We start from the raw sequence: 121896 nt of genomic DNA, 5'->3' as shown, positions 1-121896 counted from the left end.
GACGATTGCCACCTGGGACAGGTGAACTGGCAGGTCGTTTCCCAAACAGACGTTTGACAGCGAGAAGATGGAGAAGGAAGATCCCTTTTCTAGGATCCAGCCCACTGGGTTAATCTCAATGACGTTGTCATCTTCATTGGTTCTACCTAAACCCAGCAAGACATACAGTGAGGGAAAAAAGTATTTGATCCCCTGGTGATTTTGTACGTATGCCCACTGACAAAGAAATGATCAGTCTATAATTTTAATGGTAGGTTTATTTGAACAGTGAGAGACAGAATAACAAAAAAAAAATCCAGACAGACGCATGTCAAAAATGTTATAAATTGATTTGCATTTTAATGAGGGAAATAAGTATTTGAACCCCTCTCAATCAGAAAGATTTCTGGCTCCCAGGTGTCTTTTACACAGGTAACGAGCTGAGATTAGGAGCACACTCTTAACCTCTAGCGTCGAGAAATCCCGTATGCGGGAGCGTAATCATAGCCTCAAGCTCATTAGCATAACGCAATGTTAACTATTCATGAAAATCGCAAATGAAATGAAAGAAATATATTCACTCACAAGCTTAGCCTTTTGTTAACAACACTGTCATCTCAGATTTTCAAAATATGCTTTTCAACCATCGCTACACAAGCATTTGTGTAAGAGGTATTGATAGCTAGCATAGCATTAGCCTAGCATTCAGCAGGCAACATTTTCACAAAAACAAGAAAAGCATTCAAATAATGTAATTTACCTTTGAAGAACTTCGGATGTTTTCAATGAGGAGACTCTCAGTGAGATGGCAAATGTTCAGTTTTTCCAAAAAGATTATTTGTGTAAGAGAAATTGCTCTGTTTTCTTCATCACATTTGGCTAAGAAAAACCCCGAAAATTCAGTCATTACAACGCAAAACTTTTTTCCAAATTAACTCCATAATATCGACAGAAACATGGCAAACGTTGTTTAGAATCAATCCTCAAGGTGTTTTTCACATATCTATTCGATGATAAATCATTCGTGGCAGTTGCCTTTCTCCTCTGAACTAAATGGAAAAGTGCACGCAGTTCGAGATTGCGCAATAGTTTCGACGGAGGACACCAAGCGGACACCTGGTAAATGTAGTCTCTTATGGTCAATCTTCCAATGATATGCCTACAAATACGTCACAATGCTGCAAACACCTTGGGGAAACGACAGAAAGTGTAGGCTCATTCCTGGCGCATTCACAGCCATATAAGGAGACATTGGAACACAGCACATTCAAAATCTGGGGCACTTCCTGTATGAAATTTCATCTTGGTTTCGCCTGTAGTATTAGTTCTGTGGCACTCACAGACTATCTTTGCAGTTTTGGAAACATCAGAGTGTTTTCTTTCCAAAGCTGTCAATTATATGCATAGTCGAGCATATTTTCGTGACAAAATATCTTTAAAACGGGAACGTTTTTTTATCCAAAAATTAAAAGAGCACCCTATATCGAAGAAGTTAAAGGGAGTGCTCCTAATCTCAGTTTGTTACCTGTATAAAAGACACCTGTCCACAGAAGCAATCAATCAATCAGATTCCAAACTCTCCACCATGGCCAAGACCAAGGAGCTCTCCAAGGATGTCAGGGACAAGATTGTAGACCTACACAAGGCTGGAATGGGCTACAAGACCATTGCCAAGCAGCTTGGTGAGAAGGTGACAACAGTTGGTGCGATTATTTGCAAATGGAAGAAACACAAAAACACTGTCATTCTCCCTCGGCCTGTGGCTCCATGCAAGATCTCACCTCGAGGAGTTGCAATGATCATGAGAACGGTGAGGAATCAGCCCAGAACTACACGTGAGGATCTTGTCAATGATCTCAAGGCAGCTGGGACCATAGTCACCAAGAAAACAATTGGTAACACACTACGCCGTGAAGGACTGAAATCCTGCAGTGCCCGCAAGGTCCCCCTGCTCAAGTAAGCACATATACATGCCCATCTGAAGTTTGCCAATGAACATCTGAATGATTCAGGGGACAACTGGGTGAGAGTGTTGTGGTCAGGTGAGACCAAAATGAAGCTCTTTGGCATCAACTCAACTCACCGTGTTTGGAGGAGGAGGAATGCTGCCTATGACCCCAAGAACACCATCCCCACCGTCAAACATGGAGGTGGAAACATTATACTTTGGGGGTGTTTTTCTGCTAAGGGGACAGGACAACTGCACCGCATCAAAGGGACGATGGACGGGGCCATGTACCGTCAAATCTTGGGTGAGAACCTCCTTCCCTCAGCCAGGGCATTGAACATGGGTCATGGATGGGTATTCCAGCATGACAATGACCCAAAACACATGGCCAAGGCAACAAAGGAGTGGCTCAAGAAGAAGCATATTAAGGTCCTGGAGTGGCCTAGCCAGTCTCCAGACCTTAATCCCATAGACAATCTGTGGAGGCAGCTGAAGGTTTGAGTTGTCAAACGTCAGCCTCGAAACCTTAATGACTTGGAGAAGATCAACAAAGAGGAGTGGGACAAAATCCCTCCTGAGATGTGTGCAAACCTGGTGGCCAACTACAAGAAACGTCTGACCTCTGTGATTGCCAACAAGGGTTTTGCCACCAAGTACTAAGTCATGTTTTGCAGAGGGGTCAAATACCTTTTTCCCTCATTAAAATGCAAATCAATTTCTAACATTTTTGACATGCATTTTTCTGGATTTTTGTGTTGTTATTCTGATTCTCACTGTTCAAATATACATACCATTAAAATTATAGACTGATCATTTCTTTGTCAGTGGGCAAATGTACAAAATTTGCAGGGGATCAAATACCTTTTTACCTCACTGTACATAATATACAATAAATTAGATGCACATCAAATGGGCTCAAACCTAGCTATGACTAAAATAAATAAAATAAAATATTAAAATGATCTTTAGGTAGAGTAAAGGTCTATACATTTTTCAGGCAAGTCAATATAGACTGACCTGTGTCGTGGGTGTTCTATGTCGTGGGTGTCCTTTGTCGTGGGTGTCCAACTGTCAATATAACCTAGTGCTGTCAAAGCAAAGTCATCATCATAAAATGTTAAACAATGTGCTGACAATGTGTTTACTGAAGGCCTAGCAAATACCATCGCTATTTACATCATTGCCTATAGCCTATCTTTGGAAAAGCTTGTCCCTATGTCTAGCTAGCCTACTGTTACCTGTAAACCTCGTCCTAATTGCGTATGGGCAGGAGAGTCTAGTTGACGAGATTGGTTACCACCAGAGAGGGATACCTGGGCCTGTCTGTCTTCTCCAGCATGTGTAAAGGTTTTGTATTGAGGTCAATGAGAGAGCGTTTGAATTTTGTTAACCTCTTGAAACTCTGGGGGCGCTATTTCATTTTTGGATAAAAAGACGTGCCCGTTTTAAGCGCAATATTTTGTCACAAAAAGATGCTCGACTATGCATATAATTGATAGCTGTGGAAAGAAAACACTCAGAAGTTTCCAGAACTGCAAAGATATTGTCTGTGAGTGCCCCAGAACAGGAGCTACAGGCAAAACCAAGATGAAACTGCAACCAGGAAATCAGCAGGATTTTTGAGGCTCTGTTTTCCATTGTCTCCTTATATGGCTGTGAATGCGACAGGAATGAGCCTGCCCTATCTATCGTTTCCCCAAGGTGTCTGCAGCATTGTGACGTATCTGTAGGCATATCATTGGAAGATTGACCATAAGAGACTACATTTGCCAGTTGTCCGCCCGGTGTCCTCCGTCGAAATTGGTGCGTCATTTTCAGCTGCTGGTATTTTTCCATGGGATTCTGAGACGAAAGCAGTCTTCCACGAACGGCATATCAATGAAGAGATATGGGAAAAAAACACCTTGAGGATTGATTCTAAACAACGTTTGCCATGTTTCGGTCGATATTATGGAGTTAATTTGGAAAAAGTTTGACTTTTTGGTGACTGAATTTTCGTTTCGGTAGCCAAATGTGATGTACAAAACGGAGCGATTTCTCCTACACAAAGATTCTTTCAGGAAAAACTGAACATTTGCTATGTAACTGAGAGTCTCCTCATTGAAAACATCCGAAGTTCTTCAAAGGTAAATGATTTTATTTATTTAGTTATCTGGTTTTTGTGAAAATGTTGCGTGCTAAATGCTACGCAAAATGCTAAGCTAGCTTGCAATACAAGCTTACACAAATGCTTGATTTGCTATGGTTCAAAAGAATATTTTGAAAATCTGAGATGACAGTGTTGTTAAGACAAGGCTAAGCTTGAGAGCAGGCATATTATTTTCATTTCATTTGCGATTTTCAGAAATCATTAACGTTGCGTTATGCTAATGAGCCTGAGGCTGTATTCACGATCCCGGATACGGGATGTGTAGTATCAAGAAGTTAACAAAAAAATGTAATGGCTTATTTGCTACATGTGGCTTATTTGATCAATTAGAAGTTTCGTAATTAATAAGTTGTTGCAAGTTCACTGATACACAAAAAAGTATGTGCAAGAAAAAGTATGTGAACTCTTTGGAATGATCTGGATTTCTGCATAAATGGGTCACACAATTAGATCTGATCTTTATCTAAGTCACAACAGACAAACACAGTCTAATAACACACACACAATAATTTTCTTGTCTATATTGAATACATAATTTAAGCATTTACAGTGTAGGTTGGGAAAAGTATTTGAACCCTTGGCCAGTGCTTCTTAACCTGGGTTTGATCGAACCCCAGGGGTTCGGTGAGTCAGTTTCAGGGGTTCAGTGGAGGTCAAGACACACATCCGACTCATGTGATTTGTGATGACACGCCCCGCTTGGCCATCATTGGCTGCAGGTGATCACGCTACATCGCTTGGCCTATCTGTGCTGCAGGGAATTTGGTGTGCTCAGTAGTCGACTTGTGACTGTCGTGATGGTACGTATTCTTTCTTAATATTTTAATCCCTTCATACTTACTATGTCGAACAAAGAAAGAAAGTGGTCGGACGAATATGTACAATATGGATTCACATGTATAACGGAACGTGATGGGAGTCAGCGTCCTAACTGCATGATTTGCAATGCCAAGTTGAGCAATTCTAGTCTAGCACCGGCAAAACTAAGAGAACACTGTAGCCCCATCAGGTTAAGCTGCATGGAGATGGAAAATACAAGAACACAATGCTCGCTGAATTCAAGGTGAAAAGAGAGCCAGATTCGATGAAAAGGCTACTCTGCCTGTTCTCGGCTTTGTACCCATCAACAAACCGGTCCTCACAGCATCGTACGAAGTTGCTTTACCTGATCGCAAAGCAGGGCAAACCACACACTATTGGTGAAAGACTCATAAAACCAGCTGTGTTGAAGATGGCGAATATCATGCTGGGAAAAGAGGCTGAAGTTAAGTTATCCCAAATTCCTCTTTCAAATGACACCATCAGCGACAGAATAGAGGACATGAGCAGAGACATCTTGGCTCAAGTAGTTGCAGATCTGATTTCAAGCCCGGCAAAATTCAGCCTTCAACTCGACGAGACCACAGGCGTTTCCAATCGAAGCCAGCTTGCTGTGTTCGTGCGCTATGTGAAAGACGACGTGATAAAGGAAGATTTTTTATTTTGTAAGCCTCTTACAACAACAACTAAGGCAGCCAATGTGAAGAAACTTGTGGATGACTTCTTGAAAGACAACAATCTTTTGTGGGATATGGTTTCTGCAGTTTGTTCGGACGGAGCTCCAGTCATGCTGGGAAGAAAGTCTGGTTTTGGTGCGCTAGTGAAAGCCGATGCACCACACATCATTGTTACGCATTGTATTATGAATAGGCATGCGTTGGCAACAAAAACCTTGCCTCCAAAACTGGCAGAAGTATTAAAAATTGTAGTGGAATGCGTGAACTATGTGCGAACGAGTGCTCTGAGGCACCGCATCTTCAGTGAGATGTGTAAAGAAATGGGCTCTGAATTTGAGGTACTTCTGTACCATTCTAACGTTCGGTGGTTATCCCGGGGACAGGTGCTGAATCGTGTTTTTGCCGTGCGTGTGGAATTAGCCCTGTTTTTGCAAGAGCACCAACATTGTCATGCAGATTGCTTCAAAAATTCTGAGTTCATTCTCATTTTAGCGTACATGGCTGATATCTTCGCAGCTCTCAATCATCTCAATCAAAGATGCAGGGCGGTGGAGTCAGCATCATCGAAGCGGAGGAAAACCTGAATGCTTTTCAAAGAAAGCTACCGTTATGGAAACGATGAACAGAGAATGATAACTTCGCAAACTTTCCCCTGCTGGACGACTGTGTAAGTAAGATCGAAGATGTATCTGGAATCGGAGACATTTCTGTACCCGCGGAACTGAAGCAAGCAATTGCCACGCACTTAGATGAGCTTGCAAAGTCTCTCGATGGATACTTCCCTACAAGAGAGTCATATCCAGCATGGGTGAGACAGCCGTTCACGTTTAGTGTTGAGACAACAGATGTCAATGATGAATACCTCGATGAAATCATTGAAATTCAGCAGAGCCAGGTCCAACAGCAACTCTTCAGAACAACAACGCTTTCAACGTTTTGGTGTCAACAAATGGTAACGTACCCTTTTATTGCTAAGAAAGCTCTGGAGATTTTCATACCGTTTGTTGCAACCAACATATCTTTGCGAGAAATCCTTTTCGAGGATAGTGGACATAAAAACGAAGAAAAGGAACAGACTTTGTTGCGAAAATAACATGAGAGTGGCACTTGCCAAGGTGGAGCAGCGCATTTCTGACTGGTCTCTGAAAGGCAACAGCAGAAGTCACACTGATTTGCAGTAAATATTCATTATTATGTTTTTGTTTTTGTGTGAAAATCATGTTTCGATGATTTTGTTCTTTGAACACAGTGATGTTGATGCACGGTTCGATGGTTAGTTGCCTGTATCTGCACTTGTTTATATATAGCGTCACGTTCGTTTTGTTGTTTCTTCGTTAATTTCTTCGTTAAACAATGTCAATGTTTTATGTTTACATACCCTACATTACTCATCTCATATGTATATACGTCTCTATACGTTACCGCATCTTGCCTATGTTTCTTCCATCACTCAGTCATATATTTTTATTTGTGTATTCACACCACGCTGCGCCTTGGTCTCCCTCATTCAACGAACGTGACAGGAATGGAGAATATGTACATAAAAATATATCACTGAGTGATGGTACAGAACGGCATAGGCAAGATGCGGTAGACGGTATAGAGTACAGTATATACATATGAGATGAGTAATGTAGGGTATGTAAACATAAAACATTGACATTGTTTAAAGTGGCTAGTGACACATTTATTTAATCAATTTTTACATTGTTAAAGTGGCTGGAGTTGAGTCACTATTTTGGCAGCAGCAACTCAATGTTAGTGATGGCTGTTTAACAGTCTGATGGCCTTGAGATACAAGCTGTTTTTCAGTCTCTCGGTCCCCGCTTTGATGCACCTGTACTGACCTCACCTTCTGGATGATAGTGGGGTGAACAGGCAGTGGCTCGGGCGGTTGTTGTCCTTGATGATTTTTGGCCTTCCTGTGACATCGGGTGGTGTAGGTGTCCTGGAGGGCAGGTAGTTTGTCCCCGGTGATGCATTGTGCAGACCTCACTACCCTCTGGAGAGCTTTACGGTTGTGGACGGAGCAGTTGCCGTACCAGGCGGTGATACAGCCTGACAGGATGCTCTCGATTGTGCATCTGTAAAAGTTTGTGAGTGCTTTTGGTGACAAGCCAAATTTCTTCAGCCTCCTGAGGTTGAAGAGCCGCTGCTGCGCCTTCTTCACCACGCTGTCTGTGTGAGTGGACCAATTCAGTTTGTCCGTGATGTGTACGCCGAGGAACTTAAAATGTACTACCCTCTCCACCACTGTCCCGTCGATGTGGAAAGGGGGGGTGCTCCCTCTGCTGTTTCCTGAAGTCCACGATCATCTCCTTTGTTTTGATGACGTTGAGTGTGAGGTTATTTTCCTGACACCACACTTCGAGGGCCCTCACCTCCTCCCTGTAGGCCGTCTCATTGTTGTTGGTAATCAAGCCTACCACTGTAGTGTTATCTGCAAACTTGATGATTGAGTTGGAGGCTTGCATGGCCATGCAGTTGTGGGTGAACAGGGAGTACAGGAGAGGGCTGAGAGCGCACCCTTGTGAGGCCCCAGTGTTGAGGATCAGCAGAGTGGACATGTTGTTACCTACCCTCACCACCTGGGGTGGCCCGTCAGGAAGTCCAGTTGCACAGGGCGGGGTCAAGACCCAGGGTCTCAAGCTTGATGACTGGTTTGGAACGTACTATGGTGTTAAATGCTGAGCTGTAGTCGATGAACAGCATTCTCACATAGGTATTCCTCATGTCCAGATGGGTTAGGGCAGTGTGGTTGCGATTGCGTCGTCTGTGGACCTAATGGGGCGGTAAGCAAATTGGAGTAGCTCAAGGGTGTCAGGTAGGGTGAAGGTGATTATGGTCCTTGACTAGTCTCTCAAAGCACTTCATGATGGCGGAAGTGAGTGCTACGTGGCGGAAGTCATTTAGCTCAGGTACCTTAGCTTTCTTGGGAACAGGGACAATGGTGGCCCTCTTGAAGCATGTGGGGACAGCAGACTGGGATGAAGATTGATTGAATTTGTCCGTAAGTACACCAGCCAGCTGGTCTGCGCATGCTCTGAGGACGCAGCTGGGGATGCCATCTGGGCCTGCAGCCTTGTGAGGGTTAGCACATTTAAATGTTTTACTCACGTCGGCTGCAGTGAAGGAGAGTCACAGGTTTTGGTAGCGGGCCGTGTCAGTGGCACTGTATTGTCCTCAAAGCGGGCAAAGTAGTTGTTTAGTCTCTCTTGGAGCAAGAAATCCTGGTCCGCGACGGGGCTTCTTTTCTGCTTGTAATCCATGATTGACTGTAGACCCTGCCACATACCTCTTGAGTCTGAGCCGTTGAATTGCGACTCTACTTTGTCTCTATACTGACGCTTAGCTTGTTTGATTGCCTTGCAGAGGGAATAGCTACACTGTTTGTAGTCGGTCATGTTTCCGGTCACCTTGCCCTGATTAAAAGCAGTGGTTCGCGCTTTCAGTTTCGCGCGACGCTGCCATCAATCCACGGTTTCTGGTTTGGGAACATTTTAATAGTGGTTGTGGATACGACATCGTTGATGCACTTGCTAATAAACTCGCTCACCGAATCAGCGTATTCGTCGATGTTGTCGTTTGACGCAATGCAGAACATATCCCAGTCCACGTGATCGAAGCAATCTTGAAGCGTGGAATCAGATTGGTTGGACCAGAGTTGAACAGACCTGAGCACGGGAGCGTCCTGCTTTAGTTTCTGTCTATAGGCTGGAAGCAGCAAAATTGAGTCGTTGTCAGCTTTTCCGAAAGGAGGGCGGGGGAGGGCCTTATATGCGTTGAGGAATTTAGAATAACAATGATCCAGGGTTTTACCAGCCCTGGTAGCACAATCGATATGCTGATAGGATTTAGGGAGTCATGTTTTCAGATTGGCCTTGTTAAAATCCCCAGCTACAATGAATGCAGCCTCAGGATATGTGGTTTCCAGTTAACATAGAGTCAAATTAAGTTCGTTCAGGGCCATCAATGTGTCTGCCTGGGGGGGAATATATGCAGCTGTGATTATAATCGAAGATAATTCTCTTGGTAGTTAATGCGGTCGACATTTGATTGTGAGGATTTCTAAGTCAGGTGAACAGAAGGACTTGAGTTCCTGGATGTTGTTATGATCACACCACGTCTCGTTAATCATAAGGCATACCCCCCGCCCTTCTTCCTACCAGAAAGATGCTTGTGTCTGTCGGAGCGATGAGTGAAGAAACCAGCTGGCTGTACCAACTCAGATAGCGTGTCTCGAGTGAGCCATGTTTCCGTGAAGCTACCCTTGCTCGGATTTCATCTAACTTGTTGTCAAGAGACTGGACATTGGCGAGAAGTATGCTCAGGAGGGGTGCGCGATGTGCCCATCTCCGGAGCCTGACCAGAAGACTGCTTCGTCTGCCTCTTTTACGGCGTTGTTGTTTTGGTTCGCCGGCTAGGATCCGATCCATTGTCCTGGGTGGTTGGCAAAACAGAGGATCCACTTCGGGAAAGTCGTATTCCTGGTCGTAATGATGGTGAGTTGACGTTGCTCTTATATCCAATAGTTGCTCCCGACTGTATGTAATAAAACCTAAGATTACCTGGGGTAACAATGTAAGAAATAACACTTAAAAACAAAACAAATTACTGCATAGTTTCCTCGGAACGCCATCTCTGTCGGCGCCAGAAATGTTGTATCTGTGATTAATGCCTGTAATGTGACAATGGTTATCCCTCAACCAACAAGAGTGGACAACAACAGTGTTGGATTTGTGACTAATGCCTGTAAAATGTCCCAGGTTATCACTCAAACAACTAGAGTGGACAACAGTATTGTTTGATCTGTGACTAATGTTTATAAAATGACCCAGGTTATTACTCAACCAACTAGAGTGCATATAACTAGGTGTTGGATCTTTGACTCTAATGCCTTTAAAATGTCCCAGGTTATCACTCAACCAACTGGAGTGGATTACAGAATTGTTTGATCTGCGACGAATCCCTGTAATATGAAACAGCTTATCACCCAAACAATTAGAGTGACAACAATAGTGTTGGATCTGTGACTAATGCCTGTAGTATGACGCAGGTTATGACTCAACCTACTAGAGTGGACAACAATAGTGTTGGATCTGTAACATGACCCAGGTTATCACTCAATCAACTAGAGTCCACAAAAATATATATATTACCTTTATTTAACTAGGCAAGTCAGTTAAGAACAAATTCTTATTTTCAATGATGGCCTAGGAACAGTGGGTTAACTGCCTGTTCAGGGGCAGAACGACAGATTTGTACCTTGGGGTTTGAACTTGCAACCTTCCGGTTCCTAGACCAACACTCTAACCACTAGGCTACCTTGCCGCCCCAATGTGGTTGGATCTGTGACTAATGCCTGTAACATGACCCAGGATATCAATCAACCAACTCGAGTGGCCAAACAAAATTGTTGGATCTGTGAATAATTCCTTTAATTTGACCCATGTTATCACTCAACCAACTCGAGTGGACAACAATGGTGTTTGATCTGTGACTAATGCCTGTGACATTACCCAGGTTATCACTCAACACATCTAGAGTGCATAACAAGAGTGTTGTATCTGTGACTAATGCCTGAAATATGACCCAGGTTATCAATCAACCAACTAGAGTGCAAATGAATAGTGTTGCACCTGTGACTAATGCCTGTAACATGTCCCATGTTATCACTCAACCAACTGGAGTGGAGAAGATTAGTGTGGATCTGTGACTAATGCCTGTAAAATTACCCAGGTTATAACTAAACCATCTAGAGTGGAAAACAATGGTGTTGGATCTGTGACATGACCCAGGTTAATACTCAACAAACTAGAGTGAACAACAGTATTGTTTGATCAGTGACTAATGCCTTTAACATGACCCAGGTTATCACTCAACAAACTAGAGTGGACAACAACATTGTTGTTCCTGTGACTAATGCCTGTAATATGACCCAGGTTATCACCCATCCACCTTGAGTGGACAACACTCGTGTTGGATTTGTGACATGACCCAGGTTTTCACTCAATCAACTAAAATAGACAACAAAAGTGTTGGATCTGTGACTTATGCCTATAATATGACCCAGGTTAGCGCTCAACCTGCTAGAGTGGACAACAGTAGTGTTGGATCGGTGACTAATGTCTGTAATATGACCCAGGTTATCACTCAACCAACTAGAGTGGACAGCAATGGTGTTGGTTCTGTCACTAATGCCTTTAATATGACCCAGTTTATCACTCAACATTTCTAGAGTGCATACCTGTAGTGTTAGATCTGTGACTAATGCCTATAATATGACCCAGGTTATCACTCAACCAACTAGAGTGGACAACAGTGGTGTTGGATCTGTGACTAATCCCTGTAACATGAAACAGGTTATCACTCAACCAGCTAGAGTGGACAACAGTAGTGTTGGATCTAGGACTAATAACTTTAATATGATCCAGGTTATACCAACTAGTGTGCAAACCAATAGTGTTGTGTCTGTGACTCATGCCTGTATCATGACCCAGGTTATCACTCAACCAACTGTAGTGCATACCAAAAAGTGTTGGATCTGTGACTAATGCCTGTTATATGACCCAGGTTATCACTCAACCAACTTGGGTGGACAACAATAGTGTTGGATCTGTGACTAATGCCTGGAATATGACCTAGGTTATCACTCAACCAACTAGAGTGCATATAACTAGTGTTGGATCTATGACTAATGCCTGTAATTTGAACCAGGTTATCACTCAGACAACTAGGATGGACAACAATGGTGTTTCTGTGACTAATGCCTGTAACATGACCCAGGTTATCACTCAAACAACTAGAGTGGACAACAATTGTGTTAGATCTGTGACTAATGCCTGTGACATCATCCAGGTTATCACTCAACCATCTAGAGTGGACAACAATTGTGTTGGATCTGTGACATCACCCAGGTTATGACTCAACCATCTAGAGTGGACAACAATTGTGTTGGATCTGTGAATAATTCCTGCGACATCACCCAGGTCATCACTCAACCATCTAGAGTGGACAACAATTGTGTTGGATCTGTGACTAATGCCTGTTTTGAATTTGATGATGTCTGTGTTGGGAGGTGAAAAACGACTGTTATCTATAAGCTACCTTGAATAGGCAACCTTGAAGAGAAACTATTGAGAATGGTAGTAGACTGTATTGCTACCCCTATTTGGTACATCTATAACCAAAGAGTGTCCAAAGGCGTGGAAGGAATCCTTAGTCATTCCGCTGCCTAAAAATGGTAATGCACTGTTTGCTGGCTCTGACAGCAGCCCAATCAGTTTGCTGCCTTTTCTTAAACTGGTGTTTGAAGAAATACAACAATATTTTTCAGAGAACAAGTTAGCTACTGACTTTCAGCATGCATATAGAGATGGGCACTCATCTTGTACTGTACTGTACTGACTCTGATGACAGATGACTGGATAAAATAAGTGGATAATAAAAATGGTAGTTGGAGCTGTGTTGTTTGATTTCAGTGCAGCCTTTGATGTTATTGATCATAAATTGTTAATTTTGAAACTCACTTGTTATGGCTTTACATCACCTGGTTGGAGATTTCTACCCGATATAACTCTAACAATCAGATGCAGTGGTTGCTCAACTAAAAGTTTTGAGATAATGCTGTGGGGCTTAAGAGGTAATTTGTGGTTTAGTACGGTACCCTGCGTCACTGCTCCAACCAGCGCAAGGGGGAGTTAGAGCAGTGATTATGCTTACCGGAAAATACTCTTTCAAAATGAATGGAAGAGGCAAGTTGAAAGGAGAGAAGACGGCATTCAGAGGTCAAGACAACACTACTCTGAGACAAGCATGGGGGCTGGTCTTGAGAAATCAATTAGATTTTTATTTTCACTGAATCTCCATTTGGGTATTGTTTAGAATACAATGAAGGTGTGGAAATCTGAGGATTATTTTGCTTTTACTGTAATACTGTAGCCATCTATCGACCGGTCACGTTGTACAAAGCCATCATGGGCAACTAACAGGACAATATATACTTTGTCAAGGCAATTGATCAGCATTAAAAACTTTGTGGGTGGGGCCTCCCGGTCTAAGACACTGCATCTCAGTGCAAACTGCATTGCTACAGATGCTGGTTCGATACCCGTTGCCAGCTGTGACTGGGACACCCATGAGGGGATGGTGGGCTTTTGGTTTCTCTCCCTCTAAAAACAGAAATAAATCATTCTAAATAACATATTGGCTTCATTCACAAATTAGCAAGAATGTCTCACACCATGTTCAAGAATGGCCTTTTTCCCCCTCACTTTAGGTTATTTGAAAATGAGATCTCCAAATATATCAGGGCACAAGGCGAGACCCAGATGCAGACAAGGGAGGCAGATGGTTTGAGTCTCAAAAATGTATTATAATCCAAAGGGTAGGCAAGATTTTGTATTAGCCTTTACCAGATCTATTCTACTACATTCCTTTCACGTTTCCTTAAACTTCAAAGTGTTTCCTTTCAAATGGTACCAATAATATGCATATCCTTGCTTCAGGGCCTGAGCTACAGGCAGTTAGATTTGGGTATGTCATTTTAGGCGAAAATTTAAAAAAAGGGGCTAATCCTTAATAGTACCTGCAAAACACCAGTCTCAACGTCAACAGTGAGGAGGCGACTCCGGGATGCTGGCCTTCTAGGCAGAGTTGCAAAGAAAAAAAGCCAAATCTCAGACGAGCCAATAAAAATGGGCAAAATGGACAGAGGAACTCTGAGTAGCCTCTTCACTGTTGACGTTGAGACTGGTGTTTTGCGGGTACTATGTAATGAAGCTGCCAGTTGAGGACTTGTGAGGTGTCTGTTTCTCAAACAAAAACAAGGAAATTTCTAAGTGACCCCAAACTTCTGAAGGGTAGTGTGTCTATATATATATATATATATATATATATATATATATATATATATATATATATATATATATATATATATATATATACACTGCTCAAAAAATAAAGGGAACACTTAAACAACACAATGTAACTCCAAGTCAATCATACTTCTGTGTAATCAAACTGTCCACTTAGGAAGCAACACTAATTGACAATAAATTTCACATGCTGTTGTACAAATGGAATAGACAACAAGTGGAAATTCTAAGCAATTCGCAAGCCACCCCCAATAAAGGAGTGGTTCTGCAGGTAGTGACCACAGACCACTTCTCAGTTCCTATGCTTCCTGGCTGGGGTTTTGGTCACTTTTGAATGCTGGCGGTGCTTTCACTTTAGTGGTAGCATGAGATGGAGTCTACAACCCACACAAATGGCTCAGGTAGTGCAGGTCATCCAGGAGGGAACATCAATGCGAGCTGTGGCAAGAAGGTTTGCTGTGTCTGTAGTGTCGCGTAGTGTCCAGAGCATGGAGGTGCTACCAGGAGACAGGCCAGTACATCAGGAGACGTGGAGGAGGCCGTAGGAGGGCAACAACCCAGCAGCAGGACCTCCGTCTTTGTGCAAGGAGGAGCAGGAGGAGCACTGCCAGAGCCCTGCAAAATGACCTCCAGCAGGCCACAAATGTGCATGTGTCTGCTCAAACGGTCAGAAACAGACTCCATGAGGGTGGTATGAGGGCCCGACGTCCACAGGTGGGGGTTGTGCTTACAGCCCAACACCGTGCAGGATGTTTGGCATTTGCCAGAGAACACCAAGATTAGCAAATTCGCCACTGGCGCCCTGTGCTCTTCACAGATGAAAGCAGGTTCACACTGAGCACGTGACAGAGTCTGGAGACGGCGTGGAGAACGTTCTGCTGCCTGCAACATCCTCCAGCATGACCGGTTTGGCGGTGGGTCAGTCATGGTGTGGGGTGGCATTTCTTTGGGGGGCCGCACAGCCCTCTATGTGCTCGCCAGAGGTAGCCTGACTGCCATTAGGTACCGAGATGAGATCCTCAGACCCCTTGTGAGACCATATGCTGGTGCGGTTGGCCCTGGGTTCCTCCTAATGCAAGACAATGCTTGACCTCATGTGGCTGGAGTGTGTCAGCAGTTCCTGCAAGAGGAAGGCATTGATGCTATGGACTGGCCCGACCTCCATGGGTTGATAAATTTGATTTCCATTGATAATATTTGTGTGATTTTGTTGTCAGCACATTCAACTATGTAAATAAAAAGTATTTAATAAAAATATTTCATTCATTCAGATCTAGGATGTGTTATTTTAGTGTTCCCTTTATTTTTTTGAGCAGTGTAATTCTAAATGAATAATAATCACATTTTTTTTAAATAACAATATTTTGGAGATGATTTTGTTTTCAAATAATTTAAAATGAACAAGAAAAAGTCCATTCTAGAACAAGGGGTGAGACATTGTTACTAATTGGTAAATAATGTCATTGTTATTGTTATTTATAATGATATATTTCTGTTTTTAGAGGGAGAGAAACTAAATGTCTTCCTTCGCCTCATGGGTCTCCCGGTCACAGCCAGCATTTGTAGCAATGTCGTTTGCGCTGAGACGCATTGTCTTAGACCACTGCGCCACTCAGCCTCTATACAAATGTCACTGGTTGGTAGTAGGCTACAGTGCTACAGTAAGAGCAAAATAATCCTAACATTTCCACACCTAATTGTAGTCTAAGTTTCTCTTAGAATAAAAACCTTAAGAGTAACAACAGTTTTAGTAAGAAATACTGAAGTCGTGTGTAACGGCTGTTTGAAGAAGAGGACAAATGTGCAGCGTGGTACATGTTCATGATTTTTAATAAAACTGAACACTAGAACAAAAAGTAACAAAGCGGAACAAACGAAAAAGTTCTGTCTAGTGCAGACACACAAAACAGAAAATAACTACCCACAAGACACAGGTGGGAAAAGGCTACCTAAGTATGGTTCTCAATCAGAGACAACAGTAGACAGCTGCCTTGGGACCCAAAAGCATAATCAGTGCTCTAACTCCACCTTGCGCTGGTCTGGAGCAATGAAGTAGTGACGCAGAGCACTGTACTAAACCACAAATTACTTCTAAATCCCGCAGCATAATTGAAAAATGTTTAGCTGAGCAACCACTGTACATGTAGTTAGGGCAGGCCTACAGAGAACATAAAAAGTAAGCCTACTGTAACAATTAAAATAAATAAATAAAGCATAGTATCCACACAAGGGCAGAAAGCTGCTCGATATAATCTCCCTCTCTCTCTCTTTCAGACATAAACAAACAAACCATTCATATCGACTTGACATGACAGACCTTTTCTGTGAAACAGAATACCTTGTGACAAGTTGTGAAGTTGATTTCAGACTCACTGCTAATCTCTGGTTGAAGCTATTTCTTAATCTGATTGATTGGACAATTCCATTGCATGTGCTCTGCTTCATAGTTTACATTCTCTAAGGTGGTCTGGGCTTTTGCCGCTCAGACATGCAGTCATAAACGGACACGACAGACATGGCTATATCAGTGTTTCCCAAACTCGGTCCTCGGGACCCAAAGGGGTGCATATTTAGTTTTAGTTTTTTTGCTGTAGCACTACACAGCTGATTCAAATGATCAACTCATTATCAAGCTTTGATTATTTGAATCGGCTGTGTGTATAGTGCTAGGGCAAAAACCAAAACGTGCACCCCTCAGTGTCCCCGGCCTAGTCCCACTCTTAAATTGTATTGATTTTGAGATTGAGGAACCGACATGAGTTCCTGCAGTATTGCTATGTGATCATGAGTCTGTCAGTCCGTGGTCCAGTACCTATGTTTCAAGCGCACACACTCACACACCTATGTTTCAAAGGTAGCATATCCTCATACACAAAGATGACAGCTCTTTCTGCCTGTGTTTATCAAGAATGGTCCACAACCCATATGACATCCAGTCAACTTGACACAACTGTGGGAAGCATTGGCATCAACGTGGGCCAGCATTCCTGTGGAACCCCTTTCGACTCCTTGTAGACTCCATGCCCCAACAAATTAAGGCTGTTCTGAGGGCAAAAGGGGGTTGGAGAGTGCAACTCAACATTAGAAAAGTGGTGTTCTTGTTTTGTACACACAGTGCATATACACTAGATGACTGACAGGAGGCGCTGTTTTGAAGCCACTGCACCTCCATCTTGACACTTCTCCACCATGGTAAATATTTTATAATTACATTTTAATTGTCACATGCTTTATAAACAACCACGGTAGAATTACAATGAAATGCTTTACTTACGGGCCCTTCCCAACAATGCAGCATTGGTTTGTGGTGGTAAATAGACAGCTACGAAAAATATAGATGAAAACTCTCTTGGTAAATACTATAGTATTCTAACTCAGATCAGCAGAACCTTGATATCAGAGATCGTGCCAATATGGCCTCCCATAGCATCAGCAATCCAGGGATTATATACATAATCACTTGAGTGATAAGCTGTATATGCACTGTGTGTCTTATGTCGAACAGACACAAAAGTGTATAGCTTTCTTACCCTGTTTACATCAATTTTGTATATAATCCCTGGATTGCTGATGCTATGGGAGGCCATATTGGCACGATCTCTAATAAGGTTCTGCTGGCCTGAGTTATGATAAGCTGTAGACTATAGTGCTAGTTTCTATAACTAGACAGCATAGGGTGCCAAAGGTCCCATAACATGATTTTATTTAGCTAGGCAAGTCAGTTAAAAACAAATTCTTATTTACAATGACGGGCTACCTCGGCCAAACCCGACGACGCTGCGCCAATTGTGCACCGCCCTTTGGGACTCTCAATCATGGCCAGATGTGATACAGCCTGGAATCGAACCAGAGTCTGTAGTGACACCTCTTGCAATGCCTTAGACCGCTGCGCCAACTCGGGAGTGATCAGTGATCAGTACTGCCCACAAAATCTATGCAAATCCATGAAAAAACACTGGGCAAACACACCATTGTTCTACAGTGAAAACCTTTATTAATCATATTCATATATTCTTTATAATAACTTTGTTTATTCCATTGCCGTTACCCTTCTCGTCCATGTATTTGCTTAATGTTTGGTATCTGTAATATATTTATATTTACATTGGTGGTACATAAATACATACAGAAGAGGCTGGGACAGGCCTTTCGTTCCTACAGTATTAACACTCTTATAGCTCACACCTCTTCCTTCTCATATTCATCCCCTTTCTCCTCCCCCTCTTTTTGCTCTTCCTCCCCTCAGCTCATGATGGAGGTATAGGACTTAAATAACCTCACCAGGCCTTCTAGATTAATCAATCAATCAATTATTACATATGACCCTCTCCACAATTAATATTACCCGCACGTCCCCATAATGAATTATGAACACATACTGAAAAAGAGACATGAGAGAGAAAGAAAGTGAGAGATCAAGAGAGGGAAATAAATAAATATGTACATGACTACATAGTATAAGACTCGTTATGAGATGAGACTGGTGTGTTGGTACATTAAAAAGGTGCATTTAACAAACATACTCATACTGAAAAAATATGGAAGAGAGAGAGTTGATGTGTTGGTACATTAAAAAGGTTAATTTGACAAACACACTCATTCATAAAAACATGAGAGACAGAGAGAGATAAAAAGAGAGAGACAGATGGAAAGGGGAGAGAGAGGGAGTGTGCAATAGAGAGAGAATGAGAGAGATCAAGAGAGAGGGAAATAAATACATTTGTATGTTCAGGACTATATAGTATAAGAGTCGTTATGAGACGAGGCTGGTGTGTTGGTACATTAAAAAGGTGCATTTAAAAAACACACAGGTTTTGTTCTTCTATCCTCGTGGGGCCCTAAAATTGATTTCCATTAAAAATCATATTTTCCTTAACCCAAAACCTAACTCTTAACCGCTAACACTAAATATAACCCTAACCTTAAACCTAACATAGCCTTTGTTCTCATGGGGACATGGGAAGTGTCCCCCCTGTGGACAATTTTCCTTATTTTACTGTCATGGAGACTTTTGGGGATTTTAGAGCCCCACAAGGATAGAAGAACCAACCCACCCCCACCCCCCTTCATTCACACTCATACAAACACGCATTCACCCAACAGCTACAAGATATGGAGCAGACATACAGTCAAATACCTCCCCCATCACAGTGAATAAGAATATACCATACCACAAACTACAAAACATTGAGATTCTCCTCAAATGCAAGTAGTGTGCAAAACGAACTGAGCTGGGCATCGACGACGTACGCTTGAAATGGAGTAACAAACTGAATTCCAACAACAGTGCTTCTTTTATATTTTAGTATTTATACATATATTTCAGTCCCAACTTTGTAAAACTAGAATTAATTATCTATATACAGTAACTGTAGCCACTCACGTTAGACAACAGTGCTCTAGTAAAGACGGCTTTTGAGGAAGAGGGGGAGAATGAGGAGGAGGGATAGGTTTTGTTTGTAAGAGTTCACACATTATTTTGAGATATCGTAAATTTACACCCAATATTAGATGAGAATAGGTAATTTCCTTCTTTTCACAACTAAAACATAAACACATACTCAGGAGATGGCATGGTACACTAATATACAATATCTACTGTTGCTCAACGTGTTAGCGTATGGATTTATTACAAGGTTAAAGTCTAAGGATATGTATTCACGTGTGACTTTAGGTGTGTGTGTGTGTGTGTGTGTGTATTTGCTCACCCACGTGCATTTATGTATGTGTCAACTGTACTACCGTGTTTGTGTATTTGTATCAGTATAATACTTCAACATAGTACAACCCATCCACATTCTTGCAGATAATCCATACGTCTTCAGATGGTCAGTCAAAGTCTCTGTCCCTGTCTTGGTTGATTATCGGTTGTGTAAGGGTTGTCAGTCTCTGCTGGGGTTCTACGGGCTCAGTGATAAGGGAGTAGTGTGGGGTAGAGACGCTCGATAGGGCTAGGACTATGAGCAGGACGGACAACAAAGACACACGTATGTACATATCATTGGCAGATACAGTATATATTATAAACTAGAGGGTGAGGGGTGGAATATTACAGTGTGAACGTGCAAGTGTGAATGGAGTGGAGGCGTCTAGTTCCATAGCTATCCATTTCTCCTCCTCTTCCCTCCTTTCTCCCCCTCTCTCTCTCTTTCTTCTCTCTCCCACAGCCATTGTGTGCTGTCCTCTTCTGGGGATGATGGGTAAAAAGCTGGAGAGTGATGAGCGGTGAACACACACACTAGGAAACACACCTGGGGGGGAGGGAGAAAAAAAGGGGACATGGTTAAGGTGTGACAAATCAAATTGTTTAGGCACAGACATATCAATTTAGGACCCATTTCCTCTGTAGTCCCACAATAGCACAGTGAGGACATATATTACATTTCCATGCCAATCAAGCCTGTTGGAATCATATTCAATTAAATTGGACATGATAGTTTTATGCGAAGTGGCCCCCACTGCTAATTGAAATCATAGATACGTTTTTGGGAGCCAAAATGTAGTTTGTCAGTGAGGGCAGTTTCACTGTATTTTGGATCACTTACCTATGGATGTTTTAGGCATTCCCAGCTTCTGTGCGAGAAGAGAAGGGGAGAGGTATAGAGCCAGTGGGGGAGAGAGAAAAATAGAGATTGTTTTAGCAAAAATACACTGATAAGTGGTGTGTGTAGTATCTATAACAACCAGCATTGTGTCACATGAGTGTAGTATGCCAATGATACTTCTGCAATTAACCTCTCACTCACTCACTCACTCACTCACTCACTCACTCGGTTGTCTGGTTCCATTAAAACCTACATAGGGATCCCATTCCCCAACGGGGTCGTTTGCGTAAGGATAGAGTTCTATCAAGAACCATTTTCATCTGAAGAACCCCTTTTGGAACAAAGCATTGGTTGGCGATTATTTGGGAAGAAAGAACAGTTCTACATAGAACCGTTCAGAATAAGCTTTTTATAGTAAATGTTTTTCTGTTAAATAGTGCCTGAGCATTAGTGGTTACCTCAGTGTTTAAACTTCAACTTTAGGAGTGGGTAATCTGCTAAATGTAAAACGATAGGAAGATGTGAGAATGTTTAAAACTGTACCTATAAGGGAATATTTGTGCATGTATCTGGTATTACATTAATCATATACAGTACTTTCTTTGTACCTTTATTTTACTAGGCAAGTCAGTTAAGATCAAATTCTTATTTTCAATGACAGCCGAGGAACAGTGGGTTAACTGCCTGTTCAGGGGCAAAACAACAGATTTGTACCTTGTCAGCTCGGGGATTTGAACTTGCAACCTTTCGGTTACTATTCCAACGCTCTAACCACTTGGCTACCCTGCCTCCCCAATGTATTTGGGAAGTATTCAGACCCCTTGACTTTTTCCACATTTTGTTACGTTACAGCCTTATTCTAAAATCAATCAAATATTTGTTTTGCCTCATCAATCCCATAAATGTTTTGCCTCATCAAATTTATACTTAAAAAAAAACTTTACATATAATATTACATTTACATAACTATTCAGACCCTTTACCCAGTACTTTGTTGAAGCACCTTCGGCAGCGAATACAGCCTTGAGTCTTCTTGTGTATGACACTACAAGCTTGGCACTCCTGATTTGGGTAGTTTCTCCCAATCTTCTCTGCAGATCCTTTCAAGCTCTGTCAGTTTGGATGGGTAGCATCGCTGCACAGCTATTTTCAGGTCTCTCCAGATCGGGTTCAAGTCCGATCGGGTTAAAGTCCAGGCTCTGGCTGGACCACTCAAGGACATTCAGAGACTTTTCCCAAAGCCGCTCCTGCATTGTCTTGGGTGTGTGCTTAGGGTCATTGTCCTGTTGGATGGTGAACCTAAGCCCCAGTCTGAGGTCCTGAGCACTCTGGACCAGTCTCCCATTCCCTGCCGCTGAAAAACATCCCCATAGCATGATGCTGCCATCACCATGCTTCACCGTAGTGATGGTGTCAGGTTTCCTTCAGACATGACGCTTGGCATTCAGGTCTAAGTGATCAATATAAAAAATTGTACCAGATAATCTTGTTTCTCATGGTCTGAGAATCCTTTAGGTGCCTGTTGAAAAACTCCAAGCGGGCTGTCATGGTTATTTTACTGAGGAGTGGCTTCCGCCTGGCCACTCTACCATAAAGGCCTGATTGGTGTGTGTGTGTGTGTGTGTGTGTGTGTGTGTGTGTGTGTGTGTGTGTGTGTGTGTGTGTGTGTGTGTGTGTGTGTGTGTGTGTGTGTGTGTGTGTGTGTGTGAGAGAGAAAGAGAAATTGCAGAAGTCTCATTGAAACACATACTACACTTTTTTTCTTCTTGTCATTATTCTTTAAAAAATTCTTCAAACTCTGTCAACTTGATTGTTGATCATTGCTAGACAGCCATTTGATTTTCAGGCCAATTTAAGTCAAAACTGTAAGTAGGCGACTCAGAAACATTCAAAGTCGTCTTGGTGAGAAACTCCAGTGTTGATTTGACCTTGTGTTTCAGTTATTGCCCTGCTGAAAGGTGAATTTGTCTCCCAGCATCTGTTGGAAAGCAGACTGAATCAGGTTTTCCTCTAGGATTTGTTTATGTTTATGGCTGCATTATGTTTATTTTTATCCTAAAAATACCTCCCTCGTCCTTGTCGACGACAAACATACCCATAACATGATGCTGGAAAATATGAACAGTAGTAATCAGTTGGATTTGGCCACAACATAACGCTTTGTATTCAAGACAAAAAGTAAGTTTAGTTGCCACATGTTTTGCAGTAGTACTTAAAGCTGCAATATGTAACTTTTTGTATTTTTTTAATGTTCAAAAGCTCCACTAATACCCTGACTACACCGATCGCGTTGCAAAATTGCAACCACACTGCTCACGCACGTCAACGAGCGTCTGCGTTGCCAAGGGCTAAAATAGAAGTCATTCCTATTTCTGACGCAGATCGCGCTGCAAGTCCTGCCTCTCCCATCTCCTCATTGGTTATACCCACGTGGGTGATTGAAAGACAAACTATTTTTCCGTTCGTCGTGGTAATACTATGAAAGTTTAGATGCCAATCACCATATAAGTTCAAAGATGAAAAAGCATGGAAGGAGGAGAGATGACTAGAAATGATTCGATTGGCCATTTTATGTGTGGATTAATTGTCGGAGTAGAGGACCTTGTGCATTTCAGGTTAAATAACAACCTAATGTTTATATCCCAGGACAAATTAGCTAGCAACAGCAATCTAGCTAAATAGGACAAATTAGCTAGCAAGTGCAAGCTAACTAGCTAAATTACCATAAATGTTGAATGCTTTTCGACCTGTCCCCAAATGTATGTCATTGGTTAAGAGTTTGTTTTGATATATTTAACTTGCGTGTTGTTTTCTCGTTTCGGGGCACAAAATAAATGTATGCACTATGGCGCACGCACGCAGCTGGTTTTGGTTCCGTGTAAGTCGCTAGTGGTCATCCAAAGTGATGCAACAGTGACAATAGTGCGCCCCTAGCTTGCCTGAGAACTGCTGTATTCACTGATATTCATTTTCCCAGTAGGGTCGGATTTTTCCACTACATTTTGTGGTGTGCACAATGAGTGATGGGTTTTCTCAGTGATGTTATTAGCTAACTATTATAGCTAGGAGTCAGAAGGACAAAGGATTGAATGCATGCCAAAACCAATGTTATTTTCTATGAATGGAGAGCTACTTTTTTTACACTTTTACAATCAATACACACCTTCATAGCCATAGCTCTCAAGAATCAAGACAAGGAGCCATGCCCATAATATTATTAGCTAGCTAGCTAGTATAGGAGTCAGAGAAAGGCAAAGGACTTGCCAAATCCAAGGTTATTTTCCATAAAGAGCTATGACAGTCAAAATTCTTCCTTTTAGGCAGCTTTTTTATGCAAGTGTGATAACTAATGTACTAAAGCTATCATAATTTTCAGTGGTGATTAAAGAATGTAAATGTTGTAAATCAAAGCCACCACACAACGCATCACTAAACAATACATTCATTGCAGTATAATGGTGACAAATGGTGCCCATAAACTGTTAAGGCCTACATAAAGCTGACCACACCTTACCACTGCTACACCTGGCTATCAGCAGAGACTTGTCTGGCAGCGAGACAGTTCATTCAGCAACATTTACTGCCTTTAAAAAAAACATAGCTGATATGGCTGACTTGTTGAAACAAATGTGGTTATTACAGACAATTGAGATGAACAAACTATGACATAAGGGGACGATGAGTGGATTAGAGGCAATCCATAATTTAGATTAAGACATTAATGGGCGAGTTAGGACATACGTAGTCAATAACTATTTGTTCAGCACTTTTGAAATGTACAGCGACAGAATTCAGAACATGGGCCGTTATTATGGGCCGACTTTTCTCATTATTTCTCTTCATAAGACAAGGATTGAAAAGGATTTGCCAGTAGATTGTCAACTTGATTCATGATGATGACTGCTAGCTTGCTAGCTAAGATTTTGAAAGAATGATGTTGATCAGTCCAATCAAAGCGACTCTAGATATAACGTTATTTGACATCATTGTATCTGTGCCCAATGACCTTGAGCCTCTTGGATGGGAACTTCTAATGTAACTCTATGGCCAAAGAGGCTAGAATTGTAGAGCTCTCCCCGTAAATTCTGAGGTGATGTAGTGTCCTCACGAGTGACAGAACATTGAGCCAATCACGGCGCAACTATAGAACATTACCAAGCCATATGCTCCGTATATTCCGCTGCCTCCCCCACCACCACAAAAGGCACTAACCTAGGCTGAAACACCTCCCTCTTGGAGCTGCCTTAGTCAAGAGGGCAAAAAAGAGACAATGTTTGTATGATATATCTCTTTATTTATTTTTTACAATGTTTGCAAATTGTTTTGTGACACGTATTATTCCGAAAATAACATGCAAAACAGGCCAATATATATATATATAAACATCTGGGGCAGAGCCCTGAATGACAGGTCGGCACTGGTCATATTGTTATTTTGCACCAGGCAGGGAAACTCATGGTAGTGATTATCAACCATGTAGCTAGCTACAAATAACTAAGTTCGCGAGCTACCTTGAAATTGCTATTTTTTTAATTGAACCTTTATTTAACTAGGAAATAAAGGTTAAGGCTGTCCTTCTAAATTCTTATTTACAAGGATAGCCTACCAAAAGGCAAAATAAAAGGCATCCTGTGAGGATGGGGGCTGGGATTAAAAATACTAATAAATAAATAAAAATATAGGACAAAACACACACCACGACAAGAGAGACAACACAACACTACATGAATAGAGACCTCAGACAACAATATAGCCTGTCAGCAACACACGACAACACAGCATGGTAGCAACACAACATGGCAACAACATGGTAGCAACATGTTGGAATGAGGCCAACGTTTTTTAAATAAATAACCATCAACCAGTGGCCAGATGACCGGTTTACAGAAGAGTTTAGAGTGCAGTGATGTGTCCTATAAGGAGCATTGGTGGCAAATATGATGGCCAAATAGTAAAGAACATCTAGCCGCTCGAGAGTACCCTTACCTGCCGATCTATAAATTACGTCTCCGTAATCTAGCATGGGTACTGATGGTCATCTGAATCAGGGTTAGTTTGGCAGCTGGAGCAAATACGATAGGGGAAACCAAGTCTAGATTTAACTTTAGCCTGCAGCTTTGATATGTGCTGAGAGAAGGACAGTGTACAGTCTAGCCATACTCCCAAGTACTTGTATGAGGTGATTACCTCAAGCTCTAAAGCCTCAGATGTAGTTATCACACCTGTGGGGTGAGGGGCATTCTTCTTACCAAACCATATTACCTTTTGTTTTGGAAGTGTTCAGAACAAGGTTAAGGGCAGAGAAAGCTTGTTGGACACGAAGAAAGCTTTGTTGTAGAGCATTTAACACATAATCCGGGGAGGGGCCAGCTGAGTATAAGACTATCATCTGCATACAAATGGATGAGAGAGCTTCCTAATGCCTGAGCTATGTTTTTGATGTAAATTGAGAAGAGCGTGGGGCCTAGGATCGAGCCGTGGTGTACTCCCTTGGTGACAGGCAGTGTCTAAAACGGCAGATTTTCTGACTTTATACACTGCACTCTTTGAGGGAGGTAGATAGCAAACCAGACCAAAGGCCCCTCAGAGACACCAATACTCCTTAGCCGGCCCAAATAATGGAGTGGTCTACCATATCAAAATATTTGGCCAAGTCAATAAAAATAGCAGCACAACATTGCTTAGAATCAAGGGCAATGGTGACGACATTGAGGACCTTTAAGTTTGCAGTGACACAAACATAACCTGAGCGAAAACCAGATTGCATACCAGAGAGAATACTATAGACATCAAGAAAGACAGTCAGTTTTTCCAACATGTTTGATATACAGGGCAAAATAGAAATAGGCCTATAACGTAAGATCAGCTTGATCTCCCCCTTTAAATAAAGGATGCACAGTGGCTGCCTTCCAAGCAATGGGAACCTCCCCAGAGAGGAGAGACAGGTTAAAAAGGTCAGAGATAGGCTTGGTGATGATAGGGGCAGCAACCTTAAAGAAGAAAGGGTCTAAACCATCTGACCCAGATTTTCTGGGTCACCTATCAGGACAAATTCAGACTTAGTGCAAGGGGCCAGGAGAGAGCTTAGGGCAGGTAGGGTATAGGCCAGTGCTGATGGAGGATGATAACACCCAGCAACAGTCAAAGTAGAGCTATTTTGACTTCTTGGATATAGGGGCGCTATTTTAATTTTGGGATGAAAAACGTTCACGTTTTAAACAAGATATTTTGTCACGAAAAGATGCTCGACTATGTATATAATTGACAGCTTTGGAAAGAAAACACTCTGACGTTTCCAAAACTGCAAAGATGTTGTCTGTGAGTGCCACAGAACTGATGTTACAGAAAAAACCCAGATAAAAATCCACTCAGGAAGTGCCGCATTTTTTGAAACCGTCTCATGGCAATGACTTCTTATATGGCTGTGGAGGAGCTAGGAGTCAGCTCAGGTTTTCCACGTTTTCCCCAAGGTGCCTGCAGCATTGTGACGTATTTGTAGGCATATCATTGGAAGATTGACCATGAGAGACTACATCTACCAGGTGGTCGCTTGGTGTCCTCCTTTGCAATTATTGCGCAATCTCCAGCTGCAGTATTTTTCCGTTTGCTTCTGATAACAAGCCAACTGCCACCACTGATAGATTATCGAATAGATATGTGTAACGGGTTTCTTCTACCTCCTTCTCTGATGAAGAGGTGGAATAAGGATCGGACCAAAATGCAGCGTGATTCGTTCGATACATCTTTAATGATGAAAAACACGAACAATACAAAACAACAAACGTCGAAAACCGAAACAGCCCTGACTGGTGTAACAAACACAGAGACAGGAACAATCACCCACAAACACACAGTGAAACCCAGGCTACATAAATATGGTTCCCAATCAGAGACAACAATAATCACCTGACTCTGATTGAGAACCGCCTCAGGCAGCCATAGACCAATCTGTACACCCTACACAACCCCAAGACGAAACACACTACAAATAAACCCATGTCACACCCTGGCCTGACTCAATAAATGACGATAACATAATAAATATAGACCAGGGCGTGACAGAACCCCCCCCCCTAAGGTGCGGACTCCCGGACGCACAACAAAAATAATAGGGAGGGTCCGGGTGGGCGTCTGACCATGGTGGCGGCTCCGGCTCGGGACGTGGAACCCACTCTATGAATGTCTTAGTCCCCTCTCCTCGCGTCCTAGGATTGTACACCCTCGCCGCGACCATGGCCTAATAGTCCTCACCCAGAAACCCACTGGACTGAGGGGCAGCTCGGGACAGAGGGGCAGCTCGGGACAGAGGGGCAGCTCGGGACAGAGGGACAGCTCGGGACAGAGGGACAGCTCGGGACAGAGGGGCAGCTCGGGGCAGCAGCTCGGGACAGAGGGACAGCTCGGGACAGAGGGACAGCTCGGGACAGAGGAAGCCCAGCACTGAGAGGAAGCCCAGCCAGGTAGTTGAATCCGGCAGATCCTGGCTGGCTGGCAGTTCTGGCAGATCCTGGCTGACTGGCGGATCTGGAAGAGTCTGGTTGACTAGCAGATCTGGAAGAGTCTGGTTGACTGGCAGATCTGGAAGAGTCTGGCTGACTGGCAGATCTGGAAGAGTCTGGTTGACTGGCAGATCTGGAAGAGTCTGGCTGACTGGCAGATCTGGAAGAGTCTGGCTGACTGGCAGATCTGGAAGAGTCTGTCTGACTGGCAGATCTGGAAGAGTCTGGCTGACTGGCAGATCTGGAAGAGTCTGGTTGACTGGCAGATCTGGAAGAGTCTGGCTGACTGGCAGATCTGGAAGAGTCTGGCTGACTGGCAGATCTGGAAGAGTTTGGCTGACTGGCAGATCTGGAAGAGTTTGGCTGACTGGCAGATCTGGAAGAGTCTGGCTGACTAGCAGATCTGGAAGAGTCTGGCTGACTGGCAGATCTGGAAGAGTCTGGCTGACTGGCAGATCTGGAAGAGTCTGGCTGACTGACAGATCTGGAAGAGTCTGGCTGGCTTGCAGATCTGGAAGAGTCTGGCTGACTGGCAGATCTGGAAGAGTCTGGCTGACTGGCAGATCTGGAAGAGTCTGGCTGACTGGCAGATCTGGAAGAGTCTGGCTGACTGGCAGATCTGGAAGAGTCTGGCTGACTAGCGGATCCTGGCAGACTGACGGCTCTGGCTGCTCCACGCTGACTGGCGGCTCTGGCTGCTCCATGCAGATTGACAGCTCTGGCGGCTTCCTGCAGACTGACAGCTCTGGCTGCTCCATGCAGACTAACAGCTCTGGCAGCTCCTTGCAGACTGGCAGCTCCTTGCAGACTGGCAGTTCCTTGCGGACTGGAAGCTCCATGCAGATTGGCAGCTCCATGCAGACTGGCAGCTCCATGCAAACTGGCAGCTCCATGCAGACTGGCAGCTCCTTGCAGACTGGCAGGTCCATGCAGACTGGCAGCTCCATGCAGACTGGCAGCTCCATGCAAACTGGCAGCTCCATGCAGACTGGCTGCTTCATGCAGACTGGCAGCTCTGGCTGCTCCATGCAGACTGGCAGCTCTGGCTGCTCCATGCAAACTGGCAGCTCTGGCTACTCCATGCAGACTGGCAGCTCTGGCTGCTCCATGCAGACTGGCAGCTGACTCCGGCAACGCTGTAGAGGCGGAAGGCTCTGGCAGCGCTAAACAGGCGGGAGGCTCCAGCAGCACAGGAGAGGAGGAAGGCTCCGGCAGCGCTGGAGAGGCGAGGCGCACAGTAGGTCTGATGCGTGGTGCTTGCACTGGTGGTACTGGGCCGAGGACACGCACAGGAAGCCTGGTGCGGGGAGCTGCCACCGGAGGGCTGGGGTGTGAAGGTGGTACTGGGTAGACCGGATCGTGCAGGTGCACTGGAGCTCTTGAGCACCAAGCCTGCCCAACCTTACCTGGTTGAATACTCCCGGTCCCTCTGCCAGTTCGGCATGGTGGAATAGCCCGCACTGGGTTATGCAGGCGAAACGGGTATACCGAGCGTAAGGCTGGTGCCATATAAGCTGGCCCAAGGAGACGCACTGGGGACCAGATGCGTAGAGCCGGCTTCGTGGCATTTGGCTCGACGCTCAATCTAGCCCGGCCAATACGCGGAGCTGGAATAGAACGCACCGGGCTATGCACCCGCACTGGAGACACCGTGCGCACCACAGCATAACACGGTGCCTGCCCGGTCCCTCTAGCCCCCCGGTAAGCACAGGGAGTTTGCGCAGGTCTCCTACCTGGCGTAGCCATACTCCCTGTTAGCCTCCTCCCAATAAATTTTTGGGGCTGACTCCCGGGCTTCCTATCGCGCCGCCGTGCTTGCTTCAACAACTCCATTTTTCTATACCCCTCTTCGCACTGCTCCAGCGAATCCCAGGCGGGCTCGGGCACTCCTCCTGGGTCGGCCGCCCACCTGTCTATTTCTTCCCACGTAGTGTAGTCCAGAAACTGTTCCCATGTCCTTTCCTCATTGCGCCGCTGTTGCTGCCTTTGTTACTTCTCCTGTGGCTCCTGCCTGTTAACACGTTGCTTGGTCCGTTTGTGGTGGGTGATTCTGTAACGGCTTTCTTCTACCTCCTTCTCTGACGAAGAGGTGGAATAAGGATCGGACCAAAATGCAGCGTGATTTGTTCGATACATCTTTAATGATGAAAAACACGAACAATACAAAACAACAAACGTCGAAAACCAAAACAGCCCTGACTGGTGTAACAAACACAGAGACAGGAACAATCACCCACAAACACACAGTGAAACCCAGGCTACCTAAATATGGTTCCCAATCAGAGACAACGATAATCACCTGACTCTGATTGAGAACCGCCTCAGGCAGCCATAGACCAATCTGTACACCCCACACAACCCCAAGACGAAACACACTACAAATAAACCCATGTCACACCCTGGCCTGACTCAATAAATGAAGATAACATAATAAATATAGACCAGGGCGTGACAATATGTGAAAAACATCTTGAGGTTTGATTCTAAACAACGTTTGCCATGTTTCTGTCGATATTATGGAGCTAATTTGGAAAAAAGTTTGGCGTTGTAAGTGACTGCATTTTCCGGTATTTTTCTTCGCCAAACGTGATGAACAAAACGGAGCTGTTTCATCTACACAAATAATCTTTTTTGAAAAAATGAACATTTGCTATCTAACTAAGAGTCTTGTCATTGAAAACATCCGAAGTTCTTCAAAGGTAAATTATTTTATTTTAATGCTTTTCTTGTTTTTGTGAAAATGTTGCCTGCTGAATGCTAGGCTTAATGCTATGCTAGGCTATCAATACTCTTACACAAATGCTGGTGTAGCTTTGGTTGAAAAGCATATTTTGAAAATCCGAGATGACAGTGTTGTTAACAAAAGGCTAAGCTTGTGTTTCAATATATTTATTTCATTTCATTTGCGATTTTCATGAATAGGAAACGTTGCGTTATGAGCTTGAGGCTATGATTACACTCCCGGATACGGGATTGCTCGACGCTAGAGGTTAAAGTGTATTGCTTAAAACCAGTAAATCAAATGGTTTGGGGACAGACTTGGTGGAGACAACCAAGCACTGAAGGTGATCCTTGGTAAAGATTGCCACTCTCCGAACTTTGGAAGATCTGTCTTGCCAAAAAAGGTTATAACCAGAAAGTTTAGCATCAGTATCCAAAACACTCTTCCTTAACCACGTCTCCAACATATTGGAGCTGTGAACCCACACTTTCAATTGATCCATTTTAGGTAATAAGCTTCTAGTGTTAATGTGCAGAAAACCCAGGCTTTTACGAGAGCAGAAATCAAAGAAGCAGATATCAGAATTTGGGCTAGCAACAGTAGATAGGACAGGGTGTACATGCACATTTCCAGATATCATCAACAGTAATACAATCAAGGCTCTGCCGAGGACAGGGAGAGCTCTGCAGTGTTGATTTATGACATTTGAATGTTCATTAGATGGCAACATGATTCTACTGTACAGCAATTTCATCAGGTAACATGAATACAAAGCTGGCGAGAGGTGGTTAGAATAGGATGGGAGGCCAAAAGTCTATGTAACCAATAGAGAGTCAGAGTCCTGAGTGTGGGACCTAACATAGTCTGTCCCACAGGTTGGGTAAATAAAAAAGTTAATTGTCAGCAATGCATGCAGGAGTTATAAGGAAAATAGCAAAATGCACAAGGAAAAATATATAACATGGGGCTAGCCATCGTAAGTTCAGAGTCACTCGCCCCAACAGTGCCTGTGTCCTGGAGGCGAGCGAGGGCTCGGTAGAGAGGGGGGAGTGTGGCGGGGGTACCTGTACCAGACAGGGGGAGACAAGCCAGGGCAAATAGATCGCCAGGTGGAATCCAAGCAGCAGTGTAGCAGGCAACGGGAGTAGGTGTCACACCCACTTCGGAGAAGCTTTTATTTCTGGAGGCAGATTTCTTGTATAAAATGTCAGTGGATGGTCTCTGAACAGTGGGAGAGAGCTCTGGATTTGGGTGGGGTAACCTGTGAGACTCCTGACATTTGTTGGGCTCAAAGGCATCAACACCTCTCACTTCACTGGACCTTGTCAGCTTGGGGGTTTGAACTTGCAACCTTTCGGTTGCTAGTCCAATGCTCTAACCACTAGGCTACCCTGCTGCCCCTGTCTCAGTTCCAGGTTGGAAGGTGTCCTCAGGTGCTGTTTGTTTGCCAGAGCGCCCTCTGTTTTGCCAGGGAAAATGAATCCTTGGTTGTTGTAATCCTTCCAGGTAATTTTGTCCAAAATTAGGTTGTAGGTTTGGAGTTTTGAATCTGGAGTGAAGGTTATGCTGTGAAGGGTAGTATCCTGTATAAGTCCCTGTCATAAAATCCAAGTTTATCTAACTTCAAATAATTTTTTGGGGTAAAACAACATGCTGAAACGCAGCTCAACAGCTCACACGCAGCTGTGTCTCTCTCTCTCTCCCTTCCTTTGTCTCACGTTATCTACCTTTCTGGCTGACAACGTAAATATTATAACATGTATAAAAAATGTGTACCTTTTCTGAAGACATTGTTGCTCAAATGGAATTGAGTTACCTTCAATCTTGTCCGTAACTGTTATCGCACAGTCTCAAATTTCCCTACACTTTTGTGTTGTCACTAGATAACACAGCCACAAAGTCTCAGAGCGAATGTTGATGCTACTTCATCCCAGCTGCGAATAACAATGAGAGCTGGGGTTTCTTGGATATCATCTTCAAATCAACAACAACAAATACTGCATTCTTGCCAGAGGGGTCTTCAAAAACACCTATACACACATAGTTACGCAGTTCATGTTGAATTGCTTTGTTGCAAACAGGATACATGTTTTGGAATAATTGTATTCTGTACAAGCTTCTTTCTTTTCACTATGTCATTTAGGGTTAGTATTGCGTGAGGAAGGAAGCCTGTATCTTTGTAGTGACTGGGTGTATTGACACCATCCAAAGCCTAATGAATAACTTCACCATGCTCAAAGGGATACGCAGCATCTGCTTTTCTTGATATTACAAATCTACCAATAGGTATCCTTCTTTGCAAAACATTAAAAAATCCTCCCTAGTCTTTGTGGTTGAATCTATGCTTGAAATTCACTACTCGATTGAGGGACCTTACAGGTATGTGTGGGGTTCTAGAGATGGTGAAGTCATTCAAAAATCACATGAACCTCTATTATAGAACACGGAATAAGTTCATGCAACTTATTATGCATGGACTCACTCCTGAACTTATTTAGGCTTGCCATAACAAAGGGGTTGGATACTTATTGCCCATTTCAGCTTTTCATTTTAATTAATTTCTAAAATGTTCTACAAAGAAATGTGCACTTTGACATTATGGTGTATTGTATGTAGGTAGATAAGTGACACAAAATCTCAACAAAATGTGGAAAAAGTAAAAGGGTGTGAATACTTTCTGAAGGCACGGTTCTACTTACCACATTTTATTTCTAAGAGCGTACTCTCATATATGTGTGTGTTTTAGCATGCATCCGCACATGAGTGTGTGTGTGTGTTGTCATGACTCTCCTGTGAGGATCCAAGGATCAGGTTACGGTGGATTAGCGTCAATATGAGGGGTTTTTATGGCACCTCACGTCAATTGCAAATTTTAGGCAGCCGATGATTCCTTTTGGGGTCTAATGTGGGCGAATGGAATGTCTCTTTGTGTTACAGAAGAGTTTGCCGCCTAAAAACTTCAAACAATGGACACTGGGACATTATATTTCAACGTTCGAATGGAATATTGAAAATGTATGTCTATTTTGTGATGTCATTAAAATGATTATAAACATGTTATAACGAATACATTTTAACTTCAAGAGCTTTTACAATGTGTTTATTAGGTTTACATTCTTTACATTGTGTAGAAAATATCAAGGATAAAAATAATATTTTTGTGATTTTAGTTTTGTAACGAGATCATAGTAATTCTGATACCTTGCCTCGTAACTACCCCCCCCCCCCCCAGAGAGTAGCCCAGAGAGCATGTGTGAATGACGAACCCCCCTGTTTTCCCCGAGGGTATAACAAGATTGAGTTAAGAATGAACAAACTAAAACGGACCACAGCTGCAGCGAGGTCTACGATAGTCACGACCCCGGAATGCAACATGAGGTTGAAGAAGACAAAATAACCCCTTAACAATCAATGCTATGGTCGAGTAACTGAACTGTATCTAAGAAGGTGATTTTAAGTAGGACCATCCGGTTCTTCTCTTCAAATCATTGTTTCCTACACTGCTTTCACCAATCTGGGATCATCAACACGGCTGATTAGCCGTCCTCAGGAGACCACTCTTCCAGAATGGGTGCAAGTAAACAGACATGATGGACATTGTGACCTCTTGTGGACAATCAGAGACTTACACCAGAGAACAAAAAGGAGAAGGCCATCCGAAATAAGAAGGCCCAATTGAACCCTCCTCACCAAGTGAAACCCTGCCCACGAAGGCCTGGGCCCGGCAGAGATACCCGATGAAGATCTTCAACACGTAAATACATGCATTACTTCTTGCCCAAAAGAGAGGCAGTTCGGGGCATGGTATTACGATGACTGTGAGCATAGTTCCCAAATGTATCCAAGTGTTGCTTCTATTTCTCTCCCCCTCTTTCGCTCTCTTTTTAACTCTCCATCTTGTGTAACAAGTGTCATATTGCGTTAGACCGCCAGGGACTTGTTGTCGTCGTATTAAGTTTACAATCAATAACCTATACCGTGTGTGTGTGTGTATCCTATGTTATCATTTAGTGTTAGTAAATAAATTATCAAATCAATGTGTGGTATGGAATGATCAGTGAGACCCGGGTTTGTGCAGATCAACGACGTTCAGAACGAGAATGATATGAGGAAATTATTATTTAGTGACTGTAATGATATCCATATATTCTTTAGTTAATTCGGGAAACGGTAACTCATGAAACAACTTTTCCTTTGGTGCCCCAAATTCCTAATGAGTTAATTGTTACATGATTCATTTAATTGAGTATAAATTAAACATAGTTAGTTGATGAAATGAATAACAGTCGTCAGATTAATGAAAGTCACGTCACGACAGTGTGTGTGTGTGTGTGTGTGTGTGTGTCTCTGTGTCCTGTTTGTGTGCTGCTTGCTTGCAGTGTATTCAGTGTCTTCTACACTCCTTATAGGAACCGCACAGCACATGATTTGCTCCAAAATGCTCCTATTGCTCCACCATACCTTTATTTGGATAGTTCCCTACCACTTTTGATCAAGACATTGTCAAGTAACTAGTCAAATAAAGGTATGGTGGAGCAATAGTGTTTACGGATCCTAATGAACTGCATTGACTATTCTCCAGTATTACCCTTGCTCTCGGCCAGCAGTTCCTCGGTCATGAGTCCGTCCTGCCTGTTGCCCAGTACGAAGGCCAGGAAGGAGAGCATGAGGGCATTCAGGACCCCCATGATAGCCAGGATGTAAGCCCAACGCATGGAGCACGCTCCCAGGGAGTACTTGTCTGTCTGCTCACCGCACATCCTCCGCACCTCATCACTGTCCCAGCCATCAGGGTAGATTATACAGCCCATCACCAGACACACACCTGAAGGGGGGGAGGAGAGGAGGAGGGGGGAGAAGGGGTGAACAGAGGAGAGGAGTAGGAGGGGATGAGAGGTGGGAGGAGAGGAAGAGAAAAATGAAGAGTAGGGGTATAGCGAAGGAAAGTAGTGGGATAAGGAGGGTTAGGAGAGAGAGAGAATGATAGAGAAAAAACAAATATTATTTCCAGTGCTTTATTAAGTCTTTGCCCTTCTATCATCACCCTGTTTTCTATTAATGCATTCATCTATCGATCCCAGACCTCTGCTCTCCTGGGAACCACAAGAGTTTATATCTGCAAGCTCGCAGAGGGAAAGTGGATACCTAGTCAGTTGCACAACAGCAACAAGGCTGAAACGTTTTGCCAGAAGCTAAGAGTAACAGGAGGTTGATGGTATGAAATCATTCCTCTAAGTCTTTCCCTGCTGTCTTCTATATGTGTGATGGTCAGTGAACTGACAGTCCGGGCTAAGCTAGCCTGTTAGTTAGTCTTGTTCTGCTACATGACATATTCATAAACTCCATGCATAGTACACACACACACACTGAAGAGACACGCAGACCATGCACAAATGTGCTGCTTTGAATTTGACTTTCACCCCTTCGCCTCTCCATCTTCAATATTAAGCAGCTTTGGCTTGATCGCGGTTTGGTTTTCACCCAAGGGGAAGAATCTCCCTGATTTTCAACTTGGATGAGGTGTATGTGTGTGTGCTGTGTGTGTGTGTGCGCGTGCTTGAGAGTGTGTGTGTGCGTGCGTGCGTGAGAGTGTGTTTGTGTGTGTGTGTGTGCATGCGTTAGAGTGTGTGTCTTTGAGTTGATGCTGTGGCAGTAGAAGAAGGTAGAAAATGAGCTGACTGCACAGTTACCCAGAATGCATTTCAACATTAATAATACAACATGTTCCTCCACTTCCTCACCCCAACAACTTCCCTCACATCCCTTGACACTTTGTGTGTGTGTTTGTGTTTGTGTTTGTGTCTGTATATGGGTGTTTGTGTGTGTGTCTGGCTGGGTGTGTGGGTGTGTGTGGGTGTGTTGTCTTCATGATACAGTGTAAATGAGGATGTGTATGTGAATTTGGACTCATGCTCTCATCTCCTCCCTTTCCCTAAATCTTTCCTTTAGTACTTTGACCTCATTTCATCCTCTCCTTCCTCTCATAATGATTTAGTTCTACAGAAGAGGGAAATTAACTACAACTGAGCTACTTTGCTTCACGAGTACAGTACAGCTGCGGTAATATTCCTGAAAGACATCAGGAGGGAGAGGAGAGAGAAGGAGAGAAAGCAGAGTGTTTGTGTTTGAGAGAAAGGATAAGGCCAGACAGAGAGAGAGAGGATCGCGACATACAGTGTGTGAGAGAGAGGATAGTGACAGAAAGAGAGAGAGAGAGGATAGCAACAGACAGAGAGTGAAAGAAAAGAATGAGAAGGAAAGAGCAGAGCTGTATGCTGCTGCAGAGCTGCAGTCTAACTGCATACTAAAAATAACTTAACATAACCCGGTTCTATTACACACTGCTCAAAAAAATAAAGGGAACACTAAAATAACACATCCTAGATCTGAATGAATGAACGGAGGACTGGATTTGGAGTCACACTCAAAATGAAAGTGGAAAACCAAACTACAGGCTGATCCAACTTTGATGTAATGTCCTTAAAACAAGTCAAACTGAGGCTCAGTAGTGTGTGTGGCCTCCACGTGCCTGTATGACCTCCCTACAACGCCTGGGCATGCTCCTGATGAGGTGGCGGATGGTCTCCTGTGGGATCTCCTCCAAGACCTGGACTAAAGCATCCGCCAACCCCTGGACAGTCTGTGGTGCAACGTGGCGTTGGTGGATGGAGCGAGACATGGTGTCCCAGATGTGCTCAATTGGATTCAGGTCTGGGGAATGCCTTCCTCAATGCCTTCCTCTTGCAGGAACTGCTGACACACTCCAGCCACAAGAAGTCTAGCATTGTCTTGCATTAGGAGGAACCCAGGGCCAACCGCACCAGCATATGGTCTCACAAGGGGTCTGAGAATCTCATCTCGTTTCCTAATGGCAGTCAGGCTACCTGTGGCGAGCACATGGAGGGCTGTGCGGCCCCCCAAAGAAATGCCACCCCACACCATGATTGACCCACCGCCAAACCGGTCATGCTGGAGGATGTTGCAGGCTGCAGAACGTTCTCTACTGCGTCTCCAGACTCTGTCACGTCTGTCACATGTGCTCAGTGTGAACCTGCTTTCATCTGTGAAGAGCACAGGGTGCCAGTGGCGAATTTGCCAATCTTGGTGTTCTCTGGCAAATGCCAAACGTCCTGCACGGTGTTGGGCTGTAAGCACAACCCCCACCTGTGGACGTCGGGCCCTCATACCACCCTCATGGAGTCTGTTTCTGACCGTTTGAGCAGACACATGCACATTTGTGGCCTGCTGGAGGTCATTTTGCAGGGCTTTGGCAGTGCTCCTCCTACTCCTCCTTGCACAAAGGCGGAGGTAGCGGTCCTGCTGGTGTTTTGTTGCCCTCCTACGGCCGCCTCCACGTCTCCTGATGTACTGGCCTGTCTCCTGGTAGCGCCTCCATGCTCTGGACACTACGCTGACAGACACAGCAAACCTTCTTGCCACAGCTCGCATTGATGTACCATCCTGGATGATCTGCACTAACTGAGCCACTTGTGTGGGTTGGAGACTCTGTCTCATGCTACCACTAGAGTGAAAGCACCGCCAGCATTCAAAAGTGACCAAAACATCAGCCAGGAAGCATAGGAACTGAGAAGTGGTCTGTGGTCACCACCTGCAGAACCACTCCTTATTGGAGGTGTCTTGCTAATTGCCTATAATTTCCACCTGTTGTCTATTCCATTTGCACAACAGCATGTGAAATGTATTGTCAATCAGTGTTGCTTCCTAAGTGGACAGTTTGATTTCACAGAAGTGTGATTGACTTGGAGTTACATTGTGTTGTATAAGTGTTCCCTTAATTTTTTTGAGCAGTGTATTATGAGCGAGATCACTCATGATGGACTGGAAGATCCAATCACACAACGTCTGTCGTAGACAGACAGGAGCAACGGCCAATAGTGGACCACTCCACTTCCCATATAAGGTGCCGTAGTCCGCTCTTATCTTCACTTGTAAGTACATGTTCGTCTTTCATACACAAAGCGTAAAGAGACCTCACTCTTAATATCAGAGAACCGGGGTTAGGTTAAGTAACCCTAAGTTCCATTTCAATTACTCGTTCAGTCGTTTACTTCTGGGGATATAGCGCTCATATACTCTCTGAACTCAAGTCTAGACAGGATCAACCCTCAGAAGTCCCGAAAACAAGCACTGTATGCGCTAACAAGGGGCGCATAGACGTCCAGTCGGTAGAACCTCATCAAGGTAAAATGGCGGCAGAAGGTTTATGTGCCCCCAACGATTGTTTTTTTGTTTGTTTATCTGCGTTGATTGTAACTTATTTTTGTACAAAATGTTGCCGCTATCGTCTCTTATGACCGAAAATAACTTCTAAACATCAGGACTGCCATTACTCACCACGGTCTAGCAGAATGCATTTTCTTCTTTCTCGACTCTGACGAGCTTGAGGCGGAGGATATACGGCTCCCATGGAAACAGGCCCTGACCCCAGTGATCTGCGTGAAGAGGAGGCGGAGAAAGAGAGGCCGGACGGCGAGCTTCCTTCTGAGGAGTAGGAGGCGATCAAATATACCCCCACTCCCCTCAATTCTGCTCGCAAACATGAAAACTTTGGACAATGAAATGGACAAGTTATTGGGAAGATTAAACTACCAACAGGATATTAAAAACTGTAACATCTTATGCTTCACGGAGTCGTGGCTGAACGACGACGATATCAACATATTGCTGGCTGGTTATATGATGTACAGGCAGGATAGAACAGCGGCATCTGGTAAGACAAGGGGCGGCGGTCTATGTATTTTTGTAAACAACAGCTGGTGCACGATATCTAAGGAAGTCTCGAGCCATTGCTCGCCTGAAGTAGTTTCTCATGATAACCTGCAGACCACATTACCAACCGAAAAAGTTCTCGTCTATATTCTTTGTAGCTGTTTACATACCACCACAGTCAGAGGCTGGCACCAAGATAGCATTGAATGAGCTGTATTCAGCCATAAGCAAACAATCTCTATTGCACTCAACACTGCCCTTTCCCAGCTGGACAGTAGGAACACCAAGGAACATGCTATTAATTGACTACAGTGCAGCTTTTTACACCCTAGCGCCCTCAAAGCTCATCAATAAGTTAAGGACCCTGGGATTAAACACCTCACTCTGCAACTGGATCCTGGACTTCCTGATGGGCCGCTCCCAGGTGGTAAGGGTAGTTAACAACACATCCGACATGCTGATCCTCAACACAGGGGCCCCTCAGGGGTGCGTGCTCAGACCCCTCCTGTACAGCCTGTTCACTCATGACTGCACGGCCAGGCACGACTCCAACACCATCATTACATTTGACGATGACAAAACAGTGGTTGGCCTGATCACTGACAACAACGAGACAGCCTATAGGGAGGAGGTCAAAGACCCGGCCGTGTGGTGCCAGGACAACAACCTCTCCCTCATTGTGATCAAGACAAAGGGGATGATTGTGGACTACAAGAAAAAGAGGACCGAGCACACCCCCATTCTCATCGACGGGGCTGCAGTGGAGCAGGTTGAGAGCTTCAAGTTCCTTGGTGTCCACATCACCAACAAACTATCATGGTCCAAGCACACCATGACAGTCATGAAGCGGGCACGACAAAACCTATTCCCCCTCAGGAGACTGAAAATATTTGGTCCTCAGATCCTCAAAAGGTTCTACAGCTGCACCATCGAGAGCATCCTGACTGGTTGCATCACTGCCTGGTATGGCAACTGCTCGGCCTCCGACAGCAAGGCACTTCGAGGGTAGTGCGAACGGCTCAGTAAATCACTGGGGCCAAGCTTCCAGCCATCCAGGACCTCTATACCAGGCGGTGTCAGAGGAAGACCCTAAAAATTGTCAAAGACTTCAGCCACCCTAGTCATAGACTGTTCCCTTTGCTACCACACGGCAAGCGGTACCAGAGCGCCAAGTCTAGGTCCAAGAGGCTTCTAAACAGTTTCTACCCCCAAGCCATAAGACTCCTGAACATCTAGTCAAATGGCTACGCAGACTATTCACCCCCCCCCCCTTTCCACATCACTTTCACTCTCTGTTGTCATCTATGCATAGTCACATTAATTACCTCTACCTACATGTACATACTACCTCAACTAACCGGTGCCCCCACACATTGATTCTGTACCGGAACCCTACTGTATATATTGTTATTTTTTTACTGCTCCTCTTTAGTTACTTGTTATTTTTATCTCTTATTCTTATCCATATTTTTTTAAACTGCACTGTCGGTTATGGGCTCGTAAGTAAGAATTTCACTGTAAGGTCTACACCTGTTGTACTCGGCGCATGTGACTAATACAATTTGATTTGATGGTAAGGGGGGGGGGTTCCCCGACATGCCGTATTACAGATCTCTTGAACAGAGATGCCTTTGCACAATTCCCATGATGCCATAATATGCCATTATATTATCTTCCACTATGCAATTGGATGTTTATCCCATCACTCGCTAGTGATTACTAGCAAGTGATGGGCCTCCCTGTGTGGGGATGTGTCCAAGATTGAGGTAGTTTATGTGAGTGAGGCGGAGTTGTGGGGGCCATAGTCCGTTCTCATCTCTGCCCTCGTAAACTGCTCCCCACCCTGTGAGAGATGAGTCTGTCATCGTCACCTTCCTCATAGCTACTACCCCTAGGGGAGAGGCTTTGGCGAATGTCGAGGGGCCCCTCCAGTGGCTGAGAGCAGCAATGCAGGACGAAGATACCCTTACCCACTGTTCGAGATGAAGACGGGGACACACATGTTGGGCAGAAACTCAGCATTGGAAATCTCTCATTATCAATAATTCCAGTGGGACGACTGATATGGTGGAGTCCATCAACCCTAGTAAACGGAGTCTGTAGTTTGACTGTATGCCGTAATTGGAACAGGCAGAATGATGTGACTCGCCCTTCTGAAATGTGATTTATTCTGATACCCAGGTATTCTATGTTCAGAGCCGTTTCCACAGATTTACTGAATGTTTTTGGGACTAGAAATAGTTTGAATGGGACTACAGGATATTCTTAGGTCGTGTCCTGGAAGGCAACCATGAGAAATATTGTTTGTGCTGGCAAAATGCTTATGTGAAAATATGCATCTTGGAGATCGACTGTGGTTAAACAATCGTCTTAAAGAATGGAGTGAGACGGCGCATTTTGCGAAAGCATATGAAACGTCAACTTTCTCAGATATCTGTTGAGGATCCGTAGGTCTAATATGGGGCGTATCCCCCCTCCCTCCTTTTTGGGAACCAGGAAGTAACGAGAGTTGCTGGTACTATTCTGATTGCCGTTTTGCCCAACAGAGAGGAGATCTCCTCCTGTAGTATTCGAGCTGACTCGCTGTTTGCTACTGAAACCATCACTCCATTGGATTTGTTTTTCCTGGCGAGCTCATGCCTGTACCTTCTCATAAACGTGGACAGGACCCATTTGTGAGTGAAAGAACAAGTAACATATAGAACAGAGTTTCTCCTAGCTTTTTCCTTTCCTCTCTTATCCTCTCCTTCCAGTCCCTCTGGCTCTGACTCAAAAGCTCAGGTGGCTCTACTGACTGTTATCAGCCTGGGATGGAAGGAGAGAGTTCAGTTCTATCAGTGGAATGGCTGGATAAGTGCAAAGTGGACTAAGCCGTTTCCACATCAGGGATATGATGAAGGGAACGAGACTAGCTGAAAGGGGCTGACTTTGTACCCTTTTCACACTACTGAGCTGAGCAAAGCCAAGCCAAGCCGGGCTGTACTGCACCAGTCTGGTTATGCCCTAGTTGCTGGAACCATGCTGGACAAAGTGAAAAGAGAGCTGTTAAGAGAGAGGAGCTGTCAATTGTGCTGAAAATTAGGGAAGGGAACTATGCGCTGGGCTGTCCACGTTGCTGGGTGCGCTACAGAGGAGAATAGGAGATGTCACTTGGCCTAAAGGGTTTGTGAAACAGTATTTAAAATACAATCATGCGTTAATAATAACAGCATTCGTCGGAATGAATGAGATAATACTCAAGGTCATAGGCTACTTTGACAAAGATTATGATTTTTTTAAATTATGATGTCATCAAGTTACTCCAAGGGCGTAAGTAAATGTATGGCTTAAATCTTCAGTTTCATGAATGTATTTATTTCAAAGTTGAGAAAAGCTCTGAGGTGTCCTGTCGTTGGGTTTGGCTTTGTCTTGTCACATATATTAATTTTACATTGTGTCAATGGGGAGAGGGGGGAAGGTACACACAGCTAGAGTGCTACTGGTACAGGTGTGAAAATGGAGAGAGAGAGAAAGAGAGGGATCGAGAGATTGAACTGCTATAGAAACAATGGTGAACACAGCATTGTCTGGTTAAAAAAGGCAGTTTAATACCACCAGGGGGCGAAACTGATGTACTTTCCCATTTTACAGACACACACACACACACACACACACACACACACACACACACACACACACACACACACACACACACACACACACACACACACACGTACACACACACACACACACACACACACACACACACACACACACACGTACACACACACACACACACGTACACACACACACACACACACACACACACACACGTACACACACACACACACACACACACACACACACACACACACACACACACACACACACACACACACACACATGCACACACACACTGTATCAACCCAGGAACACTATAATCTACTAATCTACACTAATCAACTATACAATGCAGCACCTGAGACAGTCAGCATACAGTAGCTCCATTCTAACATTCAAACAGCAGCATGGAACCAATCTGCCTGTCGCGAAAGTGTTTATGTATTAGTGTATGTGTGTATGCGTGTGTGTGTGTGTGTGTGCTTGTGTGCTTGTGTTTGTGCATGTGTTATTACAGTGTGTTTGGAGACGTGCAGCAGACAGCAGCCCCATTCTAAAACTCTCACAGCGGCACAGCACCAATCTGCCTTTTAACTGTGTTACATAACATAATGTGATCAAGACAAAGGAGATGATAGTGGACTACAGTTAAAGGAGGACCGATGGGGCTGGAGTGTAGTGGAGCAGGGTGAGAGCGTCAAGTTCCTTGGTGTCCACATCAACAACAAACTATCATGGTCCAAACACACTAAGACAGTCATGAAGAGTGCACGACAATGCCTATTCCCCCTCAGGAGACTGAAAAGATTTGGCATGGGTCTACAGATCCTCAAAAGATCTTCAGCTGCACCATCGAGAGCATCCTAACTGGTTGCATCGACGCCTGGTATGGCAACTCTGTGGCCTCTCACCACAAGGAACTACAGAGGGTAATGTGTACGGCCCAGTAAATCTTCTACCCCCATTGCCCACACCCCACCCCCCATTTATATGCTGCTACTCCATGCAGTCACTTTACCGCTACCCACATGCACATATTACCTCAATTACCTCGACTAACCGATGTCCCGCACTAGAGGTCGACTGATTAATCGGAATGGCCGATTAATTAGGGCCGACATCAAGTTTTCATAACAATCGGAAATCAGTATTTTTGGATACCGATTTGGCCGATTTATTTAAAAAAAACATTATTTATTTTTTTACATCTTTATTTAATTAGGCATGTCAGTTAAGAATACATTCTTATTTTCAATGACGGCCTAGGAACGGTGGGTTAACTGCCTTGATCAGGGGCAGAATGACAGATTTTTACCTTGTCAGCTCGGGGATTCGATCTTGCAACATTACAGTTAACCAGTCCAACGCTCTAACCACCTGATTACATTGTTATTGTGTTATTATGTTACAATTAAGTCTATGATTCGATAGAGTAGTCTGACTGAGCGATGGTAGGCAACAGCAGGCTCATAAGCATTCATTCAAACAGCACTTTCGTGCGTTTTGCCAGCAGCTCATCACAGTGCTTCAAGCATTGAGCTGTTTATGACTTCAAGCCTATCAACTCCCGAGATTAGGCTGGTGTAACCGATGTGAAATGGCTAGCAAGTCAGCGGGGTGTGCGCTAATAGCGTTTCAAACGTCACTCGCTCTGAGACTTGGAGTGGCTGTTCCCCTCTGCAAGGGCCGCAGATTTTGTGGAGCGATGGGTAACTCTGCTTCGAGGGTGGCTGTCGATGTGTTCCTGGGTCGAGCCCAGGTAGGGCCGAGGAGAGGGACGGAAGCTATACTGTTACACTGGCAATACTAAAGTGCGTATAAGAACATCCAATAGTTAAAGGTATATGAAATACAAATCATATAGAGAGAAACTGTCCTATAATTCCTATAATAAATACAACCTAAAACTTCTTACCTAGGAATATTGGAGACTCCTGTTAAAAAAGGAACCACCAGCTTTCATATGTTCTCATGAGCAAGGAACTTAAACGTTAGCTTTTTTACATGGCACATATTGCACTTTTACTTTCTTCTCCAACACATTGTTTTTGCATTATTTAAACCAAATTGAACATGTTTAATTTTATTTGAGGCTAAATAGATTTTTTTGATCTATTATATTAAGTTAAAATAAGTGTTCATTCAGTATTGTTGTAATTGTCTTGTTAAAATGTTTTTTAAATTGGCCGATTAATCGGTATTGGCTTTTTCCTCCAATAATTGGTATCGGCGTTGAAAAATCATAATCGGTCGACCGCTACCCCGTACATTGACTCTGTAACTGAACTCTCTGTACTGGAACACCTTATTTATAGCCTCTCTACTGTTATTTTATTGTTGCTCCTTAATTATTTGTAATATTTCCATAGTTATTTAAAAATATATATATATGTTTAACTGCATTGTTGGTTAGGGTTTGTAAGTAAACATTTCACTGTAAGGTCTACCTGTTGTATTCGGCGCATGTGCCAAATAACATTTGATTTGATTTAATAACAAAACCAAGGCTTAATCACAACCACTAATACTGAACCCAAACCAGCTGCGTGCGTGCACCATCGTGCATACATTTATTTTGTCCCCCTACACCAAACTCAATCACGACACGCAGGTTAAAATATCAAAACAAACTCTGAACCAGTTACATTAATTTGGGGACACGTCGAAAAGCATTAAACATGTATGGCAATATAGCTAGCTAGCTTGCACATGCTAGCTAATTTGTCCTATTCAGCAAGCTTGCTGTTGCTTGCTAATTTGTCCTGGGAAATAAGCATTGAGTTGTTATTTTACCTGAATGCACAAGATGCTCTACTCAGACAATTAATCCACTCATAAAACGGTCAACCGAATCGTTTCTAGTCATCTCTCCTCCTTCCAGTCTTTTTCATCTTTGAACTTACATGGTGATTGGCATCTAAACTTACATAGTATTACCACGACGAGTGGCAAAACAGTTTGTCTTTCAATCACCCACATGGGTATAACCAATGAGGAGATGGCACGTGGGTACCTGCTTCTATAAACCAATGAGGAGATGGGAAAGGCAGGTCTTACATGTCCAGCATTGTGGGTGCAATAATTTACGTGTCCATGCTGACCAGACGTGTCCAGTCTGGTCAGCATGTCAGTCCAGATTTTGCGATAGAGGGTTTAACAAACAGATCACTGACCATCTCGAATCCCACCGTACCTTCGCTTTGCAATCTGGTTTCCGAGCCGGTCATGGGTGCACCTCAGCCACGCTCAAGGTCATCATCATCATATTCTTATCGTCAGACTCAGTAGCCTCGGTTTTTCTAATGACTGCCTTGCCTGGTTCACCCAACTACTTTGCAGACAGAGTTCAGGGTGTCAAATCGGAGGGCATGTTGTCTGGTCCTCTGGCAGTCTCTATGGGGGTGACACAGGGTTCAATTCTCGGGCCGACTCTTTCCTCTATATATATAAATGATATTGCTCTTGCTGCGGGCGATTCCCTGATCCACCTCTACGCAGACGACACCATTCTGTATACTTCTGGCCCTTCCTTGGACACTGTGCTATCTAACCTCCAAACAAGCTTCAATGCCATACAACACTCCTTCCGTGGCCTCCAACTGCTCTTAAACGCTAGTAAAACCAAATGCATGCTTTTCAACCGTTCGCTGCCTGCACTAGCATCACCACCCCGGATGGTTCCGACCTAGAATACGTGGACATCTATAAGTACCTAGGTGTCTGGCTAGACTGTAAACTCTCCTTCCAGGAGATAAAAGTCTCCAACTTCAGCGATTTTTGCAATTCGTTCCAGTCACAGGCAGCAGAGAACTGGAAGGAAAGGCGGCCAAATGAGGTGTTGGCTTTAGGGATGATCAGTGAGATACACCTGCTGGACCGCGTGCTACAGGTGGGTGTTGCCATCGTGACCAGTGAACTGAGATAAGGCGGAGCTTTACCTAGCATGGACTTGTTGATGACCTGGAGCCAGTGGGTCTGGCGCCGAATATGTAGCGAGGGCCAGCCGACTAGAGCATACAGGTCGCAGTGGTGGGTGCTTTAGTAATAAAACGGATGGCACTGTGATAAACTGCATCCAGTTTGCTGAGTAGAGTATTGAAAGCTATTTTGTAGATGAAGTTGGAGACTTTTATCTCCCTCACCAACTTTAAACATCTGCTATCTGAGCAGCTAACCGATCGCTGCAGCTGTACATAGTCCATCGGTAAATAGCACACCCAATTCACCTACATCATCCCCAAACTGTTTTTATTTATTTACTTTTCTCCTTCTTTGCATACCAGTATCTCTACCTGCACATGACCACCTGATAATTTATCACTCCAGTGTTAATCTGCTAAATTGTAATTATTTGCCTACCTCTTCATGCTTTTTGCACACAATGTATATAGACTCTTTCTTTTTTTCTACTGTGTTATTGATTTGTTTATTGTTTACTCCATTGTAACTCTGTGTTGTTATCTGTTCACACTGCTATGCTTTATCTTGGCCAGGTCGCAGTTGTAAATGAGAACTTGTTCTCAACTAGCCTACCTGGTTAAATAAAGGTAAAATAAAATAAACTGTTGGGTTTAAACACACTGTAGGAAGTGACAGAGTTGACAACTGGTTGTAATCTGGTTATACTGTATATATTGCATAATTTCAACCAGTGTCACGGATCCCTCCGGAACTTTCATTATGCACACCTGGCCCCTATTCCCAGTGATTAGTAATTGTATAAGTGTGTCCTTGGTTTACCAGTGTCCTGTCAATTATTGTTACAATGTCTGTTGGTGCGTGTGAATACCTGTGCTGTGTGTTTTGGCTACTCCTCGTGCTTTTGATTGGGTTTCTACCCTGTGATTTGTATAGTGTTTGTTTGGTCTTTGACCCCGTGCCTTTACACGGCACGCTGTAATTTGGGTTTAATAAAAAAACTATTACGCATTCCTGCGCCTGTCTTCCGAATCATTCATATTGACGTAACAACCAGGGGTTTCTCTCTCAACCCCAATCCCACTGCTTCAAGTTGCTTTGCGCAGAAATTTTAGGGAATTGGGGATATATTAAAGTGATTCTACACAACACTGCCTATTGTAGTAAATATATTAATAATCTCTTATGCGCTGGTTATCTTTTATTCCTAAATGAAAGTCTGACATTAGAAATGAAGTAAATCATATATCACTAGCTAAAACATGCAATACTGTAGTACAGTTGACATCAGTGTTTATTTGTTCAAGCATTTCATTACTGTAAGTACATCTGAATGTGAAGACTGACCCTTCATTTACTGAGTAATATTCTGAGATGGATGAATTATGCAATGAGTCACAGCAACAGCATAATTACCACCTGACTGCATGCAGCTGTCTATCAAAGAAGATGTTAACTGATGACATTTTCTCCTCTTTTAGCTTTGCCCTTTTCTCTCTGTCCCGTTCCCTCCAGAGCAAGAGAAAGACAGAGAGAAAGAGCGTGAGAGAAAGAGAAAGGGAAGGAGAGGAGAGGGAAAGAGAAAGAGCGTAGAGAAAATAAAATGAGCAATTAGAAAGAGTGCTAGAGGACAAATAAGAGAGAACGGTGATGGAAGCAAAGAGAGAGGGAGTGATAGAAAGAGAAAGGAAAGGGAAGAGTGAGAGAGAGCTCACAGCATGTTCCCTGGATGGTACAGTACCACTACACATGTCACACATGCACACACACACGTCATCATGACTCTGGCTGCCATATGCCTCAGCCTTGAGCCCAGAGTCCTTCGGCACAAAGAGGCTATTCTCAGGCACCCAGCTGAAACACTGGGATCTTGGGATTGGAAAACTGGGCTGTGTCTGAAAATGTTACCAGCCAAATGTGTAGACTTTACTCTGAAATTCTTACTTACGAACACTTTCTCAACAATGCAGAGTTAAAAAAGTAAGAAAAGATGAGCAATTAAAAAGGAAATAGTAACACATTAAAATAACAATAACGAGGCTATACGAGTACTGGTACAAAAAAATGCAAGGTCACGGAAGTCTCGAACTATCCTAACAACATCCTTTCAAAACTCGTTGAATTGCTAGTTTTACCCCTTTAAGCACCTGCAACTGGTGAGATAAATTACACATTAAATGAGAATTGCCTCCAACCAAATAATTTAAACTTTTAATCATTTAGTCCAGACCATGTTTTACTTTGAAGTGAAAAACCTCAATTCCAGATTATATATATATTTTTGTCCTGTGCAGTTGTAAACCAAATAAATGTAACCAATAGTTTTTTCAACTTTCTTTTAAAGAAACGGTGAATCATCCAAGGGTGCCAATATATTTGACCGCATCTGTAAGGTAATTTTCTGGCTGTTAACCAGGGTACTCCGATGAATGTAATAATTTTGTGATACAAATACACTAAAACAAATCAGTCCAATAGCTCATCATGTTACATTGCAGGCAGCATAACACAGAGAATATAATAGGAAGTATTCTGATATCTGTACATCTGTCTGTATATATATTATTATATTGGTCTTTATATACCGGGAGGTTCGAGCCATGAATGCTGATTAGATGAAAGCAGTGGCATATCGGACCATTGGTAAGCAGTTTATAATAGCAATGAGGCACCTCAAGGGTTTGTGGTATATGGCCAATATAGCACAGCAAGTGCTGTATCCAGGCACTCTGCGTTGCGTTGTGCATAAGAACAGCCCTTAGACATGGTATATTGCCCATATACCATTGCCCATATACCAATTTGCCCACTGCCATCTAGTAGGCAAATTGAGTACTGGTGCTGGTGCAAACGGTACTGGTGCAAACGGTGACCACAAACTGTTAGGGCCTACATAAAGCTGTCCCAGCAGCAGTCCCAACAATTTACCACTGTTACACCTGGCTATCGGCGAAGCCTTGTCTGGCAGTGAAACAGTTCATTCAGCCTCATTTACTGCCTTTAAAAAAAACATTAGCTGATATGGATGACTTGCTTACACAAATGTGCTCTCTAATAACAATTGAGATGTACAAACTATGGCATAAGGGAATGACAAACGGTAATAGGCAATCCGTAATTTCAATTAAGACATTAATGAGCGAGCTAGGATGGACTTAGTCAATATAACTATTTGTTTAGCACTTTTGAAATGTACAGTGACAAAATTTAGAACATGGGCCGCTCTTACAGTGTTCTCCCTGTACACCAAGTCAGAACCATAGGACAAATAAAGAGGCCATATAAGCATACAATGAAAGCTCTTACAATATCTTATGATTACATTTCTCTAAAACAGGTTATAGGCTACATGTGCACCACCAAGTCAGAACAGTAGGTGAAATGAAGAGGGGTAAATAGACCAAATTATTAGGGTGAGGCACATGGGCTACTAACATCTTACTACACAACATACACTAGAATTACTTTTTTAGCTATAGTATACATATCTCCCTGGCATATTACATAATTAATGCTGCAGCATACAATGCATTTTTGGATTCACCTTGTTGTGCTCTGCTCACTTGAACAGAAAGGTGGCGCGGGAGTCCTTTGTGGGCAAGTTTTGTCATCAAAGTCTGACATTCTCTGGATTTATGGTACTTTCAAAACAACTGGGAACTCTGGAAAAAACAAGGTCGAATCATGATGACGTTAAGGATCTTCAGGTCGTAGCTCTAGAAAGAGGCCAGATTTACATTTCCGAGTTGGATGACCGTTCAAAACATATTTTCCTAGTCGGAGCTTGTTTATTCCTGACTTCCCAGATGTCTTGATCTCACTGATGTCAAGTTTTTTCAGTTCAGAGTTAGCAGTTGTTTTGAGCGCAGCACAAATCATGCTTCATTGACAGCATGGCCAATGTTGAATGTTTATAATTTTAAACTTGGAAAAGAGCCCCCTCAATCCCAGATTAGGGACTACACAGCCACTGTCACTGATTCCTTCCAAACCACTCATTGTTGAATTTGAAATTTCCAACTTGTTGTGTAATGTTTATGTCCAATGGCCCATGAGCTACGATACATTTTATCTATAATTTCTCTTCATTATTTCTCTTCACATGACAAGGATTAAAAAGGATTTGCCAGTAGATTGTCGACTTGATTCATGAGCTAAGATTTTGAATATGATGTTGATACGATCAGTCCAATCAAAGCCACTGTATATATAACGTGATTTGATATCATTTTATCTGTGGCCAATGACCTTGAGCATTCTTGGATGGGCACTTCTAATGTAACTCTATGGCAGGACTCAAGGGGCTAGAATTTTCCAGGTCTACCTTTAGACTTGGCGGTGATATATTGCCCCCATGAGTAACAGAACACTGAACCAATCATGGCGCAACGCTCTGTATTTTCTGCTGGCTTGGGCTTGCCCCACCACCACAGAAAACACTGAGCTAGGCTGAAACACCTGCATTTGGAGCTGCCTTACTTCATTATTAACAAAATTATTATCTCTGCCCCAGTTTACATACACTTAGGTTGGAGTCATTAAAATTCATGTTTCAACCACTCCACAAAATGTCTTGTTAACAAACTATAGTTTTGGCAAGTCAGTTAGGACATCTACTTTGTGCATGACACAAGTAATTTTTCCAACAATTGTTTACAGGCAGATTATTTCACTTCTATTTCACTGTATTACATTTCCAGTTGGTCAGACGTTTACATACAATAAATTGACTGTGCCTTTAAACAGCTTGAAAATTCAAGAAAATGATGTCATGGCTTTAGAAGCTTCTGACAGGCTAATTGACATAATTTGAGTCAATTGGATGTGAACCTGTGAATGTATTTCAAGGCCAGCCTTCAAACTCAGTGCCTCTTTGACCCAAGTCAAACAATTTAAAGTCAATGCTACCAAATACTAATGGAGCGTATTTAAACTTCTTACCCACTGGGAATGTGATGAAAGAAATACAAGCTGAAATAACTCATTCTCTTCACTATTATTCTGACATTTCCCATTCTTAAAATGAAGTGGTGATCCTAACTGACCTAAAACAGGGAATTTTTACTAGGATTAAATGTCAGGAATTGTGAAAAACTGAGTTTAAATGTATTTGACTAAGGTGTATGTAAACTTCCGACTTCAATTGTATGTGTGAATGTATGCTGAACATTTTCTAATACATATTTTACAAATTGCTTCAGTAAAGATTCCAAATGGTACTCCTGCCTCCTGGAACTTTATTGTGATGTTAGCTGTCTGCCAAGCTTTGTACTTCATACACATTATGAGAGCAGAACATGTCAGTTCATGCTGAAAGAGCTCTGATGGGCTGGAGAATGTCCTAATAAGGAAGTTGTAATAATTACTGTGTAAGACTATGGATGGGGGTGAGAACCATTAGCCTCCTATGTTTAGTATTAAAGTCAATGTACCCAAAATGTCGCCGACAGAGGTGGTCGCATCGCTTTGAGTTCTTGGGAAACTATGCAGTATTTCGATTTTTTAAATGTATTATTTCTTATATTGTTACCCCAGGAAATGTTATTACATACAGCTGGTTAGAACTATTGGATATAAGAGCAACGGCAACGTACCAACATTACGACCAGAAATACGACTTTCCCGAAGTGGATCCTCTGTTTGGACCACCACCCAGGACAATGGATCTAATTCCAGTAACCAACCCAAAACAATGGCGCTGCAGAAGGGGCAGACAGCGCAGCCTCCTGGTCAGGCTCCATACACGTGTACATCGCTCATGAGTATACTACTAGCCAATGTCCAGTATCTCGTCAACAAGGTAGATGAAATTCGAGCAAGTGTTGCCTTCCAGAGAGACATCAGAGATTGTAACATTCTCTGCTTCACGGAAACATGGCTCTCTCGGGATATGTTGTCGGAATCAGTTCAGCCACCGGGCTTCTCCATCCATCGCATTGACCGAGATAAATACCTCTCTGGGAAGAGGAAGGGCGGGAGTGTATGCTTGATTGATTAACGACTCATGGTGTATTCATAACAACATACAGGAACCCAGATCCTTCCACTCACCTGACCTAGAATTCCTTACAATCAAATTCCGACCATTTTACCGACCAAGAGAATTCTCGTCAGTTATAGTCACAGCTGTGTACAAGCCAAGACCAAGATTGCCCTCAAGGAACTTCCCTGTACTCTATGTAAAATAGAAACTATATATCCGTAGGCTGCATTTACTGTAGCTGGGGATTTTAACAAATTTGGGAACAAGGCTACCTAAATTCTATCAGCATATTGATTGTATGACACGCAGGGCTAATACTCTCGACCACTGCTACGCTAACTTCTGCGATGCATACAAAGCCCTCCCCCGCCCTCCCTTCAGCAAATCCAACTACGACGCCATCTTGCTCATACCGTCTTATAGGCAGAAACTCAAATAGGATGTACCAGTGACGAGAACCAGTCAACGCTGGTCTGACCAATAGGAAGCCACGCTTCAAGATTGTTTTGATAACACAGACTGTTCCGGTCAGACTCAGAGAACAACATTGACCTATACGCTGACTCAGTGAGTGCATTTATAAAGAAGTGCATTGGAGATGTTGTACCCACTGTGACAATTAAAACCTACCCTAAACAGAAACCGTGGATGGATGCGCGACCCACCGCATTTAACCATGGAAAGAGGTCTGGAAATATGGCTGAATATAAACAGTGTAGTTATTCCCTCCGCAAGGCAATCAAACAAGTGAAATGCCATTACAGGGACAAGGTGGAGTGGCAATTCAACTGCTCAGACACGAGACATATGTGGCAGGGTCTACAGGAAATCATGGACTACAAAAACAAAAACAGCCACATCACGGACATCGACGTCACGCTTCCAGACAAACTAAACACCTGCTTTGCCCACTTTGAGGATAATACTGTGCCAAAGACTGCATCCCCCCTCTCCTTCTCCGTGGCTGACTTGAGTAAAACATTTAAACGTATTAACCCTCGCAAAGATGCTGGACGGCATCCCTAGCCGCATCCTCAGTGCATGCGCAGACCAGCCTGCTGGTATGTTTATGGACACATTATCCCTGACAAACTTTTACAGATGCACAATTGAGAGCATCCTGTCGGGCTGTATCACAGCCTGGTACGGCAACTGCACCACCCCCAAACGCAAGGTTCTCCAGGGGCTGGGGCGGTCTGCAAAATGCATCATGGGCGACAAATTACCTGCCCTCCATGACACCTACAGCATCCGATGTTACAGGAAGGCCAAAAAGATAATCAGGGACATTGCCTGTTAAAACCACTATCATCCAGATGGCGAGGTCAGTACAGGTGCATCAAAGCTGGGACCGAGAGATTGAAAAACAGATTCTACCTCAAGGCCATCAGACTGCTAAACAGCAATCACTAACTCAGAGAGGATGCCGCCGACATTGAGACCAAATCACAGGACACTTTAATAAAAAGATCCCTAGTCACTTTAAACAATGCCACTTTAAATATTGCCACTTTAATTATGTTTACATATCTTACAATACTCATATCACATGTATATACTGTATTTTATACAATCTATTGCACCTTCCCATATCCATATACTTACATGTACATATTCTCATTCACCCCTGTAGATTTGTGTGTATTAGGTAGTTGTTTGGGAATTGTTAGATTACTTGTTAGATATTACTGCACTGTCGAACTAGAAGCATACGCATTTTGCTACACTTACATTAACATCTGCTAACCATGTGTATGTGACCAATAACATTTGATTTGAGGAGGACGGAAGCTAGCTGTCCTCCGGCTACACCATGATTCTTCCCTACAGTAATGTTGTAATGTTGAGGCTTCTGTAGACCTTCATTGCAAAACAGTGTGTTTCAATCAATTATTTGGTGATATGTGAATTTACAGGGTAACTTTTTAAATGTTTGACTATTTTTATTTTTATGAAATTCACTGAGGATGGTCTTCCCCTTCCTCCTCTGAGGAGCCTCTACTGGTGTGTGCGTGCATTTGCGTATGACTATGCGTGCGTGCATGTGTTCATGCCTGCCTGCTTGCCTGTGTCCGTGCGTGTGTGTATGCATCTCTCTGCAGGGCTCAGTAGCTGTGCTCTTCTCATCTCTGCATCATCTGCAGTAGCACATCTACAGTAAGAAGCCATGAAATGGGATTATGATCATACCAAAGTGTATTTGTTGCGTACACAAATTAGCAGATGTTAAAGCAGGTGAAGTGAAATGCTTCTGTTTCTAGCTCATGCAGTGCAGTAAATGTCTAACAATACAATACAAAAATTAAAACAATACAAAATCGAAACAAGAAATTAAGAAATATCAAAACGAGCAATGTCCCCCACAATTCCCCACTCTCCAATGCCGAATAGCCTGAAGCCACAGGGCTCTTCTCACTGGCTCCATTACCCTATGTGGGATAATTGCAAACTATACTGTAGGTCGAGATTTGTGACCTGTTTACATGTACATTGAACAACACAGTAGCTTTTCGGCATGTTTTGTTATTTACACCGAAGTTGTCTCTTTTACACTGGGGGACAATGGGAAAGAATGTTTGTTTTCCCCAATTTGTGGGCGTGGTCAAGGGGAATTCGTTATTATCATGTGAATATTAACTTGGCGTATGGACGATATATAAGTATGTACAGCAGTAGTTAAATAGGAGGACCTACTTTATTTAGAGAATACAGCATGTACATATAAAATCAGATCAAATAAAATCTCAACAGAATAATGCTGCAGGAATGGTAATCTTATTTGTATCTAAGTAAGGAAACAATTTCAGAACAATAAGCATTATTAAAGTGACCAATATTCAATGACTCTTATGTACCTGCACAGCTTCCACTGTCCTTTCTGGAGCACAGCTATCTCTATGCTCACATCCTTTGTTACATCTTGCAGTGACACATCCTCTTTGTGCCGATAAATACGTTTGCATGTTTACTTAACAGATAGTCTCCCTAGAAACATGCATATTAACTAGTGTCTGAAATGTTATAAGGCTGTCAGGATGGCATTTCAGGTAAAAAAAAAAAAAGTTAAATGTATTATTCTGAACAGAACTTGCTATATTATTTTGGGGAGACAGATTTTATCCCTGTGGGGATTTGTATTATTATGAATATTTATCAGTGTAGCTGGACAGTGTTACAAATCTTATTCTCCCAAAGCCACAGGAGCCACAGGTGCAATACTGACCCAAATGTGCCCAAAACACAATGAAGCAAAAATAACAAGAGTTTGTTCCCTAGTGTGGTTTAATAGGTATGATCCAGTTGGCTACCTGGCATGGAAACTATGACCTCTCCCCCGGGCCTTTGCCCTCCAGACTCTAGAAGATGCCCTGCCCTACAGACACTCTGTGCTCCTGTATGTCCCTGTTGTCTGGCATGGTCTGACCAGTCTATGACCTCTTCCCCGGGACTTTGCCCTCCAGACTCTAGAAGATGCCCTGCCCTAAAGACACTCTGTGCTCCTGTGTGTCCCTGTTGTCTGGCATGGTCTGACCAGTCTAGGACCTCCAGGCATAGGGACTCTGGCTATAGAGGATAACTGGATGACTGGATGAGTCACTCCCTGGAGGCACCACACTGCATGCCCAGACTGTGTGGAAGTAGTGGGAGCTGGCTGCTGGTAGCTTGTGGCTGTGTGGATCAGTTGGTAAGTGCATGCTGATAAGAGTGTGGCTCTACCAGCAATGCCAAAGTTGTGAGTTCAATTCCCTCAAGGTATCACATACAGAAAATGGATGATGTGTGGCTCAGTTGGCAAAAGTATGGCTCCAGCAGTGCCAAGGTCATAGGTTAATTCCTGCAAGGATCACATACACATACTATGAGGCTGGATGAGGATGTCCTAAAATGGACTCCATACTGTGAGAACAGAACCAGCTCCATCTTCTCACTCACTCACTCTGGACAATCAGTAGATCCCCAGTCAGACTAAGCTAAATCCCAGGTTCTGCTTGGTATAATTGAGGGACAAATAAATGGAGCAATTTGGATCATGCAGGAAGTAAAGACAGTTAATGACATGTGGAGAGTTTGAGGAGCTCAGAGGACATTGAGAGAGTCCCCTTACTGTCAACATCATGTATTTTTTGCCCAGCCAGCAACATAATACCTGTCACATAAATTCAGGGATTATGTTCTGCTAGAAAACAGTTTAGTCCATCACCATCTCATCTCTGATGGACCCTTTGTGTTTGGACTGAGTGAGAGTACGCGTGTGCACGTGCATGTGTGGGGTGTACGGATGTGACAAATGTAAAAGAATATCAGCATTAAATCGTCCATTTTTTGAAACGTTTAAACATTACTTTTTTATAATAAAAGGACATTTCACATTTCAGATATGGTACTGCGTATGACTGTGTGATGGAACATTTTATGTTTGTGCTTTTCTAATAACCAATTTCTGTGTACTGTGTTTGTGCTTTTCTAAAAACCCATTTCTATGTTCATGCAAGTTATTGACTCACTATCAGTATCTGCAATTTGGCAGTGCGCACAGAACCTTGTTTTGAGAACGAAAGGGATATCTCAGTTTCAAGGGCTCAGCTTAGAGAGAAGAAGCCTCGTGAGGTTTTGGTCTGTCACATGCATGAACCAGTATTGGTCAGTCACATGCATGAACCAAACATTAATGATGAATTAATTATGAATGATGAATAAGCTAAATCATGCAAATATAACTTGTCTGTGTAAGCAGTATATAAGAGAAGTAACGGGACTGCTCCGGTGGAGCTCACTTCAGACCGGTACTTTATGCATCTAAGTTTGATTGTGACCTCTCCAGCTTGCTGTTAAAAACAATGATTCATTTATGATTGACTTAGTGTCCCTGTGTAGAATTTCAACAAAAATTTGTGTCAATGAACAGGATGATTGATTCTGCCTGTGGAGCTTTCCAGTGGGGGTCTGAGAGGAAAACCGGTGGAACATTTTATGAAGCGTGAGGGAAATTCCCGTCTGACCAAAAGACGACGAGAACCCGCCCAGACCAGACGCTTAATGTGAGCTGCCCAGGAGGAAACGCATCATCTGCAAATAATTGAGTGACATGGCGACTGAATTTCAGTAAGGTAAGTCAATTTCAATGAATCTGTATAAAAAAATAAAACTAATAGTACTGAACAATAAAAAGGTAACCATTGTCACTGGTATAGAGAGGAGTAGGCAGGAGGCAGTAGCAGGTTTAAAACTACTGAATTTATTTAAGCACCATAGATCAAAGTGGGACGAAACCCAAACGCTGTTGTGCTCAAAATAATTCTTCATAAACAAAAAGGCACTGTGCGAACCCAAATTGCAAAATATAAAGTGCTCAGGAAATAATAGATGAGATTCCTCTTAGGAAAACAAGTAACATTTACAATGACTGACAAAGACAAATGGAAGAGGCGGTACATATACAGTGATAGAGTGGTGATTGGAACCAGGTGAGTGTAATGATGACGAGACATGTCCGGGGTTGATGAGTGAAGGGCCGAACGGCTGAGCTGGACAGAAGGGGGAGCCAAAGCGAAGACTGGTGTGACACCCATAGTCTTATGGTGAGAAGTCTAGAACGATGGTGAATAACGGTACCTTTGAAAGCCCAGCTGACAGCTGTCTGTAGGCATTTATTGAAGAAATGTCTAGGTAGTCTGGAGCCACTACAAATAGCACAAGGTGTTACTGAGCATGGGGTGTTATTGTATATGTATAGAAAGTAGCGGCAAGAGATACATTGAAGATACAGTTGAAGAAAGAACTTTGCATACACCTCAGCCAAATACATTTAAACCCAGTGTTTCACAATTCCTGACATTTAATCCAAATAAACATTCCCTGTTTTAGGTCAGTTAGGATCACCACTTCATTTTAAGAATGGGAAATGTCAGAATAATAGTAAAGAGAATGATTTATTTCAGCTTTTATTTCTTTCATCACATTCCCAGTGGGTCAGAAGTTTACATACACTCAATTATTATTTGGTAGTATTCACTTTAAATTGTTTAACTTCAGTCAAACGTTTCGGGTAGCCTTCCATAAGCTTCCCACAATAAATTGGGTGAATTTTGGCCCCATTCCTCCTGACAGAGCTGGTGTAACTGAGTCAGGTTTGTAGGCCTCCTTGCTCGCACACACTTTTTCAGTTCTGCCCATACATTTTCTATAGGATTGAGGTCAGGACTTTGTGATGGCCACTCCAATACCTTGACTTTATTGCCCTTAAACCATTTTGCCACAACTTTGGAACTGCAAGGGGTCATTGTCCATTTGGAAGACCCATTTGCGACCGAGCCTTAACTTCCTGACTGATGTCTTGAGATGTTGCTTCAATATGTCCACATAATTTCCACCTCATGATGCCATCTATTTTGTGAAGTACACCAGTCCGTCCTGCAGCAAAGCACCCCCACAACATGATGCTGCCACCCCGTGCTTCATGGTTGGGAAGGTGTTCTTTGGCTTGCAAGCCCCCCCTTTTTCCTCGAAACATAACGATGGTCACTATGGCCAACAGTTCTGTTTTTGTTTCATCAGACCAGAGGACATTTCTCCAAAAAGTACAATCTTTGTCCCCATGTGTAGTTGAAAACCGTAGTCTGACTTTTTTTATGGTGGTTTTGGAGCAGTGGCTTCTTCCTTGCTGAGCGGCCTTTCAGGTTATGTAGATATAGGACTGGTTTTACTGTGGACATAGATATTTTTGTACCTGTTTCCTCCAGAGGCACTGAGTTTGAAGTTGGCCTTGAAATACATCCACAGGTACACCTCCAATTGACTCAAATGATGTCAATTAGCAGAAGCTTCTAAAGCCATGACATAATTTTCTGGAATTTTCCAAGCTGTTTAAAGGCACAGACAACTTAGTGTATGGAAACTTCTGACCCAGTGGAATTGTGATACAGTGAATTCTAAGTTAAATAATCTGTCTGTAAACAATTGTTATAAAAATTGTAGCTAGCAAAGATGGGAGATGGAGGGATGAATGGAGGAGTGCAGTCAGTGGTAACAGGAGCAATGTGCTGAGCAGAGCAGGGAGCACAGGTTGCAGAATATGTTTTTGTTGGGGGATAGAGGGATTGAGGGATGGGGAGGAGTGCAGTCAGTGGTAACAGGAGCAATGTGCTGAGCAGAGCAGGGAGCACAGGTTGAAGAAGAGGTTTTTGTTGGGGGATAGAGGGATGGGGGAGGAGTGCAGTCAGTGGTAACAGGAGCAATGTGCTGAGCAGAGCAGGGAGCACAGGTTGCAGAAGAGGTTTTTGTTGGGGGATTGAGGGATGGGGGAGGAGTGCAGTCAGTGGTAACAGGAGCAATGTGCTGAGCAGAGCAGGGAGCACATGTTGAAGAAGAGGTTTTTGTTGGGGGATAGAGGGATGGGGGAGGAGTGCAGTCAGTGGTAACAGGAGCAATGTGCTGAGCAGAGCAGGGAGCACATGTTGAAGAAGAGGTTTTTGTTGGGGGATAGAGGGATGGGGGAGGAGTGCAGTCAGTGGTAACAGGAGCAATGTGCTGAGCAGAGCAGGGAGCACAGGTTGAAGAAGAGGTTTTTGTTGGTGGATAGAGGGATGGGGGAGGAGTGCAGTCAGTGGTAACAGGAGCAATGTGCTGAGCAGAGCAGGGAGCACAGGTTGCAGAAGAGGTTTTTGTTGGGGGATTGAGGGATGGGGGAGGAGTGCAGTCAGTGGTAACAGGAGCAATGTGCTGAGCAGAGCAGGGAGCACATGTTGAAGAAGAGGTTTTTGTTGGGGGATAGAGGGATTGAGGGATGGGGGAGGAGTGCAGTCAGTGTTAACTGCAGTGTGCAGAGCAGGCAGCAAAGGTTGTAACTAGTAGAGCTGGGTGATGAAGGGATGGTAGATAGATGGATGGGAGAGAGTAGTGCAGTTGATAACTGCAGTTTGTAGCTAGCTAGCAGAGGTGGGTGATTGAGGGATGGGGAAGAGTGCAGAAGGCAGTGTTAACTGCAGTATGCAGAGTCGAGCAGGAAGCAGAAAGCAGGCAGCAAAAGTGGGGCTGCAGAGCTCTCTCTCTCTTTCTCTCTTATATAACTGGTCCAGATGCGTCCCAAGCCCGACCCCGTATACCTCATTAGAGGATGGGGATTGGCCAGGCCGGGCAGGGCTACCATGCTGCAGTGATGATCAAAAGGATTGAGAGCTGGACATTGGGAAGAGGCCATGACTGGATCTGAGGGCTTGTATCTTTCAGTCAGTGGTTCACCGACCAAACAGTGTCAATGTGAATGCAGGCCAGGATTAGGGCTAAGGGCCTGTGGGGGTTTGGTACCGCCTGCTAAAAGAGGTCATTGCCTTGACTAATTATGTGGCAAACACTTTCGAGCCATGTATTAAGAAACCATGGAAATGGCCATAGAAAAAGAAAAAAGACAGACCGTTGCCCTAAACCGTTGCCCATGTACATTAATGTAACAGAGTAAATTAATGGTACATGCATACCCTACCAAGCAACTATATATACTATGCTAATCAGTTCTACCATTAGAACAAAACAAAAATGCACTGGCAAATAAACCCTCTGACCCCATACTGACATAGAGAATCTTTCCAGTACTATGCAAAAAGTCACGAATGAACACACACTCATGCACCCATGCACACAAACACTCACTCACAGACAAGCACACACATCCATGCACACGCGCACACATCCACATGCTGCTGCTGTCACTACAGTGTGGTGAGTTTTAATGGGTCACAGTGTCCTTGTTGTCTCACCTCATCTCTGGAATAAATCATCAGCAGTGTGTGTGTGTGTCTGTCCCTCCCAATCTCAGATCATAGAGATCATAGCTCCGATAGGAAATCTATAGTCCACACCCAGCGGGGAACTCTGGGACACTGGAGGAGTCAGGCAGGATGACATGGCATGTCATTTGGGACGTCTTACTCTTATTCAACCTGGTGGATCCCACCGATATACACAAACAATGTATTCATTCATCAGCATTGACCGTTTTGGTTTGAATTCCACAAACATTGTGACTTTCACAGTCCCTAACCATATTCTTTATATCGTTCCTTTCTGTAAATTGTTTTACTTGTGAAATAGACATTTGTTTTTCATATTCAGATCATTAAATGACTCCACCAATCAGTGCAGATAGAGCAGCTTTCTATGGACCGGCCAAGCTATTTGTTAACATGCTTGAAGAGCAGACAAGTGTAGGGCGCAAGATGTGAAGAAATGCTGGGGAAAGAGCAAGAGAGAGCGATGGATATGGAGGAGGCTTGGCATCATAATATGATGTGCATTATAAAGTGTTTAGGATATTAGTAGGTATATCATTACTTCACTGAATTCCATCGTTATATGGTAGCTAGATACCTAACTACGGAGGAGCGGTAAATACTGTATGGAGTGTATGGACTGTATTTGAACGTCTGAGAGTTGGCTCAATGCTGAGGCAAGCTGAATGTCCTGCACCAAAGCAAGCCAACAAACTTGTGTGTGCAGTGGCACCAGAATTCAAAACACGTCTTACCTTTTTGTTGTTAATAAATCCAATGTGAAATGTGACAACTATAGTATCCTTAACTAACCTAGAAAATTAGCCGGCAGACTGACACCGGAAGGAGAAGTTTGTGAGTGCTTTGCATAGACAGGCACTTTATTAACCAGTTCCCATGCTTCAAACATAATGGTTCTGTTCACTAGAGATCCCTTTCGTGCCCGGTTCTGATTTTTGTTACGTTTTTTTTGGTTCGGTTCCCTGAACCGGTTCCAACCCCTAGTTTGGTAGTTTGACGCTGTCACGTTCTGACCATCGTTCGTGTGTGTTTTCCTTGTTTTAGTGTTGGTCAGGACGTGAGCTGGGTGGGCATTCTATGTTGTGTGTCTGGTTTGTCTATTTCTATGTTTGGCCTGATATGGTTCTCAATCAGAGGCAGGTGTTAGTCATTGTCTCTGATTGGGAAGCATATTTAGGTAGCCTGTTTTGTGTTGGGTTTTGTGGGTGATTTTTCCTGTCTCTGTGTTTGTTGCACCAGATAGGGCTGGTTCGTTTTTTTTTTTTTTCACATTTCTTGTTTTGTAGATTGTTCATTGTTCATCTTTATTAAAGATGTTTACAAGTAACCACGCTGTGTTTTGGTCCGCCTCTCTTTCCCCAGAAGAAAACTGTTAGAGATGCCATCAAACGAGAGAGTGAAGTGCATGTGTGCATGTGTTTGTGTGTGTGTGTGTGTGTGTGAAGTGCATGGCTGATGGATCCCCTATGCCTCCTAGCACCCTAATTAAATGGTGTTCAACTGGCTTGTTTCTTAATTAAAAAGCAGTACAGTAAGGTATTAATGCAGAAGTGGTTTTTAAAGCCAATCAGCTATGCAGAGAGGGGGGAGGAAGAGAAGGGGGTAGTGAGAGAGCAATACAGAGAGCGAGGGAGGTAGAGATCCACAAAGAGAGATTTGTTTACACGTACTATAGTTACCTACATTGTACTGTACCTTAGACAGCAGGTAGTGGTATTTTTCTTTTTTAAATTAATTGTTTTATTATATGTTCAAGGCAAGCAATAGGAATAATCCATTGGTTGCATCAATGCCAGTCTGGTCCAGCAGTTACAGCCACACACAAAATTATGCCAGAGTCTTCATGGGTTCGAATCTCAGTTTAACAAAATTGTCTTTGGATAGGTGAGAATGCATAGACAGTTTTACGAAATGAAATATTAAAGCCACACAATACCGGCTTTCAATCCACAACAAGGATTACTTCAAATGCCGGCATCAAAATGAAAGTACAGTGGGCCAATCCTACTATAGCTGGCGCATAACAGCTTATCAATGGAAATCTCACCTATGTAATGGCCATCCACACCAAATACCATACCACGGTGGGGAGAACAAGTATTTGATACATTGCTGATTTTGCAGGTTTTCCAACTTACAAAGCATGTAGAGGTCTGTAATTTTTATCATAGGTACACTTCAACCTTGAGAGATGGAATCTAAAATAAAAATCCAGAAAATCACATTGTATGATTTTTAAGTAATTAATTTGCATTTTATTGCATTTCAATTAACAGGTGCGCCTTCTTAAAAGTTCAGTTGTGGATTTTTTCCCTTCTTCATGCATTTGAGCCAATCAGTTGTGTTGTGACAAAGTAGGGGTGGTATACAGAAGATTGCACTATTTGATAAAATAGTCCATATTACAATGGTGTTGGAGTCATGTTTGGCCACACAGTCATGGGTGAACAGGGAGTACAAGAGGGGCCTAAGCACACACCCCTGAGGGGCCCCAATGTCGAGGATCAGCGTAGCAGACGTGTTGTTGCCTACCCTTACCACCTGGGGGCGGCCCGTCAGGAAGTCCAGGATCTAATTGCAGAGGGAGGTGTTTAGTCCCAGGGTCCTTAGCTTAGTGATGATCTTTGTGGGCACAATGGTGTTGAACGCTGAGCTGTATTCAATGAACAGCATTCTTACAAAGATGTTCCTTCTGTCCAGGTGGAAAAGGGCAGTGTGATTGTGTTATCTGTGGATCTGTTGGGGCGGTATGCGAAATGGAATGGGTCTAGGGTATCCGGGAGGATGCTGTTGATGTGAGTCATGACAAGACTTCATGGCAACCAACGTGAGTGCTACGGTGCGGTAATCATTTAGGTAGGTTACAGTGGGGCAAAAAAGTATTTAGTCAGCCACCAATTGTGCAAGTTTTCCCATTTAAAAAGATGAGAGAGGCCTGTAATTTTCATCATAGGTACACTTCAACTATGACAGACAAAATGAGAAAACAAAATCCAGAAAATCACATTGTAGGATTTTTTATGAATTTATTTGCAAATTATGGTGGAAAATAAGTATTTAGTCACCAACAAACAAGCAAGATTTCTGGCTCTCACAGACCTGTAACTTCTTCTTTAAGAGACTCCTCTGTCCTCCACTCGTTACCTGTAATAACGGCACCTGTTTGAACTTGTTATCAGTATAAAAGACACCTGTCCACAACCTCAAACAGTCACACTCAAAACTCCACTATGGCCAAGACCAAAGAGCTGTCAAAGGACACCAGAAACAAAATTGTAGACCTGCACCAGGCTGGGAAGAATGAATCTGCAATAGGTAAGCAGCTTGGTTTGAAGAAATCAATGGTGGGAGCAATTATTAGGAAATGGAAGACATACAAGACCACTGATAATCTCCCTCGATCTGGGGCTCCATGCAAGATCTCACCCCATGGGGTCAAAATTATCACAAGAATGGTGAGCAAAAATCCCAGAACCACACGGGGGGACCTAGTGAATGACCTGCAGAGAGCTGGGATCAAAGTAACAAAGCCTACCATCAGTAACACACTACACCGCCAGGGACTCAAATCCTGCAGTGCCAGACGTGTCCCCCTGCTTAAGCCAGTACATGTCCAGGTCCGTCTGAAGTTTGCTAGAGAGCATTTGGATGATCCAGAAGAAGATTGGGAGAATGGCATATGGTCAGATGAAACCAAAATATAACTTTTTGGTAAAAACTCAACTCGTCGTGTTTGGAGGACAAAGAATGCTGAGTTGCATCCAAAGAACACCATACCTACTGTGAAGCATGGGGGTGGAAACATCATGCTTTGGGGCTGTTTTTCTGCAAAGGGACCAGGACGACTGATCCATGTGAAGGAAAGAATGAATGGAGCCATGTATCGTGAGATTTTGTGTGAAAACCTTCCATCAGCAAGGGCATTGAAGATGAATCCAAGATGTATCCAAGATGGCGTAGCAGTAAGTCGTCCTGTCGTATCGTCTCTCTGTAAATATCGTCTCTTTTTCGATTTAGATATTTTTCTTCGCATATCTTTAAAAACATTTTGCTAGCTTCCAAATACTCTCCTGCAACCCGCCTCACCCAATGTAGCTACTTTTCCTAAAGTATTTATATTTACTTCGGAACCGGAACCCCTCAACTGAAGCTAGCCAGCTAACCACCAGCTATGCTAGCGGTCTTCAGCTAACCGGTCATCAGCTAACCCTTAGCTCGGAAAGCTCTCGCCAGTTCGAACAACGCGACGCTAACCAGAGCATAACGGACCTATTTTTTTTTTAACCCCGGATTCCCACCGCAAACGGAACATTTTTCAGCTGGATCTTCACAACTAGCTATCGAGCTAAACCGCAACCCTGGTTGATTACTCTTGGCCAGCGTTTCCACCCACGTAGCTTGAAGCTAGCCCGGCCAGAGCTCCTGTGCTCCTAGCACACTCCTGAGCTACAATACCCGGACCCACGACCGGTCTATCGATGTCACTGCATGAAGAGGAATAAACAGACTCACCCCATCGCGACGTCCTCCAAAGGCTAACTCTCTAGCCCTCGCTATCTCCTTGCTTGCTAATTCGGCATGCTAACTGCTAGCTTGTTTAGCCCAGGTCCGCTAACTACTACCTTGTTTACCCCGGCCTGCTAATCTGTTAGCTTGTTAGCACAGGCCTGCTAATCTGTTAGCTTGTTAGCACAGGCCTGCTAACCGTCTGCATCGCCGCGTCCCAAACACGCAGTGGCCCATATGTACTTTCTATCTCTTCCCGATTTTTTTAAAATTTGTTTATACCTTCCGGAAACCTGCCTCACCCAATGTGATACGGAATCGCTATTATTTTTAATTTTTAGAACACACTCAAGAACCTCCAGAAGCTAATCAGCTAACTAGCTACAAGCTATTTAGTCATTGTTAGTTTTAACATGGATAACACTCGCCAGTCCAGCCCTCCTGCCCCATCCACCGCTGCCCCCTGGACTCTGATCACTTGGCTACATAGCTGATGCACGCTGGACTGTCCATTAATCACGGTACTCCATTCTGCTTGTTTGTTTTATCTGTCGGCCCCATTGCCTAGTCAATGCCATTTTACCTGCTGTTGTTATGCTAGCTGATTAGCTGTTGTCTCACCCACTGTTTTAGCTAGCTTTCCCAGTTCAACACCTGTGATTACTGTATGCCTCGCTGTATGTCCCTCTCAAATGTCAATATGCCTTTTATACTGTTGCTCAGGTTAGTTATCATTGTTTTAGTTCACAATGGAGCCCCTTGTCCCACTCCTCATACCCCAGATACCTTCTTTGTCCCACCTCCCACATATGCGGTGACCTCACCCATTACAACCAGCATGTCCAGAGATAAAACCTCTCTCATCATCACCCAGTACCTGGGCTTACCTCTGCCGTACCCGCACCCCACCATACCACTGTCTGCGCATTATGCCCGGAATATATTCTACCATGCCCAGAAACCTGCTCCTCTTATTCTCTGTCCCCAACGCTCTAGGCGACCAGTTTTGATAGCCTTTAGTCGCACCCTCATACTACTCCTTCTCTGTTCCACGGGTGATGTGGAGGTAAACCCAGGCCCTGCATGTCCCCAGGCACCCTCATTTGTTGACTTCTGTGATCGAAAAAGCCTTGGTTTCATGCATGTCAACATCAGAAGCCTCTTCCCTAAGTTTGTTTTACTCACTGCTTTAGCACACTCTGCTAACCCTGATGTCCTTGCCGTGTCTGAATCCTGGCTCAGGAAGGCCACCAAAAATTCAGAGATTTCCATACCCAACTATAACATCTTCCGTCAAGATAGAACTGCCAAAGGGGGAGGAGTTGCAGTCTACTGCAGAGATAGCCTGCAAAGTAATGTCATACTTTCCAGGTCCATACCCAAACAGTTCGAACTACTAATTCTGAAAATTACTCTCTCCAGAAATAAGTCTCTCAATGTTGCCGCCTGCTACCGACCCCCCTCAGCTCCCAGCTGTGCCCTGGACACCATTTGTGAATTGATTGCCCCCCATCTAGCTTCAGAGTTTGTTCTGTTAGGTGACCTAAACTGGGATATGCTTAACGCCCCGGCAGTCCTACAATCTAAGGTAGATGCCCTCAATCTCACACAAATCATCAAGGAACACACCAGGTACAACCCTAACTCTGTAAGCAAGGGCACCCTCATAGACGTCATCCTGACCAACTGGCCCTCCAAATACACCTCCGCTGTCTTCAATCAGGATCTCAGCGACCACTGCCTCATTGCCTGTATCCGCTACGGTGCCGCAGTCAAACGACCACCCCTCATCACTGTCAAACGCTCCCTAAAACACTTCTGTGAGCAGGCCTTTCTAATCGACCTGGCCCGGGTATCCTGGAAGGACATTGACCTCATCCCGTCAGTTGAGGATGCCTGGTCATTCTTTAAGAGTAACTTCCTCACCATTTTAGATAAGCATGCTCCGTTCAAAAAATGCAGAACTAAGAACAGATACAGCCCTTGGTTCACTCCAGACCTGACTGCCCTCGACCAGCACAAAAACATCCTGTGGTGGACTGCAATAGCATCGAACAGTCCCCGCGATATGCAACTGTTCAGGGAAGTCAGGAACCAATACACGCAGTCAGTCAGGAAAGCTAAGGCCAGCTTCTTCAGGCAGAAGTTTGCATCCTGTAGCTCCAACTCCAAAAAGTTCTGGGACACTGTGAAGTCCATGGAGAACAAGAGCACCTCCTCCCAGCTGCCCACTGCACTGAGGCTAGGGAACACGGTCACCACCGACAAATCCATGATTATTGAAAACTTCAACAAGCATTTCTCAACGGCTGGCCATGCCTTCCACCTGGCTACTCCTACCTCGGCCAACAGCTCCGGCCCCCCCGCAGCTCCTCGCCCAAGCCTCTCCAGGTTCTCCTTTACCCAAATCCAGATAGCAGATGTTCTGAAAGAGCTGCAAAACCTGGACCCGTATAAATCAGCTGGGCTTGACAATCTGGACTCTCTATTTCTGAAACTATCCTCCGCCATTGTCGCATCCCCTATTACCAGCCTGTTCAACCTCTCTTTCATATCGTCTGAGATCCCCAAGGATTGGAAAGCTGCCGCAGTCATCCCCCTCTTCAAAGGGGGAGACACCCTGGACCCAAACTGTTACAGACCTATATTCATTCTGCCTTGCCTATCTAAGGTCTTCGAAAGCCAAGTCAACAAACAGGTCACTGACCATCTCGGATCCCACCGTACCTTCTCCGTTATGCAATCTGGTTTCCGAGCCGGTCACGGGTGCACCTCAGCCACACTCAAGGTACTAAACGACATCATAACCGCCATCGATAAAAGACAGTACTGTGCAGCCGTCTTCATCGACCTTGCCAAGGCTTTCGACTCTGTCAATCACCATATTCTTATCGGCAGACTCAGTAGCCTCGGTTTTTCGGATGATTGCCTTGCCTGGTTCACCAATTACTTTGCAGACAGAGTTCAGTGTGTCAAATCGGAGGGCATGCTGTCCGGTCCTCTGCCAGTCTCTATGGGGGTGCCACAGGGTTCAATTCTCGGGCCGACTCTTTTCTCTGTATATATCAATGATGTTGCTCTTGCTGCGGGCGATTCCCTGATCCACCTCTACGCAGACGACACCATTCTATATACTTTCGGCCCGTCATTGGACACTGTGCTATCTAACCTCCAAACGAGCTTCAATGCCATACAACACTCCTTCCGTGGCCTCCAACTGCTCTTAAACGCTAGTAAAACCAAATGCATGCTTTTCAACCGATCGCTGCCTGCACCCGCATGCCCGACTAGCATCACCACACTGGATGGTTCCGACCTTGAATATGTGAACACCTATAAGTACCTAGGTGTCTGGCTAGACTGCAAACTCTCCTTCCAGACCCATATCAAACATCTCCAATCGAAAATCAAATCAAGAGTCGGCTTTCTATTCCGTAACAAAGCCTCCTTCACTCACGCTGCCAAGCTTACCCTAGTAAAACTGACTATCCTACCTATCCTCGACTTCGGCGATGTCATCTACAAAATTGCTTCCAACACTCTTCTCAGCAAACTGGATGCAGTTTATCACAGTGCCATCCGTTTTGTCACTAAAGCACCTTATACTACCCACCACTGCGACTTGTATGCTCTAGTCGGCTGGCCCTCGCTACATTTTCGTCGCAAGACCCACTGGCTCCAGGTCATCTACAAGGCCATGCTAGGTAAAGCTCCGCCTTATCTCAGTTCACGGGTCACGATGGCAACACCCATCCGTAGCACGCGGTCCGGCAGGTGTATCTCACTGATCATCCCTAAAGCCAACACCTCATTCGGCCGCCTTTTGTTCCAGTACTCTGCTGCCTGTGACTGGAACGAATTGCAAAAATCGCTGAAGTTGGAGACTTTTATCTCCCTCACCAACTTCAAACATCAGCTATCTGAGCAGCTAACCGATCGCTGCAGCTGTACATAATCTATTGGTAAATAGCCCACCCATTTTCACCTACCTCATCCCCACAGTTTTTATTCATTTACTTTTCTGCTCTTTTGCACACCAATATCTCTACCTGTACATGATCATCTGATCATTTATCACTCCAGTGTTAATCTGCAATATTGTAATTATTCGCCTACCTCCTCATGCCTTTTGCACACATTGTATATAGACTCCCCTTTTTTTCTACTGTGTTATTGACTTGTTAATTGTTTACTCCATGTGTAACTCTGTGTTGTCTGTTCACACTGCTATGCTTTATCTTGGCCAGGTCGCAGTTGCAAATGAGAACTTGTTCTCAACTAGCCTACCTGGTTAAATAAAGGTGAAATAAAAATAAATTAAAAAATGAAACGTGGCTGGGTCTTTCAGCATGACAATGATCCCAAACACACCGCCCGGGGCAACGAAGGAGTGGCTTCGTAAGAAGCATTTCAAGGTCCTGGAGAGGCCTAGCCAGTCTCTAGATCTCAACCCCATAGAAAATCTTTGGAGGGAGTTGAAAGTCCACATTGCCCAGCAACAGCCCCAAAACATCACTGCTCTAGAGGAGATCTGCATGGAGAAATGGGCCAAAATACCAGCAACAGTGTGTGAAAACCTTGTGAAGACTTACAGAAAACGTTTGACCTCTGTCATTGCCAACAAAGTGTATTGAGATAAACTTTTGTTATTGAGCAAATACTTATTTTCCACCATAATTTGCAAATTCATTAAAAATCCTACAATGTGATATTCTGGAGAGAAAAAAATCTCATTTTGTCTGTCACAGTTGAAGTGTACCTATGATGAACATTACAGGCCTCTCTCATCTTTTTAAGTGGGAGAACTTGCACAATTGGTGGCTGACTAAATACTTTTTTGCCCTACTGTACCTTCACCACTTTGGGCACAGGGACTATGGTGGTCTGCATGAAACATGTAGGTATTACAGACTTGGTCAGGGAGAGGTTAAAAATGTCAGTGAAGACACTTGCAAGTTGGTCCACGCGTGCTTTGAGTACACGTCCTGGTAATCTGTCTGGCCCTGCGGCTTTGTGAATGTTGACCTGTTTAACGGTCTTGCTCACATCGGCTACTGAGAGCGCAATCACACAGTTGTCCAGAACCGCTGGTGCTCTCATGCATGCTTCAGTGTTACTTGCCTCGAAGCAAGCATAAAAGGCATTTCGCTAGTTTGGTAGGCTCGCATCACTGGGCAGCTTGCATTTGGGTTTCCCTTTGCAATCCGTAATATTTTTCAAGCCCTGCCACATCCAACGAGTGTCAGAGCCGGTGTAGTAGGATTCTATCTTAATTCTGTATTGACACTTTGCTTGTTTGATGGTCGTCTGAGGACATAGCGGGATTTCTTATAAACATCCGGATTTAGAGCCCTGCTCCTTGAAAGAGGCAGCTCTAGCCTTTAGCTCAATGTGGATGTTGCCTGTAATCTATGGCTTCTGGTTGGGATATGTACGTACAGTTACTGTGGGGGCGACGTTGTCGATGCACTTATTGATGAAGCCGATGACTGAGGTGATGTACTCCTCAATGCGATGTGATGAAACCCAGAACATATTTCAGTCTGTGTTAGCAAAACAGTCCTGCAGCGTAGCATCCGCGTCATCTGACCACTTCCGTATTGAGCGAGTCACTGCTTCCTGTCACACAATTCCTGCTTTAGTTTTTTCTTGTAAGCAGGAATCAGGAGGATAAAATTATGTTCAGATTTGCCAAATGGAGGGCGGGGGAGAGCTTTGTACGCATCTCTGTGTGTGGAATAAAGGGGGTCTAGAGTTTTTTTTTCTCCTCTGGTTGCACATGTGACACGCTGGTAGAAATTAGGTAAAATGGAGAAGTTTGCCTGCATTAAAGTCCCCAGCCACTAGGAGCGCCACTTCTGGATGAGCATTTTCTTGTTTGCTTACGTTCTTATACAGCTGGTTGAGTGTGGTCTTCGTGCCAGCATAGTTTGGTGGTGGTAAATAGATGGCTTTGAATAATATAGATGAGAACTCTCTTGATAGATAGTTTGGTCTACAGCTTATCATGAGGTATTCTACCTAAGGGAAGCAATACTTATGAGAGCTATTTACATGTTGAATGCACCGAATGCACTCAACTACTGGCACACAGCTCGGACACACATGCATACGTCACAAGACATGCTCCAAAAGATCTCTTCACAGTCCCCAAGTCCAAAACAGACTATGGGAGGCACACAGTACTACATAGAGCCATGACTACATGGAACACTATTCCACATTAAGTAACTGACCCAAGCAGTAAAATTAGATTTTAAAAACAGATAAGAAAGACCTTATGGGACTGTGAAGAAACACAAACATTGGCACAGACACATGCATACACACACAAGATAACATACGCACTATCCATACACATGGATTTAGTACTGTAGATATGTGGTAGTGGTGGAGTGGTGGAGTTGGGAGCACACAGTGTGTGGTGAAATCTGTGAATGTATTGTAATGTTTTTAAAATTTCATAAACTGCCTTAATTTTGCTGGACCCCAGGAAGAGTAGCTGCTGCTTTTGCAGCAGCTAATGGGATACATAATAAATACAAATACAAATACATTGAGCCTTCTTTAATATTAGACATCGCCCACCAGCTGTTATTGACAAATAGATACACAACCCCACCCCTCGTCTTACCAGACATAGCTTCTCTGTCCTGCTGGTGCATGGATAATCCCGCCAGCTCTATATTATACACATCGTTGTTCAGCCACGAGTCGATTGAAACATAAGATATTACAGTTTTTAATGTCCCGTTGGTAGTATAATCTTGATCATAGGTCATCCATTTTATTTTCTAATGATTACACATTGGCCAATAGAACGGATGGCAGTGGGAGTTTATTCACTCTCTAAAGAATTCTCAGAATGCAGTCCGACCTCAGCCCCCTTTTCTTTGTCTTTTCTTCACGCAAATTATGGGGATTTGGGCCCATTCTGGAGAAAGCAGTATATCCTTCGAGTCCTTAAATAAAAATCCTTCTTCCAGTTTGAGGTGGGTAATCGCCAGAGGTCATAAGAGACAGAAGCAGCAACATTATGTACAAAATAAGTTTAAGAAAAACGCGGAAAAACAAATTATCAAAGTTAGTTGGGAGCACGTAAAACATCAACCATTCCCTCCGGTGCCATTCTACATTCTTCCTGATGCACCGGAAACATTTTAGTGACAAAAGTGATCAAATTAAGATCTGACATCTGTAGAATGCTTTAGTTGTTGCATATCTACTGTATATAACATACCACTGAGCCATAGATTCACCATATTATTCACTAGTTGAATAATATAGAATGCAGATTTGCTGTCATGCTTTGTGTTTTGGCTCTTTTTGATCATGAATTAGAAGTGAGACACAGACACAGGTGAAGGAGAAGTTTTGAAGCTATACATACAATGAAACTGCAGCAGTGAGAGCTACTCTGAGGACAGAGCCCAGTCAACCCACATCTAAAACACACAATGCCCCTGCTCAAGTAGGAGATTGAAGCACTGAGTAAGAGGAGATGAGAGGAGATGAGAGGTTTGGGAAAATGCACAAGCAATCTGTATTCTCAGGGGGTGTTCCTTCTTAGCTAGCACTGCCTGAAACTGTCTGTCCTGAACCCTAAACCCTTTTCAATCAAATCTACTGGAGGCACAACACTACCATCTGCACATTCACAAACACACACACACACATGCATTCACACACGTACACACACGTACACACACACTTACACACTACACACCTACCACCTACCACTGCCGCAGCCACATCATCAACTCAATCTGGTGATATAAAAATGATCTCTGGAGCACTATCTCCCTACACTTCCCTCTCTCTAGTACTATCTATATTGCATTACCCCCTTCTCTTTCTCTGTCTGTCTCTCCTCTCTTACCTCCTCCACCCTCTCCTTTCTCTCCTGTGTATCATGGTTAACTAACACTTCATGGCACTGAAACTCCATTAGTGTCTAGCTGTCTGTAGACAGTAGACACAAGAAAGTAATGTAGACAGTACACAACACTCCCCTGTTGTTTCACTATCTACATTAAATACATCTATCCCACTGGGGGTGTGAAGTCATCTACTCAGGAAAGTCTCCATTCACTTTCAACGGTTCTGGAACAGTTCCGACCAACATTTATACGTACAGAGCGCTCTGTGAACGGCGCAACATCAATTGCTGTGCCCTCCGAGATAGCTTTGGACCCGCTCGCATGCCGCTTTCCACTCTTATCTTAAATGTAGTATGTGAAATCTGAGCGAAATGTCACATTTCGGAACCGAGTTCCACAAGGAACCGATCTCCGCTGGCTGTGAACCTCGCAGTCCCGCTTACAATACGACATATGAAACGGAAGACCCTAGTGATTGCAGCAAACACAAACCCATCTTGCTGTTATATTCTCAGGTGGATTTAGAGCTCTCAACATGAAAGAAATACAACAGAATTGTGTCGAATTGAAACAAGACTACCTTTTCTTGCTGATCAGAGGGACAAAATCCCCTTGTGCTTAAAGCTGAAGTTCTTATACAGTAACAGTATAAGAAAGGTGAAATAAAAATCGTAAGTTGTTTAGAATTTGATTGTTAATATATTCAGAAGGCATTTCAATCATTTCAAACCCTATTCCCCCACGTTTGTGGAATATCAATTATTTATTTAATCTTTTTCTCATATTTGTACTATATACTTGATCTTGTGTCCTCAAAAGTGACTAGTGCTCAGCAATGCATGACTATTTTTAAAGAGAAAGGTGAGGTTTTACTCTTTCTGGCAATATAAGCATTACCCGCTCGTAATAGGTGTAAATCTACATTTTGATATTACATTTAACAGGTTGTCTCTCTCAGAGGAACTGCTGAGGATGACTCACTCCACTGATCCAGAGTCAGCTTGTCAACTAACTTTTCGCTGTAAATTTACAGCATTATACTGGCACGCGAGTTGCCAGTATAATACTGTAAATTGGCTTTACAGCAGAGATGCAGTAATATATTTGACAGTACTATTTTCCTTACTGTAATAACACATTACAACATCCCTGCTGTAAATTGACAGGGATGTTGTAATGTTTTAAAGTAGTGAAAAGAGTACTGGTCATATCTTTTGGACTGCTAGAATCAAGACAATTTGTCTCTAGTATTGGTGAAAACATACCTGTCAATTATTATCTAGGTGATATTTGTCTAGGTTGTACAGCAAGAACAGAGCAGATTGAAATGGCTTGTGTCAACTTGAGCTAACTAGCTAGCTAGTTAGGTAAGCTAAGAAAATAAATTAAACATTGGCTAGCAATAAAGATAATTATAAACAAGTCAAGGTACCTACCCAGCAGCTGTTAAAAATAGTCTTCCACTTCACAGCTGCTTCAAGAAGATTTACTAAAATAGTCTGAGATTCATCTCACCCGACAGCACAAGGTAATAATAACTGATCATTTGAATCTACAGTAGGCCTAAGCTATTACTTTAAATAAATACAGTATGTTAGAGACATTTTTACAGGAGGCTGGGGGACGGGGGGGTGGTATAAGGAGAGAGAGACAGAACGAGATTGAGAGAATCATCATATTCTCAACCACATATTTTCATGCACTGTCTGTCTGTCATTCTTTTCTTTATCTTTTTTTATCCTTAACTTCTCACCACTCATTTATTTTTTCTCTTTAACACTTCACGATGTGATGGTAGAGATTATATTCCTCCCCTCTCCCCAATGCTAGCTTGAAGTGGTTCTTCTGAGGCTAATATGTAATGACATGGAACATTACATTTACTGCCCAAGTTTCTCATTGAATTACATACAGTGCCTTGCGAAAGTATTCGGCCCCCTTGAACTTTGCGACCTTTTGCCACATTTCAGGTTACAACACGCAAAATCTACAATGGAATGGTTCAAAAATAAACATATCCAGGTGTTAGAATGGCCAAGTCAAAGTCCAGACCTGAATCCAATCGAGAATCTGTAGAAAGAACTGAAAACTGCTGTTCACAAATGCTCTCCATCCAACCTCACTGAGCTCGAGCTGTTTTGCAAGGAGGAATGTGAAAAAATTTCAGTCTCTCGATGTGCAAAACTGATAGAGACATACCCCAAGCGACTTACAGCTGTAATCGCAGCAAAAGGTGGCGCTACAAAGTATTAACTTAAGGGGGCTGAATAATTTTGCACGCCCAATTTTTCAGTTTTTGATTTGTTAAAAAAGTTTGAAATATCCAATAAATGTCGGTCCACTTCATGATTGTGTCCCACTTGTTGTTGATTCTTCACAAAAAAATACAGTTTTATATCTTTATGTTTGAAGCCCGAAATGTGGCAAAAGGTCGCAAAGTTCAAGGGGGCCGAATACTTTCGCAAGGCACTGTACAAACGCTCAAATGTTGGCTTTGATGCACACGCAAACACACACACTCCAAAGCACTAACAGGAACAAACACTACAGTAAGTCCCTAGGTGTGCAATTAAACTTAAGCAAGCAGGGTATGTGTGTGCACGGGTGTGTCTGTGCACGGGTGTGTCTGTGTGTGTGTGTGCGTGTGTGTGTGTGTGTGTGTGTGTGTGTGTGTGAGCCAGACAGCCATGTGGTTGTGTCTCATTTAAGGTCATGTTGCAAGTTAAATTTGGCAATAAAAATAGAAGTTAGCCTTATTTGGTAGAAGACCAAGTCCATATTATGGCAAACACTTCTCAAATAAGCAAATGGAAATGACACTCCATCAGGTTAGTCAATCCGGAAAATGTCAAGAACTTTGAAAGTTTCTTTGAGTGCAGTCACAAAAACTATCAAGTGCTATGATGAAACTGGCACTCACGAGAATCACCATAGGAAAGAAAGACCTAGAGTTACTTCTGCTGCAGGGGATAAGTTCATTAGAGTTACCAGCCTCAGAAATTGCAGCCCAAATAAATGCTTCACAGAGTTAAAATAACAGACACATCTCAACTGCTCAGAGGAGACTGTGTGAATAAGGCCTTCATGGTTGCTATGCCGGATTAAGTGATATGACATGCTATTTAAAAAAAATATTTCTCTGTAATTAATATTACCTGATTAAACTAATCATGTAAATGTAATTACTAGGAGGTCGGGGCACCACGGAAGAATGTTTATAGAGTTGTTGTCTTCTGAATAAACTCTTAAATACCTAGCAATCTATTATATCAATAGCTGTCAATTATTAATCGGCACCTTATTCAGTCTGAACGTCGTAACATTTTTGGTTATCTTCACGAACCCTGACTAACAAGTTGAATCAGCAATACAACATTTGGTGTCATTATTTATTTACAAAATAATCACACAGAATTACATATGCAGATTTTTGGTTCCAACCACCATGTCTTTGAGAGACGCAGAGTCAGTAAACAGATGATTTCCGCAGGTGTATTTCCCACTGTGAAGCACGGAGGAGGAGGTGTGATGGTGAGGGGGTACTTTGCTGGTGACACTGTCAATGATTTATTTAGAATTAAAGTTACACTGAACCAGCATGGCTACCACAGCATTTTGCAGCGATACACCATCCCATCTCGTTTGGGCTTAGTGGGGCTATCATTTGTTTTTCAACATGACAATGACAAAATATACATCCAGGCTGTAAAAGGGCTATTTGACCAAGAAGAAGAGTGATGGAGTCCTGCATAAGATGACCTGGCCTCCACAATCACCCGAACTCAACCCAAATGAGATGGTTTGGGACAAGTTCGGACCGCAGAGTGAAGGATAAGAAGCCAACAAGTGCTCAATATATATGGAAACTCCTTCAGACTGTTGGTTGAGAGAATGCCTAAAGTGTGCAAAGCTGTCATCAAGACAAAGGGTGGATACTTTGAAGAATCTAAAATCTAAAATATATTTAGATTTGTTTAACACTTTTCTGGTTACTACATGATTCCATATGTGTTATTTCACAGTTTTGATGTTTTTACTATTATTCTACAATGTAGACCATTGTAAAACATAAGAAAAACCTTTGAATAAGTAGGTGTGTCCAAACTTTTGACTGATACTGTATTGGTACTGACACCTGTCCCTTACAAAAAGGATTGCAGTCAAAGTGCAATACAACTGCAGTACAATCCAGTATTACTGCAGTTACAGTGCAGTATAACTGAATGTCAAGTGCAGTACACTGCAGTAATTCTGCATTTGGTCATCCCCAAAATGTGGCCATTGAAAGCGTTGATAGATCCATCCTCCCTCAGTCTTGATAGATCCATCCTACCTCAGTCTTGATAGATCCATCCTTCCTCAGTCTCAATAGATCCATCCTCCCTCAGTCTTGATAGATCATCCTCCCTCAGTCTTGATAGATCCATCCTTCCTCAGTCTTGATTGTCACGGATCCCCCTGGTACTGATACTCATTCTGTTCACCAGAGTGTATTAAAAACCCCTATTGTGTATTCCTGATCCTGTCTCCAAATCCTTTATACCAGTGTGAGATTGGTAGATGTCACGCCTACTCCCCCCGGCGCTGGAGGGTGGTGGATCGACGGCGATGTAACCGGGGGTGCCTAACCATCTCGTCGGGCTTCCACGCCCGAGAGGTTTCCTTGCCCCAGTTGGCTCAGATAGCGCCCATGTCACATCGGGCCTCAGCAGGATCGTCAGGTCTTGTTCGCCCAGCCGGGCCCATGAGATCTTGTTTTGTTGGTGACGTTGGGCTTGTGACAAATTGTATTTGTCACATACACATGATTAGCAGATGTTAATGCGAGTGTAGGAAAATGCTTGTGCTTCTAGTTCCGACCATGCAGTAATATCTAACAAGTAATCTAACCTAACAATTTCACAACAACTACATTATACACACAAGTATAAAGGAATGAATAAGAATATGCACATAAAAATATATGAATGAGCAATGGCCAAACTGCATAGGCAAGGTGCAGTAGATGGTATCGAGTACAGTATATACATATGAGATGAGTAATGTAGGGCATGTAACCATTATATAAAGTGACATTGTTTAAAGTGGCTAGTGATACATTTATTACATACATTTTTCATTATTAAAGTGGTTAGAGATGAGTCAGTATGTTGGCAGCAGCCACTCAATGTTAGTGATGGCCGTTTAACAGTCTGATGGCCTTGAGATAGAAGCTGTTTTTCAGTCTCTCGGTCCCAGCTTTGATGCGGGGTGAACAGCCAGTGGCTCGGGTGGTTGTTGTCCTTGATGATCTTTTTGGCCTTCCTGTGACATCGAGTGGTGTAGGTGTCCTGGAGGGCAGGTAGTTTGCCCCCTGTGATGCGTTGTGCAGACCTCACTACCCTCTGGAGAGCCTTACGGTTGTGTTCGGAGCAGTTGCCGTACCAGGCGGTGATACAGCCCGACAGGATGCTCTCGATTGTGCATCTGTAAAAGTGTGTGAGTGTTTCTGGTGACAAGCCAAATTTCTTCAGCCTCCTGAGGTTGAAGAGGCACAGCGCTTTCTTCACCACATTGTCTGTGTGGGTGGACCATTTCAGTTTGTCCGTGATGTGTATGCCGAGGAACTTAAAACTTTTCACTTTCTCCACTACTGTCCCGTCGATGTGGATAGGGGGGTGCTCCCTCTGCTGTTTACTGAAGTCCACAATCATCTCCTTTGTTTTGTTGACATTGAGTGTCAGCTTATTTTCCTGACACCACACTCCGAGGGCCCTCACCTCTTCCTTGTCGGCCGTCTCGTCATTGTTGGCAATCAAGCCAACACTGTAGTGTCGTCTGCAAACTTGATGATTGAGTTGGAGGCGTGCATGGCCACACAGTCTTGGGTGAACAGGGAGTACAGGAGAGGGCTGAGAATGCACCCTTGTGGGGCCCCAGTGTTGAGGATCAGCGGGGTAGAGATGTTGTTACCTACCCTCACCACCTGGGGGTGGCCCGTCAGGAAGTCCAGGACCCAGTTGCACAGGGCGGGGTCGAGATCCAGGGTCTCGAGTTTAATGACGAGTTTGTAGGGTACTATGATGTTAAATGCTGAGCTGTAGTCAATGAACAGCATTCAAACATAGGTATTCCTCTTGTCCAGACAGGTCAGGGCAGTGTGCAGTGTGATTGTGATTGTGTCGTCTGTGGACCAATTGGGGCGATAAGCAAATTGGAGTGGGTCTAGGGTGTCAGGTAGGGTGGAGGTGATATGGTCCTTGACTAGTCTCTCGAAGCACTTCATGATGAGGGAAGTGAGTGCTATGGGGCGATAGTCATGTAGCTCAGTTACCTTCGCTTTCTTGGAAACAGGAACAATGGTGGCCCACTTGAAGCATGTGGGAACAGCAGACTGGTATAATGATTGATTGAATATGACCGTAAGCACACCAGCCAGCTCGTCTGTGCATGCTCTGAGGACACGGCTGGGGATGACGTCTGGGCCGGCAGCCTTCCGAGGATTAACATGTTTAAATGTTTTACTCACGTTGGCTGCAGTGAAGGAGAGCCCGCAGGTTTTGGTAGCGGGCCGTGTCAGTGGCACTGTGTTGTCCTCAAAGTGAGCAAAGAAGTTGTTTAGTTTGTCTGGGAGCAAGACATCGTGGTCCTCGACGGGGCTGGTTTTCCTTTTGTAGTCCGTGATTGACTGTAGACCCTGCCACATACCTCTAGTGTCTGAGCCATTGAATTACGACTCTACTTTCGCCAGGCTCGCCAGGCTCCCACTCCCCTGCCGGTTCGTGGGGAGTTTACCCCCAGCTGGCTTATCCAGCGCCCATGTCTCTGCCGGCTCGCCAAGGTGAGGGGGGGTCACGCCCACTCCCACTCTTCCCCCCTGGCGCTGGAGGGCACCAGGCTGCCCTGCATTACGCACTCCTGCCACCATTTACACACACCTGCCTTCCCTTGTCACGCGCATCAGAGATGAGTCATTTTCAATGTGCATGTTTCTCACTACAGGAACAACAGCTTATTCCCAATGTTCTGGCTGAAAAACAACAGCCAAAACTACAGAGGGAAGGAGATAAAAATGTACACAACATGACAACATAATTTGTAGAGGAGAAATTATTACTGACCTCAAGCTCTGGTTGCCTCTAAGGGCACTGATGGCTTTGTTAAGCCTTTCACTGTTAATTGGTGCACCAAGTGAAGATCTCCAGGATAAGAGGGAGAGAGTGAGGATAGAGAGGAAAAAGGAGAGAGGGAGCACATAATGTACAGACTGCAAGGAGGAGAGCGGCAGGATCTGATGATAGAGGAAGCGAGGAAGGAGAGAGGACAGAGACCGAGAGGGATAGAAAAAATGAGGGATATAAAGAGGGAGAAAGCAGAGTTCCTAAACCCAGAGGCGCAACATCGCAAGACGTAGGCAGGGATGTAGTTCCTCTATACCAAAAGAGTCTGTCATTTAAACCAGACCCTAGTTACCTAGGGTTGGCTTCTCAAGACTAGGTAGAGAACTGAGTCCTTGGAAGGAAGTAGTGGTGAGTGGGACCGAAAAGGAGCACTTATGCGCTCATCGCCTTTTTAGGAAATGCATGGAGTGCACTACACACATGAATGGTAGACATTTTGAGTAGCTATAATAGAAACTCTACCCTACTTCTCCTCCTCTGTCTCCTGGTGGTTTTTACTCTTTCATTAACGCTGCAACCTATTTCCTTGGTTTTGCATGAAGCCTTTTCGCAGCTCTTTTGCCAGGTTTTAAACCGAGAGAGAGAAGTGCACCTCTGAGATCCAGCGATATAGATATATGCTCACTCACACACTTAACTGACACACTCACATACACTGAGTGTACCAAACATTAGGAACACCTTCCTAATATTGAGTTGCAGACCCTCCCTCCCTTTTGCCAGCAGAACAGCCTTAATTCTACATCTACAAGGACTCTACAAGGTGTTGAAAGTGTTCCACAGGGAGGCTGGCCCATGTTGACTCCAATGCCTCCTGTTGGTTTGAAAAGGCTGCTTGTTTCCCTCGTCTCTTTCATCTCTCTATCTGCAGCACCAAGAGCACAGTGGTGCCCTCATTAGGACTGGCTTATTGCTGCCTTTATTCAGACCAAGATAACACACTATAGACCTGGACTCCTTCCAAATAATCACCTTCTCATTCGGATTGTATGTGTGTTTGGGTGTGTGTGTTCAGTGTGTGTGTGGTCAGAGATAGAGAAAGTAGGAACCATTTGATGCAATGCTTATTTACATGTTTAGATTGATGGGAGAGGAAGGAAAGAAGATTCCAGGAATTTGACAAAATGTGTACTAGAAGGTTCTAAAACATTATTTCACATTAGCATTATCTCACATTAGCATAAAAACACTAAGTAAATATACTGTATGTTGATGGTGGTCAATCCCATTTAAGGTTGAGTCCCAAATGTTACCCTAATTCTTATATAGTGTACTACTTTTGACCAGAGCCCAGGAAACCCAGCAGCCATGCAGTTCTTGACTCAAACTGATGCACCTACTACCATACCCCGTTCAAAGGCACTTAAATGTTTTGTCTTGCCCATTCACCCTCTGAATGGCACCCATACACAAACCATGTCTCAATTGTCTCAAGCCTTAACAATCCTTCTTTAACCTGTCTCCCCCACATCATCTACACTAATTGAAGTGGATTTAACAAGTGACATCAATAAGGGATCATAGCTTTCACCTGGATTCACCTGGTCAGTCCATGTCATGGAAAAAAACAGGTATACTTAACATTGTGTATACTCAGTGTATTCTGAACTGCATGCACCTGTGACAATAACATGACTGCAGGTGCAACCCATATAGCTGTCCATTCAGCACCAAAGACAGCTCTAACCAGTCTATTTCTCTCTGCAGAACCACCCACTAACCAACCAAAACTGAACAAAAATATAAACGCAACATGCAATAATTTAAATGATTTCAACGACTTTACTGAGTTACAGTTCATATAAGGAAATCAGTCAATTTAAATAAATAAATTAGGCCCTAATCTATGGATTTTAAATGACTGGGCAGGGGCGCAGCCATGGGTGGGCTTGGGAGGGTATAGGCCCACCCAATTGGGAGCCAGGCCCAGCCACTCAGAATGAGTTTTCCCCACAAAAGGGCTTCATTACAGAGATAAATACTCCTCAGTTTCATCAGCTGTCCGGTTGACTGGTCTCAGACGATCCTGCAGGTGAAGAAGCCAGATGTTCCTGGGCTGGTGTGGTTACACGTGGTCTGCAGTTGTGAGGCCGGTTGAATGTACTGCCAAATTCTCTAAAACAACATTGTAGGCGGCTTATGGTAGAGACATGGACATTCAATTATCTGGCAACAGCTCTGGTGGACATTTCTGCAGTCAGCATGCCAATTGCAGGCTCCCTCAAAACTTGAGACATCTGTGGCATGGTGTTGTGTGACAATACTGCACATTTTAGAGTAGCCTTTTATTGTCCCCAGCACAAGGTGCACCTATGTAATAATCATGCTGTTTAATCAACTTCTTGATATGCCACTCCTCCGGTGGATGGATTATCTTGGCAAAGGATAAATGCTCACTAACAGGGATGTAAACAAATTTGTGCACAAAATTGTAAAGAAATTAGCTTTTGTGCGTATGGCAAAATTCTGGGAACTTTTTTTTCAGCTCACAAAACATGGGACCAACACTTTACATTTTGCGTTTATATTTTTGTTCAGTAAACATGGCTGTCCATTCAGCACCATGGTCAGAGTCAACCGACGAAAGTATAGCAGAACAACCCCTACAGGTCCCTGCAGCACCATGGACAGCGCCAATCACAATACCTAACCAATCTAACATAGCTCTCCTTTCAGCACAATGGACAGTACCACATCACATATCTGTTTTCAGCACTCTTTTCAGACAGGATTAAAACAGTATTGCTGTTTGTTCAGCACCACCTGCCTACCACCATACAGTCGGCAGAACCGAATACCCTCCTAATAGGAAACATAATTGATGGATAGACATATGGCTATTTCCTAATTCATTGGAATTGTTACAATGTGGGACCAAAAATGTATCAGTGCACAGGCAGTCCGCATTAGTCTATTCCTTAACATGAAACCTGAAATCCTAACACTTGATTAGCTCCATGCATAGGAAGCCACTGAAATAATAGGCATTTGTGTTAACTTTTGATCACTTAACCAGGCCAGATAAGCTAACAATACATACTATTCAGTTTATTTGTAGGCATATAGCTAACCTAAAACGCTTTACACAAACCTTGCAGGTGGAACATTTATGACTACTTCCAAGACATTACTCAAAAAACAAGCTGACCTAGCGGCACTCACTGACTTACCCGAGGCCCCCTGCATCCAGCCACAGATCTTATAGACTGTGGTGGTGGAGAACAGGAAGAAGAGAGTGAAAGAAGCAATGCAAGCTATCACCAGCATCATTGACATCCCGACGAAGAACGACGCGGCCTTGAACGCGGTGGAAGGGATCTGAGCGAACTCGGTGAAGGTCCCTGTGCAGTCGAGCTCCCTCTGGATCCCGTCGCCGGTGCAGAAGTGGAAGAGGCCGAAATAGCCGGCCTGTGGGGTGTCCACGCCGTCCCCGATCCAATAGGGCTGGCTGAAGATCACCACATTCAAGATGGCGAACAGGATGGTGAAGATGGCCCACAGGAGTCCGATGGCACGGGAGTTGCGGACATAGTTATGCTGGTATAGTTTAATGTCTTCCGAAGACATCGATGGGAGCATCGACGCAGCCGATCCGGGTATCATTGTAGCACAGTTTGTGTTGTATCCCAGTCCCGGTATTCTTATGAAGTAGGTAAGCCTATTAAAGTAGGTATATGAGCAAAGGGGGGCACTGACTAATTAATTAGTTGAGCAATGGAGGAGTCAGTAGATATGTTTGCTGAATAAATGCAACCCAAAGTAGCCTATGCACCCATGCAACTGAATGAATCACATCAAAGGCAACATCTGGCAAGCATATTCAACTCATGAGGTCGCACCCCGATGCTGGCGCATAAACTGAATAGCCAAAAGCTAATCTGCAAGCTTGTGCCTTTATTTAGCCTAAATGATAACTCTGAGAATGTGGCGACTCCTGAACTAGCCTATATGATAAATAATTCCCTACCACCTTTCTCATGGGCTATGTATGGCCGTCTAACCGTTTGTCAGACATCGCTTCTGGCACATGTCACTTGTACGCCTCCGGAATACCTCCTTGAAAACACAGCAAATATCAGATTGTTATTCGGATATTACCCATAACACATTACTCATTTTAATTAAGAGTCAAATTAATATCAAATAATAAGGCCTTCCAATAGCTAATAGAACAGCAGTTCTTTGCAATAGCCTATGGCTCTTTCCTAAGCAATGATAACGACAGTGACGTTGTCAAACCGGAGCAAACGAAACGCAATGTCTATGATGCCTTCCTTCTTGTATAGCCCAAATCACAATCTTGCGGGATAATTCACAGCATCTAGCGGGCTATAGATAACGCACAGCCCGGTCCAGGTAGTTGCGACAGAGATTTTTTTCACGAGCTACGGCAGCATCAGCAGCCTCCGTCAGTGATGCCGGAAGAAGGATGAGGAGGATGCGAGAAAAGAGAGAGACACGATACAATACCCACACCAGAGGAAGCCGACAGTGATGCGCGTGTCAGCGCTGACGGTGTTCAGTTCTCTCAATGTATAACAACTCTGTGTTTGTCTGTCCCATGAGCTGGCTTAATATAGGCTGTTAAATTCTCAGCACTATCTTCAAAGATACACATAGCCTACGTGAAAAGCCGTCAAACACATTGACGCATCACAATCCACTCTAGCTCTGGTAGGCTACCCTCTGTAGGCTAGGCTATGGAATAGCATCCGGATGACAATCCCTCCTAAATCAATGCAATCAGATGATCCGAGCCGTTCGTTCGTCGAAATGGAGCCTATACAATAATCGCGGAATCGTTTTCCTCACGCGGCTCGGTCGGGGGTAAATTGTCCCTCACAGACAGATTCAGTTGCACTGGCCCGGTTTGGTTAGTGCACGCGGCGCGCTTCCCCCGGTCTCCTTCCAAAATGGTAGACCGCTGCTGCTGTGTTCTTAACAGGGGCGGGGGGCAATATGTATTGTATACTGAACAAAAATATAAAGACAACTTGTAGAGTGTTGTTCCCATGTTTTATGAGATGAAATAAAAGATTCCAGAAATGAGCATTTATCCTTTGCCAAGATAATCCATCCATCTGACAGGTATGGCATATCAATAAGGTGATTAAACAGCATGATCATTACACATGCACACCTTGTGCTGGGGATAAGGCCACTCTAAAATGTGCAGTTTTGTCACACAACACCATGCCACGGGTGGCTCAAGTTTTGAAGGGAGCTTGCAATTGGCATGCTGACTGTAGGAATGTCCACCAGAGCTGTTGCCAGAGAATGTAATGTTAATCTGTCTACCATAAACCACGTTTTAGAGAATTTGACAGTACGTCCAAACCGGACTCACAACTGCAGACCACGTGTAACAACACCAGCCCAATATCTCCACATCCGGTTTCTTCACCCTCGGGATAGTCTTAGACCAGCCACCGAGACAGCTGATGAAACTGAGGAGTATTTCTGTCTGCAATAAAGACCATTTGTGGTAAAAACATATTCTGATTGGCCCGGTCTTGCTCCCCAGTGGGTGGGCCTATGACCTCCCAGCCCCATCCATGGCTGCGCCCCTGCCTTGTCATGTGAAATCCCTAGATTAGGGCCTAATGAATTTATTTAAATTGACTGATGTCCTTTTATGAACAGTAACTGTTGCATTTTGCATGAATTTCTTTGTTCAGTATAGATAAGGATAAGGAATGACAACCGAGTGTGTTGGCGCCATTGAGGAAACAGAGTCACCTCACACCCATTTACCCATTTCCTAAAATGAAAACAGGCATCAAAATGGATTACTATTCTCTTGGTGATGTGAGGCCCTTGGTGATATGAGGCCTGAGGCAATTGCCTCTTCTGCCTAATGGTAAGTCCACCGCTGAGTGCTGGCATTCAAAGACATGATTTACCTGTGGCCACATAGTTATTGGAGGACTGCTACTTTGTTCTTCAAAATGAATTCTAAATTCATAGCCTAATATACATAATGGTAGATGAACTCACATACATGTCTAATATTTTCACAGTATCCCATGCACACAGTGTTTAAGGTTTGCACATATGCAGGAACATACAGATTTGGTTCAGTTTACAAGTTTGAAGTTCACAGCTGGGGGGAGCAGGATGTTTCACAACACAGGAAGGAGATTATTTTGATCTGGATTACACAGGGTTCTAACAAACTGGCCCCTATTACATCATCATCATCATGACGACTCATCACCCAGCCATGGTTTAGCTCGTTAGTCAATACAAATCTTTCCCAAATTGCAACCTATTCCCTACATAGTACACTACTTTTGACCAAAGCCAGTCAAAAGTGATGCACTATAGGGAATATGGTGCTAGCTAGGATGCTGCCATGCAATGAGTAGCCATAAAGCCTGTTCTGTCTTTGGATTAATACATAGATTCATACACAATATTTGGGGGGATGTGTGTGTTAAACGTTGTCTTTTAGGGCACATGATTGCCGTTATCCAAGGTGCTGAGTGAAGAACCATGTAGGTTGGTGCTGTCCATGGTGCTAAACCAACACAGTAGCTAGTAGTTCTGTGAAAGGACTGCAATGGGGAGACTGCTTGTAGACCCCGAGACCCTACTACACCCTCAGCAGATCTGAGGCAACATGGTAAGAGCTTCATCTTACCTTTTGAATGGCTGGGTCGGCATGGAAGGCAGGAAAACTATGGGCCTACTGGGGCTTGAGGAGAATGTATTCATTTATCTGTCGGTCTTACCATTATGTAGGCTAGTATCCTTTTGTGTTTTTTTATGTAACATTTCAGTAGGCCTAGTCCAGGTTGGGAAGGCATTTTACACCAAACTAAAATATTACACACCCTACCCTCTCATTGAATTAACTATAAAAGAAGGATTACCACCACAAATAACAATAACTGTAGGAACCCTGTATTTATAAACATGGATATCACCTTTACCACTTCAGCAAGCTTTTGTGGCAGAGTCGATACCACGCAGGGCTCAGGGCCAGAAGATTGAGGGTTCGCTGGCCACCACAGACGAGCTCACTCTCCCTGCCTGTCTCATTACACTACGATCAGAGCCAGCTGCAGACAATTATCATCTAGGCGCAGGCCTGGGCAACTCCAGTCCTCGGGGCCTGATTGGTGTCACACTTTTTCCCCAGCCCCAGCTAACACACCTGACTCCAATAATCAACTAATCATGACCTTCAGTTTGGAACGCAATTAGTTTAAATCAGCTGTGTTTGCTAGGGATGGTGGAAAAGTGTGACACCAATCAGGCCCCTGAGGACTGGAATTGCCCAGGCCTGAAGGGGGGTAATTTGATTTTCAACATTTTGATGCTATATTTATAATTATATAAAATGTATGCTTCCAATATTTCCTACCAACAGGTTTCTGTTCCAATAAGCAAAGCATAACTGCATACCGATTACCAACTTCGGGCGCTTCAATGTCATAGTTTGCGTTTTCAACACCACAATCAAAAACAGTATGTCAATCTCAACAAACTATATCCCTCCCTACAAAATATATCCCTCCCTACTTTGTACTCAGTATTAAAGGCTTGGCCAGTCAACTTCTTAAGGTCATTCAACTATTTGTTGTTTTGTAACAGATGTCTCTTTCAATTCATCAGTGGCCGGGGCACAGTTTGGATGCTGGAATAATATCAGAGGGGAGTGGACCAACATGCACAGGTAGCCTACAGGAGACTTTTGAAGTACCCTAATCAGATTAAAACTTTGACTGGTTGTGTTTACGCCACACAAAACATATACACATTTTAAAAGTTAAATGACACGTATTTAGGCTATATTGAAGTGTTAGGTTCTAGGTGTGTGAGGAATAGAGGCAGACTGCGTGTTAAGGTTTCCTGATTAACTGGGCCTGCTGAGCACATAGCCCTACAGTGCCTTCGGAAAGTATTCAGAACCTTCGACTTTTTCCACATTTTGTTACATTAGATTTATTCTAAAATCTATAAAATACCCCATAATGACAAATCAAAGCAGGTTTTTAGAAATTTTGGCACATTTCTAAAATATATATATATATATATATTACATTTACATAATTATTCAGACACTTTAGTACTTTGTTGAAGCACTTTTGGCAGCCATTACCAGCCTCGATTCTTCTTGGGTATGTACTACAAGCTTGGCATACCTGTATTTGGGGAGTTTCCCCCATTATTCTCTGGACATCCTCTCAAACTCTGTCAGGTTGGATGGGGAGCGTCGCTGCACATCTATTTTTAGGTCTCTCCAGATATGTTAGATCGGGTTCAAGTCCGGGCTTTGGATGGACCACTCAAGGACATTCAGAGACTTGTCCCGAATCCACTCCTGCATTGTCTTGGCTGTGTTCTTAGGGTCATTGTCCATTTGGAAGGTGAACCTTCACCACAGTCTAAGGTCCTGAGCGCTCTGGAGCAGGTTTTTTTCATCAAGGATCTCTCTGTATTTTGCTCCGTTCATCTTTACCTCGATCCTGACTAGACTCCCAGTCCCTGCCTCGGAAAAACATCCCCACAGCATGATGCTGCCACCACCATGCTTCACCGTAGGGATGGTGCTAGGTTTCCTCCAGACATGACGCTTGGCATTCAGTCTAAAGAGTTCAATCTTGGTTTCATCAGACCAGAGAATCTTGTTTCTGTTTCTTATGGTCTGAGAGTCCTTTTGTCCCTTTTGGCAAAATCCAAGCGGGCTGTCTGTGCCTTTTACTGAGAAGTGGCTTCCGTCTTGCCACTCTACCATAAAGGCCTGATTAGTGGAGTCCTGCAAAGATGGTTATCCTTATGGAAGGTTCTCCCAACTCCACAGAGGAACTCTGGAGCTCTGTCAGAGTTACCATCGGGTACTTGGTCAACTCCCTGACCAAGTGTCACACCCTGACCATAGTTTGCTTTGTATGTTTCTATGTTTTGGTTGGTCAGGGTGTGTTCTGAGTGGGCATTCTATGTTGGATGTCTTGTTTGTCTATTTCTATGTCTGGCCTGATATTGTTCTCAATCAGAGGCAGGTGTTAGTCATTGTCTCTGATTGGGAACCATATTTAGGTAACCTGGGTTTCACTGTGTGTTTGTGGGTGATTGTTCCTGTCTCTGTGTTTGCACCAGATAGGACTGTTTAGGTTTTCGCACATTTAGTGTTTTGTTAGTTATTTCATGTCGAGTCCCTTTATTAAAGAACATGAATAATCACCACGCTGCATTTTGGTCCGCTTCTCCTTCACCAGAGGAAAACCCTTACACCAAGGCTCTTCTACACAGATTACTCAGTTTGGCCGGGAAGAGTCTTGGTGTTTCCAAACTTCTTCCATTTCAAATCGAATCAAATCAAAGTTTATTTGTCACGTGCGCCGAATATAACAGGTGTTAGTGAAATGCTTGCTCTCAGGCTCTAACCAATGGTGCGGAACAAAAGGTGTGTGTGTGTGTAGGTAAGTAAAGAAATAAAACAACAGTAAAAAGACATTTGAAAAAAGAGTAGTAAAGGCTATATACAGACGTCTGTTAGTCAGGCTTATTGAGGTAGTATGTACATGTAGGTATCTTTAAAGTGACTATGCATATATGATGAACAGAGCATAGCAGAAGTGTAAAAAAAAGTGGTTGGCGGGTGGTGGGACACAATGCAGATAGCCCGGTTAGCCAATGTGCGGGAGCACTGGTTGGTCGGGCCAATTTAGTTAGTATGTACATGAATGCATAGTTAAAGTGACTATGCATATAAGATAAACAGAGAGTAGCAGCAGAGTAAAAGAGGGGTTGAGGGGCACACAATGCAAGTAGTCCGGGTAACCATTTAGTTACCTGTTCAGGACTCTTATGGCTTGGAGGTAAAAACTGTTGAGAAGCCTTTTTGTCCTAGAGTTGGCACTCCGGTACCGCGTGCCATGCGGTAGTAGAGAGAACAGTCTATGACTGGGGTGGCTAGGGTCTATGACCATTTTTAGGGCCTTCCTCTGACACCGCCTGGTGTAGAGGTCCTGGATGGAAGGCAGATTTGCCCCAGTGATGTACTGGGCCGTACGCACTACCCTCTGAAGTGCCTAGCGGTCGGAGTTGCCGTACCAGGCAGTGATGCAACCGGTCAGGATGCTCTCGATGTAGCAGCTGTAGAGCCTTTTGAGGATCTCAGGACCCATGCCAAATCTTTTTAGTTTCCTCAGGGGGAATAGGCTTTGGCGTGCCCTCTTCACGACTGTCTTGGTGTGTTTGGACCAATCTAGTCTGTTGTTGATGTGGACACCAAGGAATTTGAAGCTCTCAACCTGCTTCACTACAGCCCCGTCGATGAGAATGGGGATGTGCTCTGTGCTCCTTTTCCTGTAGTCAACAATCATCTCCTTAGTCTTGGTTACGTTGAGGGATAGGTTGTTATTCTGGCACCACCCAGCCAGGTCTCTGACCTCATCCCTATAGGCTGTCTCGTCGTTGTCGGTGATCACTGTTGTGTCGTCAGTAAACTTAATGATGGCGTTGGAGTTGTGCCTGGCCATGCAGTCGTGGGTGAACAGGGACTACAGGAGGGGACTGAGCACGCACCCCTGGGGAGCTCCAGTGTTGAGGATCAGCGTGGCAGATGTGTTGCTACCTACCCTCATTTAATAATGATGTAGGTGTAGGCCACTGTGTTCTTGGGGACCAAGATCTGTGCCTCGACAAAATCCTGTCTCGAACCTCATGGCTTAATTTTTGCTCTGACATGTACTGTCAACTGTGGGTCCTCATATAGACATGTGTCTTTCCAAATCATGTCCAATCAATGCAACTTGCCACAAGTGGACTCCAATCAAGTTGTAGAAGCATCTCAAGGATGATCAATTGGAAACAATATGCTTCTGAGCTCAATTTCATTTGTCATAGCAAATGGTCTGAATATTTATGTAAATATTTATGTAAATAAGGTATTTCTGTTTTTTATTTGTAATAAATGTACAAACATTTATAAAAAACGGTTTTCGCTTCGTAATTGTTTGATATTGTGTGTGGATTGCTGGGGTTATAGTTTAAAAAAATATCAATTTTAGAATAAGGCTGTAACGTAACAAAATGTGGAAAAATTATACAACTTGAGAGAATGCTGATCTGCAACAGACAGCGCATCTCAGTATCAGACGTAAAAATACAGCCAGACTGCCCTGTCATTGGGCCGTTCTTGACCTTATAAACTGTCATGAATAAACCCACTACTGATCCAAATGGAATGAAACAACTGTTCTGTTCTTTCATGTGCAATGATGCACCTGGCCTCTCTACTGCCAATCAGCTATTCCTCTATGTTCTTGTGGATTTATATAGAAAATTGGCGCATGACCGGTTGTGATACCAATGTCAACTGTGAACCAACTATATAAATTTGGGGACAGGTCGAAACACATGAAGCTTTCATGGACATTTAGCTAGCTTGCTGTTTTGTCCTGGGAGATGAACATGGGTTGCGATTCTACCTTAGGTGCATATGGTCCTTTTTTATGTTTCTGGATCGTTGTGAAGTTTTGACTAATTTTAGGTCACACTCTGTACCCATGCAACCTTTCCACTGATAACCTTATTTGTTTTTGTTTGGTTTTCTTTGATTTGTATCTCCTCGTTTATTCTTCTTCTATGGATTTTAAATGGCGGTTGGCAACCAAGTTTATGGTGTATTACTGCCACCAATGGGACTGGAGTGTGGACCTTGTTCATCTTTCAATCACCCATGTGGATATATGCTTGTAAAAAACAATGAGTAGATGGGAGAGGTGGGACTTGCAGCGCGTCAAGTTCTGTTTTGGCGCCTGGCTATGCAGACGCCAGCGAGCAGTTTGGATGAGATGATTGATTAACATATATGTGCATTCAACTTGGGCGGTCTGGTCAGCATGTTATTCTTGGAAGACATGGACATTGCTTTTATTTATTTGCATGAAGTTCAGCTTTCCCCAACTTTGCCCTGATCACACGACCCTGCCCTTATGCCCCTCACCCAATGGTCCCCCGGCCCACTTCACTTCCCTGTATTGAACATTAATTGGGCTCTGTTGTTTCATTGCCCCCAATGAGTTATGTGGAAATGAACTGTTAGACTGGTATGTTGACCTGTGGTATAGTAAGCACCCGGAAAAGCGTATTGCATAAGGGAAGTAACAAGTCTGTCTGGCTGTCTGCCTGCCTGCCTGCTGGAAATTATGCACCTATTAATCCAGCCTGTAGATGGCCCTGTTGCACTTGTTATAAAGCCTCCATTGACATGCAGTATTCTAGTTGGCCAGCAGGGGTCAATACAAACTCACATTAGACAGAGCCGTAGATACAGTATCTCAATTTTAGAGGATTTTAGAGCAGGGATATTCAAATCTTTCTCTACAAGGTCTGGGAGTACCGCTGTATTTTTGTTCTACTTGGTTCTACTTGATAATTAATTGCACCCACCTGTTGTCCATGGTCTAAATCAGTACCTGCTTAGGACAGGAGGTTGCTGACACCTTAATTGGGGAGAATGGGCTTGTGGTAATGGCAGGAGCGGAATAGTTGGAATGGTATCAAATACATCAAAAACATGGTTTCCATGTGTTTGATGCCATTTCATTTGCACCCTTCCAGACATTATTTTGAGCCGTCATCCACTGCTTCTTAGAGGGTAGAATTGGGGGGGGGGGGGGGCTGTGGAACTGGCTTCTCGGTCCAGATGTGAATTTGAGGGTTCTAGAGTAAGAGCCAGTGAAAGAGATGTCATCTTATCCTGCTTATCTGGATCCAATAGATAGAGAACATCCCTGGGTTATTTGATTATTATTTGGACACATTTTCATCCACAGCTAACTAACATAAAAGTGTTAATGTATCATATCATATTTAACAAATGTTTTTATCCAAAGCAACTTACAGCATTCATTCATACATTTTATGTATGGCTGATCTAGGGAATCAAATTCACTATTCTGACATTGCAGGCACCATGCTCTGCCAACTGGGCTACAGAGGACCACCCTTCAGAAAAAGGCAAAACAGCCCATCTTAGGTGTAGCACTTTATTGGAGTCAGTGGCCATAGTTTATTGTGCAGTGGCAATATGTTCAAACAGATAGACATGGTCTACAAAGACCTGTAAACCATGTTTTCTGTTGCCAGCATGGCTGGTCCTGGAGAGAGCCGCTGTGTCAGTAGTACTCTGTTGTTTTGGCTTGAAGACACTGACTTGATTCAGCTATTCTGCGATTTCCCCACTGCAGCTTACTAAGACTTGGAGCAGGGTTGGCCAACACAGGGTTTAAGGAATTTGAAGGAAAGGGGCATAATCAGACAGAGACGCAGGCATTAGGCCCAGACAGGGCCAGACCAATGGACCAAACGATGCAGAAGGCATACATGGGTTCAAATAGTATTCAAAATACTTTAAATACTTAAGCTGTGATTGTTTGAGCTTGCCTGCAGCAATGGAACCAATGAACTAGTCCCAAAAGTGCAAACTAATCTTGCCTTCCAAATTCTATTTTTTTAACCTTTATTTAACTAGGCAAGTCAGTTAAGAAAAATTATTATTTTCAATGACAGCCTAGGAACAGTGGGTCAACTGCCTGTTAGGGGCAGAATGACAGATTTGTACCTTGTCAGCTCGGGGGTTTGAACTTGCAACCTTCCGGTTACTAGTCCAACGCTCTAATCACTAGGCTACCCCCTAACCACTAGGCTACTCTAAATACTATTTGAACCCAGGTTTTGGAGACAGGGATGAGGTGGGAAACAGACAGGAAAGAGAGGGTAGGAATTAAAGAGAAAAAGAGGACAGAGATGGTGCCTGTGAGAGTTGGTGGGAAAGAATAGCTGGGAGAGGATGAGAGAGATTTGAGGGCAGCTGCCTCAACTAATTAAGGGATGAAAGATAGCCAGTAAACATCCACTACTGTTGACTGAAAACACAGTAGCAGTGTACTGTATTGCTGAACACAATCAGTGTGTGTCTGTGTGTGTAGGAGTGCCAGAGAGAGAATGCCTGGGTGGAAAGAGATAATGGGGAGGTCGTGGGGAGGTTTGTTTTGTTTTCTCTGTGTGTGTGTGTATGTGTGTGCGTGTGTGTGTGTGTGTGTGTATTGTTGTGAATGGAGATGGATGGTTTCTTGTGTCTCTTATCTTATGTTTTCTGGTACTTGGTCCCTGTTCGTTGTTTGTGATGTTGTTGGTGAGCTCTGTGTTCTAAATAATGTTCTAAGAATTGTTCTAATATTCCTGTCTTCTTAGAGCTCTGTGATGGTCATTGTACTCTCTAGGTTTGGTCATTTGTCGATTAGCATTTTGCCCACACGCTTCAAGAGCCTACGTACGAAACAGAAGACATTGGTTTCAAGTACTAGATGGACAGTAAGTTTTTTTGATACTGTGTGTCCAGTGAATAAACATTTAAAAGATGTTGTTTAGTACGAGTGATCAACAACAATTGAGAGAATGGAGCCTAGAAGGAGGATAAAGTTTTTCAAGTGATTGAGTATTTTTGTTTTTCAAAGAGAATGCACAGCAAATAATAGTCTACACTCTAAGATCTAGAACCTAAAATGGTTCTTCGGCTGTCCCTATTGGATAACCCTTTGAAGAACCCTTATTGGTTCCAGGTAGAACCCATTTGTGTTCAATGTAAAACAATTTCTACAAAGGATTCTACATGGAGCCCAAAAATGTTCTACCTGAAACCAAAAAGGGTTCTCCTATGGGGACAGTCAAATATCCCTTTTGGAACCCTTTTTCTAATAGTGTATTTGGTACACAGGAGTCTGGTATAATTGTTGTTGATGCTAAATGGTTTGTCCCCCCAGAGACTCAAGTTCTACAGACTGACGCGTTGGGTTGTGAGTGACATTCCGGGCTTGTTGTTGTTGAAATCAAGCTGGCCTATTGTAGAGGTAAGCTCTACTGTGTCCCACAACTAACCACTCTTTCTGTGTGTGTGTGTTCATACTTGTCTCTCTCCGTGTTTGTGTGTGTGTGCGCTCGAATCTGTGTCAATATGTGTGTGTGTGTCTGCTCTATTGTAGATGCTCTACCCCTACTGCTACCCACAACCACTCTCTCACACACTGTTTACCATGACAATACCGGCTCTGGCACTTTCCCTGGCTGTAACTGTCATTCCCTCTTATCCTTATGTCATTTCATTGTAATTAGCTAGTGTTTTCATATTTCCTTTAAGCCCCGTCGTTCATTTTGGCGTTTCCCCCCTCTGGTTCCTTTCATCTGTTACTGGGGGATCATACAGAGAGCCTGCCAAAAGTTTGGTGTATTGTGTGTGTGTGTTGTGGTGCGCTCCCGACTCGAGGATAATAAACCCGGCAGTAAACAAAAGATAAAATAGCCAAAGCAGAAGAGGGGGCAAAATCAACACAATGAAAATCTGTTGGATGGATACTGTGCTGACTGTTGGAGTGTGTCAATCTTGAATCTTTCTCAGGCATTTGTGAAGAGCTTTGAGAGCTACAGTATCTATTGGAGTTTGGGACATGTCTTTGTGGAATTGTATAGTCTGCTTTGTTTGGTCAAAAGAGGCTGTGAGATCGATGTGTGTCAATAGTCTGCCTTCCCACTGGGCACAGATTCCAATTCAACATCTATTCTACGTTGGGTCAACATAATTTAATTGAAATTACATGGAAACAACGTTGATTCAACCAATGTGTGCCCAGTGGGTTTATTGTAAGTCAGTTGCAACTAAGTCCTCAATGTTTATAGATCTATGATTGAACTTGGTTTAGAATAGTTCTGTCACGATGATTGTCTGCTAAAAGCTGGCCAGCAGAGGCAAGAACGGGTTCAAAGTAGGGTTGCAAAATTTCCCCAAATTCCCATATTTTTCAGAAATCCTGTTTGGAAGATTCAGAACATCAAGAGAGAATATGCAGGAAATCCCTGAATCCTCCAACTGGGGTTTCCGGAAAACTTGAGAAGTGTGGGAAAGCTACATGTTTTATTTTCAACCCTAGTACTATAGGTTCCCATATCAGGTTACGAGTAATCTCATTATGCCCTATAGTAGTTGTGGAGTTATATCAAGGCCTATTCGGAAGCTCTGTTAGAGGATCATGGTATCATGTCCCAGACTGGTTTGAAGTGTATGTCTACACTGTGTCCTCTCCAGGCCTGTTACTACTATCTGTGTCTTCCCTGTTGGGAAGTTGGGCCTTCTGTCAGTGTCCTCTCCAGGCCTGTTGCTACTGTCTGTGTCTTCCCTGTTGGAAAGTGGGGCCTTCTGTCAGTGTCCTCTACAGGCCTGTTACTACTGTCTGTGTCTTCCCTGTTGGAAAGTGGGGCCTTCTGTCAGTGTCCTCTCCAGGCCTGTTACTACTGTCTGTGTCTTCCCTGTTGGGAAGTTGGGCCTTCTGTCAGTGTCCTCTCCAGGCCTGTTGCTACTGTCTGTGTCTTCCCTGTTGGAAAGTGGGGCCTTCTGTCAGTGTCCTCTACAGGCCTGTTACTACTGTCTGTGTCTTCCCTGTTGGGAAGTTGGGCCTTCTGTCAGTGTCCTCTCCAGGCCTGTTACTACTGTCTGTGTCTTCCCTGTTGGGAAGTGGGGCCTTCTGTCAGTGTCCTCTCCAGGCCTGTTACTACTGTCTGTGTCTTCCCTGTTGGGAAGTTGGGCCTTCTGTCAGTGTCCTCTCCAGGCCTGTTGCTACTGTCTGTGTCTTCCCTGTTGGGAAGTTGGGCCTTCTGTCAGTGTCCTCTCCAGGCCTGTTGCTACTGTCTGTGTCTTCCCTGTTGGGAAGTGGGGCCTTCTGTCAGTGTCCACTCCAGGCCTGTTACTACTATCTTTGTCTTCCCTGTTGGGAAGTGGGGGCTTCTGTCTCTGTGTCCTCGGCCTCTCTCAACCTCTCTGGTTATCTCTGACATTCCATGTTTACTACTGTCGCTATGTTAGTAATACTCAAATTAGACTGATAATATATGGTGGTGTGAAAATGAGGCTTCTTGCATAGTTTGTGTGTGTGTGTGTGTGTGCGTGCGTGCGTGCGCATGAGTGTGCGTGTCTGTGTTTCTCACTGTTTGTACAGCATGTTCTGCCTTAGAGCAAACCAGGGAATTTGGGGCTGTAGTTGGTCTATGGCGAATACCTCTTTCGAATACTTCCTAGTTCTATCAGTTGCAGTATTAGCATACTGTAGGCCCCTTCAATTCACACTGACATACTTTTTGAGTTTTTAAACCCTAAAGCGCTGGCTGTCATTTATGAAGGTTAGTGAGGGCTCACTCAGTCTATATTCGCAGAGCGAGAGCCAGCTCAGTAATAGCCAGGAAAATATCAGTTGTAATATTCATCTTATTTGACGGAGCCAGTCAAAGCTTGAGGCCAAACATACTTTTACATCTCCCTCTTTCTATTTTTTGTGGTATGTTTACTGGGCTTATAACATCAGAAAACCATTTAGCATAGGTATGGCATAAACATGTTGTTATTGTTATATGTTATATGTTATATATATATTTATATGTATATATATATATGTCTTAGTAAAAGGTAGAAGGCTAGTCATGTGAGCAAAATGTGTGCTGAGTATAGGGTTTAACCTAATTTTTGTGCCACTAGATGGCAGAATGCCCTTGCCTCCTTACTTTGGTTGGGCTGCTCTACTGCTGTAGGAGTCGAACCGAGTCTTACTGTAGGAGTCGAACCGAGTAACCAAAAAAGTGTTAAACAAATCAAAATATATTTGAGATTCTTCATCAAAGTAGCCACCCTTTGCTTTTACAACAGCTTTGCACACTCTTGACATTCTCTCAACCAGCTTCATTAAGAAATATTTCCCCAACAGTCTTGAAGGAGTTCCCACATATGCTGAGCACTTGTTGGCTGCTTTTCCTTCACTCTGCAGTCCAACTCATCCCAAACCATCTCAATTGGGTTGAGGTCGGGTGATTTTGGAGTCCAGGTCATCTGATGCAGTACTCCATCACTCTTCTTGGTCAAATAGCCCTTACACAGCCTGGAGGTGTGTTTTAGGTCATTGTCCTGTTGAAAAACAAATGATAGTCCCCCTGAGCCCAGACAAGATTGGATGGCGTATCACTGCAAAATGCTGTGGTAGCCATACTGGTTAAGTGTGCCTTGTATTCTAAATAAATCATTGAGTGTCATCAGCAAAGCACCCCACACAATCACACCTCCTCCTCCATACTTCAAGGTGGGAACCACACATGCAGAGATCATCCATTCAGCGACTCTGCATCTCCCAAAGACACGCCGGCTGGAACCAAAAATCTCAAATTTGGACACATCTGACCAAAGGACGGATTTCCACCGGTCTAATGTCCATTGCTCGTGTTTCTTTGCCCAAGCGAGTCTCTTCTTAATATTGGTGTCCTTTAGTACATTGCGCATCTGCAAATAGCCCACCCAACTACATCATCCCCATATTTATATATATTTTTTTGCTCCTTTGCACCCCAGTATCTCTACTTGCACATTCATCTTCTGCACATCTATCACTCCAGTGTTTAATTGCTAAATGTAAATTATTTCGCCATTATGGTCTATATATTGCCTTACCTCCCTAATCTTACTTCTTGCAACACACTGTATATAGACGTTTTTATTGTGTTATTGACTGTACGTTTGTTTATCCCATGTGTAAGTCTGTGTAACCCTAATTGTTTGTGTTGCAATGTTTGGCTTTATCTTGGCCAGGTTGTAGTTGTAAATGGGAACTTGTTCTCAACTGGCCTACCTGGTTAAATAAAGGTGAAATAAAAATAACATTTAAAAAAGTAGTGGTTTCTTTGCAGCAATTCAATCATGAAGGCCTGATTCACACAGTCTTCTCTGAACAGTTGATGTATCTGTTACTTGAACTCTGTGAAGCATTTATTTGGGCTGCAATCTGAGGTGCAGTTAACTCAAATGAGCTTATTTTCATTATAGAGCTTGTTGGTTTTGCGACTGCTCTTGGAGAAACTTTCAATGTTCTTGAAATGTTCTGTATTGACTGACCCTTCATGTCTTAAAGTAATGATGGACTGTCATTTCTCTTTGCTAATTTGAGCTGTTCTTGACATAAAATGGACTTGGTATTTTACCAAATAGGGCTATACAACCACTACCTTGTCACAACGCAACTGATTGGCTCAAATCCATGAAGAAGGAAAGAAATTCCACACATGAACTTTTAACAAGGCACACCTTGATAAATTAAATGCATTCCAGGTGACTACCTCATGAAGCTGGTTGAGAGAATTCCAAGAGTGTGCAAAGCTGTCATCAAGGCGAAGGGTGGCTACTTTGAAGAATCTTAAATATACAATCTATTTTTATGATGGAAAAAAATGTGGGTTACTAAATGATTCCATATGTGTTATTTCATTGTTTTGATGACTTCACTTATTATTCTACAAAGTAGAAAATAGTAAAAATAAATAAAAAAACCTGGAATGAGCAGGTGTGTGCAAACTTTTGACTGGTACTGTACATCCTTACAATATATTATTTTTACTATCAAACATGCATGTTTTAATAACTCCCTCTTGATGAAATACATGTAGGCCTTTTAAAAATAATATTACTTTATTATCCATTGTCTATATGACAAACAGACATGTCACACACACAGACACACACACGCGTGAAGCTATTTATTGTGTGCATACACACACACAGACCGATAATGGTTATGGATTGAATAATACAGTATGTTACAATGCACTGATTTGCCTTGCTTTCTCGTTTGCCAAGCGTCCTACATATCAAATGTTGTTTGGCACATGATTCGTAAACAACAGGTGTAGACTAATAGTGACATGCTTACTTACACCGCAGTAAGTGAATGCACTTTTCATTTTTAAAATTCCTGACAGTGATTGTGAATCTGAGGTTGCCCTTGAAGAAACCCAGCCAAACAGATGGTGCAAGAGCTTCCCTTTCAAATGTAATATGATTATGATTAATATAGGCTATGTGCTCATTCAAGAGCTATTGGGATAGTGATGCAGTGTGTTGGCCATGTGTAGCAAATGGGGATGGGCGGTGTGTGTATGCTTGTGTGTCTGTGTGTAAGAGCGAGAGAGAATGAGGGAGAGTAAATGGGATGTCGGTGGGCTGATATGAGTGTGTGTTAGTCAGTCAAGCTGTGCCAGCCACGGGAATCAAATCATATGAAATCACTTTCGGGGTTGGTCAGTCAGTAGTAAATCTGGCAACCATCGATAACCTACCTACCCCAAACCTCAACACATTCCTCTATGATTTTAGCCATCTTATGCCACGATTTTGCTGTCCCAGTAAAAATGTCCATATCACGGGCAAATTCTTAGGTTGTAAACGATTTTCAGACATGTTCGCTCTATCAGTGTGACAGGGTCTAGGTCTGCTGATTCAGTACCACTACGTCTTGGCTCGTTCAGTGTGACAGGGTCTAGGTCTGCTGATTCAGTACCACTACGTCTTGGCTCGTTCAGTGTGACAGGGTCTAGGTCTGCTGATTCAGTACCACTACGTCTTGGCTCGTTCAGTGTGACAGGGTCTAGGTCTGCTGATTCAGTACCACTACGTCATGGCTCGTTCAGTGTGACAGGGTCTAGGTCTGCTGATTAACCTGCTATGGCTGCATCCCTTTGTTCTCAATTTCCGCCTGAAGACATACCCTAATCTACAGTGGGGCAAAAAAGTATTTAGTCAGCCACCAATTGTGCAAGTTCTCCCACTTAAAAAGATGAGAGGCCTGTAATTTTCATCATAGGTACACTTCAACTATGACAGACAAAATGAGAAAAAAAATCCAGAAAATCACATTGTAGGATTTTTTATGAATTTATTTGCAAATTATGGTGGAAAATAAGTATTTGGTCACCTACAAACAAGCAAGATTTCTGGCACTCACAGACCTGTAACCTCTTCTTTAAGAGGCTCCTCTGTCCTCCACTCATTACCTGTATTAATGGCACCTGTTTGAACTTGTTATCAGTATAAAAGACACCTGTCCACAACCTCAAACAGTCACACTCCAAACTCCACTATGGCCAAGACCAAAGAGCTGTCAAAGGACACCAGAAACAAAATTGTAGACCTGCACCAGGCTGAGAAGATTGCATCTGCAATAGGTAAGCAGCTTGGTTTGAAGAAATCAACTGTGGGAGCAATTGGGCGTGCAAAATTATTCAGCCCCTTTACTTTCAGTGCAGCAAACTCTCTCCAGAAGTTCAGTGAGGATCTCTGAATGATCCAATGTTGACCTAAATGACTAATGATAATAAATGCAATCCAGGTGTCTCCGTATAATTTGCATATACACCAGAATGCTATGACGAGTGATCAGATGAATTGCAATAAATTGCAAAGTCCTTGGAATCATTGTTCTTCCTCTGTCAATCATGGTTAACTGAAAAGAAACACGTGCCGTCATCACTGCTTTGCACAAAAAATCCTCAAGAGGCGGGTGGACAAACAAAAACCCAGAAATTCAAACAAACTCCAAGCATTTACTTTGCAAGAATGGGCTGCCATCAGTCAGGATGTGGCCCAGAAATTAATTGACAGCATGCCAGGGCGGATTACAGAGGTCTTGAAAAGGAAGGGTCAACATTACAAATGTTGACTCTTTGCATCAACTTCATGTAATTGTCAATAAAAGATTTTGACAATTATGAAATGCTTGTAATTATACTTCAGTATTCAATAGTAATATCTGACAAAATATCTAAAGACACTGAAGCAGCAAACTTTGTGGAAATTAATATTTGTGTCATTCTCAAAACTTTTGACCACGACTGCACAGTGTGGGAAGGCCTTACCAGCCTTACCATTCAGACTTACCAAGTCTTTAGGAAAAACCGTGGATTGGGAATACTTTGGGAATGCCACAAGCAAGGTTTCAGATTCTCCAGAAGAAAAGTCTCTCAGTTCAAACACAGATGAATTGACTTTACCTCTCTCTCACACACACGCACGCACGCACGCACGCACGCACGCAAACACACACACACACACACACACACACACAAAGAGAAAGAGAGAGCGTGAGGAATGGTATTGTATGTGTGTGTATTGCTGGTTGACATTGCGGCTGCATGGGCCAGGCTGACTGCGTTTGCTTGATGTGCGTGTCTGAGTGAGAGCCAAGCATCAGGAGCAGCCAGCTATGTGTATCCCTAAATGGGACAAAGACCTGCATCTGGGGAGACGTATCACTGCAACACCAGGTCATACCCACAGCCACCTTCACCGACTGACAGCCCAACTGCGCTGACTGACACAACAGGGCTCTCGAACCACATAGCTCTCTCTCTCTCTGTCTCCATTTCCCTCTCTCTCCACCCCTCTCTCCTTTTCTTTCCCTTCAATTTCTAAATCTGTCCACCAATGCATCATCATTTCTCTCTCCCAGCCCCCTCCTCTTCCCTCTCTCCCACCTCTCTCCCTCCATCCCTCCTTTCCGCTCTCTTCCACATCCCTCCTTTTCACTCTCTGCCTCCATCCCTGCTCCATCGCTCATTTATACTCTCTGCCGCCGTCCCTCTCTCCCTCCTTCCCTGCTCCATCACTCCTTCCCAATCTCTTCCTCCACCCTTTGAACTCTCTCCCTCCATCCCTCCTTTCCACTCTCTACTTCCATCCCTGCTCCATCCCTTCTTTCCACTCTCTTTCATCCCTGCTTCATCCCTTCTTTACACTCTTTACCTCCATCCCTGATCCATCCCTTCTTTCCACTATCGACCTCCATCCCTGCTACATCCCTCCTTTCCACTCTATTCCGCCATCCATCCTTTGCACTCTCTACCTCCATCCATCCTTTCAAATCTCTACTTCCAACCCTGCTCCATCCCTTCTTTCCACTCTCTTTCATCCCTGCTTCATCCCTTCTTTACACTCTCTACCTCCATCCCTGATCCATCCCTTCTTTCAACTATCAACCTCCATCCCAGCTACATCCTTCCTTTCCACTCTATTCCGCCATCCATCCTTTGAACTCTCTACCTCCATCCATCCTTTACACTCTCTACCATCCCTGCTCCATCCCTCCTTTCCACTCTCTACCTCCATCCCTCCATCCCTCCTTTCACTCTCTCCCTCATCCCTGCTCCATCCCTTCTTTACACTCTCTCCCTCCATCCCTACTCCATCCCTCCTTTACACTCTGTCCCTCCATCCCTACTCCATCCCTTCTTTACACTCTCTCCCTCCATCCCTACTCCATCCCTCCTTTACACTCTCTCCCTCCACCCCTACACCATCCCTTCTTTACACTCTCTCCCTCCATCCCTACTCCACCCCCCTTTCCACTCTCTCCCTCCATCCCTACTCCATCCGTCCTTTCCACTCTGTGACCTCCATCCCTACTCCATCTCTCCTTTCCACTCTCTGACCTCCATCCCTACTCCATCCCTTCTTTACACTCTCTCCCTCCATCCCTGCTCCATCCCTTCTTTACACTCTCTCCCTCCATCCCTGCTCCATCCCTTCTTTACACTCTCTCCCTCCATCCCTACTCCATCCATTCTTTACACTCTCTCCAACCCATCCTTGCTCCATCCCTCCTTTTCACAATCTTCCTCATTGCCTGCACCATCCCTCCTTTCCATTCTCTTAATCCATCAATCCATCCCTCATTTTCACTCTCTCCTCCATCCCTGCACATCTCTCCTTTCCACTCTCTACCTCCATCCCTCCATCCCTCCATCCCTCCTTTTCACTCTCTTCCTCATCCCTGCTCCATCCCTTCTTTACACTCTCTCCCTCCATCCATGCTCCATCCCTTCTTTACACTCTCTCCCTCCATCCCTGCTCCATCCCTTCTTTACACTCTCTCCCTCATCCCTGCTCCATCCCTTCTTTACACTCTCTCCCTCCATCCCTACTCCATCCCTTCTTTACACTCTCTCCCTCCATCCCTACTCCATCCATTCTTTACACTCTCTCCCTCCATCCCTGCTCCATCCCTTCTTTACACTCTCTCCCTCATCCCTGCTCCATCCCTCCTTTCCACTCTCTACCTCATCCCTGCTCCATCTCTCCTTTCCACTCTCTCCCTCCATCCCTGCTCATCCCTCCTTTCCACTCTCTGACTCCGTCCCTCCATTCCTCCTTTCCACTCTCTGACTCCATCCCTCCATCCCTCCTTTTCACTCTCTCCCTCCATCCCTACTCCATCCCTCCTTTCCACTCTGTGACCTCCATCCCTACTCCATCTCTCCTTTCCACTCTCTGACCTCCATCCCTACTCCATCCCTTCTTTACACTCTCTCCCTCCATCCCTGCTCCATCCCTTCTTTACACTCTCTCCCTCCATCCCTGCTCCATCCCTTCTTTACACTCTCTCCCTCATCCCTGCTCCATCCCTTCTTTACACTCTCTCCCTCCATCCCTACTCCATCCCTTCTTTACACTCTCTCCCTCCATCCCTACTCCATCCATTCTTTACACTCTCTCCCTCCATCCCTACTCCATCCATTCTTTACACTCTCTCCAACCCATCCTTGCTCCATCCCTCCTTTTCACAATCTTCCTCATTGCCTGCTCCATCCCTCCTTTCCATTCTCTTAATCCATCAATCCATCCCTCATTTTCACTCTCTCCTCCATCCCTGCACATCCCGCCTTTCCACTCTTTTCCTCCATCCCTCCTTTTCAATCTCTCACTCATCCCTGCTCCATCCCTCCTTTCCACTCTTTTCCTCCATCCCTCCTTTTCACTCTCTCCTTCATTCCTGCTCCATCCTTCTTTCCACTCTCTCTCCATCCCTGCTCCATCTGTTCTTTTCACTCTCTCCCTCATCCCTGCTCCATCCTTCTTTCCAACTCTCTCTCCATCCCTGCTCCATCCCTTCTTTACACTCTCTACCTTCATCCCTGCTCCATCCCTCCTTTCCACTCTCTTCCTCCATCCATCCTTTTCACTCTCTCCCTCATCCCTGCTCCATCCCTTCTTTCCACTCTCTCTCCATCCCTGCTCCATCCCTCCTTTCCACTCTCTCCCTCATCCCTGCTCCACCTCTCCTTTCCACTCTCTCCCTCCACCCCTGCTTAATACCTCCTTTCCACTCTCTGACTCTATCCCTCCTTTCCTCCTTTCCACTATCTTCCTCCATCCCTCCATCCATCCTTTTCACTCTCTCCCTCCATCCCTGCTCCATCCCTTCTTTACACTCTCTACCTCCATCCCTCCATCCCTCCTTTTCACTCTCTTCCTCATCCCTGCTCCATCCCTTCTTTACACTCTCTCCCTCCATCCCTGCTCCATCCCTTCTTTACACTCTCTCCCTCCATCCCTGCTCCATCCCTTCTTTACACTCTCTCCCTCATCCCTGCTCCATCCCTTCTTTACACTCTCCCCCTCCTCCCTACTCCATCCCTTCTTTACACTCTCTCCCTCCATCCCTACTCCATCCATTCTTTACACTATCTCCCTCATCCCTGCTCCATTTCTCCTTTTCACTCTCTCCCTCCATCCCTACTCCATCCCTCCTTTCCACTCTGTGACCTCCATCCCTACTCCATCTCTCCTTTCCACTCTCTGACCTCCATCCCTACTCCATCCCTTCTTTACACTCTCTCCCTCCATCCCTGCTCCATCCCTTCTTTACACTCTCTCCCTCCATCCCTGCTCCATCCCTTCTTTACACTCTCTCCCTCATGCCTGCTCCATCCCTTCTTTACACTCTCTCCCTCCATCCCTACTCCATCCCTTCTTTACACTCTCTCCCTCCATCCCTACTCCATCCATTCTTTACACTCTCTCCCTCCATCCCTACTCCATCCATTCTTTACACTCTCTCCAACCCATCCTTGCTCCATCCCTCCTTTTCACAATCTTCCTCATTGCCTGCTCCATCCCTCCTTTCCATTCTCTTAATCCATCAATCCATCCCTCATTTTCACTCTCTCCTCCATCCCTGCACATCCCTCCTTTCCACTCTTTTCCTCCATCCCTCCTTTTCAATCTCTCACTCATTCCTGCTCCATCCTTCTTTCCACTCTCTCTCCATCCCTGCTCCATCTGTTCTTTTCACTCTCTCCCTCATCCCTGCTCCATCCTTCTTTCCAACTCTCTCTCCATCCCTGCTCCATCCCTTCTTTACACTCTCTTCCTCCATCCATCTTTTTCACTCTCTCCCTCATCCCTGCTCCATCCCTTCTTTCCACTCTCTCTCCATCCCTGCTCCATCCCTCCTTTCCACTCTCTCCCTCATCCCTGCTCCACCTCTCCTTTCCACTCTCTCCCTCCACCCCTGCTTAATACCTCCTTTCCACTCTCTGACTCTATCCCTCCATTCGTCCTTTCCACTCTCTTCCTCCATCCCTCCATCCATCCTTTTCACTCTCTCCCTCCATCCCTGCTCCATCCCTTCTTTACACTCTCTACCTCACCCCTCCATCCCTCCTTTTCACTCTCTCCCTCATCCCTGCTCCATCCCTCCTTTCCACTCTCTACCTCCATCCCTCCATCCCTCCTTTTCACTCTCTCCCTCCATCCCTACTCCATCCCTCCTTTACACTCTCTCCCTCCATCCCTACTCCATCCCTTCTTTACACTCTCTCCCTCCATCCCTGCTCCATCCCTTCTTTACACTCTCTCCCTCATCCCTGCTCCATCCCTCCTTTCCACTCTCTCCCTCATCCCTGCTCCATCTCTCCTTTCCACTCTCTCCCTTCATCCCTGCTCATCCCTCCTTTCCACTCTCTGACTCCGTCCCTCCATTCCTCCTTTCCACTCTCTGACTCCATCCCTCCTTTTCACTCTCTCCCTCATCCCTGCTCCATCCCTCCTTTCCACTCTCTACCTCCATCCCTCCATCCCTCCTTTTCACTCTCTTCCTCATCCCTGCTCCATCCCTTCTTTACACTCTCTCCCTCCATCCCTACTCCATCCCTTCTTTACACTCTCTCCCTCCATCCCTACTCCATCCCTTCTTTACACTCTCTCCCTCCATCCCTGCTCCATCCCTTCTTTACACTCTCTCCCTCCATCCCTACTCCATCCCTTCTTTACACTCTCTCCCGCATCTCTGCTCCATCCCTTCTTTACACTCTCTCCCTCATCTCTGCTCCATCCCTCCTTTACACTCTCTCCCTCCATCCCTTCTCCATCCCTCCTTTACACTCTCTCCCTCCATCTCTGCTCCATCCCTTCTTTACACTCTCTCCCTCATCTCTGCTCCATCCCTCCTCTGTCAAGCCCTGATCTGTTTCACCCGTCCCTTTGATTTTCTTCACCCCCTCCAGGTGTCGCTTATTTTCCCCAGTATATTTATCCCCTTGTTTCTGTCTCTCTGTGTCTGTTCATCTAATATGTTTAGTCAAGTCAACCAGCGTGGTCTCTCTATTCTCTTTTGCTAGTCTTCTCGGTGTTGACCACTGCCCTCTCCCTCCATTCCTGTTCCATCCCTCCTCCCTCTCTCCCTCCATCTCTCCTTTCCACTCTCTCCCTCTCTCCCAGCTCCATCCCTTCTTTCCACTCTCTCCCTGCATCCCTCCTTTCTGTCTCCATCCCTCTTTTCCACTCTCTCCCTCATCCCTCCATCCCTCCTACCTCTCTCCCTCCATCCCTCCTTTCCTCTATCTCTCTCCATCCATCATCCCTCTCTCCCTCCATCCCTCCTCCCTCTCTCCCTCCATCCCTCATTTCCACTCTCTCCCTTAGCTCAATCTCATGGCCCTGGCTTTTCTTAGCGAACCTTTCTCTCATCCATTATTGAAGCTTGTTTTTCCCCCCCTGGGTCTCAGAATAAAGAAGGAGAACGGATCCTTTCATTTTTAATACCATGCGTTAAATATGCATCGTCAGTCATTCTGTGACTGTACCAACTAGTACTCTTTTTGCGGGACACAATACTCAAAGTCCCAAGAAGATGTGAGGAGAAAGACCGAAACACCGTGACCTCAGAGATGGAAGGAAATAACAGATGGGGGATGGGTGATAGACAAAGGAGGATGGAAATTGACGGACAGGTCTGGCTAATGGGTAAAACAGCATATTTTCAGTGTTATCATTGACCAACTCTGTCAGAGAGAGGGCTAGAGCAGAAACAGAAGAAGAAAAAAGGAGAAATGACAACTTTCTTGGAGAGAAGTTTTATGAATATCTTATGCTATGAATGCGATATGTATACCACCTTCAAATAAAGTGTGACTGAGAAAAAGAAAAGGTAGAGGGAGAGGACAGAGATGAGGGATAGGTTGATTGGTGAATGCTGATGGAAGAGGACACAGCCTGTCTTAGCTTTAGCTGAAGCGAAGGAAGCTGGATAATCATATTCACTGAATACCTGGAATTATTTGAATTCCAAAGCTAACTGGCGTACATGCATTGACTCCTCTCCTGGCTGGTGTGGGTTAGTTTGTTATGCATCAGGCAAACTTGTTCGAACTCAGTACTCAGTCACAGCAGAGAGCCTACCGTCATTTCCACACAACACCCCCGCTGAACACACCTGCCACACACACACACACACACACACACACACACACACACACACACACACACACACACACACACACACACACACACACACACACACACACACACACACACACACACACACACACACACACACACCAGCTACTGTCTGCCTGCCTGCCTGCCAAATATTGTATTCTGTCAGATTTTTTTTCACAGCTTTGCATACAAGGAAGGTAATGATGAGGCGCTGAGTTACTCATGGTGAAAAAGTGTGTGTAGAGAGAGCACGAGAGAGAGAGATTCTGCTTTTATTTTTATTACTTCTTTCACTCCTTTGTTCATATTTTTGACCATGTGTATTGCACTATTTGAGGTTGGGTAGCTTACTTTCTAAATGTTATCTGTTACTGTCACTAGTTACCTGTCCAAAATGTATCAGTTACGTAACTTTCTGTTGCTTTCAATTACTTTTAGATTACTTTTCCCTTAAGATTACTTTTCCCTTTATACAAAAATGTATATTATCAATTGAAAGACATCTATTGCATGTAAAAATCATAGTTTACATAGCTGGCCATAAATGGATGCTGCATTTTACTTTCTGGATTATGTAGGATTCCTCTAACCCATTGCTTTCTACTTCAACACAAATAATAATACTATTATGCTAACATTAAAAACCAAAGTCTATCAGATTTACAGTTGAAGTCGGAAGTTTACATACACCTTAGCCAATTACATTTAAACTCAGTTTTTCACAATTCCTGACATTTAATCCAAGTAAAAATCCCTATTTTTAGGTCAGTTAGGATCACCACTTCATTTTAAGAATTTGAAATGTCAGAATAATAGTAGAGAGAATAATTTATTTCAGCTTTTATTTATTTCATCACATTCCCAGTGGGTCCGAAGTTTACATACACTCAATTAGTATTTGGTAGCATTGCCTTCAATTTTTTTTATTTCAGTTAAACGTTTCGGGTAGCCTTCCACAAGCTTCCCACAATAAGTTGGGTAAATTTTGGACAAATCTTCCGGATAGAGCTGGAGAAACTGAGTCAGGTATGTTGGCCTTCTTGCTCGCACACGCTTTTTCAGTTCTGCCCACAAATGTTCTATACAATTGAGGTCAGGACTTTGTAATGGCCACTCCGATACCTTGACTTCATTGTCCTTAAGCCATTTTGCCACAACTGTGGAAGTGCAAGGGGTCATTGTCCATTTGGGAGACCCATTTGCAACCAAGCTTTAACTTTTTATGGCTGCAGGGGCAGTATTGAGTAGCTTGGATGAAAGGTGCCCATATCAAACGGCCTGCTCCTCAGTCATAGTTGCTAATATTTGCATATTATTATTTAGTATTTGATAGAAAACACTCTAAAGTTCCTAAAACTGTTTGAATGATGTCTGTGATGTCTTGTTTTTACTTTTGAGCGCCGTCTCAGATTATTGCATGCATTTCTTTTTCCGTAACGCTTTTTTGAAATCTGACTCAGCGGTTGCATTAAGGAGAGGTTTATCTATAATTCCATCTGTATAACTATAATATAGCTATAATATAGTTATACACATGGAATTCTGGATAAACCTCTCCATAATGCAACCGCTGTGTCAGATTTCACACTTATGATGAGTATTTCTGTTGAATGATGTGGCTATGCAAATACACTTGATGTTTTTGGAACTAGTGAATCTAACGCGTCAATGTAAACTCCGATTTTTTTAATATATAAATATGAACTTTATCAAACAAAACATGCATGTATTGTGCAACATGAAGTCCTATGAGTTTCATCTGGTGAAGATAATTCAAGGTTAGTGATTAATTTGATCTTTATTTCTGTTTTTTGTGAATGCTATATTTTGCTGGAAAATGGCTGTGCTTATTGTGGTTTGGTGGAGACATAACATAATTATGTTCGCTGAAAAGCCTATTTGAAATCGGACACGTTGGTGTGATTAACAACGAGAATAGCTTTAAAATTATATAAGACACATGTATGTTTTAGGAATGTTTTAGGAATTGTAATTATGAGATTTCTGTGGTTTGAATTTTGGCGCCCTCTATTTTCACTGGTAGTTGTCATATATATCCCGGTATCAGGATTGCAGCCATAACAGGTTAACTTCCTGACTGATGTCTTGAGATGTTGCTTCAATATATCCACATTATTTTCCAACCTCATGAAGTCATCTATTTTGTGAAGTACACCAGTCCCTCCTGCAGCAAAATCACCCCCACAACATGATGCTGTCACCCCATGCTTCACGGTTGGGATGGTGATCTTCAGCTTGCAAGCCTCCCCATTTTCTCCTCCAAAAATAACGATGGTCATTATACCCAACAGTTCTATTTTTGTTTCATCATACCAGAGGACATTTCTCCAAAAAGTATAATCTTTGTCTCCATGTGCAGTTGCAAACCGTAGTCTGGCTTTTTTATGGCAGTTTTGGAGCAGTGGCTTCTTCCTTGCTGAGTGGCCTTTCAGGTTATGTTGATATATGACACGTTTTACTGTAGATATACATACTTTTGTACCTGTTTTCTCCATATCTTCACAAGGCCCTTTTGCTGTTGTTCTGGGATTGATTTGCACTTTTCGCACCAAAATACGTTCATCTCTAGAAGACAGAAAGTGTCTCCTTCCTGAGCGGTAAGACGGCTGCGTGGTCCCATGGTGTTTATACTTGCGTATTATTGTTTGTACAGATGAATGTGGTACCTTCGGGCATTTGGATATTGCTCCCAAGGATGAACCAGACTTGTGGATGTCTACAATTTTTTTCTGAGGTCTTGGCTGATTTATTTAGATTTTTCCATGATGTCAAGCAAAGAGGCACTGAGTTTGAAGGTAGGCCTTGAAATACATCCACAGGTACACCTCCAATTGACAAAAATTATCAGAAGCTTCTAATGTCATGACATAATTTTCTGGAATTTTCCAAGCTATTTAAAGGCACAGTCAACTTAGTGTATGTAAACTTCTGTGATACAGTGAATTATATGTAAGTGGAATAATCTGTCTGTAAGTAATTGTTGGAAAAATTACTTGTGTCATGCACAAAGTAGATGTCCTAACGGAATTGCCAAAACTATAGTTTGTTAACAAGAAATTTGTGGTGATTGAAAAACGAGCTTCATGGCGAGGAGTTCCGAGACTCATTCCCCTCCCATTCGGTCAAAGTTCACACCAGGGGCTCCATTCCACGTTCTACTGAATGAGTACATCTAGTGGAAGGTGTAGGAAGTGCTAACAGATCCATATCTTATTTGGAAGGGAAGAGGCGATGACTTAAAATTAGACACGCATTCAGAATTCCACTTCCTGAAGATTGCCTGCCCTATGAGTTCTGTTATACTCACAGACATAATTCAAACAGTTTTAGAAACTTCAGTGTTTTCTATCCAATAGTACAAATAATATGCTTATATTCGCAATCTAGGACAGAGTAGGATGCAGTTCACTATGGGCACGCAATTAAGTGAAAATACTGCCCCCTATCCCTAACAAGTTAATGACTCCAACCTAAGTGTATGTAAACTTCCGACTTCAACTGTACAGTCTTTCCCCCAAAACAGTACGCAAAACGCAGCATGATATGATGCAAAACGCATCATACTGGGATGATATCTTTTTTCTTTTTTTTACCAGGCAAGTCAGTTAAGAACACATTCTTATTTTCAATGATGGCCTGGGAACAGTGGGTTAACTGCCTGTTCAGGGGCAGAATGACAGATTTGTACCTTGTCAACTCGGGGGTTTGAACTCGCAACCTTCCGGTTACTAGTCCAGCGCTCTAACCACTAGGCTACCCTGCCGCCCCTGTGTTTTGAAAGTTATCCATTTTGGGACTATGTCAACGATGGACTAATAAAACAAATACCAAAATGCAGTTTTTGGCAGGGGCTCAACATTCACTGAAATGTCATCTGAAATGTCATCTCCCCCTGTTGTGTCATTGGAATGTGATACAAAACGAGGCAACGTTGTGCTTTAGGACCATGCGGACTCCTCCGAACTGTCGGGTAGGCTGTTTGGAGTGTTTGTCGTCGTGATGTTGCCTTGATTAAATGTAACAATTGCTCATCTAATAATTAACTGTTTATAAGTAATGTTCTGACCTTAGTTCCTTTGTTAGGTCTTTGTTTTAGGTTGGTCAGGGTGTGAGTTGGGGTGGGTAGTCTATGTTCTTTTTTCTATGTGTTTGGCCAAGTATGGTTCTCAATCAGAGGCAGGTGTCGTTCGTTGTCTCTGATTGAGAATCATACTGAGGTAGCCTGTTTTCCCCATTTTAGTTGTGGGTGATTGTTTTCTGTTTAGGTTGTTTCCCTGACAGAACTGTGCGCTTTTATTTTCTCCATTTGTCATTTTGTTTGAGTGTTTTTTTTAAACATTATATATGAACAATTTCCACGCTGCGCTTTGGTCTCATTCCAACGACGATCGTTACGTTATATTTATGTGTTTAAATGAATCAGGTATTTATTAACTCAGTAACCTGGGGCACCATGGGAAAGTTTTGTTTTTTATTGAGTTTCTATTTCCCAAATAAACTCAAAGAATATCAGAATATCGATTTTTACAGCAGTAGTTAATTAATTATTTTCCTCTACAGTCTCATCCTGAAAGTTGCATAATTCGGGCTAAAATTATAATATAAGATATACATACACAAACACACAGTCTAGGCTATTGATTAGAATTTAGTTCAATGAAACAGGTCCCTAGCAGGCCAACACAATATGACACGTGTTACACAAAATGGGGATTTCAAAGGAGCGCGAAAGAGAGTGCACAAGAGAAAAGCACACTTGGGTAAATTTGTAAACTATGCTTAGTTTAGCCCTAACCTTGCCCAGAGCTGACGTTCCTATGGGTCAGATTATAATGACATAATTACATGTTGAAGGTCTCCAATGGGGTGTCTATTTGTGGTCCGGGTTCGCCTTCTCTGATGACGGCCCGTCTTCAGTTACCGGGTGTAACTCTGTTTATTCTCACAATGTCAGTGTCCTTTCTCTTAGTGGTCTGTTTCCTTGCCCTTCTTCTGAAAGATGGGTCTTCTGAGGACGGCTAAACAGCTGAATAGATGGTTCCAGCGTGGGAATGAATGCAGTGTAGAAACACGATTCCTTGGAGAGTGGTAACTGGGTGGTCCCACTTGAATTCACCCTCTTAGACACAGTTACTCATCCATAGCATAGATTGTTAAAAGGTTCCTTTGTCTTCAACCTCGTGTTGTATTTTGGGGTTACAACTAATTGGACGTTGGCTGCAGCTCATGGTCCCTAGTCATAATGTTAATTCTTAACTCATGTTTTATACCCTCGGGTCAGAAATTGGCATTTCCACCATTAGGGCAAGTTCTCTGGGGATAACTAGTTACGAGGCAAGGTCTGGATTTTACTCAGATCCAATTTTAGACAAAAACTTCATATTTCATTTTTACAAAAACATTCTCTTTGATCTGGAACTGTCAGGGTTTACCAGAATTGGACCCAGAAGCAGACCAGGACAAGATGAGTATAAAGATGGTGAGTATTTATTAATCAATGAGAACGTGGAGGTAGATAGTTCCGGGTGGAGGAGCGGGCAGCGGAGGTGGGTTGATGGGAGTGTATAGGCAGATCCAATGGATAACAACACACTGGCGACGAGCAGACAGGGATGGGGTATGGGTTCCGGGTGAATGGCTGTAGACAAAACAAACGGCGGTAAGTTAAAGGCAAGCAAGATGTACAAAACAATAAAACAAAACAAACTCTATAAACTGGAGGCTGGTTCGTGGGCACAACATACTGTTCATGGCTAACAATCCGGCAGGGAATGGATGACAGGTCAGAGCTTTTGAAGGGGAGAGGTGATGATCAGGACAGGTGTGCAGATTACTGATGGGATACAGGTGCGGGTGAACATTGATCTCCCAACAAGCTAATTCGCCCGGCAGCCAGATAGGGTGCGTTCCAGGACACCGGAAACACACTCCAGGACAGAAACACAGGCAAACACAGACTCAGGAAGCGGGATTCGTGACAGGACCTTTTCCACAAAACGTGTAATATGCAAACATCAGGTACATATTGTGAAAACTCTTCAAGTTAAAATGTTTTGTTATAACGTCGTCATTTAACTTTTAATAACATAAGAAAAACGACATTAATTTTCATTTTCCATTTATCGTCATTACTACCATTTTGGTATATTGTCCCAAAGTCCATTTATTGCATGTTACTGTTCAGAGGTAGGTTCTCCATAGGCCCATAATACATTCCATTCCTCCATACTGAGAGGACAAAGGGATTTTGTCTGCTGCTTTAAGATTTACAATGGGTGTGAGGTGTCATAAAACCCTTGCAACTCCATAACTCTCGATCTCTCGCCAGGTGCTGGGTGTGAGAGATGTCTATGTGGGATTATGGTCCATGGTAATCTGACCCGAACAGGCCAGTCATGACAGTGTGCTCTTCTCTATATATGGGTTAGTGTGCTCTTCTCCATATTTGTATTAGTGTGCTCTTCTCCATATGTGTTAGTGTGCTCTTCTCCATATATGTGTTAGTGTGCTCTTCTCCATATATGTGTTAGTGTGCTCTTCTCCATATATGTGTTAGTGTGCTCTTCTCCATATATGTTGCAGTTTGCAAGGACTAAAGAGACAGTAACAGTTGCACTTTCAAGCAGGACTGATTTTTAGATATTAGCCTACAAGGTGGTGAAATCAAGGAGCCTGGCATTGTGAAATTGAGAGCAAAGCTGTGTTTATTTTATTTGGTGTATCATACTTTTTATATGTTTTATTATTGTTTTTATGTGGAACTTAACTTAAAGCTACAACATGTAACTTTTTTAAAGGTTTAAAGTTTGGGAAAGGCTTAAAACAGAAAACAAAAAAAATATTTCCTAGCACTGGATTAAGCACGCAACCCTCAGCGCCAGAGCATGGCCTTTATGCCCATCCACCACCCTTGTCCGCAACGTCCTAGCATGCTGGCAGCCTAGTTGAAGGTAATAGAGCTCACCGTTGCCCGTAGTCGCAAGTTTTGAAGGCAATTTTAGACTTTCATGGGACCTGGACTTGACTTGACTTCAAACTAGATGGACCTCCCTGGTCTGTTCCATAAAGACCCAGCCAGTGATAGGGGGATGGAGGTGGTAGGAGACCTTTGACCTTAATCATATGGGCCAGGTGGCCAGAGGGACACACACACACACACACAATCCTGCACAATATTCTCCCCAGTACTCAGCAGAGACAAAAGCACAATCCCACTGCTATCAGAGGAAAGAGACAGGTGGTATCATCTTTTTAGTATTCAGTAATTCACCAGCCACTACTGAGCTCAGTGATTAAGAGCAACAGTAGGACAATAGGGCACTCTGTTAGTGTTGACCATGTGACAATAGAGTGGGCCTCACAAACGCACACATCTGTTTTTGTATCATTATGATGGCTATAATGGCTGGTGTTCATAGGGACCTGTCATTACACACACAAACACAAACACACTGAACCCTTTACTGGTGCCGACAACACAAACACTACCATGTGATCCAATAACAGGTCATCAGAAAGCTCCATTCCACCACAATATTGGCTGCAGCAACCACTCTTCTCCATGTGACGCCTCTCCCCCATTTGACCTACGTGTTGTGTGTATGTACTGACATGTATTTGTCACTGATAGATGCACACACACACTCAAACACACTTCATTTGAATGTTTTTAATTGTATATAAATTATAAAGTCTTGTCTGTAATGTATTTTTCGTTATGTGTTTGAACTCCAGTAAGACTAGCTGTTGCCATTGACATCAGCTAATGGGGATCCTAATAAATCACCCCCCCCCCATTCTCCCTCTCACTCCCTCATTCATTCATCCTCCACTCCTTCTCTCAGCTGTCATTCCTCTCTCCATCTCTCTCTAAATTCAAATTTACTCTGTTCACTTTTTGTATGTCCCTCTCACAAATGTATCTGTCAGTAATTCTCAAATAGTCTATATCCACGATCCTACCCAGCTCTATATGTAAAACAATCACCACATCTAATGCACTTACATCAGTGGACCTTAACACTGAGTGTACAGAACATTAGGAACACCTGCTATTTCCATGACATGGACTGACCAGGTGAATCCAGGTGAAAACTATGATTGATGATCCCTTATTGATGTCACTTTTTCAATCCACTTCAATCAGTGTAGATGAAGGGGGGGGGGGCAGGTTGAATAAGTATTTTTAAGCCTTTTGAGACAATTGCAACATGGATTGTGTATGTGTGCCAATCAGAGAGTGAATGGGCACAACAAAAATATTGAAGTGCCTTTGAACAGGGTATGGTGCCAGGCGTACTGTTTTGAATGTATCAAGAACTGCAACATTATGTATAAAAATAACCCCGCTGCGTTTTGGTCCGCCTCTCTTTCACCTACAGAAAACCTTGACAATTGGAGTTTGTTTTATTTAACCAGGTAACACACGCCTGTGACGGTTATCATGCGGTGAAGGAGAGTCGGACCAAAATGCAGCGTGTGGATAGTGATCCATGTTTAATGAACAAACGTAAACACGAATCAATACAAATACTACAAAACAAAAGAACGTAACGAAAACCGAAACAGCCTATACTAGTGTAAACTAACACAGAGACAGGGCAAGGACACTAAGGACAATCACCCATGAAACACACAAAGAATATGGCTGCCTAAATATGGTTCCCAATCAAAGACAACGATAATCACCTGACTCTGAATGAGAACCGCCTCAGGCAGCCATAGACGCTAGACATCCCACAAAAACCCCAAGACAAAAACACACCACAATAACCCCTGTCACACCCTGGCCTGACCGAAAAAATGAAGAATAAACATAATATATTTCGACCAGGGCGTGACAACGCCAAGATGGCGTAGCAGATGTCCTGTCGTGTCCCTTGTATATCTTTTTACATCTTTTCCTAAACCTCAACTTCTAAATACTCTCCTGCAACCCGCCTCACCCAATGTGGCGTGGATCTATTTTTTTTCTAAAGTATTGTCACGACTTCTGCCGAAGTCGTTGCCTCTCCTTGTTCGGGCGGTGCTCGGCGTTCTACGTCACCGGTCTTCTAGCCATCATTGATCCTTTTTTCATTTTCCATTGGTTTTGTCTTGTCTTCCCACACACCTGTTTTCTATCCCATTCATTACCTGTTGTGTATTTAACCCTCTGTTTCCCCTCATGTCTTTGTCAGAGATTGTTTTATTGTCAGTGTAGTGTGATTGTTGTATAGGTGCGCGTCGGGTCCTCGTACCCATGTTTGGTTTGTTTGTACATTTAGTGTTATGGAGCATACTCTTGGAACTTTATTAAAAAACTCCATTTTACACTCAGTTTGACTCTCCTGCGCCTGACTTCCCTGCCACCTATTACACCTATGCATGACAAGTATTTCTATTTACTTCGGATCTGGAATCCCTCATCTGAAGCTAGCCAGCTAACTACCTACCAGCTGTCATGACGTTGTATTAGTTAATGTGATGACTTGCTCATCGAATGATTAAAAGTTTCTAATTGCATGATTAACTTAATCAAGCAATTATTAACCTGGGGCACCATGGGAAAATACATTTTTATTCAGTTTCTATTTCCCAAATTAACTCAAAGAATATTTGTCACGGCTGGCTGAAGGACTGGGCCAAGGTGCAGCATGGTAAACGTACATTTTCTTTTTATTTAAAAATGACACCGACAAAATGAAGAACCAAAAACAAATCGTGAAGCTTTGGGCTAAGTGCCCTGAACAAAGACAAAGTTAATTTCCCACAAAACAGGTGGGGGAAAAGACTACCAAAGTATGGTTCTCAATCAGAGACAACGATAGACAGCTGTCCCTGATTGAGAACCATACCAGGCCAAGACATAGAAATATAACATAGAACAAAGACTACCCACCCCAACTCACGCCCTGACCAACCTAACACAAAGACATAAAAAGAAACTAAGGTCAGAACGTGACAATATCGATTTTACAACAGCCGCAATTTAATAAATTACCTCTACAATCTCGTTCTGAACGTCGCATAATCTGGGAATCTGCACGGACCCGGGTCTCACCAATGAGTTCGTACCACACCAATCTTAGTTGAGTATTTATTTACTAGAAAGCTAAAATGATGATAAAAGATACACATACACAAAAACACATTCTAGGCTATTGATTAGAACTTAGTATAACGAGCCAACACACTATGGCGTGTGTTACCCAAAATTGAGATTTAAAAGAGAGAGAAAAAGAGAATGTACACGAGAGAAATATACATTTGGGTGAATTTGTCAGCTATGCTTATTCTAACCCTAGCCTTGCCCCAAGCTGCTGCTCTTATGGGTCAGAATATAATGATGAAATTACGTGGGGAAGGTCTCTGTGGATTTTCCGTGTGGACCGTTCAGGCTGCTCAATGACGCACTTCTCCGGCGCACCTCTCTGGTCGTCCTCACGTTGTCAGTATCCTTTTGGCTTAGGAGTTTGTTCCGTCGCCCTTGTTTTGGAAGGGCTCTTCTGAGGACAGACAGCTCTGTAGCTCAGAGCTCTCAGCATAGGTATGAAACAGTGTAGATACCACGATTCGATGGGAAGTGGAAACTAGGTGGTTCGACTTGAATTCACCCGCTTAGACACAGCTAGTCATCCTTAGCTTGGGTAGAAAAAGATCTCTTTGTCTTCAAACTTGTATTGCGTTTTGGGATCGTTGACTTTTTAGACCTCGGCTGCAGCTTGGGTCACTTATCTGTAAATTCTTTACTCACAGGTTTTATACCCTCGTGTCAGAAGTGGGCGTAACCGCCTTTAGGGAAATTGTCTGGGCGTACCAAGTAAAGAGGCAAGGTCTGGATTTTACTCAAATCCAATTTTAGACAACGAACTTCACATTTCATCTTTACGAAAACATTTTCTTTGATTTGGACATTTTCCATACAACGTTCAATGTATAAACATCAAACATATACTAGGTAAACTGTTTACGTTACAATGTTTTCGTAATAACGTCATCTATTAACCTTTAATAACAAAACAAAAATGACTTACATTTTCATAGTCCACCTATCGCCATGGCCACCATTGTGGCTGATGGAAACCATTGTTCCAAAGTCCCTTTATTTCATATTTAATATTCTGAGGCCGGTTCTCCATAGTAACAGGACAAAAGGAATTTGTCTGTGGCCTATGATTTACCAGGCGTATGAGGGGTCATAAAACCCCCACATCTTCACACCTCTAGATCTCTCCTCCTTTGTTGGGGTTGAGAGATAATCTGTAGGGTTGTGGTCTCCTGTAACCTGACCTGATCAGGACAGTCATGACACAGCTATCAGTCAGCAAACCATTGCTAGCGGTCATCAGCTAACCTTTAGCTTGGAAAGCTCTCGCCATTTAGAACAACGTGACTCAAACCAGAGCATAACGGAACTATTATAATTTTTCCCCCCATATCCCCGGATTCCTACTGCAAACTCTGAAAATGTTCATTTGGATCTTCGCAACTTGGTAACCACAATCCTGGGTAACTACTCCTGGCTAGCGTTTCCATCCCGGAGCAAGCACCAATTAGCCTGAAGCTAGCCCGGCCCGGGCTCCTGGGCTACCACCGAAGCCCACTCCTGGGCTACAATATCCGGACCCCTTTACTGCCGGTACGGGGCACGGAACCCCGCCAATCCTCTGCGACTGGAATACCGACATAATCTGCCCGAGGATTCCAACAGGCCCCTCAGGCGCGACGTCTTCTGACGGACCATTCTG

The 121896-nt window shown here is 43.6% G+C and overlaps 1 protein-coding gene across 2 annotated transcripts; it reads right to left on the bottom strand.

The window, feature by feature from the left end:
- Nucleotides 1-18419: 18419 nt before the first annotated feature.
- Nucleotides 18420-86668, bottom strand: LOC135524035 (LHFPL tetraspan subfamily member 3 protein-like). Of its 2 annotated transcripts, none has more exons than XM_064951170.1 (4): nt 84948-86668; nt 35803-36039; nt 20994-21021; nt 18420-20699 (listed from the first exon to the last, which is right to left on the bottom strand). In XM_064951170.1, the coding sequence occupies exons 1-3, from the start codon at nt 85378-85380 to the stop codon at nt 21005-21007; spliced, it is 687 nt and encodes a 228-aa protein (XP_064807242.1). In that variant the 5' UTR covers nt 85381-86668; the 3' UTR covers nt 18420-20699; nt 20994-21004. The 2 variants fall into 2 exon arrangements, with proteins under 2 accessions (XP_064807242.1, XP_064807243.1); XM_064951171.1 differs by having other exon boundaries at nt 20994-21018.
- Between the last annotated feature and the right edge of the window lie 35228 nt (nt 86669-121896).

Source organism: Oncorhynchus masou, chromosome 31 (genome assembly GCF_036934945.1).
Source record: "Oncorhynchus masou masou isolate Uvic2021 chromosome 31, UVic_Omas_1.1, whole genome shotgun sequence".
Lineage (NCBI taxonomy): Eukaryota > Metazoa > Chordata > Actinopteri > Salmoniformes > Salmonidae > Oncorhynchus > Oncorhynchus masou.
This window is presented reverse-complemented; position numbering and strand designations above follow the sequence as displayed.

What these genes read in the sequence shown, in the direction of transcription:
- LOC135524035 (XM_064951170.1), bottom strand. Translation starts at nt 85,380, where the DNA reads ATGATACCCGGATCGGCTGCGTCGATGCTCCCATCGATGTCTTCGGAA. An exon ending in CTGGATGCAGGGGGCCTCGG is followed by an intron (nt 36,040 to 84,947) that starts GTAAGTCAGTGA and finishes CCCCCCCTTCAG; the next exon opens with GTGTGTGTCTGGTGATGGGC.